Consider the following 143382-nt stretch of genomic DNA (forward strand, 5'->3'; position numbering starts at 1 on the left):
AACATTTTATCGTAAAAAGTTCTTTGATATCATCAAAACTGTATTTAGAAATAACGAGAGCCACATCGTTTGTTAACCCATAGTCACCCCACTGACGGTACATTCGTTTAGGTTTCAATTTCAACAAAATATTATGAAAATTTCTTTTGGTTGGATTTGTCCATTGCTTCTCTACATGGACCCGCCAAAAACGGAAACAAGTAAAATACAGTTTTCGCTTATTGCTATTTGTTTATTTCAACCAAGGAACATTGAAACATTACGTAACGGTTGAGGTTTGTCAACCAAAGCAAAGCATTCTTATTTTATTGTTCTAAATACTTATTCGGCATTGAAATGTATGGCACTGTGTGTTCTAAACATGTCATTATGTGTTCTACAGCTATTTGCTTATCGTCTACCGTAAAACCTACGTTAATTTACTGCATTCAAACTGTTCGCTCAAAAGTCCGTCTCCGGACTCATCGGTCTTCCGTCCCGATTCTTCGTCCTCGGTGCCCCTCCAAACCCTCCGGGACTGCTAACAACGCTGGACTGTGGCGACTCCAGCGATCTTGCCCCCACGCCACCAGCCCCAAACGACGCCGGATTCATCCCAGAATAGTCCCGCAGTGGTCCGTTGGCCTTGCCCGCCCTTACGTCCTCGTAATCCGTATCGTCGTCTTCGTCGTCGCCATCCACCGGAACGCTCCTCGCCGGTCGAAAGTCCAACTGATCGTCCGAATCGCTGGAGGCGTTTCTCGTCGGAAGACTCCGCACAACCTGGGCGTACATGGCGGATGGACCAGCGACCGGGGAAATGGACCGGGATCGGGCGGGGTAGTTGTCCTGGGTGTTTTGTATTGATGGAATGGCCGGGGTTATGTCCTGGGCTGTGAATGACGATGTTCGCAGGAGGGTTGGTTGCTGCTGTTGCAGGTCTTGTTCGGTGACGAACGGTTGAACTTCGGCTTCGGGGGATGCCGTCTGGCGGGAACTGTTCCGGGCTTGGGCCGTGATCAGGCGCATCTCGATTGGTCTGGCGAAACGAAATCATTTGTTATTTTGTTCAAAAGGGATTGCGAGGATGGAAAGACCATGCGGCTCCATCAAATCGTTAAGCTCGAAATCTTTGAGAGGAGGCGCATGGTGTTTTAATTTTTATTGGCCTCTGTACGAAAATAGTTATGTCTAGAAACAATTACCTGTATGCATCCTCGGGATCATCACCGTACAGCGGAAGATCTCGAACAAAGTAAAACACCAGGATATCGAACAGAACTCCAACCGCTATCAAGACCGCAGTCAAAATGTTCAGCGTAGTTCCGTAGAAAGGCGACTCGTGGATAAAACATCTTCGTTGATCGGATGACCAAAACTGGCAGGCCGAAACTGAAAACATATTTTTATTTCATTGCCTTGCAAAAACACGTGTTTTTCCCAACTCACTAGCAATCGCCTGGTACGCCGCCGTTCCCGGCAAATAAACCACCAACCCGACCAGCGTCAACTCCACCGACAGTGCCAGCGCCTTGTCCTGGGGCAGCACGGCCCTAATCGAAATGATCAACTTCCCGACCAGCCCGGAAGCCAGCAGCATCGAAACCACCACACTCAACACCTGAAAGATGATCCAGTAGCGCTGGCAGTCCGAACTTCCGCAAGAACCCTCCGTGGCCAACCCGGGCGCGCTCAGAACGTGCTCAATATCAACCCCGCAGGAACAGTCCGTGTAGACAACGACGTTGTTGATTTCGGTTCGATTTTGGCAGCCAGCGTGACACGGCGAGAAAAACGTAAACACGCCATCCTGGGGACAAACCGGCGAAAAGGGAACATTTTCCGGACAAACGCAGTTCGACGCGCAGAACGGCTTCGTCAGACGGCCCCGGTAGGCGCCGGCAATGCGCTCGTTGTCGCAAGAGATGAAAATGAAGGCTGTCAATAAAAGAAGCGGTTATCTAAGCGGATTGATCTGGAGTGCCTATGAATGACGGCCTTACCGATGAACAAACCGACGGCTACAAGTCCCACAAAGATGTTCCAGCCGGCAAGTTTTCTGCAAAGATGAAAGCAAAATTTCAACTGATCAATTAGGATTCAACGAGTGGAGCAATTAAAATGTACGTAACATTATGAATGAGATTCCAGAATCGAGCTAGATCGATTAGTGAATGTCGATCAATGGAAGATTGATTCCATGAACGGGTGTGATTTGTTCAGAGCTTAGTTCGAAAACTTTCATTGGCAATGTATGTAACATGATGATGGCATCAATTTAGTTTCAACTTTAAAGTAAATCTTTCACTGTTCGCTAAGGTATCCAAATAAGGTTCCCTTAAAATGCATTTTTCTTTTTTGTTTAAAATTGTTCTGTATTTTTATGAAATTCCAATGTACAGCACAGCAAAAAATATGTTTCGCAAAAAATAAAATTTTCGTCAATACTTAGATATTTTGGAAACGAATGATGGCAAAACAAGTGGACAGGTGTAAAATTTCCTTTTTTTTCAAAAAAAAACCCAAGGCAATTGCAAAAACACCCGAAAAGCAACAAAAAACGAAAATTTTGTTTATTGAACCTTTTATATATAAAAAAAAAACTCCAGTTATGTTTTAGGTGACCGAACCCACAACTTTTGAGTCATATAGAATTACGACCAAAATTTTTACCGCCGAGTTGCCTAATGCTACGCAACCTTATCGAATTAGAGCAGTTCTCCCAGATTTCAAATCAAGAATAACATTTTAAAAGGGCGTAATATTGAATGTTTGGCCCTTTTGAAATGTTAGTCTTGATTTGAAAATTTTGAAAATATTGTTTTCGAAAAGATCGATAAATTTCACAAATATTTGATATTTTAACATTAAAAATCGGACCATAAGTTGCTGAGATATCGACATTGAAAAATGGTGGGCTGTTTGGGTGAGACTTATAAAACATCAATTTTCCTGTTTTTAAACCTTTGCATTGCAATATCTCAGCAACTGAAGGTCATATCAACAAAGTCCGAATAAGCAAAATATAGAGAATTTTCTCAGCTTTTTAAAAAAATTTTGGTCAAAAGTGGGCAAACATGTGCACAAATTAAAAAAAATTAAAAATTTCGACTATTTTCGAAAAAAGTCACCTAAATATGGATTTAACTTGAAAACGGTGCACTTAATCAAAATTTCACTAAAGTACTTTTTGATTGCAAATTTGATTTAACATCGAAAAATGAAGTTGAAAAATTTTTGCGACCGAAATTTCGATTTTTTTTTAAATCAGTATTGATTAAAAAAATTATAACTCGGTCAATGATTTTTTGCACAACCTGGAAATTTCTGAAAAGTTGGCGTTTTATGTCCTCTAAAAAATTAAACAAAATTAAAAAAATAAGAATAGTGTTTTTTTTTTGCAAATCAAGTTTTAGTGATAAAAAGTTAAATAAAAAAATCACCAAATTTTTTTTACCGTGTATTATTTTTTTCCAGTGTAGTCCGTATCCATACCTACAACTTTGCCGAAGACACCAGATCGATCAAAAACATTCCTTCAAAACATACAGATTTTTGAATTTTCATACATCATTTTTGTACGGACAGCTGCCAAATTTGTATGGAAAATTATATGGACAAACTAATGATGCAAAATCAGCCCGGGAGCATGTTGACAGCTCCCATACAAACTGAGCGTACCCCGTTTTGTGGGCCCAGTGGGCCTAAGATGGTGGCCTTCAATATTATCTAGCCAAACTTTTGAAAAAGGCGAATAGTGTAAATAATTATAGATTTTGAGTTGTTTTGGTTTAAAACCACAAAATAAGCATTCCGGAATCATTTTTTTAAAACTTGTTAAGAGATACCCCATGTTCAAATATTAGTCTAGAACAGTTGAAGTGAGCGTGCCGCAGAAGCCGTCACAAAAAAAAAGTTTACTATACAAATTTTGAGTTGCGTATTTGTTGGGCGGACTCCGACGAGGCCCACTTGCCATCTGTCGGTGAATACGTGCAACTCACGGAAACTGTCATCTTAGGGTCCGGTTGTGCAAAATGGCTTCTTTGGGCATACCGAAGGCACCAAAAAAGTTTCAGTCGGATTAAAAAATAAAAAAATAAAATTGAAGAAAAAAGACCGATTCCGTAGAGAATTGCTCATTAGCAATAAAGTTCGCACAATTCCGCATGGCTGCACAACGCTTATCTTGCTTTTCAACTGTAATTAAACATATGATAGCACTAGACTCTCATCCGGTTACAATATTCCAACACGGGAGACACAATGTTTTCATCTTTCGATGAGCGTGTAATACTATCCAGTAAGATAAGGGGCTCCTGGCCGGTACCTTGCTAACCTCGGGGATTGGAAGGTATGTTAGTAAACATCTATCTAGAATGCGCAGAGATCTCTACGTCACCTAGTGATATAGATTTTTGTAGGGTGTAGGGAGATATAGATGTTTGTAGTCAGTTCACACGATACTGACGCGCAACAATATTCATTAAAAAAAATTGATTCTACACATAGAAAAAAGTTGAATTTTGGAAGTTGAAAATTTGGTTGGTAGAATATTACCCCTTTTTGAGTAATAAACGAAATTCATCAAAAACTGATGAAAATTTACCAGTTCCTGATGCATTTTTTTTTTCTTGACACAAAATCTGTCATCATTCCCTGATGAATATTACCATTTTTAATGTACATTTCCAGCAAAAAAAAATGTATTCCTCAAAAGTGTCAAAAAGATTGTCAAATAGTAGTTTATGCAACAAGTTGCAAAAAGAGGATTTTTTCAGCACGAGTCGTACATTTATCCAACGAGGTTCACCGAGTTGGATAAATACGAAGAGTGCTGAAAAAATCAAGTTTTGCAACGAGTTCCATACAACATTTTTTGCAATTCCGAAAAACACCCATTGAGTGAAATTTTAAGTCAAATTTTCATTGTTATCCGAGCATTCGTTGGTGAAGGTTGTCTGAATCAACATGACTCGTCGCGTCCCGGCGCAAAACGCCGGCAATATTGCCCTACCTGCGGCTCAAGCAGGCAAAAAAGTGGGAATTTCCAAAAGGAAGGTTGAGGCCTCAACTGATGGCCAAAACCGGGATTTCCAAAAGGAAGGTGCTTTTGGAAGTGACATCGAACAGCAAAAAGACGAAAAAGAGCGACGGTACTGTACCGATGGATGAGGAGGAGGAGAACTCTTCGTCCACGAGGAGCAGCTATTGAAGAACAACAAGTTTGCTGGACTGCCTGACGAGGACCAGGTAGCGGAAGCAAAGGAGAATGAAGTGAAACAGCGAAAGGAGAAACTGCCTCCTTTTATGTGCGACAATCAGCAGCAACGATCGACTTTCGAGCGGGGCTGGTTGAACTCATCAAGTCTGGGAAAGTCCTAGGCAACATTCGTCTGTGTCAGGACGGATTTAAGGTGCTGGTGCAATCCAGGCAGCACTATCAACTGGTCAAGGATTACTTGACCGAAAACGAGGCGGAGTACTTTACCCATGATGTCGCCATGGATAAGCCGTTCAAAATCGTCGTCAGAGGTCTGTACGACATGCCAGTGGAGGAATTAGCTGCCGAGCTAAAAGTTTTGAAACTGGATGTGTTGGCCGTGCACAAAATGAGCCGACGCAACAAAGACATCAAGTACCGTGACCAGCTCTACCTGCTGCATTTGGCTAAGGGATCGACGACGCTTCCTGAGCTGAAGGCAATTCGAGCGGTTTTCAACATTATCGTGTCGTGGGAGCGATACCGACCAGTGCATCGTGACGTCACACAATGCTTCAACTGCCTGGGTTTCGGGCACGGAGGTAAGAACTGCCACCTGAAGCGTCGTTGCGCCAAATGTGGTACCGATGCGCACATCACATCCCAGTGCATCCAAGATTCGCTGGTGAAGTGCCTCAACTGCAACGGTGAGCACTCGTCAACCGACCGAAAGTGCCCCAAGAGAGCTGAGTTCGTGAAAATTCGGCAGCAAGCATCGACGAAGAATCAGCCTCAGCGTCGTAGAACTCCTCCAGCCCTGGTGGAGCAAAATTTTCCACCTCTTCAACCGCGACGCCAGGTCCCAAACTTGGCACCGTTGCCGTTGGATCCCAGGAAGAGAGCTGAGGTGAATCATCCACGGCCGGGTTCCAGCCAGGAGCCGAGACCGCCACCACCGGGCTTCAGCCAGGAGCCAAGACCAACCCAAGAACCAGCAGTTGAGGAAAACGGTAATGATCTTTACACCTCAACCGAACTCCTCAATATTTTCAAACAGATGTCCGCTGCACTGCGTGGATGCAAAACCAAGACCCAGCAGATTGAAGTGCTGACCTCGTTCGTCATCCAGTATGGATCGTAGGTCCCTCAAGCTGCTGAATTGGAACGCTTGCTCCATTAGGAGGAAGAATTTAGAGCTGGTGGATTTTCTTCGCGAGAAGGAGATCGACGTAGCCGCCATCACGGAAACTCATCTGAAGCCCGGTGAAAAAGTTTATCTGCAAAACTACAAGATCGCGACGCAGCTCGATAGGACCACCTCTGGAGGAGGAGGTGTGCTTGTCGCTGTTCATCGTGATCTCAAGCCACGCCGGCTGCCACACTTTAAGCTGGACATCATCGAGGCCGTTGGGTGGAAATTCCCACTTCGGTTGGCCCAGTACTCTTCATTGCTGCATACTGTCCACGTCAGGTGAATGCCAGAGATGGTTCAGCAGCAAAACTGAAGAGCGATATCCAGAAGCTGACACGGCGGAGCGCAAAGTACATCATCGCTGGTGACCTCAACGCGAAGCATGAAGTTTGGGGCAACAGCAGGAGGAATCGGAACGGAGTGATTCTGCACAACGATCTGCAAAACGGATACTACAACGTTGTGAGTCCGGATCGTCCAACGAGGGTGGCTCGGTCTGGGAATCACTCAATCATCGACTTCTTCATTACAAATATGGCTGAGAACGTGGCTCATCCTGAGGTGTTTGAAGAGTTGAGTTCTGATCACTATCCGGTGGTTGTGGAGGTTGGAGCTTCCGTTACTCCGCAGCGGCAACCAACCCGGAAAGATTACCACAACGTTGACTGGCAGCAGTTTCAGCAAGTGGTCGACAGCAACATCGACTATGATCAACAGCCGGAAACTTCTGCCGATATTGATCGTTCGCTGGAGGTGATCCAGCAGGCTATCAACCAAGCAGAGGCTGCCAACGTTCGAGAGGTTCCTGTTAATTTTAAGGTAACTGATATTGACGTAGATACTAAACACTTGATTAGACTTAGGAATGTTTATAGGAGACAATATCAACGGACTGGGGACTATGACAAAAGATTTCAGTGAACAATTTGAACAAAATCATACAAGACCGACTTGACAATATTAGAAATCAAGAATTTTCAAAACATGTAAGCCAGCTTGGGAATTATTCAAAACCATTTTGGAAACTTTCAAAAGTTCTTAAAAACAAACCAAAGCCTATTCCTCCTCTTATTGTTGAGGATTCTCCTTTGATTACATCCGAGGAAAAGGCAAATGCACTTGGGCTTCATTTTGTTAGTTCACATAATCTTGGCGCTTCCATGACCAGCCGTAAAGAAACATCAGTTGCCAATAGTATTTCAACAATCAATGACTCTACCTTTGAATTTCCTGCAGATTCCCATGTTTCTGGTGAGGAAGTCAAAGTTGCAGTTAAACAAATGAAAAATATGAAAGCTCCAGGCTTTGATAACATTTTAATCTGGTGTTGAAAAAACAGAGTGATCAGTTCTTTCAACATCTAGCCAATATTTTCAATAAATGTTTGCAACTTGGTTACTTCCCTACCAATTGGAAGCTGGGCAAAGTCATACCAATTTTGAAGCCTCAAAAGATCCAACATCGCCAACAAGTTATCGTCCCATTAGTCTTTTGAGTAGTCTGTCCAAACTCTTTGAGAAGGTCATCTATTCAAGGCTTTTGGATTTTACCAACGATAATAATATAATTTTGAACGAGCAGTTTGGCTTCCGAAAGGGACATAATACTGCTCATCAGCTTACGAGAGTAACCAAAATCATCAAGCAGAACAAGCTTGAGTCTAAATCAACTGCTATGGCTTTGTTGGATGTTGAGAAGGCTTTTGACAATGTTTGGCATGATGGTTTGATACATAAACTGTATTTATACGGTTTTCCAATGTATCTTATCAAAATTATCCAGCACTATCTTTCGGAGAGATCGTTCAAGGTTTTTCTGAATGGGATTGCATCTGGATTATTCAACATTGATGCTGGGGTTCCCCAAGGAAGTATTCTTGGCCCACTTCTGTACAATATTTTTACATCTGATTTGCCTACTCTTCCTGGTAATGGTGTGTTGTCACTTTTGCTGATGACACTGCCGTTATTTATAAGGGTAAAATAACCAGATATTTAGTTGGCCGTCTTCAAAGGGTCTTGACGTTCTTTCCGAATACTTTGGCGACTGGAAAATTCGCATAAATGCAGCCAAAACTCAAACCATCATTTTTCCACTTTCCAAATCGGCCCGATTTGTCCCAAAGGATGATGTTTTGATTAAAATGAATGATGTTTCGATACCCTGGTCAAAAGAAGTTGTCTATTTAGGTCTCATACTTGACTCGAAACTTTTGTTTCGACAGCATGTTGACAAAATATTGAACAAGTGCAGCATTCTCATCAGGTGTTTGTATCCTTTGATTAACAGACAATCAAAGCTATCTTTGAAAAATAAGCTAGCAGTTTACAAACAAATAATTTACCCCGTTATTGAGTATGCAGTACCTGTTTGGGAGTGTTGCGCTAGAACTCATAAATTGAAGCTCCAGCGTGTCCAAAACAAGGTACTCAAAATGGTTTTGAATGTTCCTGGCTGGACAAGATCAAGTGAGGTTCATGAATTAGCAGAAGTAAAAATGTTGGATCAGAAGATTCAAGAAAAATGTTTGAAATTCAGGGAAAAATGTGCTATATCTGAATACCCCTTGATTCAAGGATTGGTTTAGTTTATTGTAAGTTTAAGTTAGTTTTAGGTTAGGTTATGTTTTCTTAACATTTTTTTTTTCCTTATTGTACCTAGTGTTACAAAAATGATAAATCATATACTTTTAAAGTTAAGAAAATGAACAGTGTTTAAATCACGAAAAGCAAACTAAAGCTGAAGAGCCACAGCTGACCACTTATTATGTAAACCAAATGTAATTATTATAAGAAAGATTCAATAAAGTATATTTAATTCAAAAAAAAAAAATATATAAGTCAAATTTTCATGTATTTTGTCAATAAACCATTTAAATAAAAAAAATGTTGAAAAGTGTTACTTTTCAAAACAAGTGCTGAAAAGTTCAACTTTTCAGCACCCATTTCAGTGCTGAAAAGTAGAACTTTTCAGCATTTATTTTGAAAAGTGTTGCTATTCGATTCTTTTAATTTTGGTACAGAAAAGTAGGCTATTTCGACGTTCAAGAATGACAGGAAAAGTAAGAAGTTTCACGACGGAATTGCAAAAAGACAATATTCAACACTACCATGAAGTTAAACGCAAAAACAAGTTAATTCTCGCATGCATTTTCAAAAAGTCCTATGTACAGGATTGGTTGTTTTGAAAAAGTTATTTAGAATTTACTAAGCATTTGCCATGTATTATAATTTTCTGCAATTATCAACTGTCGTTAATGAGTTTTGAATTAAATTGATTAAAATACTGGAATTCCTCTATTGCTGACCTAGGAAAACAAACAATAGTTTATAACACTTTTTTTTACTGTTTTGCTTTTGCTGAATATGACGTTTATGTGCTTCATTTTGGAGGTTTTTTAGCATATTAAATTTTGAAAACTAGCCTAATCTCCTTGTGTGGCTGGTTCCTTCCTCACTGGTACCTTAAATAGGTTGCATAAAAGACCAAGAACTCGTTTAAATATAGCATGAATCATGTTTTGGTAATCAACTAAAACCAAAAGATTTGACATTTAAATACCACATAAATATCACTTAAATGGTCAGTATTTGAGACAGGGCTGCCAAATCTTCAATATTTTCGACTTGTTTGAAAGGTCTTTTGATTATCTATCCAATGATGGGTCGGAAGCGAGATCCGGACGAAAAACGAGTGACAATTTTGACACATACATACATCCAGACACACATACACACAGACATTTGTTTAGTTTTCGATTCTGAGTCAATAGGTATACATGTAGGTGGATCTACGAGCTTTCTGTGAGAAGTTCATTTTTAGGTTTATTTTGAGACGTTTACGGTACTCTAAGTTTCATCTTTGTGTTTACGTTCACCGACCGTCGCCAAGCAATGACGATCATGACTTCGTTTTCGGGAATGATCGCTGACAGAAACTCCGAGAAGTCCCATTCAGTGACAGATCCCTTTTCAAGCATTGACCGTGACATTCCAATATTTTTTTTTGGATTTGAAGTTTTATGGACAGCTGTTAAAATTGTACGGAACCTTGGATGGAGGTAGGGCGTCCAATTTTCCCGGGTTTTGAATTTCCCGGGAAACGGGCAAAATATTTTCGAAATCCCGGGAATTCCCGGGATCCCGGGAAATTTTTAAAACAGTATTTAAATCTATGTTTTCATTATATGTGCATGTTATTCAAGTTTAAAATCATAGAATTAGCTCAATACTATTCATTGATGGTAATCTACACTTCAACCTAAAAAAGGATAGCAGTTTTTAGATAGTTTGAAAGATTATTTTTGTTCTTTGTTGAGCTTTGGTTTGTTATTCTGTATCATATCCAATCTGATTCAAATTAAATAAGTCTCTTATAAATACATTTTGTTTACTTGTCATGACTACAAAAGCCTCTTTTTAAATGTCTAAAATAACAAATAAAAAGACAACAAATAAAATTATAACAGTTAAATTTTGGATAAGTTTAGACATGCATGTTGTGTATAAAACTATTAATCAAGTTGTCTTAAGGTCATTACCGCCAACTAGGGGAAAATCGGGACTACAGTCTAATTGGGTACAGGAGATTTTAGAACAGTTCATTTGGAGATCGGTGTACTAATTGTTTTGCTCTGTTCCTGTTTTAACCGAAATCAATCAAAATAATTGAAACATTATGCAAAAACAATGACTAAAACAGCTGTCTTAATTCGATGCATTTGTCTTGATTTGCCAAAAATGTTTCATGAAAAATAATTTAAAATGATATTATTTATTAAATCAAAAATCATAAATATAACTAGTCTTTCCAAAAATATATAAAATTTGATAAAAAAATATTTAGATCGCTAGGGAATTTACGGTTCGGTATTTTGTTTTACAAGTTTGCTTCATAAGTCAAATTAATGCCTTTACCTTGTTTGGATATGTCCTAAAAACATATGAAAACATAAAAGCTTGTAGGTTCTTTTCAAAAATAACCCCTGGATATATTATAATCCGGAATTCGCGGAAAATTGTTATTTTTTCATAAATTTTTATACAAACTTTATTTTTGAATATCAATCGGTGAACGATAAAAGATTTTGCTAATATTTGGCCAACGGCTGAGATTACTCAAGAAAACAATAATTAGGTTTTGGAACATTGTCTCATATTATGGACACCTTAAAGGATATCCATTACCGGTGACATTGTGTCGGGAGGTTACATTGGGTCTGCGGGGTGACTTTTAAAGTTAAACCAATGATGCAAAGACTTCCTTGGAAAGGACCGCACCAAGTTTTAGTCAATGGAATAATAAACACAAATAACTTTATCTTCTGCTACCAACCATAACTAAGTTATAAAACGCTAAAATAAAATCAAATATACCAAACCAAAGAAGCTTGTATTAATTTCAAAAATGTGAAATTATCTAGTTTATTCATAGTATACATAGTATTCATACAGCTATAAATCTTATTGAATATTAATTGTAAAGGTACAGTGAAATTCAAGCCATATCATTTATTGTTTAAAAATCGGTTAATAACAAATTTCACACAGATTCGCCTAAAATAATTCAATTCTAAATCTAAAACTATCATCCCACTACCAAACAAGGTACTATACCGCGTCACGTGACTTAAACAAGTTCTAACGACTCGGTAATAAAACCGCACTCTAGCCAAACACACTGAGAGCGCGCGCTGCTGGTCAGCAGCATCCACTCCGCCACCAGATTAAATAATAAATCGCCGAGCGTTTTCTTTTCTCGCGACGGATGGACGAGCCGATAACCTGGCCAGTGTGGCACATGGCTTCGACCGGCCTAGGATGACCAGCACAGAGAAGCGAAATTGGGTTGGTTTTGACTATTTGATTACATTTTTTGCATATTTTACTTCTGTTAAAATGTTCAAATTAAAAATAATTATATTTTTGGACTTTCTGACTCTTTAAATCAGCACATGTATATTACAATAAATGTGTCAATTAAACAAAATGTGAAAATAGTTGTTTAAGTGGGATTTCCCTTTTTAGTCAAAGCATGTAGTTTGCCTTCGAAAGTAGCAAGTACTTGCGAAAAGTAAGTTGCTGTTTAATGAAGCTTTGAGTGGATATTCGCTGCATCAGATTTTTTTATATTTTTTTCAAATAATTTTTAATGTGACTTTCTGCAGCAAAAAAAAACCTGTTTGCAAAGAGAGAACCTCCTCCCCCAGAACGCCGCGTTCCGTCAAAATAAAAAATAAAAGCTCTGTAGGTCAGCAGTACTACCATAATACAGCATAGCATCAACGATCACCGTACGTTAGTCGCCGCTCTCGCTGGAAGTAACGGCCACCAGCGAGTTAGTCTCCGATTAGACTCGGTGCCGTCCACACGATCCGCGTCGTGTTCTTCGTTGCGTTGATTAGCACAGAAAAATCGCGGCGATTCAGAACCGAACAGAGCACAGGTAACGCGACACCAATTCGGTCTTGGATGTTCTTTTTTTTCTTGCTTCTCTCTTTAATTCAATTTGTTGAAAAACTCGTTTTTGAGGTGTTCATTCGAAAACCGCAGATAAAAATATAACCTTTACGCGATGATCTCCGACGCGAGTGTTGCAGTGACAAAAAAAGTGCGGAGAAATCGCTGGAATTCACCAGAACCAGCTGAAGCTCCATAAATTGAATAAATGTTGCAAAAGTGATACACCACTTGACTGTTCAACGAGTGATGGCCTGTTGAAATTGTCTGTCGCTTCTGGTACTGCGTGGCAGTCAGTTTATCCGTGACAGTGTTTGTAAACTTCCCGAGCGTGACCGATTCGTCGAAATCATTGGAAATAATTATGGGCTACCCAGCTTCGAGATAAACGTTCTGTTTCCGTTAGAAAATCACAACGAATTTTGCACCGGCTCTTGCGAAATATGTGCTAATATATGGAAGCTGTAGTGAAGTGGTGAAGTGATAATTGTAGGTGGCAGTTTTTAGCTTTTCGCCGAAATGTGACATTTTGATGATTTACCGAGGGGGCTTCCCAGACTATTTGAATAGACATCAGGGTGACTTGCAACTTTCGAGCTATCACCGCAAACTACTTTCCCATAGTTTGTTGTTAACGGTGAATCTTTTTGTTGTGAGTTCATCTGTGAATCACACAAATTTCAATTTTAATGTGAAATTATGGGGAACTTCAAAAGTTATACCGAGCCACGTAGCCCACCGGTAACGTTTTCACCTCGCAAGCGGTAGATCGAGGTTCAAATCCCGGCTGGACCAACACAACTGGCGATCTTTTACCTTCTGGGTCTTCTGGGTTTCGATTTCTTGGTAAAGGGAAGGTAGCGTATCATCACAAGTTGGACCTTATCACGACACTTAGGGAAGGCAACCTAAGGAATGTTAACATTAACCGTATCATGTTAATATTAAGTTAAGAAACAGCCACTGAATCCGCTTTGTAAATGCTGCCCCGATACTCTTCATGGGTGATAGGAAAAAATACTTTTTACTTCAACAGTTCAATTATTTTTATATTTTATGGTAACGGTAAAGGTAAATCATTTGCTGTCAATGCTGGCATATTTTTGTTCAGTGACAATAAAACAGTGGTTCTGAGAGTTATTTTCAACAAAATATGTAACATTCGGTTTTATAAAATAAAATACATTTAGGTCACGATATCTTTAGGCAAGTTTGCCAAATAATTAATGTTTAATAATTGTTACAAGGAATTCAAGTCTTGAAATACTTATCAAACAATGTAATAAAAAGATCTTCTAATATATAATGTTTTATAGAACTCACGATATCTTAGGAAAGTGTTGCCAGATGGTCAAATCTTATAACTTATCGGTTTGGTTTTCCAAATACTTATCCTAGATACACAGAAACGTGGTCTCGGTAGTAATTTTCAACAAAGTTATTATATTATTATTATTATTTGTTCATATATTCCACCTAATTAAGTTCCAATCTTATGACTTTGTTGCCAAACCATCAAAATATATCATCCAAAGGTAATTTGAATATGTCCAAAAATGTGGATCCTTGAGTCTTTTTCAACAAAATTTCCTACATCCATCCTGGAAAAGCTAAAAAAATCTCACTTTAGTTCCGATATTTTATAAAAGTGTTGCCAGATCATCAGAAAGTTCTTGCCAATCAGGTACAAAATGGCAGACCCGGAACTCATTTGCAACCAAATTTACAACATCTGGCCACAAAAAAGTTATATAAAATGCCCTTAAGTACTGTAGTACTTAAGTACCTCTAACTTATAGAAGTGTTGGCAGTTTTTCAATAACTACCACTCACATAATTCTTTTAGCTCATTTCAAAAAGGCTCTCTTGGATGAACATCCCTTGTTCCGATTCTCAACAATAAATTTAAAAAACGTAAACAATGGAACAATATTTTCATACATCGAAAAAAATCGTAAAAATTGTTTAAAACTGGTAATCTAAATCGCATATCGCGAGTTTTAAGCTATTTTTCTGATTTTTTTCGTTGTATGAAAATATTGTTCCATTGTTATACAAATACATTTTTTATACAACATTCACTATCATTAAAATACAGAATATTGCTAATGGGACCCATAGCTTGGGGTCCCATTAGCAATATTCTGTATTTATCAAAAAATTAAATCAAATTATTCGCTTTACAGCATTGCCTTGGCGTTCTCGATTACGAGATTCCTACTCGAAACTAGGTGTCCGAAGGCTTGATTGTGCAATTGCAAACCTCTTTTTACACTTAAGCTTCCATCCACCCCGGGATTCGAACTGACGACCTTTGGATTGTGAGTCCAACTGTCTACCAGAGACTCCACCCAGGGAGACGACTCCTACACCTGGACTGAGCTAACGACCTAACCTGTAGGTTAGACCGGGGCCAACATTTACTTCCCCATCCGTCTCGAAAAATGTCACCGGGACCTTCTGAGATCAAACCCAGGCCGACTGGGTGAGAGGCAACCACGCTTACTCCTACACCATGGTCCCGGCTGTATTTATAATGATCCAAAAAAATGAAATAAAAAACTGAAATTATTGCGAAGTTCTCTTTAAAAAAAATCCCTTTGGAATCAATACAATCATCGTCTAGAAAATTTCTTGCTGAACAATTTTGCTTTTCAAATATTTAGTTTTTCTCATTTTAGGGGCAAAATACAGCCATTAAAGTAAAATGAAAATGGCTGAGGAACAGATTGATGTGATCGCACACTTGCTGACACATGGCACGAGGAAACGAAACGAAACTATTGGCACTACGCCCCCCGGGGCATGGCCTTCCTCTAACGTGGGATTTCTGCTCCAGCGCCTCTGACGAGACAGGAGAAACCGGGACCGACGTTTTACTTCACCATCCGATAGAAGCTCAGTGGATAAGGCGGGAATCGAACCCGCGTCTCATAGCATCATCGGGATCGGCAGCCGAAGCCGCTACCCCTGCGCCACGAGACCCACGAGATGGCACGAGGAAATGATCATCTAATTCAGTTACGGTTTTTTTATTATTATTATTTATTTTTTGTTGTTCTTTTGATCCTCGGTCCTAACCTGGTCTTAGCACCTAAAAGGACCTAATAAAAATAAGTTGTGAAGAAAAAAAAAAACCATTGACATGCAAAAACAACGTGTTGGCAAATAGAGAGAATTTTAGAAACAAATACAGCCCAAGGGACCATCGAGATAAAGAGAATTTCGAGAAACAACAAAGAAAAGTATGCAATTCATTGTTATCCGAGCATTCGTTGGTGAAGGTTGTCTGAATCAACATGACTCGTCGCGTCCCGGCGCAAAACGCCGGCAATATTGCCCTACCTGCGGCTCAAGCAGGCAAAAAAGTGGGAATTTCCAAAAGGAAGGTTGAGGCCTCAACTGATGGCCAAAAACCGGGAATTTCCAAAAGGAAGGTGCTTTTGGAAGTGACATCGAACAGCAAAAAGACGAAAAAGAGCGACGGTACTGTACCGATGGATGAGGAGGAGGAGAACTCTTCATCGCACGAGGAGCAGCTTTTGAAGAACAACAAGTTTGCTGGACTGCCTGACGAGGACCAGGTAGCGGAAGCAAAGGAGAATGAAGTGAAACAGCGAAAGGAGAAACTGCCTCCTTTTTATGTGCGGCAATCAGCAGCAACGATCGACTTTCGTGCGGGGCTGGTTGAACTCATCAAGTCTGGGAAAGTCCAAGGCAACATTCGTCTGTGTCAGGACGGATTTAAGGTGCTGGTGCAATCCAGGCAGCACTATCAACTGGTCAAGGATTACTTGACCGAAAACGAGGCGGAGTACTTTACCCATGATGTCGTCATGGATAAGCCGTTCAAAATCGTCGTCAGAGGTCTGTACGACATGCCAGTGGAGGAATTAGCTGCCGAGCTAAAAGTTTTGAAACTGGATGTGTTGGCCGTGCACAAAATGAGCCGACGCAACAAAGACATCAAGTACCGTGACCAGCTCTACCTGCTGCATTTGGCTAAGGGATCGACGACGCTTCCTGAGCTGAAGGCAATTCGAGCGGTTTTCAACATTATCGTGTCGTGGGAGCGATACCGACCAGTGCATCGTGACGTCACACAATGCTTCAACTGCCTGGGTTTCGGGCACGGAGGTAAGAACTGCCACCTGAAGCGTCGTTGCGCCAAATGTGGTACCGATGCGCACATCACATCCCAGTGCATCCAAGATTCGCTGGTGAAGTGCCTCAACTGCAACGGTGAGCACTCGTCAACCGACCGAAAGTGCCCCAAGAGAGCTGAGTTCGTGAAAATTCGGCAGCAAGCATCGACGAAGAATCAGCCTCAGCGTCGTAGAACTCCTCCAGCCCTGGTGGAGCAAAATTTTCCACCTCTTCAACCGCGACGCCAGGTCCCGAACTTGGCACCGTTGCCGTTGGATCCCAGGAAGAGAGCTGAGATGAATCATCCACGGCCGGGTTCCAGCCAGGAGCCGAGACCGCCACCACCGGGCTTCAGCCAGGAGCCAAGACCAACCCAAGAACCAGCAGTTGAGGAAAATGGTAATGATCTTTACACCTCAACCGAACTCCTCAATATTTTCAAACAGATGTCCGCTGCACTGCGTGGATGCAAAACCAAGACCCAGCAGATTGAAGTGCTGACCTCGTTCGTCATCCAGTATGGATCGTAGGTCCCTCAAGCTGCTGAATTGGAACGCTTGCTCCATTAGGAGGAAGAACTTAGAGCTGGTGGATTTTCTTCGCGAGAAGGAGATCGACGTAGCTGCCATCACGGAAACTCATCTGAAGCCCGGTGAAAAAGTTTATCTGCAAAACTACAAGATCGCGACGCAGCTCGATAGGACCACCTCTGGAGGAGGAGGTGTGCTTGTCGCTGTTCATCGTGATCTCAAGCCACGCCGGCTGCCACACTTTAAGCTGGACATCATCGAGGCCGTTGGGTGGAAATTCCCACTTCGGTTGGCCCAGTACTCTTCATTGCTGCATACTGTCCACGTCAGGTGAATGCCAGAGATGGTTCAGCAGCAAAACTGAAGAGCGATATCCAGAAGCTGACACGGCGGAGCGCAAAGTACATCATCGCTGGTGACCTCAACGCGAAGCATGAAGTTTGGGGCAACAGCAGGAGGAATCGGAACGGAGTGATTCTGCACAACGATCTGCAAAACGGATACTACAACGTTGTGAGTCCGGATCGTCCAACGAGGGTGGCTCGGTCTGGGAATCACTCAATCATCGACTTCTTCATTACCAATATGGCTGAGAACGTGGCTCATCCTGAGGTGTTTGAAGAGTTGAGTTCTGATCACTATCCGGTGGTTGTGGAGGTTGGAGCTTCCGTTACTCCGCAGCGGCAACCAACCCGGAAAGATTACCACAACGTTGACTGGCAGCAGTTTCAGCAAGTGGTCGACAGCAACATCGACTATGATCAACACCCGGAAACTTCTGCCGATATTGATCGTTCGCTGGAGGTGATCCAGCAGGCTATCAACCAAGCAGAGGCTGCCAACGTTCGGGAGGTTCCTGTTAATTTTAAGGTAACTGATATTGACGTAGATACTAAACACTTGATTAGACTTAGGAATGTTTATAGGAGACAATATCAACGGACTGGGGACTATGACAAAAGATTTCAGTTAACAATTTGAACAAAATCATACAAGACCGACTTGACAATATCAGAAATCAAGAATTTTCAAAACATGTAAGCCAGCTTGGGAATTATTCAAAACCATTTTGGAAACTTTCAAAAGTTCTTAAAAACAAACCAAAGCCTATTCCTCCTCTTATTGTTGAGGATTCTCCTTTGATTACATCCGAGGAAAAGGCAAATGCACTTGGGCTTCATTTTGTTAGTTCACATAATCTTGGCGCTTCCATGACCAGCCGTAAAGAAACATCAGTTGCCAATAGTATTTCAACAATCAATGACTCTACCTTTGAATTTCCTGCAGATTCCCATGTTTCTGGTGAGGAAGTCAAAGTTGCAGTTAAACAAATGAAAAATATGAAAGCTCCAGGCTTTGATAACATTTTAATCTAGTGTTGAAAAAACAGAGTGATCAGTTCTTTCAACATCTAGCCAATATTTTCAATAAATGTTTGCAACTTGGTTACTTCCCCACCAATTGGAAACTGGGCAAAGTCATACCAATTTTGAAGCCTCAAAAGATCCAACATCGCCAACAAGTTATCGTCCCATTAGTCTTTTGAGTAGTCTGTCCAAACTCTTTGAGAAGGTCATCTATTCAAGGCTTTTGGATTTTACCAACGATAATAATATAATTTTGAATGAACAGTTTGGCTTCCGAAAGGGACATAATACTGCTCATCAGCTCACGAGAGTAACTAAAATCATCAAGCAGAACAAGCTTGAGTCTAAATCAACTGCTATGGCTTTGTTGGATGTTGAGAAGGCTTTTGACAATGTTTGGCATGATGGTTTGATACATAAACTGTATTTATACGGTTTTCCAATGTATCTTATCAAAATTATCCAGCACTATCTTTCGGAGAGATCGTTCAGGGTTTTTCTGAATGGGATTGCTTCTGGATTATTCAACATTGATGCTGGGGTTCCCAAGGAAGTATTCTTGGCCCACTTCTGTACAATATTTTTACATCTGATTTGCCTACTCTTCCTGGTAATGGTGTGTTGTCACTTTTTGCTGATGACACTGCCGTTATTTATAAGGGTAAAATAACCAGATATTTAGTTGGCCGTCTTCAGAAGGGTCTTGACGTTCTTTCCGAATACTTTGGCGACTGGAAAATTCGCATAAATGCAGCCAAAACTCAAACCATCATTTTTCCACTTTCCAAATCGGCCAGATTTGTCCCAAAGGATGATGTTTTGATTAAAATGAATGATGTTTCAATACCCTGGTCAAAGGAAGTTGTCTATTTAGGTCTCATACTTGACTCGAAACTATTGTTTCGGCAGCATGTAGACAAAATATTGAACAAGTGCAGCATTCTCATCAGGTGTTTGTATCCTTTAATTAACAGAAAATCAAAGCTATCTTTGAAAAATAAGCTAGCAGTTTACAAACAAATAATTTACCCCGTTATTGAGTATGCAGTACCTGTTTGGGAGTGTTGCGCTAGAACTCATAAATTGAAGCTCCAGCGTGTCCAAAACAAGGTACTCAAAATGGTTTTGAATGTTCCTGGCTGGACAAGATCAAGTGAGGTTCATGAATTAGCAGAAGTAAAAATGTTGGATCAGAAGATTCAAGAAAAATGTTTGAAATTCAGGGAAAAATGTGCTATTTCTGAATACCCCTTGATTCAAGGATTGGTTTAGTTTATGGTAAGATTAAGTTAGTTTTAGGTTAGGTTATGTTTTCTTAACATTTTTTTTTCCTCATTGTACCTAGTGTTACAAAAATGATAAATCATATACTTTTAAAGTTAAGAAAATGAACAGTGTTTAAATCACGAAAAGCAAACTAAAGCTGAAGAGCCACAGCTGACCACTTATTATGTAAACCAAATGTAATTATTATAAAAAAGATTCAATAAAGTATATTTAATTCAAAAAAAAAAAAAAAAGTATGCAATTCAAAGGAACTTGCAAAAAAACATTGACAAGTGGAGAAATATTGAAAACGCGAAAATCGACAACCAGAAAGTCGACTATTATACATTTTTAGCCCTTTTAAAATGGTAACGACGCTTTGAAATTTTGAAAAAAATGTTCTATGCAACCAAAAGTTGGACAAACGATGTTAAAAAAAGAAAACTGCAAAGATTTTTTCAGCTTTTTCTGAATCTATAATTTTGCCGAAGACAGCGAATCGATCAGAGAAACCATTTTTTATACAGAGTTGTTTTGAAGATTTCTCTTAAACCATACAATATTTTTGCAAACTTCAAAAAGTGTTTTGTAGAAAAATGTTTCGTCGTTGCAGAGGAATCGACAAATTAGAAAAACGTAACGCACCGCGTAAAAACAGGTTTCACTGTATACAAATGTTCGAATATATACGTAGAATTTTGTATGGTCTACCCCCAAATTTGTATGGAGATTTATATGGCTTGTTTGAACATTAAAAAACTGCGTGTGTCATTAAAATAAAAAAATAATTCAACGAAAAATTGATTTGCGTTAATGTACATAACTGCTCAAATGAAAAAAAAAAAAAAACAAGTAAAACATATAAACAAAAGCAATTAAAATTCTTAGAAAGCTAAAAAAGAAGATCCAGGTGTTTCACGTACCGCACCTCCAGAAAATTTCTAATTGTTCGAGTCTTCAGTCAAATGATCCATTTCTAATTTTAACCTCCCATTCGTTACGCACCGATTTTTAAAACAACAAAAAACACCTCTTCTACTCACCTCGGACTCGGGTTCGCCTTGGCGATGATCAACCCGGACAGCACGATGGCCAGCGCCACAACGGGCGGCCTAAGCAGGTTCGTAATTAGCCGGGACGTCCACTCGTCGTTGAGTCCGTTGACGTTGGACGTGGGCAGGAAGAACTGCGACTGCAGATAGTTCTGCTCGTGTGCATTAAAGTTGAGCAGACCGGTTTGGATGAAGACCAGGGCGAGCACGTTGAAGATCAGGATACCGTTGGTGAAGACCCGTTTGAGGGAGGGCGCTAGACTGATGTCGGCAAGCCATTTGTGACCTGCTCCGTCCAGCGACTGGGTGCTGTTGTTGGTGGCCGTTTCGATGATGTCGTCTGCGGCTTGACGAACCAGCGTGGAGAGGAGTCGTTTTGGGAACAGTCCCAACAGGAGTCCCAGGATGAAGATTATTGGGCCCAGGATGACCCAGCCAAGCCACCAGCTTAGGGACGTGGCACTCACGGCTATTACGATCGCCAGTCCAAACTGTTGACCCCAGACTCGGGTGGCCAGAGCGCAACCTGTTGAGTAAAGGACACAGTTATTTGAGAATAATCTTAAGTTACATCCAAAAAAATCCCCACCAATATAACCAGGACTCTGATGCTCCTTCAGATTGTCGTCCAAATAGCTCATTCCGAAGCAGTAAAATGCAATATTAGCGATTCCAATCACGGCTTGGGCGACGAACAGCAACACCAGCGTCGTAATGCTCCAAGGGCGCTCAATCTGCAATTCTGCTGACTGCTCAAGGACGCACACGTTGTCCACTTGGATGGCTGCGATGGTGCCCGGTTCGGAGGAGCTGGAATTAGCCAGAAATTAATTAAGATTTAAATCTTAAAACCAACAAATTAAACGACGTTCCAGAATGATCCAACAGTTAAAAAAAGTCACTAAACTGGTATTATCTGCGCGAGAGGGATGCAGTGAACTTGACCTCAACGTTTAAAAAAATAAACGATTATCAGCTTTGTTTACACATAAACGAAAAAAAAATCGCACCGAGAGTTGTGCCTAACGTAACAACGATGAGGTTGCGAAAAATCATAACAACAAAAAGTTCCGCTATGTAAAGTGTGCTAGACAGTTGATAAAAGAGACCCCAGTGAGACTCACTTTTGATTTCACTTTGTTGTTAATTCATTTAATTAACTTACTGAATACACCTACGTGGTTTATTCCTTCCTCTCACTTTCGCGTTATAATTATTTATTTAGAACGCAAAAGATAAGACCATTTTTTTTTTATTCTTTACTTATTTTTATTAGGTCCGTTTAGGTGCTGTGACCAGGTTAGGAGCGAGGGACGGTTCAAAATAATTTAGAATACATAAAAAAAGATTTTCACTTTCCGCCGTATTTGCCGAGCATGTAACTGACGAGTCTCAATTGGTCCACGCGGGTCTTGCAGGTCTGGAACCTAAAGATAAGACTATTCGATCATCAAAATGTTTGATTTCTTCATTTCTTTTAAACTTCTTGGAAAGGTATTTCAGTTACCTATCTAACGATGTAGGTATTCATGTTAGATACGGATTTAATTATCCTCAATACTGAGAACCGGCTTCGAAAAATTACATAAATATCACTCAAGTGGCCATACCTTGAAATAGGGTTGCCAAATCATACAAAATTATGACTCATCGGAAAGGTAAACGGGGAGTTTTTTAGTAGTAATAATGTTTTCTGAATTATCGTGTACTGTTCATAAACTACAATCCTACCAATCGCACCACATCGATCAGAAAATTCCTTTTCAAGAAAAAGATTTTTAAATATATTTAGAGTACGTATATGGAGAAACTAATGTTGTTTTGATTTTCGACAGTTTACCGATTTGTTCAGCAGATCATTTTTTGTAAAATCTGTCAAACTCATAAAACAAATCCAAGCACCATGCGTCTACATGACAATAGGGGAACAGCATCTAATTCCAGCGTGCCTCTAATGTTGGCAGGTCAGAACTTTGACATTCAATTAAAGCTAATTAAACGCGTTTTCAACTGAAATCGAGTGATAAATAGCTCAATAAGAAGTGAGCAAGCAAGTTTCTATCAAAAGTTTTGCAAAATTAGTTGTTTAAACAGTGAAAATCAGCAAATTGGATGGAGTTAGGAGCGAGAGCTAAACCTGCCAATCATACGAGAATTTCCCCTAATAACTAGGATCAAATTCAACGGAGAAGCATGGTTCTCCAAGCTGTACATAAATAAAGTTGTTGTTTATTTCATTAACGTGACTTTAACCTAGAGAGGTCATGCGTCACTTGTACATAAATAATAGTAGTTTATGCAACAAGTTACAAAAAGAGGATTTTTTCAGCACGAGTCGTACATTTATCCAACGAGGTTCACCGAGTTGGATAAATACGAAGAGTGCTGAAAAAATCAAGTTTTGCAACGAATTCCATGCAACATTTTTTGCAATTCCAAAAAACACACACTGAGTGAAATTTTATGTCAAATTTTCATGTATTTTGTCAATAAATCGTTTAAATCAAAAAAAAATTGAAAAGTGTTGCTTTTCGAAACAAGTGCTGAAAAGTTCAACTTTTCAGCACCCATTTGAGTGCTGAAAAGTAGAACTTTTCAGCATTTATTTTGAAAAGTGTTGCTATTCGATTCTGTTATTTTTGGTACAGAAAAGTAGGCTTTTTCGTCGTTCAAGAATGACAGGAAAAGTAAATAGTTTCACGGCGAAATTGCAAAAAGAATATTTTCTATTTATAAACTTGCTAGTTGGTTCATTCTCCACCAACTCACACAGCAGTTTGTCCTAATGGATAACGCGTTTTTCATCATAAAACACTAACAAGGTTTTTGAAACTCTGCCATTTTCCGTTACACAGAAGGGTAATATTTTTTTATCTAGAAAAACAATCATTTGAAATTTCCTTTTTTTTCTAACTTTCCATTTTTTTATAAGTATAACAATGTTCTACAAAGTTGTACAGCAGACAATTACAAAAAAATAATATATAAACATAAGGGGTTTGCTTATAACCATCACGATTTTAAGAAAAAACGTTTTGAAAAGAAAATAAAATTAAAAATTAGTTTTAAAGGATAAAATTACCCTTCTGGTTTAATGTAGATTCGAAAGGTCATTAAATTTCTTTTGAAATTACACGTTCTAAACAGTTGAGTAACGGAAAACGGCAGAGTTTTTAAAACTTTTGAAGTGTTTTGTTTTCGATGAAAAATACATTACTTCCGCCATAACTCATTTATTCTTAGTCGCTTATTAAGCATTTCTGGTTTTCATTTGTTTATACTTTACATTTTATATACTTTTTCAGACAACAACCACATTATGTTAAAAAATCGAAGCTGGCAAGAAATGTAAAACCTTACTTAGATAGGAGTAATAACATAATTATCAGAAAAAAAGCTAGCATCTCAAACAGTTGACTACCGCAAAAAAAAACAAACAAACTCGCACTTTTTGTGTTTGACAGTTTGCCAAACACGCAAACAAGGAAAAATGTAAGCAGACTGACGTTTGTGTAAACAAATCCAGGCAAACAAACAAAGCTGGCAAACTGGCCAACTGTCAAAAAGTGCGAGTTTGTTTGTTTGCCGTAGTGTAATAACTCCCTGAGCCAACACTTTGCGCATTGTATAGCGTTACCAGATTTTAGGCATTAAAAAAGATTACTGTTTATGGAATCAAGTTTAAAATCATTCCAAAAACATTCAATCCTTGAAAGTATCAAAACTCGTTTTGCTCATTGATCAATCTGTCAAAACTCTACGATATAGTAAGCTTAGCTCTGATTTTATGAAATTAACAATTTTCAAAATGACTAGATAAATATTTGAAGAAAGTTTAACTGACATGTGTTAGAAATGAAATTTAATTTAAAAAAAAATGTTTCGAATCCAAAGGTCGTCAGTTCGAATCCCGGGGTGGATGGAAGCTAAGGTGTAAAAAGAGGTTTGCAATTTCCTCAACAATCAAGCCTTCGGACACCTAGTTTCGAGTAGGAATCTCGCAATCGAGAACGCCAAGGCAATGCTGTAGAGCGAATAATTTGATTTTGATTTGATTTTTTGTTTCCAATCTAATTATCATGTCGAATTAAAATGGAATGCATTGGATAAGATAAAAAAAATAAAGAATATATATGGCAAATTGTTACACTTGTTTTAAGCTTGCAGCAAAAAATCAGATTATTATTTGGTTCAACATGTTGCTCTGGATTAAATTTCCGAATTGATTGACATGATTGATGGAGGCAAGTTTCTCCAAATTTAATTTGATCTTCTGAACACATGTTCATCGAGTTGTACGTTACGTAGTTGGCATCATGACTCATCAAGCATTTCCCAACTAGCAAATGCATAGAAAGTGAAAGTAGAACATCACTTCTAACCAACCACAACAAACCAGACCACGCACCTTTCGTCCACAAGACACCATGAATTGTTTCACACACCCAGGACTCTCTATACATCAAAAGATAACACCTTTCGCAGAAATCGCGATAAACCGCGCGCGCTCTTCCATATCACAAAACACACACAACTCCGTCCTGATAACATACTTGTGAGTCAGCGTTGGAATGATGAGCAGCAGCAGTCCCACCGCTTGCAGCATGAAAATTCCCCCCAACCACGAGATCCGGTGCAGCCGATTGCCCCAGTACGCCACCAGCAGGGCAAAGACGCCCTGCGAGATCCCACTGGTCACCAGCAGCCAGTCCACGATGACCGGATCGAAATCATGCTCGTTGGCGGCCTGATGGGCCGAAACGCGAAAGTACGCCTCGATGCCACCCTGGACAAAGCCTGCCAGCGACAGAATCACCAGGAAGGTCGTCGCCGTGCCCAACCGTTGACAACCGGGTCCATTGCACCAACCGCAGGCCCGGATGCCGCAATCGATCGAATCTGGAATTTGGTCACATTTCGTCATCAGCAAATATGCGCAAGAACCTGCTACAGTCGACCTCCGCGTAGGACGGTTCCCCGTAGGAAACCATCGTACTTAAGAGTAGTGCAGGTGAAGCAGATAAGGCGTTGCGTTGGTCACACTTGCCTTTCCTTATGTTGTTCGCGTTGGCCTGGAACTGCGGTAACCGGTCTTCATCGTCTCGAATCAACGACGACGGACGGATCATTTTTTTGCGACCAGTGTAACACTAATTACTTTAATGCTTAATCGATCAATAATTAAGAAACATGGTCACTAAACGAACCTCTGCACACAAAACTTCACGCAACTATCACTCTCGAATCATGAACCGCTAATGAAGACCCAACCTAGCGCCGAGTGCTGCACCTTCGTGCCTATGATAACGATAATATCTAATCTTATCAGAAAAGCTCCTCGGGTGGCGATGGGGACACGAAACGGTTCTACGCTAGTGTTGTTATCAGTCGGGGAAGGTCGCGCATTTGGTTGGCGAAGGTTTCATGAGTGCCTGGGAGTTTATGATAGCCAAGTAGTAGGGTTCGAAACTTGTACTGATTTGGAAAAGGGATTGATCGAAGAGATAACCTTCTACTGTACGGTTTTCAATTTGGCTTTAAGTTTCATGTATTAGTAAAAAAATGTATTTCAAATATTTGTCCACTCCGATTAGTGCGCTGACCACGGGGACGCGCTGTCTTGTTTTTGCATGCTCATTTTCATTTCTATTGTTTCGCTGTTTGTGTGCTTGGGTGCTTGGTTATTATAATTAAATAATGGCATCATTAGTGCGCTGACCACGGGGACGCGCTGTCTTGTTTTTGCATGCTTATTTTCATTTCTTTTGTGTCGCTGTTTGTGTGCTTGGGTGAGTGGTTATTATAATTAAATAATGGCATCATTAGTGCGCTGACCTCGGGGACGCGCTGTCTTGTTTTTGCATGCTTATTTTCATTTCTTTTGTGTCGCTGTTTGTGTGCTTGGGTGCGTGGTTATTATAATTAAATAATGGCATCATTAGTGCGCTGACCACGGGGACGCGCTGTCTTGTTTTTGCATGCTCATTTTCATTTCTATTGTTTCGCTGTTTGTGTGCTTGGGTGCTTGGTTATTATAATTAAATAATGGCATCATTAGTGCGCTGACCACGGGGACGCGCTGTCTTGTTTTTGCATGCTCATTTTCATTTCTATTGTTTCGCTGTTTGTGTGCTTGGGTGCTTGGTTATTATAATTAAATAATGGCATCATTAGTGCGCTGACCACGGGGACGCGCTGTCTTGTTTTTGCATGCTCATTTTCATTTCTATTGTTTCGCTGTTTGTGTGCTTGGGTGCTTGGTTATTATAATTAAATAATGGCATCATTAGTGCGCTGACCACGGGGACGCGCTGTCTTGTTTTTGCATGCTTATTTTCATTTCTTTTGTGTCGCTGTTTGTGTGCTTGGGTGCGTGGTTATTATAATTAAATAATGGCATCATTAGTGCGCTGACCACGGGGACGCGCTGTCTTGTTTTTGCATGCTCATTTTCATTTCTATTGTTTCGCTGTTTGTGTGCTTGGGTGCTTGGTTATTATAATTAAATAATGGCATCATTAGTGCGCTGACCACGGGGACGCGCTGTCTTGTTTTTGCATGCTCATTTTCATTTCTATTGTTTCGCTGTTTGTGTGCTTGGGTGCTTGGTTATTATAATTAAATAATGGCATCATTAGTGCGCTGACCACGGGGACGCGCTGTCTTGTTTTTGCATGCTCATTTTCATTTCTATTGTTTCGCTGTTTGTGTGCTTGGGTGCTTGGTTATTATAATTAAATAATGGCATCATTAGTGCGCTGACCACGGGGACGCGCTGTCTTGTTTTTGCATGCTCATTTTCATTTCTATTGTTTCGCTGTTTGTGTGCTTGGGTGCTTGGTTATTATAATTAAATAATGGCATCATTAGTGCGCTGACCACGGGGACGCGCTGTCTTGTTTTTGCATGCTCATTTTCATTTCTATTGTTTCGCTGTTTGTGTGCTTGGGTGCTTGGTTATTATAATTAAATAATGGCATCATTAGTGCGCTGACCACGGGGACGCGCTGTCTTGTTTTTGCATGCTTATTTTCATTTCTTTTGTGTCGCTGTTTGTGTGCTTGGGTGCGTGGTTATTATAATTAAATAATGGCATCATTAGTGCGCTGACCACGGGGACGCGCTGTCTTGTTTTTGCATGCTCATTTTCATTTCTATTGTTTCGCTGTTTGTGTGCTTGGTTATTATAATTAAATAATGGCATCATTAGTGCGCTGACCTCGGGGACGCGCTGTCTTGTTTTTGCATGCTTATTTTCATTTCTTTTGTGTCGCTGTTTGTGTGCTTGGGTGCGTGGTTATTATAATTAAATAATGGCATCATTAGTGCGCTGCCAACGGGGACGCGCTGTCTTGTTTTTGCATGCTCATTTTCATTTCTATTGTTTCGCTGTTTGTGTGCTTGGGTGCTTGGTTATTATAATTAAATAATGGCATCATTAGTGCGCTGACCACGGGGACGCGCTGTCTTGTTTTTGCATGCTCATTTTCATTTCTTTTGTGTCGCTGTTTGTGTGCTTGGGTGCTTGGTTATTATATATAGGTGAAGGGATTTTATTAAATGATCATTATATTGCATTATTATATTTATTTGATTATATAACCACACTATATTTTACACTTAACACATCATACAAAACACATATGAAACTGTAAACAGGAGCGTTTGGTACGGTATGTCCACGCTTCCTTCCTCCCCTGTAGATTCTGTGAAATGTGATCCGTTCCCAGAATCCTCTCTGCGGTAAACACAACGTAGTAGGGCTGGCCGCTTTAATTTTTGCAATACATTTTCGGGTGTTCTCGGATGTACTGCAATTATTAATAATGACAAGAAAAGTGCTTGGGGCGTAATCTAATCACAAGACTTTCCAGCATGCTTTCATCGGACTGGCTGCGTTTGTGTTAGATTAGATTAGATTAGATTAGTATTTCAAATATTTGTCCACTCCCTTCCCAAAAAAAATCAGGGGGATAACAAAAATAATTATTGCTGAAAAAAATAATGTTCATTGAAGAAAATTGTTTAATCGTTTGTAAACCATTTAGCAATGCCAATCCATCCAGCAGGGCAATCTGTCCAAATCAAAAATCCAAACATACTCAAATCCAAATATACTCAAATTTACTTAAAATTTGCCAAGGAACACGATCCTGTCAAAATCATTATATAAAGTACTTCAAAAGTTAAGTTTAAAGGGAAGTACTACTTATAAGAAGTTTAGGTAAAATTTGAACACAGATTCGTTAGGTACATCGATGGTACATCACTTTTCTCTAATATAGAAGTTGATTTGGTGACGTTTTCTTAAAAAGAGCTATCTTTCCAGCAGGGCAAGACTTCTTAAAAAACCTTTGAAATACATCAAAAAATCACTTTGGTACATGCTAAAACCATGTTTGGATTTTCGATTTGGCCAGATTATCCAGCTGGATGGATTGACATCATTTATAAATGTATAAAGCATATATATTAGGGTGGGTACGGATTTTGAAAAGTTCTCAGATCAAGTTCTGGTGTGGTCGAGCTTTCCGGTAAAAATATTTACGAGACTGAAAAACCAAGTCTGTCATATAGAAATTGCCAAAAACCATCAAAAAACCCATTTTTTCATCATTTTTATTTTTAAAACCGCTGTATCTTCCCAAGGATTGGACATAGGACAATGGTCAATATGGAGACTTTTATGTAAAATTGTCTGGGGAATCGATTCCCACTATGGGTTTTTGATAATTTTGACGTTTAGACCACTTTTCAAAAAAAACAGTTTTAGTAAATGATTTTTGTATTTTTTTAAGAGGGACATACCATCCTGCATTTTTCGTCAGTTTTTTGGTAACATTTTAGGCTATTTCCTCAAAAATTTTGAACGAAAAAAAATCGTAACAACACCTTTAAATTTATGTTTAAGACTTAAAAATCGAAAAATCTCATAGAAGTGGCGTGTATTTTTGTTTCAGTGTATTTTTTTTTTTTTCAGAAAGCCCGTGCAATTTCCAACAAGTTTGTCTTTGACCACTTTTTGATACGCCGCAACGGCTTCGAGATACAGTAATTTTTAAATTGCAAAATACAAAAAAAAATGAAATACCTTACGCCCTTCTCAAATGTTATTTTCGAATACTATTGGCTCCATATACACGAAAATAGCTTATATAGGCCTAGGATAACATGTCTAAAAAGTTTCATTGAAATCGGAGAGGGTCGGGTACAAAAGTACCAGGAAAATTCCTGATTTGAGCTAGAATTGCTCGTATGTAAATATTCGAAATTATGTATCTTTATAATAATTGTATTTTTTATATGTTGTAAGTGACTAAAACTCGCAACTTTTGAGTCATAGAGAAGTACGGACATTTTTATTAAATACCTAATGCGTTTTTTATTAGAAATCCATTTAGCATTCATAGCTAACAACTCTTTACTTATTTCCTTGCTTGAGAATAAAGAAAAAAAATGGTTTTTGCTTTTTAATTTCATTTTCTTATTTTATTTTAATAAAGGTAAGCCCGTTGCAAATATTTTTTGAAATCTATGTCGCCCCCCCCCCCCCCGCATTTTTTTGCATTGATCATCATATTAAGCATGTTTGGGCATTATTAAAAATATTTTGAATTATGATGTAATTCCAATGTACAGCACCGCAAAAACTTTTTTTATGCAAAAAAAAAATCGTCAATACCTAGATATTTTGGAAACCAATGATTGCAAAACAACTGGACAGGTGTACAATGCATTTTTAAACACTTGTTTCATTCAAATGTTAAAACCGTGGCTCGTAAGTTCAATTTTAAAACTTTTTATTTTTTTTTTGCCCCCCCCCCCCCCTCGACTTTGATCAGAGTCGAGGGACATAAACTTCAAAAAATATTTGCAACGGCCTAACAAAATGTTACAAAAAATCATAGAGAGCATTCAGAGCATGAAACTTTCTAATGGTTATGTTGCTGGAAAAATCTAGTTTTTTTTTCTGTTGAATAAAATAAAATCGCAAAGTTTCATAGTAAAAAATCATCATAAGGTTAAAAAGCTGTGTATTGATTTTCTTTTTATTAAATTAAAACAATTGTTAGAAGCTTCAATTTTTATTTTTTAACATGCGTATTTGAAATTGTTGTTATCTTAATTTGTTGCACGAAACTTGTAATTTTGTTGAACTTTTTTTGTCAAGACAAACATAAAAATAGCTGTAAATTAATTATATTGTTGCTAATATTAATTACTTGCCAGTACAACAGTAAGAATATAATTTTATAAATTTATATAATTTTTATCTGAATTTTTTTTTCAGCCATCCAGACGACAGCATTTAACATAAAAACTCTCTATGAACACTCTGCTATACTAGTTTTCACTTCACTCAGGTATACGTACACAGAAAAAAATCAATTCTCGAATTATGTTCACGAATGTGACAACCACGAAGGAATTTATTCATGAGTATGGTGCATTTGCACCATAAACGTGAATATATTCCTACGTGGTTCTCGCATTCGTGAATTTAGTTCACGATTTCGAGAATTGGTTTTTTTCAGTGTAGATCATACCTATAGAACCTTTTGGTACCAGCAACTTACTAAAACTTGTCGTTTTTGAGATATATGCAATTCAATATTATTTTTCCCCATACAGAGCTTAGCTCTGTTCTACCATACAGAGCAGGTATTTTTTTTATTGAGCCTATAGAGCTCGAAGCGTCTCGATCTCGAGCCAGATCGACTCGAGGCTTGAGCCAAAATTCTTAGTGGGTAATGGCTTTGTAACATTTTCTGATCTCTTCGACAAAGAGAATCAAGATTATCGTTTCAAAAGGAACAAATATTCAATAATACGCCCTTGTGAAAATTTAGCCTTTATTCCATTTTTTTTATTTTTTTTAGTCCAATTAAAATTAGATAATAAAAAAATAATGTAAAAATCTACAAAAGAACAATTTCCTTGTGTCTATGTTTTTCTGAATTGTCTTCATCAATAATAACAAGTTTGCCGAGGGCATCAAACCGATCAGCAAATTCATCCAAAAGATACAGATTTGCTAATATTTACGTACCACTTTTGAATGGACATCTGCCAAATTAAAGCCTTGTTGTATGGGCGAAAAAATGACACAAAATGCCTTAATTGGTAATTGAGATGGCCCCCACAAAGTTTTATCCAAATAAAAAAAATACAAATATAATCCATTTTCGAAATTCAGTCCGAATTGCTCCACACATTCTTCCTCATAGCTAAACGAAACTGTCAACTAATGTATCACCTCAACCGGTTTCGAAAAAAAACATTTTTGCAATTCCGTCGTGAAACTACTTACTTTTCCTGTCATTCTTGAACGACGAAATAGCCTACTTTTCTGTACCAAAAATAACAGAATCGAATAGCAACACTTTTCAAAATAAATGCTGAAAAGTTCTACTTTTCAGCACTCAAATGGGTGCTGAAAAGTTGAACTTTTCAGCACTTGTTTCGAAAAGTAACACTTTTCAACATTTTTTTGATTTAAACGATTTATTGCCAAAATACATGAAAATTTGTCATAAAATTTCACTCAGTGTGTGTTTCTGGAATTGCAAAAAATGTTGTATGGAACTCGTTGCAAAACTTGATTTTTTCAGCACTCTTCGTATTTATCCAACTCGGTGAACCTCGTTGGATAAATGTACAACTCGTGCTGAAAAAATCTTTTTTTTGCAACTTGTTGCATAAACTACTATTTTGCAATTCCACTGTGAAACTGTCAACTTTTCCTGTCCTTCTGGAGAAACGAAACGGCCTACTTTTCCCTACCAAAAATAACAGAACGGTAAATTAATACCTTTTAATAACAGTGCTGAAAAGTTCTACTTTTCAGCACTGAAATGGATGCTGAAAAGTTGAACTTTTCAACATTAGTATCGAAAATTAACATTTTTCAATATTTTTTTGTTTTGAACGATGTATTTACTAAACATATGAATGTTTGACATAAAATTCCATTAAAGAAGCGTTTTTTTCGGAATTGCAAAAAAAAATGTTGTAAGCAACTCGTTGCAAAACTTGATTATTTCAGCACTCGTCGTATTTATCCAACTCGGTAGACCTCGTTGAATAAATGTACAACTCGTGCTGAAAAAATCTTCTTTTTGCAACTTGTTGCATAAACTACAATTTGCTCCTCATTTAAGTTGCAATAACTTCAACGTCAAACTATTCTAAAATGTTGAACTTTTTGCAACGTCGTCAAGAGCCTTAAAAACATGTGGCAACTAATATTCCAGTAATCACACACATACTGGGTCAAAAGTCTGATTAATTGAAGTTGAATATTGACCGTAGAATTACGTTTTCGGAATTGCTAAAAATGTTTTATGGAACTCGTGGAAAAAATGTTTTTTTTTTTTCAGCTTGGCGAGCTGAATAAGATTTCATTTTGAAACTTGTTGCATAAACAACTATTTTGCGAGTCTAAAAGTTTCAAATAGAAGTGATATCACCAATTTGGTAAGAATTTTACCCTTCTTGTTTTGTGTGTCTACGGAATCTTTAAAATCATTTAAAATTAATAATATTTTCACTTTTCAGACAAAATTTGATTCTAATGATTTTTATGTCTGTTCAAAACTAGCTCTGAACTATTGTTTCATGCAAATTAATTACCTTGATTTCATATAAGAATAGTCTACCTTGGATAGTGCCACATATTTTATAATTATGACGTACATGATATCCACAACTGAGTTTCCCTACAGAATTTTTAATGGGGTAAGTAACACAATCGCTGCTAGAATTTAAATTATGCCAAGTGGCATTTCTATAAACACTCTTCAACAAACAAACTCACATGCCACAGCAGGGAACAACAATACAACCACGCGTCAGGCAAATCAAACCCGTTGACTTCCAAGTCTAACCCTCTAGAGAGTGCTGGAATCTTTTCACCATAATAAAACTCACCACCGGTATGACGATCATAGGGAACCCTGACCAATTTCACTCAATCGATATCAGAGCCCAAACCGTACGTTCCTCCCCTAAATCATAGGGATGTATTGAAACGCTTGACGATACTTTTTTTTGCGCCTCGACTCAGCCGCTTATGCGCGAGCCAGTACCAATCTCTCATCGGAGGGGGTTGGATCAGTCTCCAACCTGTCGCCGGTCAACGCAGTCGCGCCGCGCACGTTGAACTCGAGTCGAATCTAACTAGTTTTGTTGCATATATTGCTTCTCTTTTCTCTTTGGAAGCTTAGACGCAAGTGAGTGTGGTTAACTTTGTATTTTGTTGTTTTTTTTCTAGTCTTCTTTTGAATATGCTTCTATGCATCAGAGAAAGTGAAACTTGATCAAAGTAAAAGTGACAGTGACTATCTCATTTTTTTTACTATTTTTATGGGTTTTGCTAAAGAGTTGCACATTTTAACTGTACCGTGTGTGTATGTTTGTGGATTAAGCAAAACGCGTCACAAAACGTGACTTTATGACGAACTCTAAAATGATGAGAAAATAAACACAATTGCACGGAGTTTTTTTTTCCACTGTTGTGGTTGAAATTTTATCACACTGGGTTGCGCGTAAGTTGCTGCCAAGTTCCGTGTAGCAAAACCACACGTCATTATGCAACCAGAACCGTAGCAGATGAGAAATTTGAGTGCTGAAAATTATGAATTCTTTAAAATAATTTAGTTTTAGTTGAATTGGCGAAAAATGCATCCCAAAATAAACATGAATAAAATGTATAAAAATACAAATGTTTAAAAATTATCAAAACAACTCAATAAAAAAAACATTCCTCGACCACCCACGCCACACACGATCGGAACATTCTGGTGGAATAATATCCGCCAGATTTTTTATTTTATTATTCTTTGGTCTGATTGTAGTCGTGGCAAATTAATTTCGTCGTTCATAGAATCGGAACCATTTGCGTGCATGTAATTACTTTTGGGACGTCAAACTGTGTGCCATTCTGGAGTGGGCCGTCATCCCATTCAGTATGCACGGGCTGACGCCATTGCGGATCACCAAGTGTGGCAGCGAGGATGGGTATCGAAAACCGTAAATCTCTTGGATTGTTCTCCGTAATTTCAGTGGATGTGTTGGTTTTTTCCTGGTTTGGGTTACCGGGATTGACGTTTTTGGTGATTCTATCGTGAGACGAATAAACAAAAATCACGATGATGAGGTCTATGACGGGCTCAGGGGTCAAGATGGGATTGCTTGAAGTGTGGGTATTTTTAGGATTTTATGAAACGTTTGAAAAACCTGTTTTTTACTAATCCACAACATCCTTGAATCAAATTGAAAATCGAATCCTCATTTTTCAATTTAAATTTAAGATTTAAGGTACACTTAATTTAAATGACTGTGATATGTTATTCTATTATAATTTGTTTTTTAATATCTGTCTGAATTGGGTCCTAAAGCACAATGTTAATTTTAACAAACAACGATAATAAAAGGAATGTCTGAGGAGCATTCCTGGTCCCTTTTTGTTGATTTTCGTGCAAACAAAGTTAAAATGACAAGTCACTTCTTGCGATGCATCAAATAAAGTCAGCTGTGAGTCTATTTGATGATAAAATGTTCATAAAATAATGTTGATTATTCACAAAAAGTATGGGACTGTTTAGTTAAGGCTCTGAAAGGCATCATTCCCGATCGGCCATTTGGTGGCTATGTTTAGTTGAGAAAAAAAAACATTCAAATCTTGATTCAGAATATTTCAATAAAAAATAGTTTTCCTTGTGTTGTTTGTAGAAGCATTTTACATATCGTTAATTTTTCTTTTCAATACTATTTCTGGACTCTGAACTCAGAATCATGATTGACAGACTTTGCTCTAAAAGTGAAGGACACCTTCTTCCACCCAGCTATGCCAGATATACAATAAATCTGTATTATACAGATTTTTCGATCTCAAAAATCTGTAAATACAGATTTTGAAAAAAATGATTTAATTTAAAAATTTCAACAATTCAATAATTCAATAATGCTTTAATATGATTTAAAAGCTTAAATATTTTATTAAAAGTCTAAAAAATCTTCTATGGCTTCGAATTTGACATGATACAGATAAAATACAGATTTATTTTTAAGAAAATACAGATCTCCCATAAAATAATCTGGCATCGTTGCTTCCACCTTAAAAACAATGTAACAGTGAAGATTTTTGGTTTCTTGACTTTATATCATTAAATTTGAAAAATATTAAAATTATATTTTTCAACATTTCAGTTTCACAGAACATCAAAAAATAGTTTTTAGGTTACAAGTTTCAAACGTTATTAAAACAGAAATAAAAAAAAAATAACTTGGATAATACTTGCAAAACTTTATTGACACAACCTGAAAACATGATAAAATAATTTATAATTTATAAACTGTGTTTGCATTTAAATAGCTGAATTTTGTGTTTTATTTTTTTCAACTTAAATATTAAAATAATCTCACTAATTATCAATTTAAAAAAGGTGTATGAACCAGATAATGATTTTTGGAGACAGATTCCTCTATTATTGATCAAGATGATTTACTATAGTTTTATTGTTTCCAATTTTAAAAAGCGTTATACAATGCTAAACTAAATTTGCTTGAATTCAAACTTGATCCGAACAGATTGAACAATTTATAATTCGTGTCTCGAAATTTATAATTCGTGGGCCGGGACCGTGGTGTAGGGGTAAGCGTAGTTGCCTCTCACCCAGTCGGCTTGGGTTCGATCCCAGACGGTCCCGGTGGCATTTTTCGAGACAAGATTTGACTGACTACGCCTTCCGTCGGATGGGGAACTAAATGTTGGCCCCGGTCTAACCTAAAGGATTAGGTCGTTAGTTCAGTCCAGGTATAGGAGTCGTCTCCCTGGGTCCTGCTTCGGTAGAGTCGCTGGTAGGCAATTGGACTAAAACAAGTTAGAATCCCGGGGTGGATAGAAGCTTAGGTGTAAAAAGAGGTTTGCAATTGCCTCAACAATCAAAGCTTCGAACATCTAGTTTCGAGTACGAATCTCACAATCGAGAACGCCAAGGCAGTGCTGTAGAGCGAATAATTTGATTTGATTTGATTGGTTATTGATTAGTTAAAAAAATAATTTACTGAAAAAGACCCTTCCAAATGTTTTTTTTTTTCATAAGTAATGTAAATGGCTTTCAAATAATAACAAAAATTGGAAATGGTATCAGAATGGAACAATACTATACTAGTTCAGGACGAGTCGTAAATTATCCAACGAAGTTTACCGAGTTGGATAAATACGATGAGTGCTGAACAAATCATGTTTTGCAACAAGTTCCATACAACATTTTTTTTAATTCAGAAAACACCCTTTGAATGGAATTTTAAGTCAATTGTCTATGTATTTAGTCAATTCACTGATAAATTCAAAATAATATTGAAAAGTATAACTATTTGCTACTTGTTTTATTTAAAAAAAGCCTCCATTTTAGTTCTGTAAAGTTCAACTTTTCAGCACTTGAGCAACTCTCTACGAAATCGGCCGATTTCGACCATTTTTATTTTTTGTATTTTTTGATTTGACTCAAACTTTGTGGGGGCCTTCCCTATGACCAAATATGCTATTTTGTGTCATTGGTTCACCCATACAAGTCTCCATACAATTTTGGCAGCTGTCCATACAAAAATGGTATGTAAATATTCAAACAGCTGTAACTTTTGAGTGAATTTTCTGATCGGCAAAGTTGTAGGTATTGTTGAAGACTATTGAGAAAAAAAATAGGTACACGGAAAAAAAATTTGAGGATTTTTTTATCAACTTTTTTTTCACTAAAACTCAATTTCCCAATTTACGTATTTTTTGATTTTCAAGATTTTTTGATATGTTTTAGGGGACAAAAATCCGCAACTTTTGAGCCATAGAGAAACATGGTCAAAAAATCTGCCGCCGAGTTATAAATTTTTGAAAAAATAGTGATTTTTGGAAAAAATTGAAGTTTCATGCAAAAACAAGTTTGACATTATTTTTTAATGCAAAATTGAATTTACAATCGAAAAGTACTTTACATATTTTTTGATAAAGGGCTCCGTTTTCTAGACATACCCACCGAAAGTTTGATTTTAGCGAAATATTTGCAGTTTTTCAATTTTTAAAAATAGTGACCATGAGTGACCATTGTCTAAGAGACATTGAAGATTGGACCTCTGGTTGCTAAGATACAGCGGCTTAAAGAAAAAGAAACACGAAAATTGAAGTTTTCTAAGTCTCACCCAAACAGCCCACCATTTTCTAATGACGATTACTCAGCAATTAATGGTCCGATTTTCAATGTTAATACATGAAACATTCGTGAAATTTTCCGATCTCTTCGAAAAAAATATTTTGAAAATTTTAAAATCAAGACTAACATTTTAAAAGGGCCAAACATTGAATATTACGCCCATTTAAAATGCTAGTCTTGATTTAAAAATTTTCATAATATTTTTTTTGAAAAGATCGGAAAATTTCACGAATGTTTCATGTATTAACATTGAAAATCGGACCATTAATTGCTGAGTAATCGTCATTAGAAAATGGTGGGCTGTTTGGGTGAGACTTAGAAAACTTCAATTTTCGTGTTTCTTTTTCTTTAAGCCGCTGTATCTCAGCAACCAGAGGTCCAATCTTCAATGTCTCTTAGACAATTTTATAGCAAATTTTCTGAACTTTAAAAAAAAATATTTTTAGAAATGGTCACTCATGGTCACTATTTTTAAAAATTGAAAAACTGCAAATATTTCGCTAAAATCAAACTTTCGATGGCTATGTCTAGAAAACGGAGCCCTTTATCAAAAAATATGTAAAGTACTTTTCGATTGTAAATTCAATTTTGCATTAAAAAATAATGTCAAACTTGTTTTTGCATGAAACTTAAATTTTTTCCAAAAATCACTATTTTTTCAAAAATTCATAACTCGGCGGCAGATTTTTTGACCATGTTTCTCTATGGCTCAAAAGTTGCGGATTTTTGTCCCCTAAAACATATCAAAAAATCTCGAAAATCAAAAAATACGTATTTTGGGAAATTGAGTTTTAGTGAAAAAAAAGTTGATAAAAAAATCCTCAAATTTTTTTTTCCGTGTACCTATTTTTTTCTCAAAAGTCCTCAACAATATCTACAACTTTGCCGATCAGAAAATTCACTCAAAAGTTACAGCTGTTTGAATATTTACATACCATTTTTGTATGGACAGCTGCCAAAATTGTATGGAGACTTGTATGGGTGAACCAATGACACAAAATAGCATATTTGGGTATATGGAAGGCCCCCACAAAGTTTGAGCCAAATCAAAAAATACAAATAAAATCCATTTCCGGTTTTGGTAGAGAATTGCTCACTTGTATCGATTCAAATGGTGTATTCAAGAATTGTTGTATTTAACTCGTCACAAAACTTGATTTTTTCAGCACTTATCGAATTTATCCAACTTGGTCAACCTTGAGAAGCGTTCGATTCGTGCTGAAAAAATCCTGCAACTTGTTGTATGAACAACTATCTTCAAACTTCTCTACTGATGAAATCAACACAATTTGAAGATAAAATCACTCACTTTGTTAACTAAATCCTAACAAAATTTACTTTTTGCAATTCCGTCGTGAAACTATTTACTTTTCCTGTCATTTTTGAACGACGAAATAGCCTACTTTTCTGTATCAAAAATAACAGAATCGAATAGCAACACTTTTCAAAATAAATGCTGAAAAGTTCTACTTTTCAGCACTCAACTGGGTACAATCTTATGAAACTGCTGTTTTGCGTTCTCGTAGCTTCCGAAACCATTGGAGCAGCTCTTATCAACGAATCCAATCACTGGAAGGCAATGACCGTCCTTTACCTACACACACAATCGTGGAAAGCATTCATGTGCCAAGAATAGCCATTGTAACCCTATTTGTAAGCTTCCACCACCACCAACAACAGCAACAACAAAAACATGATAAGAAATCAACCGAACCGAAACCAAACCCGTCACAGTATCAGATCGACATCAGGCCAGAAAATCAATTTACACACCTCGTAAACATCGCAACGACAATTGTTATTGCAATGTCACTGTCGCTGTGTAAAATCATGCTGAACCGTGCGTTTCCATCGAATTTAACAAGGCTTCCCTTGCTTGCTGTTGTAAAGATTAATAATTTAGTCAACTTGTCGGTCACCTTTTCAAAAGTGACTAAGGAACGCGTACTACATGAGCTTTACATGGTGCCTCGATATCTATCGTCATCATCAGCCGTCTAACCCCGAAAAGTGAGTGACATTGGCGGTGATAACGAAAATTGTAAATGAACTTCGAGAATAAAGAGAGGTGTATCGCAAGTAATGAAGTGTTGTCATGTGCACCTGGGTGGACAAAGCGGAAAAGAAGCCTTCAGCAGCGAGATGGCCGGGCGCGTACTGTAGATTCCAAAGATTTTAGTGGAAACTGGGGAATTTTTAGTATCTCAGTTTTTGTTATTATGAGTCGTAAAAAAGCTAAGTCTTTTCGATCAACAAAACAAGGAGCTAAAAAATAGTTTATGCAGGGACCATCCGTAAACCACGTGGACACTTTTTGGGAAACAAACGGAATTTAAAAAAATAGCCATGCTTAAAAATGATTATCAATAAACGAACATCGATAACATCAATCGTCTGAATGATATTTTTTCTTAAAAAATAAATATCACTTTTCCCCTTGATTTTTTAACTAAATAATAATTAAAGGGGAAAGAGGCGACATAAAAAAGCATCATTTGCATTTATTTTTTATTTTTATTTTTCTAGTCATTCCCTACTACTTTTTTGAAGACACCAAATCGATCAGAATGTACTTTCTATAGATACTGACTTTTTTTTATATATTCTCATACCGATTTTAAAACTCAATGCTGGCAACACTATCGTAAGTTATGACCTTTGTGCGGAATAGTGGTTCGCAATGCGGCCTGAATTTAGAACTGTCAAAGTGGAACCAATTTACTGTTCGCTAACAAGATTGCTGCGTCTTTCAATAACGAAAATTTTGGTACCCAAACTTGTGTTCCGCCCATGATCGCATAAATGTCCCATATGCATTTTCATCGTTTTTGAGTTAATAACACTGTTAACGTACATAAGAGCGGCTGTTGCTTGGATCGTGGCATAATCGGATCTGGACAGAACTGAAATTCGCGGGTTAAACTAAATTGTAATCAAAACTTTATCCCGAGCAGACGGAAATAACTTGGGAAGGTCAGTTTTTGATACTGTGAGAAGATCGAAATATGTTATTGGGATGATCGGATTAGTTGTTAAAATAACAAAAATCAATAACAAAGATTTGTTCGAAGAATAACTTAAACTGTTATTATGTTGTTATTGCAATAACAAACCAATAACACAGAAGGAATCATGAAGGAATAACAAGATTTGTTATTTTGTGCGGAGAGGTGGAGCAGCATAATAACAAAAAAATGTTATTGAACTGGCATGTCTCCATAACAAAAAAAAGTTATTGTTTTGGTTTATTTGTAATTTGCAAATAAACCTGCAGTTGCCATAACTCCTCTGTACTAGTCAGGGCTGCAGAGTCGGGTACCTCCAAGCGACTTTGAATCCATACTTGAAGACAACTCCGACTCTGGATGCAGGATATGACGTCAACGACGACTTCAGCTCTCTAAAAATACCCGACTTCACAGATTCCGACTCCAAGTAAAAGTTGCTGAAAATTTTCTGAATCTGATGCAGTCTCCAAGGTCTCACTCCAGCTCGAACTTCAACGTCAGCTCCGACTTTCTAGCTCTGTGAAAATAATAACAGTTTTTGTTATTCGCACTACAAAAAATCTCAATAAATAAATCAATTCCGTTAGGGAATATAACAAAATTAAAAAAAAAATGAACTCTCAAAAGTTAATTTTATCGGATTAATTTTAGACCCCGATAAAATTGGTCAAAATTATTTCATAGCTCTAGCCAATTTTAGTAAAATCCCTTAGGAGGTATGTCACATAATAAAAAAACCAACTTTCGAAATTTCAACATTTTAGAATAGTTTAAGCTTAAGGACCCCATTTCATGGCCAAAATAATGACCCTGACGAAATTGGTCAAAATAATCCCATAGTTCTAACCATTTTAAACAAAGTCCTTTAGGGGGTATATCAAATAATAAAAAAAATCAACTTTCATAATTTCAACTTTTCAGAATAATTTTAGCTTAAGGACCCCATTTCATAGCCAAAATAATGACCCCGACGAAATTGGTCAAAATTATCCCATAGTTCCAGCCAATTTTAGCAAAGTCCCTTAGGGGGTATATCAAATAATTTAAAAAATCAACTTCCAAAATTTCAACTTTTTAGAATAATTTTAGCTTAAGGACCCCATTTCATAGCCAAAATAATGACCCCAACGAAATTGGTCAAAATTATCCCATAGTTCTAACCATTTTAAACAAAGTCCTTTAGGGGGTATATCAAATAATAAAAAAAATCAACTTTCATAATTTCAACTTTTCAGAATAATTTTAGCTTAAGGACCCCATTTCATAGCCAATATAATGACCCCGACGAAATTGGTCAAAATTATCCCATAGTTCCAGCCAATTTTAGCAAAGTCCCTTAGGGGGTATATCAAATAATTTAAAAAATCAACTTCCAAAATTTCAACTTTTTAGAATAATTTAAGCTTAAGGACCCCATTTCATAGCCAAAATAATGACCCCAACGAAATTGGTCAAAATTATCCCATAGTTCTAACCATTTTAAACAAAGTCCTTTAGGGGGTATATCAAATAATAAAAAAAATCAACTTTCATAATTTCAACTTTTCAGAATAATTTTAGCTTAAGGACCCCATTTCATAGCCAAAATAATGACCCCGACGAAATTGGTCAAAATTATCCCATAGTTCCAGCCAATTTTAGCAAAGTCCCTTAGGGGGTATATCAAATAATTTAAAAAATCAACTTCCAAAATTTCAACTTTTTAGAATAATTTAAGCTTAAGGACCCCATTTCATGGCAAAAACGAAACGAAATTAGACAAAATTATCCCAAAGATCTAAACATATTTAACAAAAGAAAAAATAATAACAGATTGTGTTATGGACACTTAGAAAATTTTCCATTTGTGCGATTTATGGCATTTTTTTTCTAAGTCAGTATACCGAACGAATAACAAATTTTGTTATTAGAAGAGTTTTTGAAATGTATAACATTTCCTCTTATTAGCGTGTTATTAAACATTTTCAATATAATATCACTTCAATACCAAATTTTGTTATTTTATCAGAAACTGTTATTATTTTTTTCTTCTTGAAGTTGAACTTCAGGATAAAATAATAACACTCTTTGTTATTTTAACAGGATTTGTTATTGAAATATTATTAATTTTGTTATTACCGTCTGCCCGGGATTGCTCTCGGTTTCTGTCGGTTTATTGAACTGTACTAGACGGTAAATAGACAAGAAAACTGTAACTTTCTACATCTTGAGCTGTATTTCAGAACAGGACGGTTATGTTCTGTCTGATCTGTTCTGTACTGTGTCTCGCGGAGCAATGGCCACTTCTAGAGAAGATTTTTGTGACCAAAGCTGGTAGTTCTAGCGGGAAATTCTATAACAATGCCAAGAACTCATTTGGAGATGCTTAGAATTATTCTGTAGTACTAGATCTAACTGAACTGATACAAATCTACAATCTGAAACTCCCATGAAAAAAATTATCCCGCAAACTACCAAGCTCGCGAAAAAAGTCGGAAGTCCAACTTTGCCAAGCTGTATCTCGACTCCCCCTGGACGGATTTTCAAAATTCAAAATGCAAATGACGCGGGCAAATGTCTAGATAATTTTCCTTTTTTGAAAAGTCAAAAAAAGGATGCATTTACCCTAAGTTATGTACGAATCAAGAAACAACTTTTTTTTTCAAAAAAGTCGGAATTCGATTTTGATCAGCTGTATCTTCGCTCCTTGAGGGCGGATTTTCAAAATTCAGAAAGCCAAAGATAGGGACAGATATCCAGATGATGTCCCTCATATGAAAAGTCAAAAATAGAGCCATTTAACCTAAGTTATGGGCGAACCAATAAAGAAACTTTTTTTTCAACTCGTTTTATACGATTTGTCTTGACAGAAGATTGAAATATTATGTGATAATCTTTATCAGATTCATATCACATTGAAAGTGTAAACTTATTCATGATACTCAAGACCAATCTTGGAACGGTTTGGCCACTTTGGAACCGGTTCCAGGTTCTCCGGAGAAATCCGGAGTACGGAAAGAATTGGTGTTGTTCAGGGAATATTTTTTTCCTGCCAGTATGTGTATCCTAGTACAGAATTTTCAACATCAAACTCATCCATGATGCTGGAACCCATTCTTGGAACTATCTGGCCCATCCAGTACTTTGTTCTAGAAATCAGGAGGAAATCCAGTTTTTTTCACGAAAACTTAACACGTAGCCTAATATATAGGACAAACTTCAAATGCGTTTTTCTCAGCTTGCTGTTTTTGCATATGAGACATTTATGCGAACATGGGCAGTATAGGTCATCGCTGAAATTTTGATACTATAGCAGTTTTAGTGGTAAAAGATGATTTTTACCCGGTTTTGTCATTTTCCCGTTTTTGCGTGCGACGCGTCGAAAAACCCAGTTTTTATGTTCAAAAAATCATATCTCCGAATTGTGTTAATGGACATTCGCAATTTTTGGATATTTTATGTAAAGTATTACAAGGAATCAGAACAAAATATTTTCAGATATGAGCTCTTTGGTCCCGAGACCTTCAATTTAGCCAAATAAATTTTCATATGACCTTTTAAAATATTCAGCTAGCTTTTTCGAACCTCAGAATATTTTTCCTTAAAAGCCCAACTAATAATATTTCTTTTGAATTGTGGCGCTCTAAAATTGGTTCAGCAGTTCCAGAGATATGATTTTTTTTTTTAATGTGCATTTTGTGAAAATCAATGAAAAAGCCATTTTATGGACCACCTTATTTCGGAGAGGAGCACCCTAATCGCCAAACAAAAAAAAATACGGGTCTGATTATTTGGGTCAAAGAACTCCCACTCCAAATTTGAGCCAAATCGGAGCACTTTTGATTTGGAAACTTCCTGTTTGACGTGGAATGGCACAGCAAAAACTATGTCACGCTTGAGGTTTAACATAGCCTTCTACTTCTGTTCTGAGGCTGAAGCAGTGGGGAACATTCGAAAATCACGTTACGCATTCTGTCTTTTCAGCACCCAGGGTCATACATGATAGAATCCAATCCCTTAAAGATTTTACTGGATTGATCCCATTTTAACTTCAAAGACTGGCATCATCCTCCTGTAAATCGGCAAAAATGTCAGAGGTTGCTATGAACACACATTTAAACTTTTTGACGAAGAACTTCGTCTTAGGGCTCTATACAGGGTAGCAATCCAAAAATTCGCGGAGCGAAATGTAACGAAAAGAAATTAATTGCGACTGCAAGATTTGTAACATTAATATCTCAGCTCCTGTTCAACACACGTAAAAGTGGTACCCACCAAACGAAAGGGGAGATTTCACGCATTCTTACTATACCTAATTAATTGCCATGAAATTTAGTTGAAGCACTTAAAACCTGAGTTTAAATTAATAAAACTGCTTCCACACAGCAAGCAAGCACGCACACAACACACACACGTGCACACTCTCTCTCTTGACTCCGCCCCCAAAGCCTTGCCTGCGTTTGGCCTTGACACAATTTGGCGATTTTTTCCTTTTGTGCTGCTGCTTCGTAAGAGTAGCTAAACGCCATCACGATTTGATATAAAAGGAGGTGCCGATCCAAAATCAAGTCAATTCAATTTTGGACGCCGATCTGGAAGGAGATCCTGCTGTTGCTGATGCGGAACCGAGGAGGAAACCAGCCACGAGGAATCAACGATCGGACGACGTTGCCATGGAGATTTTGCGGGACGGAACCAACAGTTCGGCGAGCTGCCTTCACCCCGCTCCTCCAAACCGGTGACGGATTTCACAGCGCGAGGTAGCTGTTCTCACCCGGCAAATTCTTCCACACGAATTAGTGATGCTTTATCAAACCCAACCGGGTTGAGGAAGCGGCCAGATTCCGTGCATCGTGTTGCCATGGAGATTTTACGGGACGGAACCAAGGAAGGACGCGAGGGGTGACGGATTCCACAGCTACACAGAAAGCTGCCCTCACCCCTTCGCTCTCTTTTTAACAAATTTGACATTTTTTCAGCAGTGGCCACCACCTGGAGTGGCCGGAGGCCCCGGGGATGTTTCGATGAAGGGACATTTGCGGAACCATAAGAGTTGGGGGAACATGGGTATCAAACTTGAGGGATTTTGATACTGGACATGAAATTTGACATTTTGGCAGTAGTGGCCACCACCTGGAGTGGCCGGAGGCCCCGGGGATGTTCTGATAAGGGGACATTTGCGGAACCATAAGAGTTGGGGCAATATGGGTATCAAACTTTAGGGAATTTGATACTGGACATGAAATTTGACATTTTGGCAGTATTGGCCACCACCTGGAGTGGCCGGAGGCCCCGGGGATGTTCCGATAAGGGGACATTTGCGGAACCATAAGAGTTGGGGCAATATGGGTATCAAACTTTAGGGTTTTTGAAACTGGACATGAAATTTGACATTTTGGAAGTAGTGGCCACAACCTGGAGTGGCCGGAGGCCCCGGGAGTGTTCCGATAAGGGGACATTTGCGGAACCTTAAGATTTGGGGCAATATGGGTATCAATCTTTAGGGTTTTTGAAACTGGACATGAAATTTGATATTATGGCAGTAGTGGCCGGAGGCCTCGGGGGTGTTCCGATAGGGGGACAATGACGGAAACCATAAGAGTTGGAGGAATATGGGTATCAAACTTTAGGGTTTTTGAAACTGGACATGAAAAATGACATTTCGGCAGTAGTGGCCACAACCTGGAGTGGCTAGAGGCCCCGGGGATGTTCCGATAGGGGTACAATGACGGAATCATAAGAGTTGGAGGAATGTGGGTATCAAACTTTAGGGATTTTTATTCTGGACATGAAATTTGACGTTTTGTCAGAAGTGGCCACCACCTGGAGTGGCCGGAGGCCTCGGGGATGTTCCGATAAAGGGAAATTTGCGGAACCATAAGAGTTGGGGCAATATGGGTATCAAACTTTAGGGATTTTGATACTGGACATGAAATTTGACATTTTGGCAGTAGTGGTCACCACCTGGAGTGGCCGGAGGCCCCGGGGATGTTCCGATAAGGGGACATTTGCGGAACCATAAGAGTTGGGGCAATATGGGTATCAAACTTTAGGGATTTTGATACTGGACATGAAATTTGACATTTTGGTAGTAGGGGCAACCACCTGGATTGGCCGGAGGCCCCGGGGGTGTTCCGATAGGGGGACAATGACGGAAACCATAAGAGTTGGAGGAATATGGGTATCAAACTTTAGGGTTTTTGAAACTGGACATGATAGTTTGGGCAATATGGGTATCAAACTCTAGGGTTTGTGTGTTGTGTCTTTAACACATGGCTCAGAATGACCCTTTGTAATAAATTGTAGTCCTGATAACGCCTTTTTACCGTTTGCAAAATTTTTCTTAAAAATTGTTCAATGCCGAAAGTTTAACAGAGAATTGATGAAATGATTTCATATCAACAGGCCCGAAAATCTTGCTATTACGATTAGCTCAAGAAGCGTTTGAAATTTTAAAACGTTATCCAACTTCGAAAAACCATGAGACCATCCAAGAAACGCAAATATTAAAAACTATAAAAATTTCATTTACTTTTGTGTCCGAAGTTCTTCGTCATGATGGTTATGCCTGTAGCATTACCACTGCACCTTTTTTAAATATGTTTTCAGGGTATTAAAATTAAATTTTAATCTGTTAACAAAACAAATTTGAGAAATCTTTGTTATTGCTTTTCAAAGTTAGCAGTTTCAAGGTAAATTTTAAGTTTCATGTGTATCTTCATGAAACTTTCAGGAGTGATTGAAAATTATCTTTCAAGTGGAATTATTTTTTAATTTTGTGATTTTCTACATTATGTTAACCCTTAACCCTTTCAGGCCTGATTGGTCATTAGGGTGTAATAAGGTTGTATGGAAAAAAATAAAGTTGTCCAAATTTAGCGAGCACGGCAATTTTTCGGTTCCTTTTGGGGTCCTAAACAACTTCCCAAAGTTTGGGAACGATTGGTTGAGTCCTCACTTTGCCCAAAGCGAATCAATTTTCCATATAAATTTGTAGGAGAAAAACATTTTTTTGGATTTTGATATTTATAAAATCCACTTTTTACGCTGTACTAAAACCGGATTCATATTCGGATGCTCTGGAAGGTGCTCTACAACTTTCCCGAAGAGAGTATGTTGCTAACTTGCTCCTTAAAAAAGATACAGCGTGTTCAAAACTCGTCTAAAACGCGTTCTTTGCTCGAAAATCAGTACAGCGTGAAACGTGGATTTTATAAATATCAAAATCCAAAAAAAATTGTTTCGCTTTGCGCAAAGTGAGGACTAAACCAATGCAAAGCAAAGCAAAGCAATCCACTTTAACGACCCCCGGGTCTTTTGTGGGCTCTGTTGCAAGTTTCTGCTCATTTCTAGGCATCCGAAGGTTATGTGTGGTGAGTCACCCAAAACCTCTTTTACGCAAATGGACCGACATTTTACTTCCCCATTCGATAGAAGGCCAGGAGGATAAGGCGGGAATCGAACCCACGCCCCACAGCATCTTAGGGATCGGCAGCCGAAGCCGCTAACCACCGCGCCATGAGGCCCTCTAAACCAATCGTTCCCAAATTTTGGGGAGTTGTTTAGGACCCCAAAAGGAACTGAAAAATTGCCGTGTTAGAAAATCGATTTTGATATTACACCCTAATGGGCCATATATGACCCACAAATCAAAATTTCCAAAACTAGCCTATAATTTTCGTATGGTCATAAGAATCATTTTACCACCTATAACTTAAAAATATTTTTTTAATTCAGGCCTGAAAGGGTTAATCAATAAAAACCGCGGGTTTCGAAATTGCCACTTTTTTGTGTCTAATACGCATGATGTTGTACGTTATTCTTACAATTTTTCTATTCTTCTCAATCATTAGATACTCCCGGATTTACAGCCCAATACACCCCCACCCTCCACTACGAATCAATTACGTACACTGGCCCAGCTAGATAAGCGACCTGGCTTCTCCTTTCGTCACGTTCCGCGTTCGATACGCGGAGCTAATCTTGGAGAGGGTGGCTCCGCCGACGAGCTGATGACCTACCTCGGCGTCACCGATCAGTCGAGTGTGTGATGTTCAACCGACCTGTCGCAGTTGCAAAAGTAGGAATCGAAGCCCTGGATAGCAGCATGGTCCCGTGAACGGCTTACGGCGCGGGAATTGATTGATGATTTTTGTTTTTCACTATTTGTGATCGAAAAGAGAAAATTAGTGTGACAGGAAAAATAAATAGGTGATAATCGACCGGAAGTTGGCCATAGTAGGGGCAGTGGGTAGTGGTTATTTTTGCAATGATCAGTGATAGTGACTTCCGGGATTGTCGTGAGTGAAAAAATTGCAAATTAGTGGCTTCATCAGCCGTGTCGCCGCGTGTCGTGGAACCACTTGACAAAGGCAAAACAGGCTGGCATTCGGGTTGGCCTCCTCACTATCACACACAGCACAGCACAGGTGATAAGCACAAAAGTGGCCACCATAACCCGCCGATAACGAATCGAATTACGGTGAATAAATCGTTTCAAGAAGTGAGAAATAGTCGAAGAATTCCACAAAAGTTACAACAACAAAATTCACCTCCCCAAAAATGAAGTCCAGTCCGTTGTGTGGGTTGTTGGGGTGGCATCCGAGCTGGTTGCAGCGCTTTGCCACGTCCCGGTCCTTCATCATGGTGTACGGATTCCTCGGGACGACCCAAGCGATGGCCTACATCTACTTCGTAATCACGCTGACCACACTCGAGAAGCGCTTCAAGATTCCATCGTCGACGACGGGTGAGTGGATGTCTGTAGAGGTGCCAAACGGCGCAGCTACCTCTTTCTAGAACTGAGAAATTGGCAGACGGTTGGGATTAGGTCGGTCAAGTGTTGGGTAAATTTGCTTTTGCACGAGGGTGATAGAGCTAGTCGTTGTTGACAGTATTTGATTGAGTTAGGCTGAATAAAAAATGCCAGTTGTTGTTTTCATAATTATACAGACGATTTCTCTTTGTATTGACTCTGAGCAGGTACATTTGAATTTGGCAACATCTGTTTTAAATCACGCCTTATTCTATACAAACACAGCTGTTGCGATCTACAGTCATCCCTCGTATTCGGAACAGTTCACATATTGGCCAATGTTCAAAAAATCAAAATAAAACTCGATAATTGAATTTGATGATTCGCTTTTACCTTCATTTGAAAGCTTTTCTTGCGATCTTTCGGATGCTGTATCGAACAACTGAAAAAAAATAACTTTTATATCAAGCTTTTGAAGAAAAACTTTGACCCTTGAAATCCACTAATTCACACTTTTTTCTTACGGATGTAAACAAACTTTTGTTTTCTCCATGAGTACATATTTTTTACAAAATAATGACTTTACGCACTGAAACCAGTGAAACTCAAGCTTAGTTATGTTTTATTCAGATGTTCCACAATTGTGGGAGGCAAAATAGCATCTCATAATTATGGAGCAGGCAATTTTGAGGCAGTGTTTTGCTGATCTGAATGAAATTGTCTTGAGATGCAGTGTTTTGTTTTTTAAGTACTACTTTTACTCGTGAAATAGCAACAGAATGTCCAAATAAAGGTCCTAAAAATAGTAGGGTCGACAGAAAATCACAAAATATCTCAAAAGTGTTCCGAATATGTGGGATGACTGTATGCGTTTTTTTTTAATCAAATAATGATTATTCAATCATTTTACAAATGTTTAATTTTTAGACAACCGACCGGAAAGTCATTAAAAAGAAAGCATTGTTCATACATTCATTGAATTTTTGCACTGAAATTTTGTTTACTTTAGCTAAGGTCGTTATGTTTCAATGTTTATGTCCCTTAACACGTCAAGGCTGGAAAAATATTATAAACCGAGATACCCCATCCCGGGCAGGTGGGAATGACAAGTCGTATTATAATATCTTATTTTGTTATCAGATAATCATGAACATCGATAATGAGAAGAATAACTAATAATATCTCCAAAACTTAGGCTAAACAATGTTATTTAACAGATCTTATGAGAGAGCATGACAACTATAACTCAAAGTTTGGCTAAGGAAAATCATTCAATCATTTTTTTTTTTTTTTGAAATTAAATATGTCTTTATTGAACCTTCTTATAATAATTACATTTCTTTTACATGATAAGTGGTATGGCCTAATGCTCTTCATCTTTGTTGTATTTTTCGTTTTATTATTAACTGATCACATTTATTTATTTGCTTCAAATTGTTTTACATTATTGCATTGAATTGAATACATTTGGGTGAAAAAGAAAAAAAATCACTTTAACAGCTAATCCTAACCTAAAACTAAAAAAAAAAATCCATTGAAATATTCAAAATCACAAGAACGAGTAAACTACGAACTGTATTTTAAGATGAATGCTCCAAGAGTTCTTACTTGTTTCTGGCGAGTTTTGCACCCACGCAGAGTTGTTGTCATCTCGATGAAAATGTTCAGAAGTTCTTGTGGTGAAAACAGGTCACTACTGCCTTCACCCGTTGATGTTGGTTGGTTTTCCCTCGGTTGCTGACTGAAGCCTGGAGGTGTTGTATGCTCTGCAACTCTTTGCCGCTGATTCAACGGCAATGGCTGCAGATTTGGAACCACTCGAACAGATCCCGCTCCAGGTGACGCCAAAGCAGGAAAATCCACGTCCGTGAAAGTTGGTGGTGTTTTGCGACGATTTGGTTGGTGCCTCGTCGTCGCTTGCTGCCGAATTTTTACAAACTCAGCTCGTTTTGGGCAACTTCGATTCTTGGTCGAATGGTCGCCGCCGCAATTGAAGCATTTGGCTTCGATGTTCTCGTTGATTATTTCGCAAGCTTGAGTTTTGTGCTCACCTCCGCAGGTTGCACAACGACTCTTGATGAAACAGTTCCTTCCACCATGTCCAAACTGCAAGCAGTTCGAACACTGTGTCACGTCACGTTGCACTGGACGATAACGTTCCCAAGTCACGATGATGTTGAAAATAGCCCGAACTGCTTTCAGCTCAGACGGCGTTGTCAATCCTTTCTCGAGATGAACCAGGTACAGTTGATCACGATACTTGATGTCCTTGTTGTGTCTCGTCATCTTGAAGACTTCGATCACGTTCAACTTCAGAGATTTGAGCTCTTCTTTCAGCACACTCACATCCATGTCATACAGGCCTCGGAGGACCTGTTTCATGGGGCGTTTACCTGGATCGTCATGGCTGTAGTATTCAATCTTTGTTTTGTTCAGGAAATCCCGAACGTAGTTGTAATCCTTTCTGGTAGGTAGCAGAATTTTGAGTCCATCAGCACACAAGCGAATGGAAGCTCGTAAAGCACCAGATTTGATAAACCCGGTCAGCCACTTTCGCACCGAATCCGATGACGATGTTTTCACAAAAATGGGTGGCAACTTTTCCCGTCGTTAAAATTCTTCCTTCTCGCTCACGTCCACAGGGAGGGTAGCGAACTAGTTTCCAGACAATTTTTGAGCGTCCTTGCTCAAACTGCCTGGCTTTGCAGGTAGCGCTTCGGCATTCTTTAGCTTCTTCAAATCTGCGGATCCTGCTGGTGAGGACCGCCTCTTTTTCTTGCCCTGAAGCATTTTTGCACTTTTTAAGCACTTTTCAAGAGCTAAAATCCAGGAGTACCTCACTGAATGATGGTCCACAAAGGAATATCATTCAATCATTGATCGCGTTATTCATGTGATATTCCAACTTAAAAAAACAACCAGCCGTCTTAGCCAAATTTGTTATTATATTTTATTGCTGAATTTTACTCTAAATGAAAATTTCAACCAATTTTCCATAACCCAAACTATTATTATTCTTTTTTTTTTTGCATAATAAAGTCAAAAAATTGGGAAAAGAAATGTAGTCTTCTTACTCTTGCTAGTGCCTTAGTTAATAGTCAGGACCCGGTGCCTGCAATCCCCGTTACAGTTTATATGGAATTCCAATAAGAATGTAACAGAAAAATTAGGCTTCGGGTCCAGACTGTTAAAGAAATAATTGTTCCTAAATGGATTATGATGCAACACACAGCTGCAAGGAACTCCAAAACTCTGTTATGCACTTCAAAATAACTCATTGTATCTTGATTATTCACCAATAAAACCGAATTGAATTGAATTGAATTGAAATGTAGTCTTTGTTTGATAACTTTTAAAAATAAGTTTAAATTTTTTTTAGTTATTGATATACCCCCCAAGGAAATCAACAATTTGAGTCTATACCTCAAATTGTTATTTTGTTATAATTTTGCTTAATATGACTAGAACTATGGGAAAATTTTGACCAATTTTGTATGAGGTCTTTATACCAAAACTTTTATAAAAAGTAAACAATTTAAAGCGGATTTCTTAATTTTTGATCTATCCTCCTATATTTCTATAATTTGTTCGAAAATTTCCTAAGTATATATGATGAAATATTATATTATTTTTTATATTGCTAGAAGTTTCGGTTTTGAAACATTTTTTTCAAGTTCACTTTTTTGGTTTTGGTTTTTGGTGTTCGCAAAAGAATGTATGAAAGTGGTAGGTGTTTGTGGCAAGTAGTTTATAGTTCGATTATTTTAAATAATGAAAACAGACATATTTGTAAAAATACTGATGTTTTTTTCGCATGGATGTCATTTTATCATCCTTTTGACATGTTTTAGTTATTAATCAAATCAACCTTTTATCTCCTTACAAGATGTTATGGAAAATTTCAGTGGCGCTCACTTGCCCCGTACACCTTTTTTTATTTTTGAAAAGGTAGTAGGTACCCGATCAGACGGTAATAACTATATTCATGCCATTTCAATAACAAATACTGTTAAAATAACAGAAATTGTTATGGAATCTTCTTGAAAAATGCACTTTTGCATAACGGTTAAAAAACAGTTTATGTTATCATAACAAAATTTGTTATTGGTCTGATATTTATCGAAAGCCAAAGCAACTTACAATAACAAAGATTTGTTCGAAGAATAACTGAAAATGTTATTAGTCTGTTATTGCAATAACAATCCAATAACAAAAAAATCATAACGACGAATAACAAATCTTGTTATTAATAACATAAAATGTTATTGGCCTAGTATTTTTAAATATCAAAAAATGTTATTCCCAAGTTATTTCCGTCTGCTCGGGTACAATTTAAAGAATCCATTCAGTGAATATCTTCATCCTATCCTATCCTATCTTATACTTGTAAATATCTCAGTTATCAACATAACAATAGATCTTTTGATATGTTCAATCTTCTGTATTGTAAAAGTTATGTTTCTAACACGAAATTTACTAGCTATGGGAGCGTTCTTTTATTACGTTACACAGTTGGGGGGGAGGTCGGAGGCTGTGTTACCAAATCTCGTCCATACAAAATTAAAAAAAAGGTATGAAAATTTTGTTACGAGGGGGAGGGGGTCCAAAATCCGGATTTTTTGGGGTAACGTAATAAAAGAACGCTCCCTGTTTAGCAAAACAAGTTTATCCTGAAAGAAATACCACACTTCAATTAATTTCGATTATTTTTGGACGCACAAATAATTTTCCCATAGACACATTTACATGCCAAATATTTAAAATTTATTGCCTTCTAATAGCTCGATGTTCTGATATAAATGTTGGAAATCCACAGATAACGCGCTCTTACTTCATGGATGGATAAAGCTTGAGATCTGCAACAAACATACTGACGACTCGCACACAATCTATTTTGTTTGCTGAAATCATTTGCACTAAGAACTCTCCATTGCACAGTGGTCCGAAACCGAAATCTAGCGTGACAAAATTGATACCGGCCACACGTTAAGATTTAGAGCTTTGGTGTCTTCGGGACAAATGATCAGGGTCAATAGGGGCATCTTTTGGTATGGTGGACATTGGGGTGGTCCAAATTTTAGGGTGGTTCAGAATTTTTATTTTGACGGGATGATGAGATAGCGCTTTGGTGTCTTGAAAAAAGTTGTAGAGAACACCATTCTGAGCAACTTTGCTGAAGAGCACAAAGCTCTATCTTCTAACGGGAAGTTTCTAGAGCCATTTTTGTAATTTAGGTTGAAGTGTTTATGAAAAAATGTGTTTTTTGAATTTATCAACTCAGGCTTGTGTCGTAGCGAGTTGGTGTCTTCTAAACATTTGTAGAGCTTATCAAAACACACATTTATCTTTCAAGAGATCAAAAATCGGACCTTTAAAACGAAAGTTATAGCCAAAATACGACGAAAAAGACGCCATTCTGAAATGTGAATAACTCGAAAAGGTGGTAGAGTTTGACCGCGCTCTTAGTAGCTTCTGAAAGTACACATTTTAGAGTACATTTGCTGAAAATATCTCGGGGGTCTGTTTTGTTTAACTTATTTAATCTCAATTTGAAAATGAGCATTTTTTAATCGTTTTTTGCCCATAACTTTTGATAGAATTGACCAAAATTCATTTTTCAAGAATAAAAATGTTCATTTTGACAAGCTCTACAATTGTCTAGAAGGGCTCAAAAATGTACAAAATGATCTAGTGGTTGTAAAAGAAGAAACAAGTTTTGACTGAAATATTTCAGGAATCAACAAAATATGTAATAAAATTTATTCCTGAAATATTTCAGCCAAAACTTGTTTCTTCTTTTACAACCACTAGATCATTTTGTACATTTTTGAGCCCTTCTAGACAATTGTAGAGCTTGTCAAAATGAACATTTTTATTCTTGAAAAATGAATTTTGGTCAATTCTATCAAAAGTTATGGGCAAAAGACGATTAAAAAATGCTCATTTTCAAATTGAGATTAAATAAGTTAAACAAAACAGACCCCCGAGATATTTTCAGCAAATGTACTCTAAAATGTGTACTTTCATATGCTTCTTAGAGCGAGGTCAAACTCCACCACTTTTTCGAGTTATTCACATTTCAAAATGGCGTCTTTTTCGTCGTATTTTGGCTATAACTTTCGTTTTAAAGGTCCGATTTTTGCTCTCTTGAAAAATAAATGTGTGTTTTGATAAGTTCTACAAATGTTTAGAAGACACCAACTCGCTACAACACAAGCCTGAGTTGATAAATTCAAAAAACACATTTTTTCATAAACACTTCAACCTAAATTACAAAAATGGCTCTAGAAACTTCCCGTTAGAAGATAGAGCTTTGTGCTCTTCATCAAAGTTGCTCAGAATGGTGTTCTCTACAACTTTTTTCAAGACACCAAAGCGCTATCTCGTCATCCCGTCAAAATAAAAATTCTGAACCACCCTAAAATTTGGACCACCCCAATGTCCACCATACCAAAAGATGCCCCTATTGACCCTGATCATTTGTCCCGAAGACACCAAAGCTCTAAATCTTAACGTGTGGCCGGTATCAATTTTGTCACGCTAGATTTTGGTTTCGGACCACTGTGCATTGCATAGTGTCCTGAGAAGCAAACCCAAGATACAAATTAAGTTATAATTCTGTTGTGAAAAATAGCTCAAGAAATTGTCACTCTAGTGTCTATATATTTGTCCACAAGACTGAAATAAAGCAACATTAAATCAATAAATGAGTAAAGTGGACCAGTTTTGAAAGTTGATTTTCTAGAGCACTTATTTTACTCATGAGTTTACATGAGCAATTCTCGCTGAAACCGTCCCACTAGATGCACATGTTCTCAAATCGTTACGGCAATGTTCTCATTCGATTCAGCGCACCAAAAAACCATTAAAACAACCTTCGAACCAATGAAAATGTCTGCCGTTAGCCACCTGTAAATAAAAACTTGTATTGAACTATGGATTTTTTCGAAAAAATGCCCTAATTTGGAGAAATGATATCTCCCAAAATACATTACCAAATATCAAAAAGTTATATATCGTTGGAAAGGTAATCGTGAGGGCTTTCTATCGCACTTTGAAAAACATTTCAAAAATAATTTTTTCAAGGGTAATTTTAAGGGTTTTTGAGAAACTTACTCTTAATTTTGAATTTTGACCGTGTTCGCAACCACTTATCATTACGCAACCATTTTAATTCGAAAGATTGGAAGATTTTGCATAAAATCAACTTGAGAAAAGTAGTGTAATGAAATAGTTTTCGTATAGTTATTAACGGATGAAAGAAATTGGTAAAATTTCAGTTAAAAATAACCAAAGCTCAGACTTCAGAAATGAGCCCAATTTACAGTCAAAACAAAGCAGGATTGTATTTGAGCTGAATGTACAGTCATCTGAGGCAAATCTGAACATATAGAATGAATAGGGACAGCTATTTTAACTATGCTTTCACTCATCAGATCATATTTTTGAATTGTTTATGTAAAAACATACATAAACAAACAAGTTTCTAAATTTTATGCTTTTAAGCACTCTGAAAACTAATGTCCTTACTTAGACTGTAGTCTCGATTCGCCACATTTCACTGAAGTAATATTTTATGTACAGAATTTGTTTTGGGAAGGTCTGCTTTATTTGTAACGTCATGATTCGAATTCCCGGACGCTTCGAAACCCGGACACCTCGTCTTGTTTTTTCAATTATTTGGATATAAGTTCGCATTATGAATGTCAAAACTGTGTTATTTGATGAATTCCAACATTAACTTTCATTAAAAGTTTGTTTGAACGCTGTAGTTGATGCCAAAACAAGTAAATACAATAAAATTATAAGTTTACCAAAAATGTGAAACATTTCACTTGAAATATTTCATAGGCGTTCGAAGCACCGGGAAGGCAAAGCAGAAATTTATGGTTTCGATTTCCTTAAATTCTTGCAAATTTTTATATATATTATCGATTGTTTTAATGTTAACAGCTTATTTGAGACCTAAAGAATGCCATTCACTAACATTTCAGTCCATATTTGTGCGATTCATTAGTAAAATCGAGTGTCCGGAATTCGAAGCAAAAGTGTCCGGATTTCGAATCAGCTTTTATCAGTGTCCGGGATTCGAAGCACAACAAGTCATTTTAATTTTAAAATTCTGATGAAAAATTGTTAGAAAAGACATCATTTGCTTGCATTTTCTTGAAACTGACTGTTTACACTACGTCCTGATGATATTTCTACATTTCCAACTTATTACATGATTTTTTGCCAGCAATAACAAAAATGATGTGCTACTAAGTGTCCGGATTTCGAATCATGACGTTATAACCTCAATCGTGCACAAAAAAGTGCAAAGTTGAAATCAATATTTTTTGATCAAGTTAAAATTTTGTGGGGCTGTTGATACCATGAAAACAAGCAAAAAACTCGATTTTCGTCCAAATAGGACGACGCCCTTTCATAAAACACAAGTCAATGTATGATAAATTTATCTTATTTTGAGATTAAAAACTACCTCCAATTGAAAACTGAATAAAAAATGAACTAAAATTAAAACAAAAAAAAAAGTGAAAAATCCCTTTACCCCACACACGGGGCAATGCTACGCATTTATTTTTTTAGGGTTATTGCCTGGTTCTCGACATAAAAGCGATTGGGTAAATCCTAGTACTACGTTTTGAAGGCAAGTGGTATGGGTACCAATTGGTATATACAACGAATCAAAAATATTTTATGGTCATCGGTGACACCGCTCTTCTCTATTCTATGTAAAAAAATTGGGATTCATTTCACCTTAATTTTTAATTACTCTCAATATGAAAACCAAGTTTAAAATTTTTATTTGTGCAACATAAATACATTGAAAAAAGTTTAAATTGAAAAACAGACCTATTAATTCTACGTCTAATTATCTTTCTAGTGAGTTTTGACTCGACATTGTACTGCTTGCGGTTTCAGAGATATCGCAGTTTGTCAATGAAGGTTTTTAACATGGTTTGCAAAAAAGTGAAACTTTGGGGTGGTGTCAAATAAAAGGGCGTCGTCCTATTTGGACGAAAATAGAGTTTTTTGCTTGTTTTCATGGTATCAACAGCCCCACAAAATTTTAACTTGATCAAAAAATATTGATTTCAACTTTGCACTTTTTTGTGCACGATTGAGGTTATACAAATAAAGCAGACCTTCCCAAAACAAATTCTGTACATAAAATATTACTTCAGTGAAATGTGGCGAATCGAGACTACAGTCTAAGTAAGGACATTAGTTTTCAGAGTGCTTAAAAGCATAAAATTTAGAAACTTGTTTGTTTATGTATGTTTTTACATAAACAATTCAAAAATATGATCTGATGAGTGAAAGCATAGTTAAAATAGCTGTCCCTATTCATTCTATATGTTCAGATTTGCCTCAGATGACTGTACATTCAGCTCAAATACAATCCTGCTTTGTTTTGACTGTAAATTGGGCTCATTTCTGAAGTCTGAGCTTTGGTTATTTTTAACTGAAATTTTACCAATTTCTTTCATCCGTTAATAACTATACGAAAACTATTTCATTACACTACTTTTCTCAAGTTGATTTTATGCAAAATCTTCCAATCTTTCGAATTAAAATGGTTGCGTAATGATAAGTGGTTGCGAACACGGTCAAAATTCAAAATTAAGTTTCTCAAAAACCCTTAAAATTACCCTTGAAAAAAATATTTTTGAAATGTTTTTCAAAGTGCGATAGAAAGCCCTCACGATTACCTTTCCAACGATATATAACTTTTTGATATTTGGTAATGTATTTTGGGAGATATCATTTCTCCAAATTAGGGCATTTTTTCGAAAAAATCCATAGTTCAATACAAGTTTTTATTTACAGGTGGCTAACGGCAGACATTTTCATTGGTTCGAAGGTTGTTTTAATGGTTTTTTGGTGCGCTGAATCGAATGAGAACATTGCCGTAACGATTTGAGAACATGTGCATCTAGTGGGACGGTTTCAGCGAGAATTGCTCACATGTAAAATTCATTTTTTTTTGGGTATCTAAGGGATATCTGAATATATTTAAATCTATAAGTATAATGGGGTTAAAAAATTTCATATAGCAATGTGCTAGCGAAATATCAACGATGTGTAATTAAGAGTCAAGTTTTAATTTCAGCCGCATATCAATTCGACTTTTCAACTTCCCCAAAATCATATGGCTGTTATCAACAGCTTCTAGAATTCCCGACGCTTCTCGCGAGATATGGTTTTAAAATTGTCACACCTACCCACCTACGTCGTGAAATCTATTGCACTCCAATCGATCACACAACAGCCGGTTTTTGGGAGCTACCGACTGACATCGAACTGTTTGTCGAACGGCGATAATAACAGCAGCTGGGCGCCTTGCAGATAATTTGAGATAATTTTGGGTTTTTTTGCTTCGTATACTGAAATTAGTAGATTTTGAAATTTAATGGTGATAGTATATGAAATGTTTTTTTATAAACCTTCCTCATAAACTATAGAGATCTCGTACAAACGAGCTCGTATTAGTAATTCACACTCGGTACCCCTCTATATGATAAAAATATTTCGAGCAGCCAGCCTTGCATCTTGTTTATTTCAAGGATAGGATTGACGCAAAATTTTGCTAATTGTGATGTCTCGATCAATTAGCCAAATAAAATTATAATTAGATATAACATGACTGAACTAAATTAGCTACCAATATATCAGTCACGAGACGCGGGTTCGATTCCCGCCTTATCCACTGAGCTTCTATCGGATGGTGAAGTAAAACGTCGGTCCCGGTTTCTCCTGTCTCGTCAGAGGCGCTGGAGCAGATATCCCACGTTAGAGGAAGGCCATGCCCCGGGGGGCGTAGTGCCAATAGTTTAGTTTAGTTTCGTTTTTATATCAGTCACGATGTTGAAAAATTGGAGACACGTTGATTTTGAGAATGAGAAACTCGAAATGACCATAAGGCTCAGGTCAATGTCTTACCCTATATTTTGGCTTGAGTGGTTACTTAATTCCTTCCCGCCAGGAACAAAACGAGATTATTTAGCGCTTTATTATTTACTAATGAATAACTTTACCAAATTTGATCAAATTTCAATAACTTCCAGAAAATATTCGAAATTATACCGAAATAAGAATCTGGAAACAACGCTTAGTTGCAAATCGTAGTCTACCCAGATGAACAAGGAGTGCTGAAATAATCAAGTTTTGTTACCTTTTTGCAAACCCCAAACACACTTTTGATAAGGTTTTTTTTAGGGAAACGTTAGTTTCCCTACTTTAGTTTAGAGTGCGAGCATTGTTGATTAGCTCAAACACCAAAACAGTGTCATAAAGTGTTTTTTTTTTTTTCGATAAAAGTGATGAACAGTTGAAATTTTTAGCACTCAAATGCGTACTAAAATGAACATTTCAGCACGGTTATATCTGATGATGATAAGGAACAGAAGGTACTTTCAAAAAAGGAATTGCAAAAAACATTTTCAAAAATGATTTAAAAAAACTCAGTATTTCAATACATTGAATCACCCTTTACAACCCAACCCCGCCTCTAGACGGGCTTCGATCTAAACATTCGCAAAAAAAATCAATTTATCTACCAATATTTGATCTTTAAAGAGCATTTGAAAGAAGAACTATTAAAATTTAGGAGAATTTGCAAGTTGGACTTGTTTTATGTGACATTGCCCATGTTTTTAAATATTTCATTTTTTTCAGAAGTCATCATTGGCTGTGGTTTTTACAAACTTTTCCTATATTTTAAGTAAGCAGAAGTATGCAGTAATTTTTGTAGTGTCCCAAACTATGCCTCTACGCATTTTTTACAATTCTATGATTAATATAAAAAAATTAAAAAGGCAAAATGTTTTTTTTTTCATAAATAAAAGACAAAATGTTATGATAGGAGGTGGTAGAATATGCCAAATACTATCAAAAACAAACATTACCTAAACAAGATAAAATACTAAAAATCAAACAAGGCTAATAAAGTTTTTAGTAGAACAAAAGTTGCTCGAAATAACCTCCTAAACACGAGAAAAATAAAAAAAATCGAAAAAAAATGGGCAGAAGAGCACAGAATAAAAAAGTTGAATTTTGGAATGTTCAAAATTTGTTTGGTTGAATATTACCTCTTTTTAAGTAATATTATATAAAAAATGTGTAAAAATGTGAACCTGATAAATATTCATCAAAAACTGATGAAAATTCATCATCATTTGTCACCATTTCCTGATGAATATTTCCATAATTTTTTTTCTGTGTTGTTTTTACATCTTTGAGTCTCAAGCCGATTTTGGTTTTTCCAAGGAACAACTTTTCTGTGACATTGGGCAGTTCGTGAGTTCTGAAAATTTAAAAAAAATAAAAAATAAATAAAATGTTTCTAGGAAATATGAAAACACAATAAAGGAGATTACAATGATTCCTATCTGCATAGGAAACCCCAAAGGGGGAGGTTGTTTTGCAATTTAATCTAGATTTGATGTTTTATGTTTGGCACTATTAATATAAAACACAGAAAAAAGGATAATTATTAAATATTGAAAAAAGAGAAATCAAAAAGGAAGGAACGTTTTTCGTAGCATAGAGAAGTACTGGGCAAAAGTGCGCAAGAGACAAAGGTGCGCACCAGCCTTTTGAATTCTTAGTTTCAACCAAAAAAGCTTATATTTGGATTTTCGACTTGTCTTAGAGTAAATTTTATGTATTTACAAAAAAAAAGTGAAAAAATGAAGCTTGTGAAAGTTATTAGGAAAAAGCACTTTTGTGCCATTTTGATCTAATATTTGAAGTTTACAAAATAAGGTTTACAAAACTCCAGGTTCACGAAATCTTTGAAACCGTTTAAGTAATGTGTAGCCTAGCCAATTACCTGGCTAACCGTTAAAGAATTTTTAAAATTCCTCTTCTTATGTTTTACCATCATTTTTCCTAAAATAAATTTGTGGGGCAAAGGTGCGCACTAAAATCTTTTGATAACTTTTATTTTTGAAAAAAAAAAACATTTTGGATAACTTTTATTTTTGATGGTATTGTTTCAAAATCACAAAAAATGAATTTCTGCTAAAATAGTACAAAAAATAACACTTTTGCGAAAAAAGAAAGGTAACCTTAAAAATTAAATTTTAGTAAGTACTTCTCAGTTTTAATAAGTTACTATACCACAGAGTAACCCAGAGGGAGCACTAGCATTTAATTTATGGTTGCGTTACGCGGTACATCGTGGTACATCACCCCTTCAGACACACTTTTGATTATCGTGGGCCTCGGAGTAAACTGACGTTCGGGGCGTTACCAAGAGCGTTACATTTTTTTCATAGCGATCTAGTAGACCCGGTGCGTCTGTTGTCAACATTTTGCAAATTCCCAAAATCAACAAATCGTCATTTAGAAAGAAATGCAGAAAAAAGGGCTGGTATTTTGGACGAATTTCCTGTGCCGTTTCACCGACCAATTAAAACCGAGACTTCTACCTTGTGACCAACCACATTTGGTCGTAATTTTGCATCATGGGAAAATGCTAGTGTTGAATTGATAATTTTTCCGGCTTTTTTTTGCATATGTCTACAAGAGGACAACAAAGACATGAATTTGTTAGCTTAGCACAATTATATTTACTATGTTAAACATGTTGTTTTTTTTTTAATTTTCATGCTGAGATAATCATTTTTATCCATGTTTGCATCGATGCTCTGACTTCCCCCCTTTTTCTGTGAATAGAAAAAAAAAATAGTCGTTTTTGGAATAGATGACTAACTCCAACTATGATTTTATAGACTGAAGACAAAATGTTTTATAATTTACGGATATTTTATTCGTCTTGTTAGTTGAAGTCTTAAGAAAATGCCTCGTGTGCATATGGAGGAAGCAATTCTGCAGGTTGATCAAATTTCTCTGGCGTTCTGTTTTCTGTTCTATTCTGTGGAAATCGGAACTCATCTGTGAATTTGGGACCAAACCCCGACAGCATGCTCATGTTCCATAGCCAATTCAAAGTATCCAGTTCTGCAAAAAAGTGGATACAAAAACAAAAACTCCTGCTGCCAAAGTTTTATAAAATTTCACAGACAATATTTTTTAAAGAAATAACTCAGAGGAACAATCAAATCTTTCAACCAACGCCATTCAAAGCTCATCACTTTTTCAAAACAGTCAAAACAAAAATACGTAGAAAATTCCTGAGTTTACTATGATGAAAAAAAAAATCTTCGCTGGTCTTGTAACGCTCAAAACATAACGCTATGAGCTGCTATGATTCCAAAGGGTAAACTCGTAACGGAGCCACATATTTCATTGACTTTTCTTCGGATTATGCTCTCTGGGTTACTCTGTGACTATACCCTAACATAATCTTCATTTGGAGTCAAAAACAACTCCCAACTTGATGAAAAGTTAACTTTTACACACAAATTAACAAAAAAATCTCTTTGCCCCGCATAGCGCGCACCTTTGCCCCCCTCTACTCTAAATGATAATAAAAATTTTATACAAAACATGTGAGAAATCCAAATCCAAAAGAATCAATACATTGAAGATTTAATTGTCTAGAAAGTTGTTAAAATATTCATGAATAATCATTTTCCGAAACAGTACGTTTTGCTAAGTCATGAAATCACACAACATTGTTGATAATTTCTATTATCGAAAGCAAAATCATACACTCATTTACGATGCCGACGCGTGCTGACGTGACCCTGACTAGGCATATTTTTTCGTTTGATTGGAGAAATTTCGATGACTTCATAACCGAACCGACTACTAGATGTAATAATGATTTCCCCTTTCCCCCCTCCCTAGGAATCATCCTCAGTGGCAACGAAATCTCGCAAATTCTCCTCTCGCTGATCCTGTCGTACGCGGGTGGCCACCGGAACCGGCCCCGGTGGATCGCGTGGGGCGTCGTGTTCTGCGCCCTGTCCTGCTTCATTCTGGCCTCGCCCCACTTTATCTACGGTGCCGGCGAGAACGCGCTGCAGCTCACGAAGGAGTTCATCAACGACCAGGAAGCTGAGGCGTCCGTCCTGCGGAGTCACAACCTGACGGCCATCGTCAAGAGCACGAACCGTCTCTGCCTGGACACGTTCAGCCCGAAGGAATGTCACGACGTCATTTCGGTGGTTCCACTCGTGCTGATCTTCATGTCGCAGTTTGTGCTGGGAATCGGCAACACGCTGTACTATTCGCTCGGTCAAACGTACCTGGACGACAACACCAAAAAGACCAACACGCCACTCATGCTGGCCTACGCCTCGTCGCTGAGGACGTTCGGGCCGGTCGTTGGATTTGCGCTGGGGTACTTTGCCCTCAAGATCTACATCGACCCGTCCAAGACGCCGGTCATCGATAGCACAGACCCGCGGTGGTTGGGCGCATGGTGGCTCGGGTGGATCATCCTCGGAGTGGCCATGCTGTTCTTTGCGGCCCTCATTGGACTGTTTCCGAAGGAGCTGCCCAAGAAGCAGGACGTTGAGAAGAGGTGAGATTAGAAATTTCTGTAAGAGAGACCTAAAATAACGTCTCGCTTCGATTTGTAGACCTCGGTCAAACATGCCGGTTGTGCTGATGAACGATGCCGAGGCCTTCGGGAAGGAGAAGAATCCGCTGAGTGCGCGTGGAGTGAAGGAGCAAAACAATCACGTTGTGCCGAATGGAGAGGATGCTGGAGCTTCTTTGGTGGAATTCCCGCAACTTAAAGGTATGTTCTTTATAAAAATGTTGACACAATTCTAAAATCTAAGCCAAACCCTTGACTTCAGTGAATACTAAACGCAAATAACATCCAACGTTTTACTCAAAATCAAATTCAAACAGCGTGTTCCGGAATAGCAAAAATCCTAAAGCTTGTATAATTTATCGAACTCGGCAAACCTCGTTGGATAAATGTTCGACTCGTGCTGAATTAGTAGTTTTTAAAATTTCGTCGTGAAACGACTTACTTTTCCCGTCATTCTAGAACGATGAAACAGCCTATTTTTCTCTACCAAAAATAACAGAATCGAATAGTAACACTTTTCAAAATAAATGCTGAAAAGTTCTTCTTTTCAGAACGGAAATGGATGCTGAAAAGTTGAACTTTTTTGCACCTGTTTTGAAAAATAATTCTTTTCATCATTGTTTAGATTTAAATGGAGGATTGACTAAATACATGAACATTTGACTTACAATTCCATTCAAAGGGTGTTTTTCGGAATTGCAAAAAATGTTGTAAGCAACTCATTGCAAAACCTGATTTTTCAGCACTCGTCGTATTTATCCAACTCAGTGAACCTCGTTTGATAAATGTACAACTCGTGCTGAAAAACTCTTTTTTTTGCAACTTATTGCATTATTGTAGTTTATACAACAAGTTGCAAAAAGAAGATTTATTCAGCACGAGTGATACATTTATCCAACGAGGTTCACCGAGTTGGATAAATACGACGAGGGCTGAAAAAGTCAAGTTTTGCAAACGAGTTCCATGAAACTTTTTTGCAAATCAGAAAAACACCCTTCGAGTTATAAGTCAAATGTTCATGTGTTTTGTCAATCAACCGTTAAAATAAAAATTAAAAGTTGAAAAGTACTACTTTTTGAAACAAGTTCAACTTTTCAGCATCCATTTCAGTGCTGAAAAGTAGTACTTATCAGCATTTATTTTGAAAAGTGTTACTATTCGATTCTGTTATTTTTTGTGCAGAAAAGTAGGCTTTTTCGTCGTTCTAGAATGACAGGAAAAGTAAGTCGTTTTACGACGGAATTGCCCCCCCTTCAATGTTTGAGGTTGTAACATAGAGGTGTAAACATAGAGGGCGTTTCGGGAAGGCTGTTCTGAACATTTGGTGGTTCATTTTGCATGCAAAAAAAAAGGCCGATGATCGAAATGTGAGCCAAACGCTTGCAGGGGAACCCATTGGCATAGGGGTTTTATCTTTTTGACTTTGTATGAAAACCGATTTATAATTTTTTTTCGGATAATCAGTTTTCAATCCAAGTAAGCGTCTTTGAGAGTAAAACATGGCCCTCATGAAAATGTCAGAGAAATAGATGCAGATTTGGCGATTTTGTAGAACAAATCGACGTCGTCGTGCTATCTTGTCGCACCCGCCATTTTGGCGTTCCGAGAAAAACGCGTTTTAATGTGTGACCTTGAATAAACAAAAACGAAAACTCGCAATGTAAACAGTAACAAACACGTTTTGTTCGGTTGACCATACTGTGCATTGTCCAGAAGTTTGGTTGAAGTTGGTTGCTGGAGTTAACAAATGTGTACGGTAGTCTAACTTGTACGTGCGTCAAACGCGTTCTGATCTGAAATCCCTTTGGCCAGTTGTCGCACTTACATCAATTTTCAGGGAGTGACAAGATAGCACGACAAGCTTGAAACTACTTTCATATGAAAAGTGAGTTTCGTTGAATATCTCAAGATTGAAATCGAATTTTGGGGATCTGTGAAGGTCAAAAGGTGAGGCATTGTGAACTGCACAAAATGGCGTTCTTAACTCAATTTGGCCCAAAATGCACGTACGACAAGTTAGCACGACGGCGACGAAATAACGACTTTTTGTGATTTTCGGCAGCAAATTAGTGCGATTTTGCTGTAATGGTTAACCATGGTTACCATGGTTAAGTTTTAACCCCCAAAATGCCTACTTTGATTGAAAATGGAATACCCGATTTTTTATAACGATTTTCATACAAGGTCGAAAAATTGAAAACTCTAGGCCGATGGGTTCCCCATCATGGATTTGGCTAAAATTTCGGTCCTCGGCCTATTTTTGCATGCAGAATGGACCACAAAATGTTCAGAACATTGACATTGCCAATGCTTTGAAAAAAAACATCCTATCTTTTATGTCATAATAAGTTTGCAGTAGTTTTTTGTTTTGTCCTAGATAATTGAAACCACTAGAAAACAAGATCTAAACAAGATAAATGCAATTAGAAATACAAAAATGAAAGAATACTTGTTTTAAAAGTTTATAATAATTTAAGGTGAAATACGACATCAAATAAGGCTTATTCATAAACAATTGAAATTGACATGAGTCACCATGCGCCTCCACGCATTGTACTTTATATGGGAAAACAGGCTTTTCGTCTAAAAAACCATTTTTTGGATAGAACATTTTGAAAACAGAAAAGCAAACAAGTTTTCATTGAAACCTAAAATTTGCAATTAATAATTCATGAATCTTTCCAGACTTCCCCAAAGCGCTGATGCGCCTGCTTCGCAACAAGCTGCTGATGTGCAACATCATCTCTGGAATTTTCTACATCCTCGGCTCGAGCGGCTACATCACCTTCCTGAGCAAGTACATCGAGGTGCAGTTCCACAAGACGACGGCCAACGCCACGGTCATCACCGGTCCCATCACGCTGTTTGGCATGGTGGCCGGATTTCTCATTTCTGGGGTGGTCATCTCGAAGAAGAAGCCTTCACCCAAGATTTTACTCTTTTGGAACGTGATCGTCGGGATTGGGTACATGATGGGACAGTTTTCGTACCTGTTCTTAACCTGTCCGGACGGAACGATGCCACTTGTCGAGGGCAGGTTGAACCTGAGTACGGTCTGTAACAGTCGGTGCCACTGTGAGGGTATTCCTTACTCGCCGGTGTGTCAGGAGGACACCGGAATAACGTTCTTCTCCGCCTGTCACGCCGGTTGCGATCAGTGGAATGCCAAGGGCAAATACTACGATCAGTGCACGTGCCAAAATGAAAACTATTCGCCGATTACGAAACTTCCGTGGGAAATGTACACGTCGACCCCGATGAGATCAACCGAACCATTTACTAAACCGTGGACCACTGAAGCGAGTTCCAGCAGCAGCAGCAGTACCTTCACAACCAGCAGTATTCCCTCAACGACCGCCACCAGCACAAATCGTCCGCCACTGGAAAATGCCACGAATGTGCCACCCCCAAGTACGTCCACCGGATCAGCCCTGGACGATGTGTACATTTACGATGACGAGGACGACGAAGCGCCAACCGCCAACACGGAGGACGATTCCCCAGATGTCACAGTACAAAAAGAGCTCAACGCTGGGACAAGCGAGAAACCCATCGAACGACGACGAAGGGAGGTTGGTGGTGAGCAGGAATCTACCACCAGCACCCCGTCGGGAAGCACCACCACGGAGAGTCCCTTTACGGCTCGGCTCATCCCGGGAGCCTGTCTGAAGGGGTGTGCCCTCGGGTTCTACCTGTTCTCCATCATATCCAGTATTATCAACTGCTTCGGGGCGTCCGGACGCATCGGCAATCTGCTGGTCAATTACAGGTGAGTTTGATTTTACTCGTTTAGGCTATTGCAAATTTTATTTAAAGTTTTTGTCATCTAAAATCAATTTAAAATGCATTCCCCTGCGTTTGAAATCATTTTTAGCATGTTTGGGTTGATTTAAAAATCTCTTGAATTTAAAAAAACGTTACTTAATTCACCTTTAGGCGGTTGGTGCCTTCCTCACATTCATAAAGTCAATACATTCAGTAAAAATAGCAACATTCCCCCTTAGCATGTTTAACTAATCAACTTTATTACTTATTTCTTTTGATAGTGTCCGCAGACCCGGACATCATTTTTATTGAAATATCTGAGATCCGGCCTCAAAAAAGTGTATAAATAACACTTAAATTGTAATAACTTTTGATAGGGTTGTCAGATCTTTTATGTTTTGGGCTCATTGGAAAGGTCTTTTCAATACCTTTCTGAAAATGTATAACATGATAGGTTTTCTTGGAAAAACACCCTTTTTACAATCTTCCGGACATACGCCAAGATCGTTTTTTTAGCATAACTTTTGAAGTATTTAACTAAACTTGCTGATTTTGAATAGAGACCTATGGGACCCCAAGACGGATCGAATGAGGCTTATACAGCCAAAATCCGTTGATCCAGTCCGGAGATAATCGAGTGACATTTTTTTTGTCCACTACACACATCCACACAGACATTTGTTCAGAGCATGATTCTGAGTCGATATATATACGTGAAGGTAGGTCTACGAGGTCGGATTAATAAGTTCATTTTTCGAGTGATTTTATAGCCTTTCCTCAGTAAGGTGAGGAAGGCAAAAATGGATGCTTAAAGTTTTTTTTTCGCTAAAATTTTTATTTTCAGAACCACGTGCACTTCGAATTTTTCAAAAATACAGGGCCGAATGGTTTTTGTTGTATCTGTTGTATACAGTTCAAAAATTGCATGAGTAGCGAACAGCAGTTATTCTCCATACAAACTTTGAAGAAAAATCATTCGGCCCTGTCTAAATATTCAATAAATATTTTTGAAAAATTCAAAGTAAACGTGTTTCTGGAGACCCCAAACATCATGCTTCCATTCGAGTTGAGCCTGCACATATTTTTTTTTTTGACGGTGTAATGATTGCAAACATCTGAACTAGTGTAAAATAAATTTTAAAACACGTTTTGCATTGAAATGTTGGGACTTTGGCGTGTCATTTAATTTTTTTAATTTTTTTTAACTGTGTGTTTTTTTTTACCAAAAAGACATTTTGCATCGGCTATTGGAAAATCCAAAAATTGTAAGTTGAGAGCAGATTTCCGATGGTAATCTGAGAATTACCTACAACTTTGCCGAATACACCAAATATAAAATCTATTCTCGAGTTACAGATTTTTGAATATTTTAATAGCCAAACTTATTATGCAGAACGCCCCTTTGGTCATGGAAAAAATTTACACAGTTTCATCCAAATAAAAAATACAAAAAAAATAGAAAAAAATAGTTACACTTTGAAAAAAATATCCTTTTTCTAAATTCATCTTTTTTACACACACACACACAAAATGCGCAGAACATTTTTTGGGAAATTTTCTTTTTTGGATATTGTTTCAGATGAAAAAAAATCGTCATTCGATCTAAGATTGTCAAAATTCATTTGGCAGTGTTGCCAATTTAAAAGAAATCAAAAAAATATTTTTATATTTAAAGTCAAATTTGCAATCGCAAAATTATTTCATTAAAAAGGTTTGAAATCAGACTGATTGACTGGAATTGCTCACTGTAACCACAAGGGATCTGCTACAAGGGATCAAAGGTGCAGTGCTTTACTGCCCATGTTCGCATAAATGTCCCATATGCAAAAACAGCAAGCTGAGAAAAACGCATTTGAAGTTTGTCCCATACATAAGGCTACGTGTTAAGTTTTCGCGAAAACACTGGATTTCCTCTTGATTTCTAGAACAAAGTACTGGATGTTATAGGCTCTTTCGAAAGAGCACACAATTTAGAATCAAACTGCATCAATAACTCGAAATCGATTAAAATGCATATAGGACATTTATGCGATCAGGGCAGTTTAGTTGTCACCAGAACCCATTATTTTGGGTGCTTATAAGCACCCCAGTTTGAAGGTGCTTATTTTTTGCAACGTTTTTTTTTAATTTAGGCATTAGATTGATGAAATTTGTATGTAGATTTGGAAATAATTGCTGTAGGTGTAAGTTTAAAAGTCAATGATCTTGCTTCTTGGATTTTTTGGGTTTGACCTTGCGAGAATTGACGGATTACATTTTTGAAAAGTTTCTCAGAGATTGAGGGGCACAAGGGGATTGTGTCCTGCGTTCAAAGTGGCTTTTCATTAGGTCGAAACAGCTGCTCCAAGAACATCCTGTATTATTCACGGTTCATTTTCACACTCTTCTGCCTCATATTTTTGAAGGATTCAGTGCCTCCACGCCAATTGACCCTATTCCGGGTCACATGAAGACAGTATTTTTCACCATTTCGAAAGTCTGCCCAAAAATAGGACTCGAAGCCGTCTTCTTCTCAAGATCTACACTCACAATTCGGTCACTGATGTCTAATTTTGGGCACATTGTAACATGCCATGGCTCCTCAAGAAATACAGAATCTGCTAGGAACTGACCAAAAACCAAGTTCTAAATGACAATCTTGACAACAATATTTTTTTCTGTGGTAAAAAAAAGACAGGTCATAGTTACCTTGTTTGAAAAATATGCACCAGCACCGCACCCAAATATTTTAAAGTTCGGTGCTTATCGTAGTTACCTTACATCAAGTGCAGGTACTTATTTCCCTTCCCTGCTTGCAGGTATCGTCACACGTCGAAAAATTACCTGTCACTTTTTATTGATGGACAATATGTGTAAACCAAGCGAAACTAATAATTTTAAGTGGATCATATTAATCCAACAATCATAATTTCTAAACTAGCCTACTATTTTCGTGTGGTCCCTTGAACCAAGGGTCCTGATTGCTCAAAATCAACCACTCCATTCGCGAGCACAAATAGCAGGCGACGCGATACTGTCCTGATGAATTCCTACTGTTTGTCACTTTGAAACCCACTATGGGGTATTTCCATATAAGGGGGTATTTCCATATAAGCGAGCGGCCAAAAATACACCCAACTGGCAGTCGCATGATTGTGACGCATGGCGGCATGAAAGTATATCAGAATCTGCATGAAATCTGTCCTCATGCATTTTTTGCGATATAGGAGTATGACATTTTTGCCCGTTACCGACAATTATCGACATTACCGACGGCTTTTTGGTTGTATTTCACAAAAAAAAAAACATTTAGCAGAACGAGGATTGAACCACCAACTTCTTGGTAATTGATCAGACACGCTACCACCGCGCCATGGACGCTTGATGAAAAGTGAGTGAAAGAGCACCAACATATGCTTCTCTTTGGAGTGTTGCTCGGGGACGGGCCAGCTTTATATGTGTTGGTGAGAACTGCAGATCGCTGAAATTTTTACACGCGGGCAAAAATGATCTACGGGCTTGCTGCAAAAAATGTTATAAAATATGACATTTTCTGCAGCAAATCCAATGTTGCAGATTTTGAGATATATTTTTCCTTTGGGTGTATTTTTTTGCTTTTTTGTGACTTTTTTGTGTTGTTTGTACTTAGTATAATGAAAACAAATGAATTTTGATATTTTTCCAAAAAAAAGTTTAATTTTCGATTTTTTCATATATTTGAGGCCACATGCATTAAAGTGGTGAATTTTGATATTCTTGCTCTGTCTATTTGATGCACGGAATGGCGGTTTATGCTATGTTAAAGTTTCTGATTTACGTTCAATCTCCCTCCTCTTTTTCTTGAGTTTAAATCCACCTCTCTTTGAAGACCCCCTCCCATTCCCCTCCAATTAAAATTTGATTTTTGCGGTGTTTTAGAATTTTAGACGGTTTATTTTATGGAACATTGTATGGATTCTCGTCCACGTTTTTGGTTGATCCACTTGCAAAATTCACGTTTTCCACGATAAATTCTTCTAAATCAAAATCACTATGTAACCGATTGTCGTTAGATTACTTAAAATATGAACTTCTTCTATGGGCTTTTGTATACCTCGTTTTGAAGCTACAGAACAGCATGCGTAGTTTTTCCTCTGTGTCTGTGGGTTTTTCCTGAGATGATCATGTGATGGTTCTGCAATGTTGTAATTCTTACAAATATACTCGAAAGCAGTTCTCACGTTTTCAGAATAGTGCTTCGTTTTATCGTACAGGGACACTACGGTATTATTATCCATACTTTCAAAAGAACACAACAACGAACTGATATGAATATTCGACGAATCGTTTCTGTAAAATACTTAGAATAGGAATTTCTAATTTTATTAAACGTACCTAAGTACCGTAAACTGGGGTGACTTTGATAGCCCGGGGTGACATTGATAGAAATTTGATTTGGCCACTATTTTTGATACATCCAATGTAACAGTCACATTTTTGCATATATGTTCGATAATAAGCTTTCCTTAATGCTTACATACTCAAAATTCTCAAAAATGTTTAAATATTAATTTGACGGGCATTTGAAAAACCTATCAAAGTCACCCCGGGCTATCAAAGTCACCCCAGTTTACGGTACCAACAAAGTCATGAATATCAAATCAATTTCAAAACATACATAGCAGGTACGTCATTTCTGCCTCCGCAGGTAAATAATGTGATTTTAACCAAGCGTATACGCGAAATCATTAATTTTCTTGCATGAATCAAAATGTTCAAAATGGCATAACTCAAAAAGTGCACATAAGTGCACTTTGAAATTTGGAGACAAGTTAGGACATGGTTCAAATTTTAAGCTGCAAAATTTTCAGATCGCACAAATGCACACAAAAAAGTACTCCATTAGGCCGATGCAAATATTTAAAAAAGTTTTTGTCCCTCGGCCCTGGCCGAAGTCAAGGGGGGGGGCAAAAAAATAAAAAAATATAAAAATTTAAATAACAAGCCATAGTCTTCACATTTAAATGAAAAAAGTGTTTTAAAATGCATTTTACACCAGTTCAGTTGTTTTGCAATCATTAGTTTTCAAAAAATCTTAGATCTGACAAAAACAAAAATTGTATCGAAAAAAAAGATTTTGCATCGAAAATTTTCAAAAAATCTTAAGATTTTTTAATAAACCCAAACATGCTAAAAATGATATTAAACGCAGAAGAATGTATTTTAATTTGATTTCAGCTGGTTGCACTTGAATTTTCATTAAAATTTTGAAGTTTATTGTAAAAATATTTTTTTTGCCCCCTGATTTTTCGGGCCAATTTTGAAGGGGGTGACAAAAACTTTTAAAAATATTTGTACCAGCCTTAACAAAGTTGAAAAAAACTAAATTTTGAATAAAAATCCATCTTTTTTGATTTTTATTATTTTTTTTTAGCCTATAAAAGTGTGTTTTGTAAAATGTTATTGAAAAGTTGAATCAATTACCTTTCTGAATATTTATAATGATGCAGGAAAAAATACATAAACAGCTACACAGTACAACTATGAAAAATAATCATTTTTTTGTCAAAAAAACATGTATTTTCTTACCATTTTCGCCTTTGAAGGTCTGCAATTCAGTGAATATTGAACCTACAACTTTCAAACTCCGGATTTTTCTTAGTTAGAATGTTTATTTTCGAAAAAAAATACCAAAAAAATAATTAGAGTATGTCGGTTTTTCGATTTATGGCCGCCTGAAACCCCATAGTGCATTCGCTCCCGAACACTCTCTTTTCTACTCTTCTCTCTCTCTGATCGGCTCAGTCTCCGAACGGTTCAGACAAGCCGATCGTCTCCGATCACTCTGAACTGAAAACATTTTTTCTCTGATGCGCTTCGTTATACTCGTAAATTGTGCATTTATTTTGATTTCATAACATTATTGGCACCATTCACAGAAACTTCCACCAAGAAATAATCAAATTGATGGCAAACTGAGGGCGTGAAGACAAAAAGACTGCCGCGCTGGCATTTTGTGAGAGTGGCTCTTCGCTGAGCATGGTAATGTGTGAGTGTCGTCGAGCGACGGAGTAGGCAAATATTTTCACGATGTATTTGTTCGCTGAGTGAATAGTTCGGGCCACTCGCTGGCTGCTTGTGAGACTCATTCGCTCATGAATGCTAGCGGGTTGGAATAGGCGACGAATGGATAGGAGATGAGTGAGTGGTTTCTGTTCATTGAACCGAAAATCAGGACCGTTGCCTTGAACCATTTTCCCAGATTACCATTTTTTTTTAAGTTGGCCCTGAAAAGATTTATACAAAGTTTTAAAAAGTATAGAAGTATTGAAACATAAATACTAAGCGTAACTCTTAACACCCTCCTCTCCCATCACAGATGCGTCGCCAAGGAGGACAAATCGTTCACGCAGGGGCTGATACTGATGATGATCAGCCTGTTTGCGCTCATCCCGGGCCCGATCCTGTACGGTCGCATCATCGACAGCACCTGCCTGGTGTGGACGGAGGAGTGCGGCAAGCGGGGGAACTGCCAGCTGTACGACCAGCGCCTGTTCCGCTACTACATCAACCTGACGGCGCTCGGTAAGACGGCATCATCGGGACTTTTTTTTTTTTTTTTGGGGCAGATTTTCTGATGTTTATTTTTCTTTCCCTCGCAGGACTAACGGCGATTGGTGTGTTCTTCGACGTGCTGGTCTGGTGGTACGGACGCACGTTGGATCTGTACGGCGAGCGGGAAGCGCTGGAGCAGAAAAAGACCTCGGCGTCCAAAACGACGACGGCGACACCCAAAAGTGCCTTCACGTGAACTTGGTCGCATGCAACGGGACAGGTCATCACTTAATAACTCATCTTGAACTGAAGAAAAACAAGAGCACCAAGAAGTTCCAGATGAGTGGTTTTACTAAAAGAAAAGAACGCAAGACAGTTTATGTGATTTATGTTTTTTATTTAAAACAGTAAAATAGAATAAAAATTCTAAATTTTCACAAATATTTCATCTAAATCTGTGATTTGTTAAAGCATTGAATTTTGTTACGATTGCATTGCACGACAAGTAAACGTGTGTATGTGTTTATGTGTATGTGTATGTGTGTGTGTAACAAACCAAATCAGTTAAATCAGTGTGATTGTTTGCCCTATATAATGAGAAAATGTATGTACAAAACATCTGATTTGTGATTGAACATTGATAGAGGAAAAAGGGGAAATATATATCTTTGTAATAAACACTGTTACATTCCAAAATAGAACTTTTCACATATTTTTTCTGTCTAAATGTGGCAGGCGTTTTTTCATTGTTCTTCTTCCTTTCTTACGAGATATTCACCCAACCTTTTCCAAATTGACTTCATTTCACTTGATCGTTCCACGATGTTTTTTTTTAATTTTCACTAAACGACTAGAGCTCGACCGAACGGGCACGCATAACAGATAAAAAGTGTTTCAACAAATTAAGCAATATTATAAACGTGATACAATCTCGCACTTTTCTATGACGGGGGAGCCGCTTTGGATTTCGCCTTCCGAAACTCGACCGCTTTGCCAACCGGTTGGATGCCGAGCTTCTTCGCCTGGGAAAGCGATCGCCAGATCTAGAATTTTTGTTGCAAAATTCGATTAGAACCAAACTTAAACCATCGAGCAGCATCGTGACGCGCAAGACTTACCTTGATTTCGTAATCATCGCTGGTGGTTACGAGCATTTCGTTGTCCCGCGGGTTGAACGCCACACTGTTGACCACGTCCCCGTGCTGGTACTTGGCCAGGCAGACACCGTAGTAGCGGTCCCAGAGGTACGCGTGCATGTCCTCGGCACCGCTGGGAGGGAGATAAAATCGATTTATTAAAACAATATTATAGTCAGACTTGACTTTTATGGTTGTTTATTTTTCCATTTTGTATCATGTGGGAAACACACATTGAAAATTCGTAAAATATTAAAGGAACTTTATTTCAATGAATTCACAGATATTTTTTTCTTCTTATTTATTTTTCGTGAGGTCCTTTGTACAAAGAAATTCTCATAAATAATTAGCATAATCGTGGTTGACTGCCAAATTAGTTGCTACTCTGTTATTGACGGATCAGCTGAATAAAAAATCGATTAGTGGAACCAACCATTGGTTCACTCTGTAACCTCTGAAGATCCCTACTTCATTCGTCAATACTGATGCCTTCCCAAGAAGCCGGCGATTCAACAAAAGGATGGAATGTTAGCAAAAAAACTTGAATTTGCAGACTGATCAGACATGATCGTGAATGATAGGGGCAGGGGGGCAGAATGGGTCACCCTTGATTTTGGGCTTTAGAATGGAGGGTCTTATAAAGCCGTCAAATAACATCACCACACCGAAAACGACGCTTAAATTAATTGTATTTTTCAAATTATGAGCAAAAATGTAAATTTATTGACAAAACCACGCAAATGTGGTTTATTTCGAAGTTCTTAAAGAAGCTTTCTCGAAAGTCAGATTGTTTGAAAAAGTTTGTTCAATGTTTATAATGTTACCAGGAGCTATTACGAAGGTAATCAAACAACCACGGAACCTCAAATCAATTTAGAGGCTTTGTGGTGGAAGTGTTAAATTAAAACCCACAGGGGGCAGAATGGACCACTCTTTTCCTGCCTTATAAAAACAATCAAAAGTTATGAAATTTTGGTTAAGGGGTTACATACATGTAGAAAATCACAAAATTTAAGGTTACAGAAAATTCACTAATTTCACTAAAAAGATGATTTTCAATAACTCCTGAAAGTTTCATGAAGATATTTCGTGACTGAACTGAGTAAGATACGATTTAAGTTCTCAATTTTGCCATGCGAAAAGCGAACTGTCAAACTTTATGAACGTTTTTTTCTAATCACCGAGTTCATTTACGGGTGCCACGATATCTCGAGATGGGATGGAACAAATTGGCTGAAATTTGTGGTTAAGACTCTGAAGACTTATCCTGTGTACATGACGAAGCCCGATTTTGAAATTTACTTTTTTTTTAAATACAAAAATCAAAAACTGTCGATTTTTTATATGAAAACAAGCCTTAAGGTAAGAACAAGATTGTCCGTCAGTCCTGAACGCAAACGCAAAATTTTGCGCCTGTCATCATAGCCTGCCAGTCATCGATCATTGAACAAAGCAACCCCTGCAGATTGTTCGACTGACAGTTGATGGAAAAATCGAACTGGCACAGCGTTCTGCGTTCACCACTGCGTCGAACGGGCAATCTTGTTTTTAGCTTTGCGTTCAGGCCTGACGGACAATCTTGTTCTTACCTTTACCCGACAAACTTCGTCTTGTTTTTTTTCTTTTCGTGACGTTTTTAGCTTATTTGTTTATTCGGCCTCCTATGATCAAAATTTTATTTTACGTTACTGTTCCCATACAATCTGCAGATTTTCCGGAATCGGTTCCAGAGTGGCCAAAGTGGGATTTTTTAGCATATAAACCTTCCTTGGGCTTAACCGAATCCAACGCAACAAAGAGCACCTCGATCCGATGCTCCGTATTCAACTGATTCGCGTTCGAACAAAACCGTCGAAAATATATATAAGAATATATAGATAATTTTGTTTAGATTAAGTTTTTGAAAATCGGCCTTCGTCATGCAAACAGGACCGGTTTAGCGAGTCTTCACAAAAATTTTGAGCCGATTTGGTCAAAGCAGTGTTGAGATATCGTGGCATCCGTTTTTTGAAACTGCTATATATCGGCAATGGTACATCCAAATGTCTTCATATTTATTTTGTTAATAGATAAAAATGTAAATTTTAATGCCCTGTAAAAAGATTCGAAAAAAAAGTTTGAATGTGTGCTCATACCAACCTCTGACATTTTTTACGATTTACATGTATATAACCTCTAAATGGATTATGTCGCTCCTAGTAGGTTCACAAATCACGTTTAATGCAACATTAGTTGATTTTGCCCCGCCGCACCATGGAAAAGAAGCCGAAAACATTTTTTTTATTTGCATAAAAAATAGTTTTAAGCTAAAAAATTTCATCCACCAAGTTTACACTGAATTCATAAATTTGTTTGTTTATCTATGGTTTTTTGGCGCATTTTACTTAGGCGGGACATGTGAGTGTGCTGAAAACTCTTAAGTTGAACGTTATCGAAGTCTTCAAGATGACGAGACATAACAAGGACATCAAGTATCGTGATCAACTGTACCTGGTTCATTTCGAGAAAGGTTCGACAACGCCATCTGAGCTGAAAGCAGTTCGGGTAATTTTCAACATCATCGTGACTTGGGAACGTTATCGTCCAGTGCACCGTGACGTGACGCAATGTTCGAACTGCTTGCAATTTGAACTGTTTCATCAAGAGTCGTTGTGCAACCTGCGGAGGTGAGCACAAAACTCAAACTTGCGAAACAATCAACGAGAACATCGAAGCGAAATGCTTCAATTGCGGTGGCAACCATTCGACCAAGAATCGAAGCCGCCCAAAACGAGCTGAGTTTGTGAAAATTCGGCAGCAAGTGACGACGAGGCACCAACCAAATCGCTGCAAAAAACCACCAACTTTCACGGACGTGGATTTTCCTGCTTTGGCGTCACCAGGAGCGGGATCTGTTCGAGTGGTTCCAATTCTGCAGCCATTGCCGTTGAATCAGCGGCAAAAAGTTACAGAGAATACAACACCTCCTGGCTTCAGTCAGCAACCGAGGGAAAACCAACCAGCATCAACGGGTGAAGGCAGTAGTGACCTGTTTTCACCACATGAACTTTTGAACATTTTCATCGAGATGACAACAACACTTGGTTTGTTCCGAATCTCGTGCAGACCAAGTGAGAATGCTATGAGGATTTATCTTAAAATACAGTTCGTAGTTTACTCGTTTTAATGATTTTGAATAATTCAAAGAATTTTTATTTTAGTTTAAGTAACGATTAGTTGTTAAAAGGTTTTTTTTTTTCTTTTTTACTTAAATGTATTCAATTCAATGCAAAAATGTAAAACAATTTGAAGTTAATAAATGAATGTGACCAGTTAATAATAAAACGAAAAATACAATAAAGATGAAGAGCATTAAGCCATACCACTTAGCATGTGAAAGAAATGTAATTATTATAAGAAAGTTCAATAAAGACATATTTAATTTCAAAAAAACAACGTGGAGCTCCGTAAAGGTGATCAAAATTTGGCATGTTTTCGAAAAATTGACCTGCAAGATGCGACGCCTTTTTTTTTTTTTTTGCTGGGGCTAACTTAAAAAACAAGGTTTTAAAGCATTGCGCTTGCCGGAAGCAAAACTACGGGAAAGTATAGTTTTTTTATCAGACTTGATTTGTGCTGATGAAGCTTATCTCAGTCTCAGGATATTAGGTGGTGATAACCCAACGACCCATTTCAGAATGACAGAGAGGTCATTGGGTATTGTGTGGTCTCGCCTAAATATAGAACCAGCACCAGATTAATTCTCGATCTTTATTTAGACTTCTAATCCCCTCAGGCAAATCAGGGATCAGCGCCAATTTAATATGAGAAGATGGCATGGTTCATCATCTAGAGAGTTAGAAACATTCTGGTGGCCGACTACTTAGCGTTACAAAAAATACAACGTACTACGAGCAGGGTTGCCACAAATACAGATTTATCTGTATTTTACAGATTTTTGAGGTGATGAGGTCATACAGAATCTGTATATAAAGAAATACAGATTTTAAGAAAAACATACAGATGTACAGATTTTCCCGATTTTTTATTAAAATTAAATAATTTTAATTCTTTACATTTTTTTTTCAATTGCTGGATGAGCCCATACATTAAATTTTAGATTGTGTAGCATTTTTATGCATTAAAAAACAATTAAGAATATTTTGTTTTTTGAAAAATTGTTTAAAAATGTCAATACAGATTCCAAATACAGATTTCGTCCCCCTGATACAGATATACAGATTTTTGACCCTAAAAAATACAGAATCAAATGTGGCAACCCTGACTACGAGGGGAAAAGCATCTAACTTCAGCGTGCCTCCAATGTTGCCATATCAGCTTTTTGACGTTCAATTACAGCTCATAAAAAGCGTTTTCAACTGAAATCGGTTGATAAATAGTTCAATGAGTTCAGTAGAGCAAGCAAGTTTCTATAAACAGTTTTTTTTCCTAAATAAGTAATGTGAATAGTGAAAATCAGCAGATTGGGTGGAGCTAGGAGCGAGTGCGTAACCTGACTAACATACAAGAATTTTTCCTACTTACCTAGCAACATAATTATCACAAACGTCCAAAAAGATGAAGAAACACTCGGTGTTGGGCGTGTACGCCTTGTGCGCCCGCAGCATCGTGCCGACCTTCTTCAGCGTCATCAAATCGATCACATGGATGTCGATCTCCTGCGCGATCGGCGGTGGCTCCAGCGGGTTCCGTATCACGTAGTTCTTCGGCCACGGCCGGCTGTTGACGTACAGATACCGGTGGTCCGGACTCAGCCCCATCCCGATGATGTGGCCGTGCAGATCAATCAGCTTGTCAATCTTGTCGAACCGGTCCGAAACCGACTCGTAGTTGGCCCAGTTCGGCTCGACCGGGGGCGTTTCGTTCTGCAAGATATATTGGAGGCGGATTTCTTCCTGGGACATCTCGCGCATAATTACCTCCAACTCGCGCTGTCGCTCCCGTAGCGCGATCCGTTCCTTCAGCGAGGGACCGGGGTCGATTCGGCGCGGGAAGTTGACGTTGCCTATTCGCTTGAAGCCAATCTGGTGCGGGGTGTAGGTTTTGGAACCGGTCGAGAAGATCAGATACTTTGGACAGATGTTGTCCAGATCGTCAACCTCGGACATGTCGTCATCTTCTTGGTCGTCGTCGTCGTCCAGGCAGTCGTCAGATGATTCGTAGTAGCTGTCCTCGTACTCTCGCCGAAACTCGTCCAGATAGTGGATTGGACTAGCGTAGTCGTGGTTCTCCAAGGGGATGTATGGGAAATCGAGGTCGATATCTGGAATAAACACTACGCCCTGTGGATAAAATCGGGGTTAACAGGCAAAGCCGAGCTGTACGAACCTCGTCCCGCACGGTAAACGTCATCCATCGCCTGGTCCTGGTTCATCTGGTAGTGCGACAGGGGGTTGCCTATCCGCCGGTCATCCTCGTCGTCATCGATGACGGTGGTCTTGCTCGTTCCTTCCCCGGCACTTTCGTCCTTCTTCGCTACCGATTCGTCGTTCAACCACGGACAGTTTGCAACCATAATCGCCCGAATCGAGCTGGCGTTCCGGTTGTAGAATTTGTACATTTGGTTGCGAATGGGCGTGTGCTCCGAATCGACCTCTTGGTTGGCCTTGTTCAGCCACAAAAATGACGTACTCACCAAATGGGCCAGCCAGTTCAAGTCCCCGGACAGCAGGTGCTGATCGCTGAACCACGAGCCAAAAATATCGTACGGACGGTTGGCCACCCGACACTTCAACCGAAAGCCGCCTGAAAAAAGCCAAAAGAAATTGATTAGCATAAATGTTAACTCAACCTGCTGAAGCGTCTAACGTACCTTGAACGGTGAAAACGGCAATCTCGCCGGATGTGCTGTGCGGGGCACCGAAGTGGACGCCCGACACCAGCAGCAGCGTGTCGCTCTGGTTGAACTGGGAAAACTGGGTGTACTTCCAGCTCAGCTTGCGCATATCGTATGAGTCGCGGATCGTTGACGGGTAGGCCGAGTTCCAAACCTTTTGGAATAAGAGAAAATAAATATTAACATCCAATAAAAGTCGTTCTTCTTTCTTTTTCTAAATATCTAACAATATCAAGGAGCAAGCACCTCCTTTGTTAGTGCCGATTGCACCTGCATCAATACCCGACTTGTAAAAACAAGTCACCTGTTAGGAAAATCTACTCGTACAATGCACCTCTACATAACCAGTCAATACTTACAATGACGAATCCATCTTTGGAGCAGGTCGCAAACATTTTCCCATTATGCGAGAAGCTGACGTGTAGAACCTGGTGCGAGTGATTCGTCAGCACGTCGGTCATCACCATCGGAACGTTGTCAGTTAGGCGTTTATACTCGGCCCGCCATGATTCCGCACCTAGAACAAGAACATGTCAATATGGTGGAAACAACACCCGGCGAAATTAAATAGATAGCGAAACCACGAGGAAGCTCACCAAGTTGCCAATCAATGGTCGTGCTCAAATATTTGTAAACAATTATTACGCAAGTCGTGATGGAGCGCTATTTGGACAGTTTATTATCGTCTCACACACATGCGGAACGGGGCCCGAGAAAAACAGCAGGCCATGGTTTCGATGAGTAAACCTTACCGAGCATGTTTAGCGTCAGCGGCTGCTTTGGTTGCCTATACGGAATCGACGTAACACCTTATAATGTGGCCCTCTTAAACCTTGCGGTTTCGTCAACGGATCCACAGGCGTGTATCGTTCTTTTTGCGACAAGACTCCGCCTCCCGGGTCTCCTAAGTGTGAAGGTATGGGCACGGGGAGAGGGCACCGAATACCTATATTTACACTTAGAATTTTTTGCGTCCGCCCCGGGATTCGAACCGGCGACCTCTGGATTGTGAGTCCAGTGCGCGGTCCGATTGATCCACACAGGCAGACTTTGGTTGCCTATTTGTCATTTGAATTTCCCAATCACGAACTTCACATACGGTTACCCCAGGGCCCTATACGCTGTCTAATAAGCAGTCAGTTTATCATGCGAAGTTCAATATCCTCAGTCCAAAGATGTTGTTATCGCGACCTATATTAAAATTTTGCAAATTGACAACCTTGACCCATAATTACTTCGAAACGCAGTTTGTTACTTATTTAGTTCAGGTTTTTCGCAATTATTTTATGTACATTCTTCAAATTTAATGCAATTGAGGTATGACAAATTCGAGTATTGCTTTACTTAGGTCAGGATCTCCCCTGCCCACGGTACGAATTTGAAAACAAAAAATCGCATCGTACTCGATTTACAACCATATCGGCTTTGCTACAACGCCAACCAGCGCCGCATTCACCACCCGATTCGATGGCATTGCAAAATACACACTCGGCTTGGGCACAAAAACAGAGAAAACAGAGAAAAGCGGAGACGTAATAACTGCTAAAAGAGCACCAAAAGCAGCCCCCCTTTGGCTTTAATACATGAATGGCGAGTCGCAATTATGTCACACCGTCTGCCTTCAGCTCCCGTCCCGTCTTTCTTCTCGTCCGCTCACCTGGTTTCAATCCGATGCTCGCTTCGACGTTAAACTCGCGCTGAAAGTACTTCCGCCAGATGTACTCATCCCGAGACAGCTTGTTCCACCGTTTGCAGGTCTGGCCGGCGCGCATAATGTCCCGTGGTTCCAACGCCAGAAAGATCTTCCCGAACACGGGCTCCGGAATGAAGACCCACGGCGAGTTCTCGCAGTACTCGACGTCCTCGTCCTCGTCGGCACTGCTACAGCCGCTTCCGACGCTACCCGCCCGAACTTCCGAATTCCCAACGTCGGTTCGAGCCATCTTGGACGGATACGGCGGAACGGCAACCGATGACGATGACGGTGACGAATTTGTGGATGCTTCCGCGGACATCTTGGGCAGCAGCGCGATTTCGCAATCGATCGAACTTTCACTGTTGCGGAGAGCCCCCGTGGGGTCACGGAACAGGAAAAAAAGGGAATTAGGGCGAGTTGCAAAACAATTGGCTACACGAAAGGAAATTTTTGTATTTATTTACCTGCTTGAAATTTGTTTTTTTCCTCACGATGTGAGAGATTTTTCCTCGCCACACACACACACTCACACGTTTTTGTGTCGTTTGCGCTGCGAACTGACTCACTCCGAGGGAGAAAAGTGAATGTAAATAATAATAAAAGCGCACTCCCCAGCCTGCCCAGCGACGACGAGTGTGAAGCAATAACAACAAAAGCTCGCAGAAGCCGTCCGCTGCTCACAGAGAGAGAGGAGAAGGAGAGAGATCGAATCAGCTGACAGCTGATTTTGCTTCGAAACCGATCGATGACGTCATAGAGGGGTGTTTGGGTGCAAGTTGTATGCAGTGGATTTGTTGTATACAATGATTGTTATGTTATTGTTATGCTTTTCTGCCGCAAAACCTGCCGATTTTTTTTTAACTGTTAGCAAATGGGACCCAAGTAACCATCCATCAGTAAAACATGGTCAATGTTCAGCACTATATGCGCTTTCACAACTACGAGTAAAAGCATGAAAAGTTTTGCATCAGCACTAACAGTAACAGCTACCTTAGTGCTGAATAATGACCGACTTTGGACTTTACTTGGCTGATTAAGTGCTATATCCCCTTTTTGTTCTGCCGATGCCTCACACCGGCTGGCCGTCAGGGTTTGTTCAAATATTACGTCCAGCGATTTTCCTGATTTAAGCGGTATACGCCGTATACGCACTTCGGAAGGAACCGGTCAAGAAAAAAATCAAATGGGCAGCAGCGGCAGCGCAAGCAAGTCAGAGAGGGTGAAGAAAAGCCCCAAGAAATCGCTCCCTCTCCTTTGTTCTGCTGTTCGTAAAGCTGTTGCTTGACCCCTTTCCTTCCGATCTGCGTACTAGCCATTAAGACCGCATGCCATGATATGCCCAGATATGTTTCGCAATGTTTGTACATTGTTGTTTATACTTTTTGTAGCAAAAAATGTTGAAAAAGGTCAAGGCTGAGCCGTCCCCGGAGGAGCTCTTCGAAATAATTGTGGACAAGCAGCGAGATCAATCTTTTCGTGAGGAGTGTACCGTCCAAAAAACGGTGCTGAAAAACATGCGGGACGCGTTGTCTGCTCTTAGGGTGTCTTCTTAGGGTGTGTTCTCATAACTCAGTAACAACATTTCAAAAGGGCGAAACCTACGATCCTGCCGTTTCGAGAAAATCAACATTCAAAATTTTGCAACTCCGATCAATTCCTATTTTCACAAAAAAGCATGAAAATCATCATTTTTTTCAAAACGTAATAGAAAATAGCAATAATTTCATCTCAGAGAGCAATTTGAAATTAATTAAGGTGTTTTTGCTATTAAAAATTGAGAAAAACAAATTACGCCTTTTTGAAGAGCTTGCCTCCATTTTCGCCCAACCGTATTCGCCACCCACTCAACCAAAACAACGGTTTAGCCCGTCAGGTTACGCCACAAAGCAAAAGTAAACAACAGATTCGCCCTTTTGTTTTTTGTTCATTTTTCGGGTTTTTAAAGAAAAAACAACTATTTTATCATTGTGAAACGTTACAGTCAGTGATAATACAGTGATATTTGCAACCTCAGTGATAAAAAATTGGTCTAGAAAGCCTTCATAAGGAGTCCGATTCAGGCCAAGACTCGTTGAGCTAGGATACACCGTAAGTAGCAAGTTGGTTTGACGATGTGGTCTATATTGAAGTGACGTTCCTTGGGGTGTCCCCGCCGGAAGTGGGAGACACCATCCGGCCTTCTCAATCTTTGCATAGCTTCGATGGTTACGGAGGCGATGATTTTGTACGGCATTCCTCCTTAACCTCCCTACACTAACTTTTTGTCCTGCAACTGCTCGACCTAGAATCCCCGGATGTCCCAAGAAATTATGGACCTTCACATCTAGATTGTGAATCCAGACCAGATCCGATACTACAATAATTGAAATTAAAAAGTTATGTATTTAGGACAAGATTTAGGATCATACAAATCTGTGTTTTTTGTGGAATTGTGGTCAGAGACATCAAAAACATACATTTTGATCCATTTTGAGGATTGTCAGGTTAAAATTCACTAAATTATAACGAAAAATTAGTGTTTCTAAATATACGTCGGAACTTGCAGAAAACACTACATTCGCCCCTCGTGATTGGATGAAAACACAAGGGCGGAAACTCAATTTGGTTTGTTTTGATTGATGTTGTTGATTAGCCCTTTTGTTTTTTGCTTGTAAAACTACGTATTTTCGGAATTTTGTGATGATGGAGGGTGTTTTAGAATCAGTTTTGTTCGCTTTATATGATTCTGACAAAAACTCAGTTTGTTTACATCTGAGGGTTTCGCCCTATTGAAAAGTTGTTACAGAACTCTTGAATTCACGTCGTTGAATTTACGTTACCGGTTCATCTGTAGACGTAAATAGTTTTTCACCAATTCAAGCATATTTTTAGTGAACATCTCTGTCAACATGCTTGCTTATTTAGAAAAAGCTAATTGAAGCTGTTTTTGTAAAGATTTTCCCGAAAAATCTTCGAATTTTCCATCTCAAACTTTCCAGGTGGAAGAACCGCTTCGTGTCTAAAAACGTCTTCCGCTTGAATTGACGTCGTGACGTGAATGATTTAACGTCGGACGTAAATTGCATAGAGTTATCTACGTGCGAATGTATTGCGTGTACGTACACGAAAAAGAAGCTAGTATGCGTGAGCTCAGCCTTAGATAACGCAATCATCAACCACGCTGCGCGTGTGGTGCTATAAAATTCTGACATAAGCTTTGTTTACAAATTATGTGCTGTCACCACTGCCGCCACAACCACACTGTAATTGGAAATCGCACTTGGCTGAGTTCGTTTTCGCACTTTTTCATACGAATTTTTCAGTTCGACTACGATTACACAAAAAAGTGTAATCGTAGTTGCACTGAAAAATTTGTATGAAAAAGTGCGAAAACGAACTCAGCCAAGTGCGATTTCCAGTTACAGTGCATAAGTTGAAAAAAGTGAGTAAAGTGCAAATGGCGGCAAAAAATTCCCAAAGGATGCGGCAACTGGAAGATCCGGAGAATCCGAATGATCCGGGTGAGCAGGATCAGATCGATGCCGAGGAGCTAATCAACGAAGTGCAGCTGCATGATGTGATCTACAACAAGCAAAACAAATTACACTCGCGCATCACTTCCACAGAAGCAGCGTGGGTGAAATTGCAGAAGCCGTCGGTTCAAGTAAAACATTTTTGTTAACATCAATGTGGTCGTTATAAAATTGTTATTCTAGCTCCTCAGCAAGTGGGCGAAACTCCGGAGATGTTACCGCGATGCACTTGCCAAAGAAAATCTTCCGAGCGGATCTGGAGCAGCAAGAGGAAGAAAAAAGTTTCCCTTTATGGCCCAGCTGGAATTCCTCCGGGAATACATGATGAAAAAGCCGTAAGTTGATAGGGTAGAAAACTTGTTTCTCTCAGGCTCTAAGCTCAACACTAATTAAATATATATATGATTTTTCCAGGAATACGGTTTAGAATTTCGACGTTGATCCCAAGCAACCCTCCCCAGCATCAGCAGATGGTTCCGGACCATATCGTGGGGATCGAGACAATGATCCGGGAGTGTATCGAGGTTTTTAAACGAAGATGGTGTTCGAATGGTGAACGCCCGAAATGTCAAAATCACGCAGTGGTACCAACTTTACGGAACAAGTGTGCCATGGCATGACAGCCACATTTTTTTTCTAATGTTGGTGCTACTGCGCGATTTTGACATTTCGGGCGTTCACCATTCAAACGCCATCTTCGCTTAAAAACCTGGATACCGGGAACTCGCTATCTGCGCCGTTCAGCGGTTTTGCGATCGAAGATATTCAGAACAAAGAAAAAAACGACACAGCAACTGGCTCTATCATCGATTACGATTTCTTGAAACAACTATCGCCAGTGCTTCCGGAAATCCCCGAATTTGAGACGGACAAAAGCGATGACTCGGACCCGGAGAGCGAGCTCGCGGAGCGCTTATCAAACGAAGGTGAACAAGATCAGCACGAAACATCCGGTAATCGAGTCGAAAATAGAATCCGAATGCTTTCGGAATTACACGTGAAGGTCGACACTTTTGGACAAAAGGTGAACCAAATCGAAAGCTAAGTGTCAAGCCGGGATTATGGCAGTGCCAGAGGGCGACTCCCTTTTTGAAGCGCACTTTTAGAAGGTCAAGGAGTTGGAGACGCTTGAAGAGAAATGTCACGATCCGGAGTACTTGAGTACTCGTGACAGTGCTAGGAATTTAAAATTGAATGCTGTGTTTGGGAATCGCTAGTTCTATTGCACAACAAAAATATTTGGTAACTGTTAAAATTGTTATACATTCTAGGTATTTTAAGTTTACATCTGTGTTTGGGAAGTGCTTTGACGAGGAAAATGGAATACTTTAAAATGGTTTGAATGTGCACAGTTTGCCTAGCTTTTTTATGATTGAACAACAGTTGTAGAAATTTTGACCGTGACCGAGAGAAGTACCAGAAAAGGAAATTGAAAATGAATAATATTCAGCTTTTAAAAACGGGGACTAGCTAATGTGCGACGCGCCTAACCGTCTGGGAGGAAGTGCTGGAAAAGCATGAACTCTCCATCGTGATCCCTAGCAATCCTCTAAAAATAAACAAACGCAGCAAACAAAAATTAAGTTTTCTTTTATGGTAATTTCTCAACATTTTCTGCCTCCACTCGATTCGGCTGTCCTCCTGAAACGAAAACTTCTGGGAACTGTAGAATATGAGGCACCAAACCAAACACGATTCTCTGATTCGGCTGCCATCCTGAAGCGCAGACTTCCGGGAACGAGAGAATGCTCGGCGTGGTTGACAGTTCTGATGGAAGCACCGGGAAAAGAGGAATTGACGCGCGACAGTAAACAAATATGTTCGTTGTGGATCTAGGTATGGGAGAAGAGCCAAGAGAATGTTCAGCGTGGGGTTAACTTTTTGCAGATTCTTGACAATGGCAGGTCTACTTCCACATTGTTCAAAAGAACTAAACCAACGAAAATCAAGATGGCGATAGTTTGACAGCCCGAAAAAAAACCAACGCTCTTCAGAGAATGTTTCGAACAGGGTACTCGGAAATGTTTACGAATGTTGTCAATTCTGACGACATTGTAATCGAATGTGAAGCAAAAGCTCAAAACAGGTACACAACATGTGATATTTTGAACTGATACATTTTTGATATTATCTTGAACGGAAAATGAAACTTCCACCGTTCAACACTACAATCATTTGGATCATTTATTGTATATAATGTTATCGCATCATGAGTGAACGCTTGTTGTTAATGTAGTTTCAAGATTGAAGGTACTTAAAATAATCACTACTCTTAATTTTAGGTTTCTTCCAATTCCACCAGAAAAACCTCGCGTTCAAGCCACATTTGAATCACCGTTCCTTTGTTCGCCCGGTTTATTACCATCCGATGGTGGATCTAATGGAAAGAATCAAGGTAAATCAAGGCATAACTGATAAGCAACGGCCAACTCACCTTCGCCACTCGCGGGCGGTCCACCACCTTCCGCTCCGCCGTCCGCCGCATCCTCCGCCGGTGGCTGCGGTTTGTTCTTCTTCTTGAGCTCCACGTGGCCGTAGCAGTGCTCGCACTCGTCTTCGCTCTCCGACGAGCTTTCGCCGAATTCCCGTGGCTTCACGTACACGCAGCAGCATTTGGACTTTTTCTTGTTCATGTGCTCGTTGTCGACGGTGCCGTTCGTCCACTGGACTTTCTTGTCCGAGCGGGGCTTCTGGAGGCGCAACCGAAGAACGGGGGGCTGGAAAGGGGTGATGAAACGTGTGTGAATTTCAAGATTTTTCATTGTATGTCCCAGTACCCGTTTTTAAATATTTATATGACAGTCCCTGCAAATAACAAACTTCAATGCCCTCCTTACTTCAATAGCTTGAAGACTGTCGTCGCAACCAGGGGGTTGGATAGAAATTGTGGACAACAGAATCTGCGAAAACCTCGAGCCGTCGCTGACGAATGCCTAGAAAAAGCTACGAAACAGTTTGTGTACATTGTTGATGATCGGTAGAGTAGAAGCAAGAAGCACATGTGTTTCAAGAACGTTTCGGGCCGTAGTTATTAAAAGTGATAGCAAAACATGGATGAAATTCGTGGTTTTCGAGAAATAAAAAAATCATTGGGTGCAGAATGGGCCACCTACGTTTGTCAATTTCTACCTTGTTTTCGCTTTCTTCCTAACCTCAGACAACTGTCAAACCTTTTAAAACAAGCAGTCAGTTCGCAGCACTACCCACTCAGCGCGTTCCGTTTGAATTCCGTTTAGAATTCCACTTGAGCGAAAAAAGTTCGATTCGAATTCTAAACAGTGTTCGTTTTAGATTCTAAACCGCATTCCGTTTCAAACGCAACAACCGGTTCCGTTTGAGTTTTCGCCGCAAATCGGTTTAAGTGGAGTTGAAACGGAATCGAAGCGGAATTGATGGGTTGGTTTTGACAGCTTCTTCTTCTTCTTCTTGTTTTTACTTGTTGGTTTTCTTTTTTCTTTGTTTCGATTGAATCCAAAGTTAATTGGAATTCAACCAGAGAGGTTGATTAATGTTTTTTGCACGATTCAATGATTTTTCATAAATTTTATTTAAATTCCTTGTTAAAAAAACGCCCCACCCGAACCCAGACCCCCAGTCCTCTATTTTTTTATTAGCCATTTTAAATAAACAAAGCACTGACAGTTTGTATTCCCCGTGGCAATCCAAAACGTCGTGATTCTTGATGGCCCCGGTCAATCCTCCGGATCTCTTGCCACTGCCATCGCCGTGCAGCTCCATTAGCTTGACCAGATCGAAGCGGCTTGTTGGCAACCTGGGCCGGATTTAGCGAAACAAACTGGATGTTGGAATCTGCCTGCTGGAAACATTGTGGACCGGCGTTGGCACCACCCGGTTGTACGTCTGGTACGGCGCCTGCGTCACAAATACGGCCGACCGCCCTGGGTGGCGTCCTGCGGGGCAGCAAAACTCCCGGTGAATTTCCCGAAACGTGTAGCTGGGTAGAGGTAGACCGCTGCTTCCCACGACGAAGATGACGAATTTCCTCCCGCAACGCAGGTTGGCGTGTTCTTGGCGTGAGCGTGAGGTGGGGCGGCTACTTCGGTTGCTTCCGACTTGCTGCCGCTACTTTCCATCATGCTCATGCCTGCTGCGGACGCGAATGATGCCGGACGATTCCTGCTTGTGGCCACTGCAGTAGTGCGAGGACGATCCTGAGGATCGTACTTTACAGCATGATGCTTCGGCGTATCGTTATCCCCGTCGCTTTCACCCTCCGTCACACAGGCCATCGACGTCGACGTGAACGCCATCTGTCTCAATCTGGACGAGAACGGAGAGGGCTTGATGGCGGTGGAATAGCTTGATCCTCCTTCCGTCGGTACTGGTTCCTCGAGGACATTCCACGGCTGCTGCCGCACGTGCACGTTGACATTTGACCGGCGTCCCCACTACCGGATCCAACTGCGGCAGGTTTGCGCTCCTTTTCCTTCGACCCCTCGCAAGTGGGGCCAGAGCATCCACGGGGTTCAAATTCTTCGTCGTTTTGCTCTTGGCCGATGGTGCCGCAGTTTTTCAAAACTACCGGATTTTCTGCGGCCTGAGCTCTTTCCTCCAACCGTCGTAGCAGCTCCCGGCCTGAACAGCCTCTCAGCTTCCGTCTCTGTCGGAAGAAAAAAAAAGTGTTATTCAATAACGAAAAAAGTGGAACATTTTTTTCCCCTACCTGTCTAGCTATTCACAAAATTTACAAAAGACTGCCACGCAAATTTCAATCAAAAAGGCCTACCGCGATTGCACGTGGGCGGCGCAAGAACGAAAAAAAAAATTAAACAGGATCTAACATGTCACAATCCATTTTCCTTAAGCAAAATCATGACGTTTGGTTAAACAGACAACAACAAAACCGATTCGGCGAAACGCGGCGAAATGTCATCGAGGCTCCGCTGTACACCGCCAGGTGTCGCCCTAGTGCAAAAACGGTTAAACGGAATCGAAACGGAGTCCAACCGGAGATTCCGCTTAGAAAATTTCGAAGCAATTTTCGAAGCGGAATTCGAAGCGGAATGAACCCGTCATGCGGAAAACGATTTGATTGGGTAAGACTGGTTGCAACGCGGCTCTACTTTGTTCTAGCTCCCAATCAAAGCGTTTTCGGCTAGACGGGTTCATTCCGCTTCGAATTCCGCTTCGAAAATTGCTTCGAAATTTTCTAAACAGATTGTCTGATTGAGTTCCGCTTCGGTTCCGTTTGAGCAATTTTTGCACAAGGGCGACACCTGCTGGTGTATGGTGGAACCTCGATGAAATTTCGCCGAGTTTCGCCGAAGCGGTTTTCTTGTTGATTTTTGGCAATCAAACGTCAAAGTGTTAGGAAAAAAGTAGGAAGTAGGAAAACTTGTTCGAACCTGTTTTCTTTCGCGCCACGTTTTTTTTTACGGAAAAACAGATTTGCCGTGGAATTAATCGGACTGGTGAGTTAAGCTCGTTATAAAAAAATATAAAATAACAGTGACAGTAAGTAACAGTTTATTTCGTTTTTTTTTTCAAATTTTTCCCGCAGACACGTTTGGCCACTAAGCAAACCTGGCGGAAGCTTCCCTTTTCGACACGTCCCAGAAGTCCTCGCTGTGGATCGAGGTGATGATCAAGTTTTGCGGCAGGTGGTGCTGGGGACGGGCGGAAGGCGGCTTCCTAACCGCACTCAACCAGGCAATCAACGCTCGCAACCGAAGTGGCCGCCCTTCCTCACGCTCACGACAAGAACACGCAAACCTGCGTTGTGGGAGGTACCAGACGTACAACCGGGTGGTGCAACCACCGGTCCACAATGCTTCTTGTAGGCAGGTTCTTTCATCAAGTTCCCGACGCAGAACAGCTAGTTTGGTCCGCCGAGCCCTGCCCAGATCGTCAAGCTAATGGAGCAGCACAACGTCAGTGGCAAGGGATCCGAAATGTTGACCGAAGCCACCAACAATGACGTCGTTACGGATTGCACCGAGGAATACAATCTGTCAGTGGTTTATGTTTATTTTACAGAATAAAAAAAAATATGAGGACTGGGGGGTTGGGTTCGTGTTAGGCGTTTCATTTGACGAGAAATTTAAATAATACATAAAATTCTTTCAAAATAAGAAAAAATGCTTTAATCAACCTCTCTGGTTGAATTCAAATTAATTTTGGATTCAACCAAAATAAAAAGAAAACCAAAAAGTAAAAACAAGAATAAGAAGAAGCAGCTGTCAAAACTAATCCGTCCATTCCGTTTCGATTCCGTTTGAATTCCGCTTGAACCGATTTGCGGCGAAAACTCAAACGGAACCGGTTGTTGCGTTTGAAACGGAATGCGTTTTAGAATCTAAAACGAACACTGTTTAGACTGGTTGCAACGCGAAGTTTTATAATTGTTTCAAATTGCGAGCAGTTTTAAATTTTTAGAACTGGCGGAAATGAAACTAGAACACGGTGCTCGCAACGCGCTGATCTAAATGTTGTTTCAAAAAAATGCTTTTAATTGTGTGCGTATGATTATCAACACAGCATCATAGTGTGTGTGTAAGAATACGTGGATATCTCCATATATCTGATTTTTTTTGAAACTGAGTTCTATTCCAGTTCCAAATCGTCTCACGTTTGAAACAAACTCGTCGAGCAGTTTTATTCCGGTTTCAAAATACTGCTCGAAAAATAAAACTGCAACTCCGCGTTGCGGGTGGTCTGTTTCAGTTCTATTTGAAAAATGAAACAGCTAGAACAAAGTAGAGCCGCGTTGCAACCAGTCTTAGAATTCGAATCGAACTTTTTTCGCTCAAGCGGAATTCTAAACGGAATTCAAACGGAACGTGCTGAGTGGGCTGTTTCATTTTTCAAATAGAACTGAAACAGACCACGCGCAACGCGGAGTTGCAGTTTTATTTTTCGAGCAGTATTTTGAAACCGGAATAAAACTGCTCGACGAGTTTGTTTCAAACGTGAGACGGTTTGGAACTGGAATAGAACTCAGTTTCAAAAAAAAATCAGATATATAAAGATATCCACGTATTCTTACACACACACTATGATGCTGTGTTGATAATCATACGCACACAATTAAAAGCATTTTTTTGAAACAACATTTAGATCAGCGCGTTGCGAGCACCGTGTTTTAGTTTCATTTCCGCCAGTTCTAAAAATTTAAAACTGCTCGTAATTTGAAACAATTATAAAACTTCGCGCTGCAGACAGTCTTAGACTTAGATGGTTCGCATCTATAAACAAAATATCGGACCGGAGCAAGTGGCCGAAGGCGAGCTTGGACGCGGAAGTTCCGTCCGCTACGCTTCCCAGAGTTACCAGATTCTAAGACCCGACCCGAAACTGGAAAAAGAGCCAAACGCAAGAAGGTGGACGAGAATCTACCGCAGGACACGTTGTGCTGCTACTGCGGTGCTCAATTCAGCCTGTCTACGGCTTGGAACCACGGATTAGGGTGTAATATCAAAATCGATTTTCCAGCACAGGACTTTTTCACTTCCTTTTGGGGTCCTAAACAACTCCCCAAAGTTTGGGACCGATTGGTTTAGTCCTCAGTTTGCGCAAAGCAATTCAATTTTCCATATAAATTTGTATGGGGAAAACCATTTTTTTGGATTTTGATATTTAACAATTCGACGTTTCATGCTATATCAAAACCGGACCCATATTTGGAAGGTGCTCAACAACTTTGCCGAAGAGAGTATGGTGCTAACTTGCTCCTGAAAGATGATATCTGGAGCAACATTTGAAAGGGGCGGTACGACATTGCTCTTACGGCCTTTGGTCCCATTTAAACGCGTGTAATGAAAGGCCGTAAGAGCAATGTCGTACCGCCCCTTTCAAATGTTGCTCCAGATATAGCGTCCTCAAAACTCGTCTAAAACGTTTTTTTCGAGCAAAAAACACATTTTAGACGAGTTTTGAACACGCTGTATCTTTTTTTAGGGGCAAGCTAGCACCATACTCTCTTGGGGAAAGTTGTAGAGCACATTCCAGAGCATCCAAATATGAGTCCGGTTTTGATATAGCATGAAAAGTGGATTTAATAAATATCAAAGTCCAAAAAAATTGTTTTCCCCATACAAATTTATATGGAAAATTGAATCGCTTTGCGCAAAGTGAGGACTAAACCAATCGGTCCCAAACTTTGGGGAGTTGTTTAGGAACCCAGAAGGAACTGAAAAAGTGCTGTGCTCACTAAATTTGGGCAACTTTAATTTTTTTCATACAACCATATTACACCCTAGTGCCCATGCGTCGGCTGAGATTTTCTCTTAACTTTGAACTCTGGTTTTTAGTTACTTCCCAGTCAAATCAACCCAAATTCTGAAACGGAATCTAATTAGAATCGTATACAAATTCCGTTTCAAACGCAACAACCGGTTGTTGTGTTTGAAACGGAATTTGTATACGATTCTAATTAGATTCTGTTTCAGAATTCGGATTGATTTGACTGGGTTGTTTTTCTTGTTTACTTTATTTCTCATAATCACATAAAATTTCTTATAAAATGAATAAACATTGGAATAAACTGAACTGAAATACATTTTTATAGTACTCAATATGAAATCTTTTATTTTTATCAATTTTCAAATACTTTATTGATCATTATTTATCGAAATAAGATTGAATTTTCAAGATGACGCATTCTGCCCCGCATGCATGAGAAAGCAACATTTTTTTTCTTTTCACATATTAAGGCCGTTGCAAATATTTTTCAAAGTTTAGGTCGCCCCACCCCCCTCCCTCCCCCCCCCTCCTCTTCAAAATTGGCCTGAAAAATCAGGGGTAAAAAAAATATTTTTTCGAAAAACTTCAAAATTTTAATGAAAATTTAAGTTTAAACAAATGAAAACCAGTTAAAATGCATTTTCCCGCGTTTATAATCATATTTAGCATGTTTGAACTCCTTTGAAAACATTTTAAATTTTCATAAAATACCAACGTACAGTCTTACAAAAAAAATTTTGGGGAATAAAATTCCGTCAATACCTCGATATTTTCAAAACTAATGATTAGAAAGCAACTGTACACCTGTAAAAAGCATTTTAAAACACTTTTTTCAGCCAGATGTTGAAACCTAAGCTTGTAATTTAAATTTTTATATTTTTTTATTTTTAAAAAAAAAAGGTTACGGGCCTTAACAAGAAGCTGCATTTTAGAATAAGCCAAGAGTTTGACTTTCACTGGTCGAGAGCGTTGTTATTTAGCTGATGATAACGAGCATGTAGGCCTCGGCAGCTTCGCCAGCGGATTCCGTAAGAATCAATTTCATCCAGGACGACTAGCGTGAGAAGGGGGTGACGTGCTGAATACGACAGCGCACTCTTTAGGGCTTATCCATATACCAGGGAGTAGCTGCAAATGAAGTTATGCAGAATGCTGACTATTTTATGCTTTCTAGGAAATTGAACTTTCCGTCGGTGTTAGGGAAGCGCTCACTGTTTCATTAGTGTAACCAGTTTAACTATGTTACCAACATTTAAAGTTCATTGAAAATTACTGTATAAATTTCAAACTGAACGGCTAATTTTAGATATCTTAACCGATGGATTTCTCAGAAAATTTAAACTCTCGTTGCACTAAAATCGTCATACAATTTCATTGCTTCAAAATATAAATGCTTTTCTTCGGGATATGAACAACACAAAATAAAATATCAATCACTGAATGGCTTCCGTTTTACGCAGCCCGGCGATCTTATCGTCACTGTATTGCAGCAAATCTCGCAAGACCTGCTCGGTGTGCTGGCCGAGCAGAGGCGGCGCCGTCTGGGCCCGGTTTGCGGCCTCACTGTAAACGACGGGTGGTCCCACAACTTTGACCTCGCCCGCCGTTGGATGATCCAAGCTTTTGACCAGCTCGATGGCGCGAATGTGCGGATCCTGGAACACTTCGGCCATGCTGTTGATGGGTCCCACGGGGAAGGGTGCGTCGGCGAAGATGGTCATCCATTCGGGGGAGGATTTTTGGGCGATGATGGGGGCAAGGATGGCGATTAGTTCTTGCCGGTGGGTGACACGGGTTTGGTTCGTTCGGAAGCGATCATCGCTGGCTACTTCTGGGATTTCGAGGTAGGTACAGAGCGCTTCAAACTGGGCATTGCTGCCGCAGCCGATGGTGATGTGGCCGTTACTGGTTGGGAAGGCTTCGTACGGGACGATGCTTTCGTGGGCGGTTCCCCAGCGTTTGGCCTCTTTGTTAGCGTTGAGATAGTTGCTGGCCACGTTGATAAGGCAGGCGACCTGGGTTGAGAGCAGGTTGACGTCGATCTTTTGGCCACGGTTTGTGCGATGACGTTGGAGGAGTGCGGCCAAGATGGCACCATGTGCGTACAGTCCGGTAGCGATGTCAGTGATGGCCACGCCAACTTTCGCAGGGGGGCCGTCTTCACTCCCAGTGATGTGCAGCAATCCACCGATGGAGGCTGCTATAACGTCGTAGCCTGGTTTTGATTTGTATGGCCCAACTGGCCCGTACCCGGTAATGGAACAGTAAATTAATGACGGTGCAATTTTAGCCAGATTTTCGTAACCAAGTCCCATCTGGTCCAGCTTACCAGGAATGTAATTTTCTACCAGCACATCGCACTTACGCGCCAGATCATAAATAACTTCTCGACCTTTCTTCAAGTCTACACTAACACTCTTCTTGTTTCGGTTCGAGGCCATGAAATAAACGGAATCTTCCGAGTCCTTCAAGAAGGGAGGGCCCCACTTGCGCGACTCATCGCCGTGAAACGGGCGCTCGATCTTGTACACTTCCGCGCCAAGATCAGCCAACACCATAGTACAGTACGGTCCAGCCACGATACGTGTCAGATCCAGAACCTTCACCCCTTCCAGCGGAAAATTTCCACGGCCTTGATGAAGTGACCTTGAAAAAAGTGGCCACTGCTGGCGCTTTACGCGCCGGATCGCACATCTACAGCTACGGAACATGTCCCCTGATATCTCTCTCGAACCCCAACTGATAACACACTATCCAAAAACCCTCAATTTAAGCCAATTTACAGAGTTGCAACACCTTCCCTCGCTCAACCAGACTAACTAAGCCAACAACCTCCCATACACTAACTTAACCAGTGTTACTAACCTGACTGCTGCTACTGTCGCCACCGCTGCTGCTGGCGGGAATCTGTTCCGTGATGGTTCTGCTACCGGACGGGACTGGGGCGGCCATTTCCGTGTGTTCTGCTGCCATCAAACCGTCCGCCAAAACGAATTAAAGTGTTTTTGGTTCTATTTTTGCGCACCCACTGCGGCTAAATTTACGCGCGACACAATAAAACACCACAAACGGGAGCTCGCGAAAGAGGGTGGTGGAACGAAACGTAAACACTCACACTGCTGCTGAAGTCGCGCGATTTGTGGGGGTGGGGGTGGTTTGCGCGAGTTTTATTGTTGCTGGAAAAGTAAACAAAAACTTCATCACGCGGTGACGGGAAAACGTTAAGTTTATTGATGCGCGCGCGACATCAGCGATCTGCTTTACCGACGGTTAATTGTGCGCAGGAGTTCAAGGAAAACGTTCGGCTGAAAATTTTCGAATTTGTTCGAAAAATAGCCCGTATTGTTTGCAATTTGCATTAAACCACGATGCTGAACCGCGGGAACAAAAGTTTTGTGTTGTAACTTTCCGTGTTCCCTATGCTATTAAACATTAAATGTGAATGAAGTGAAAAGTGCTCCTCGATTCGATCCCATGATGTTGAACTAAGGACTTGCGTGAATCTAGCTCCATTTTTCGCCAGCTCCATTTTCACCCCAGCGCCCTCTAGCGGCCAATGAGAGAACTAATGGTGAAATATTTCATCTTGTTTTCCCAAGACACAAACCATGAACAGCGCCATCTGTGAGAACATTTGGAACTAAAAATGTGAATTTAGCTCCATTTTTCCTATTCTTCCAGCCCAGCCAGAAAAGTCCACAACTCTCACCCACATTAGCACAGTATTTAATTTGCTAATCGGTACAAAATTTAACCTCAATCTTTTTCGTGTACATGCGCACGTTGTTTCCTCTACGTGAGCTACAGAAAGAATGGTTTTAATAGGTTTTAATGCAATTAGATTCAATGCGAAGTTTTGTTCTAAGCGACCTGTAATGAATAATATTGGAACATCGTAGTTGTATCGTTAATTTGATTGTGGTTAACCGCGGTGGATACTTTTCTATACCACAGTTTTTTGTGTAATCAATGTGGTAGACTTGGATTTTTCATATAATTCACCTTCATGCTCCAATCTAGCTATGTTGGCTCATGAAACTCAACATTCCAATGAATAGGAAGTGTGGTTCAGGTCTCTAGCTTTCAGAAAAACCGATTACATTGAGGGAAGGTATCTTGAAATGGGCCCTATAGACCCAATTCCCCTAAAATATGATTTTTCATATAATTCACCTTCATGCTCCAATCTAGCTATGTTGGCTCATGAAACTCAACATTCCAATGAATAGGAAGTGTAGTTCAGGTCTCTAGCTATCAGAAAAACCGATCACATTGAGGAAGGTATCTTGAAATGGGCCCTATAGACCCAATTCCCTAAAATATGATTTTCATATAATTCACCTTCATGCTCAAATCTAGCTATGTTGGCTCATGAAACTCAACATTCCAATGAATAGGAAGTGTTGTTCAGGTCTCTAGCTTTCAGAAAAACCGATTACATTGAGGAAGGTATCTTGAAATGGGCCCTATAGACCCAATTCCCTAAAATATGATTTTCATATAATTCACCTTCATGCCAATCTAGCTATGTTGGCTCATGAAACTCAACATTCCAATGAATAGGAAGTGTAGTTCAGGTCTCTAGCTATCAGAAAAACCGATCACATTGAGGAAGGTATCTTGAAATGGGCCCTATAGACCCCTAAAATATGATTTTTCATATAATTCACCTTCATGCTCCAATCTAGCTATGTTGGCTCATGAAACTCAACATTCCAATGAATAGGAAGTGTAGTTCAGGTCTCTAGCTATCAGAAACCGATCACATTGAGGAAGGTATCTTGAAATGGGCCCTATAGACCCAATTCCCTAAAATATGATTTTCATATAATTCACCTTCATGCTCCAATCTAGCTATGTTGGCTCATGAAACTCAACATTCCAATGAATAGGAAGTGTAGTTCAGGTCTCTAGCTATCAGAAAAACCGATCACATTGAGGGAAGGTATCTTGAAATGGGCCCTATAGACCCAATTCCCCTAAAATATGATTTTTCATATAATTCACCTTCATGCTCAAATCTAGCTATGTTGGCTCATGAAACTCAGCATGAAGGTGAATTATATGAAAAATCATATATCATATAGGGGAATTGAGTCTATAGGGCCCATTTCAAGATACCTTCCCTCAATGTGATCGGTTTTTCTGATAGCTAGAGACCTGAACTACACTTCCTATTCATTGGAATGTTGAGTTTCATGAGCCAACATAGCTAGATTGGAGCATGAAGGTGAATTATATGAAAAATCATATTTTAGGGAATTGGGTCTATAGGGCCCATTTCAAGATACCTTCCTCAATGTGATCGGTTTTTCTGATAGCTAGAGACCTGAACTACACTTCCTATTCATTGAATGTTGAGTTTCATGAGCCAACATAGCTAGATTGGAGCATGAAGGTGAATTATATGAAAATCATATTTTAGGGAATTGGGTCTATAGGGCCCATTTCAAGATACCTTCCTCAATGTGATCGGGTTTTCTGATAGCTAGAGACCTAAACTACACTTCCTATTCATTGGAATGTTGAGTTTCATGAGCCAACATAGCTAGATTGGAGCATGAAGGTGAATTATATGAAAAATCATATTTTAGGGGAATTGGGTCTATAGGGCCCATTTCAAGATACCTTCCTCAATGTGATCGGGTTTTCTGATAGCTAGAGACCTAAACTACACTTCCTATTCATTGAATGTTGAGTTTCATGAGCCAACATAGCTAGATTGGAGCATGAAGGTGAATTATATGAAAAATCATATTTTAGGGGAATTGGGTCTATAGGGCCCATTTCAAGATACCTTCCCTCAATGTAATCGGTTTTTCTGAAAGCTAGAGACCTGAACAACACTTCCTATTCATTGGAATGTTGAGTTTCATGAGCCAACATAGCTAGATTTGAGCATGAAGGTGAATTATATGAAAATCATATTTTAGGGAATTGGGTCTATAGGGTCCATTTCAAGATACCTTCCTCAATGTGATCGGTTTTTCTGATAGCTAGAGACCTGAACTACACTTCCTATTCATTGAATGTTGAGTTTCATGAGCCAACATAGCTAGATTGGAGCATGAAGGTGAATTATATGAAAATCATATTTTAGGGAATTGGGTCTATAGGGCCCATTTCAAGATACCTTCCCTCAATGTGATCGGTTTTTCTGAAAGCTAGAGACCTGAACCACACTTCCTATTCATTGGAATGTTGAGTTTCATGAGCCAACATAGCTAGATTGGAGCATGAAGGTGAATTATATGAAAAATCATATTTTAGGGGAATTGGGTCTATAGGGCCCATTTCAAGATACCTTCCCTCAATGTGATCGGTTTTTCTGATAGCTAGAGACCTGAACCACACTTCCTATTCATTGGAATGTTGAGTTTCATGAGCCAACATAGCTAGATTGGAGCATGAAGGTGAATTATATGAAAAATCATATTTTAGGGGAATTGGGTCTATAGGGCCCATTTCAAGATACCTTCCCTCAATGTGATCGGTTTTTCTGATAGCTAGAGACCTGAACCACACTTCCTATTCATTGGAATGTTGAGTTTCATGAGCCAACATAGCTAGATTGGAGCATGAAGGTGAATTATATGAAAAATCATATTTTAGGGGAATTGGGTCTATAGGGCCCATTTCAAGATACCTTCCCTCAATGTGATCGGTTTTTCTGATAGCTAGAGACCTGAACCACACTTCCTATTCATTGGAATGTTGAGTTTCATGAGCCAACATAGCTAGATTGGAGCATGAAGGTGAATTATATGAAAAATCATATTTTAGGGGAATTGGGTCTATAGGGTCCATTTCAAGATACCTTCCCTCAATGTGATCGGGTTTTCTGATAGCTAGAGACCTGAACCACACTTCCTATTCATTGGAATGTTGAGTTTCATGAGCCAACATAGCTAGATTTGAGCATGAAGGTGAATTATATGAAAAATCATATTTTAGGGGAATTGGGTCTATAGGGTCCATTTCAAGATACCTTCCCTCAATGTGATCGGGTTTTCTGATAGCTAGAGACCTGAACCACACTTCCTATTCATTGGAATGTTGAGTTTCATGAGCCAACATAGCTAGATTGGAGCATGAAGGTGAATTATATGAAAAATCATATTTTAGGGGAATTGGGTCTATAGGGTCCATTTCAAGATACCTTCCCTCAATGTGATCGGGTTTTCTGATAGCTAGAGACCTGAACCACACTTCCTATTCATTGGAATGTTGAGTTTCATGAGCCAACATAGCTAGATTTGAGCATGAAGGTGAATTATATGAAAAATCATATTTTAGGGGAATTGGGTCTATAGGGTCCATTTCAAGATACCTTCCTCAATGTGATCGGGTTTTCTGATAGCTAGAGACCTGAACCACACTTCCTATTCATTGGAATGTTGAGTTTCATGAGCCAACATAGCTAGATTGGAGCATGAAGGTGAATTATATGAAAAATCATATTTTAGGGGAATTGGGTCTATAGGGTCCATTTCAAGATACCTTCCCTCAATGTGATCGGTTTTTCTGATAGCTAGAGACCTAAACTACACTTCCTATTCATTGGAATGTTGAGTTTCATGAGCCAACATAGCTAGATTTGAGCATGAAGGTGAATTATATGAAAAATCATATTTTAGGGGAATTGGGTCTATAGGGTCCATTTCAAGATACCTTCCCTCAATGTGATCGGTTTTTCTGATAGCTAGAGACCTGAACTACACTTCCTATTCATTGGAATGTTGAGTTTCATGAGCCAACATAGCTAGATTGGAGCATGAAGGTGAATTATATGAAAAATCATATTTTAGGGGAATTGGGTCTATAGGGCCCATTTCAATATACCTTCCCTCAATGTGATCGGGTTTTCTGATAGCTAGAGACCTGAACCACACTTCCTATTCATTGGAATGTTGAGTTTCATGAGCCAACATAGCTAGATTGGAGCATGAAGGTGAATTATATGAAAAATCATATTTTAGGGGAATTGGGTCTATAGGGTCCATTTCAAGATACCTTCCCTCAATGTGATCGGGTTTTCTGATAGCTAGAGACCTAAACTACACTTCCTATTCATTGGAATGTTGAGTTTCATGAGCCAACATAGCTAGATTGGAGCATGAAGGTGAATTATATGAAAAATCATATTTTAGGGGAATTGGGTCTATAGGGCCCATTTCAAGATACCTTCCCTCAATGTAATCGGTTTTTCTGAAAGCTAGAGACCTGAACTACACTTCCTACTCATTGGAATGTTGAGTTTCATGAGCCAACATAGCTATATTGGAGCATGAAGGTGAATTATATGAAAAATCATATTTTAGGGGAATTGGGTCTATAGGGTCCATTTCAAGATACCTTCCCTCAATGTAATCGGTTTTTCTGAAAGCTAGAGACCTGAACCACACTTCCTATTCATTGGAATGTTGAGTTTCATGAGCCAACATAGCTAGATTTGAGCATGAAGGTGAATTATATGAAAAATCATATTTTAGGGGAATTGGGTCTATAGGGTCCATTTCAAGATACCTTCCCTCAATGTGATCGGGTTTTCTGATAGCTAGAGACCTGAACCACACTTCCTATTCATTGGAATGTTGAGTTTCATGAGCCAACATAGCTAGATTGGAGCATGAAGGTGAATTATATGAAAAATCATATTTTAGGGGAATTGGGTCTATAGGGCCCATTTCAATATACCTTCCCTCAATGTGATCGGGTTTTCTGATAGCTAGAGACCTGAACCACACTTCTTATTCCTTGGAATGTTGAGTTTCATGAGCCAACATAGCTAGATTGGAGCATGAAGGTGAATTATATGAAAAATCATATTTTAGGGGAATTGGGTCTATAGGGCCCATTTCAAGATACCTTCCCTCAATGTGATCGGTTTTTCTGATAGCTAGAGACCTGAACCACACTTCCTATTCATTGGAATGTTGAGTTTCATGAGCCAACATAGCTAGATTGGAGCATGAAGGTGAATTATATGAAAAATCATATTTTAGGGGAATTGGGTCTATAGGGCCCATTTCAAGATACCTTCCCTCAATGTGATCGGTTTTTCTGATAGCTAGAGACCTGAACTACACTTCCTATTCATTGGAATGTTGAGTTTCATGAGCCAACATAGCTAGATTGGAGCATGAAGGTGAATTATATGAAAAATCATATTTTAGGGAATTGGGTCTATAGGGTCCATTTCAAGATACCTTCCTCAATGTAATCGGTTTTTCTGAAAGCTAGAGACCTGAACCACACTTCCTATTCATTGGAATGTTGAGTTTCATGAGCCAACATAGCTAGATTTGAGCATGAAGGTGAATTATATGAAAAATCATATTTTAGGGGAATTGGGTCTATAGGGTCCATTTCAAGATACCTTCCCTCAATGTGATCGGGTTTTCTGATAGCTAGAGACCTGAACCACACTTCCTATTCATTGGAATGTTGAGTTTCATGAGCCAACATAGCTAGATTGGAGCATGAAGGTGAATTATATGAAAAATCATATTTTAGGGGAATTGGGTCTATAGGGCCCATTTCAATATACCTTCCTCAATGTGATCGGGTTTTCTGATAGCTAGAGACCTGAACCACACTTCTTATTCCTTGGAATGTTGAGTTTCATGAGCCAACATAGCTAGATTGGAGCATGAAGGTGAATTATATGAAAAATCATATTTTAGGGGAATTGGGTCTATAGGGCCCATTTCAAGATACCTTCCCTCAATGTGATCGGTTTTTCTGATAGCTAGAGACCTGAACCACACTTCCTATTCATTGGAATGTTGAGTTTCATGAGCCAACATAGCTAGATTGGAGCATGAAGGTGAATTATATGAAAAATCATATTTTAGGGGAATTGGGTCTATAGGGTCCATTTCAAGATACCTTCCCTCAATGTAATCGGTTTTTCTGAAAGCTAGAGACCTGAACCACACTTCCTATTCATTGGAATGTTGAGTTTCATGAGCCAACATAGCTAGATTTGAGCATGAAGGTGAATTATATGAAAAATCATATTTTAGGGGAATTGGGTCTATAGGGTCCATTTCAAGATACCTTCCCTCAATGTGATCGGGTTTTCTGATAGCTAGAGACCTGAACCACACTTCCTATTCATTGGAATGTTGAGTTTCATGAGCCAACATAGCTAGATTGGAGCATGAAGGTGAATTATATGAAAAATCATATTTTAGGGAATTGGGTCTATAGGGCCCATTTCAATATACCTTCCTCAATGTGATCGGGTTTTCTGATAGCTAGAGACCTGAACCACACTTCTTATTCCTTGAATGTTGAGTTTCATGAGCCAACATAGCTAGATTGGAGCATGAAGGTGAATTATATGAAAAATCATATTTTAGGGAATTGGGTCTATAGGGTCCATTTCAAGATACCTTCCCTCAATGTGATCGGTTTTTCTGATAGCTAGAGACCTGAACTACACTTCCTATTCATTGGAATGTTGAGTTTCATGAGCCAACATAGCTAGATTGGAGCATGAAGGTGAATTATATGAAAAATCATATTTTAGGGAATTGGGTCTATAGGGCCCATTTCAAGATACCTTCCTCAATGTGATCGGTTTTTCTGAAAGCTAGAGACCTGAACCACACTTCCTATTCATTGGAATGTTGAGTTTCATGAGCCAACATAGCTAGATTGGAGCATGAAGGTGAATTATATGAAAAATCATATTTTAGGGAATTGGGTCTATAGGGCCCATTTCAAGATACCTTCCTCAATGTGATCGGTTTTTCTGATAGCTAGAGACCTGAACCACACTTCCTATTCATTGGAATGTTGAGTTTCATGAGCCAACATAGCTAGATTGGAGCATGAAGGTGAATTATATGAAAAATCATATTTTAGGGAATTGGGTCTATAGGGCCCATTTCAAGATACCTTCCTCAATGTGATCGGTTTTTCTGATAGCTAGAGACCTGAACCACACTTCCTATTCATTGGAATGTTGAGTTTCATGAGCCAACATAGCTAGATTGGAGCATGAAGGTGAATTATATGAAAAATCATATTTTAGGGGAATTGGGTCTATAGGGCCCATTTCAAGATACCTTCCCTCAATGTGATCGGTTTTTCTGATAGCTAGAGACCTGAACCACACTTCCTATTCATTGGAATGTTGAGTTTCATGAGCCAACATAGCTAGATTGGAGCATGAAGGTGAATTATATGAAAAATCATATTTTAGGGGAATTGGGTCTATAGGGTCCATTTCAAGATACCTTCCCTCAATGTGATCGGGTTTTCTGATAGCTAGAGACCTGAACCACACTTCCTATTCATTGGAATGTTGAGTTTCATGAGCCAACATAGCTAGATTTGAGCATGAAGGTGAATTATATGAAAAATCATATTTTAGGGGAATTGGGTCTATAGGGTCCATTTCAAGATACCTTCCTCAATGTGATCGGGTTTTCTGATAGCTAGAGACCTGAACCACACTTCCTATTCATTGAATGTTGAGTTTCATGAGCCAACATAGCTAGATTGGAGCATGAAGGTGAATTATATGAAAAATCATATTTTAGGGAATTGGGTCTATAGGGTCCATTTCAAGATACCTTCCTCAATGTGATCGGTTTTTCTGATAGCTAGAGACCTAAACTACACTTCCTATTCATTGGAATGTTGAGTTTCATGAGCCAACATAGCTAGATTTGAGCATGAAGGTGAATTATATGAAAAATCATATTTTAGGGGAATTGGGTCTATAGGGTCCATTTCAAGATACCTTCCCTCAATGTGATCGGTTTTTCTGATAGCTAGAGACCTGAACTACACTTCCTATTCATTGGAATGTTGAGTTTCATGAGCCAACATAGCTAGATTGGAGCATGAAGGTGAATTATATGAAAAATCATATTTTAGGGGAATTGGGTCTATAGGGCCCATTTCAATATACCTTCCCTCAATGTGATCGGGTTTTCTGATAGCTAGAGACCTGAACCACACTTCCTATTCATTGGAATGTTGAGTTTCATGAGCCAACATAGCTAGATTGGAGCATGAAGGTGAATTATATGAAAAATCATATTTTAGGGGAATTGGGTCTATAGGGTCCATTTCAAGATACCTTCCCTCAATGTGATCGGGTTTTCTGATAGCTAGAGACCTAAACTACACTTCCTATTCATTGGAATGTTGAGTTTCATGAGCCAACATAGCTAGATTGGAGCATGAAGGTGAATTATATGAAAAATCATATTTTAGGGGAATTGGGTCTATAGGGCCCATTTCAAGATACCTTCCTCAATGTAATCGGTTTTTCTGAAAGCTAGAGACCTGAACTACACTTCCTACTCATTGAATGTTGAGTTTCATGAGCCAACATAGCTATATTGGAGCATGAAGGTGAATTATATGAAAAATCATATTTTAGGGAATTGGGTCTATAGGGTCCATTTCAAGATACCTTCCTCAATGTAATCGGTTTTTCTGAAAGCTAGAGACCTGAACCACACTTCCTATTCATTGGAATGTTGAGTTTCATGAGCCAACATAGCTAGATTTGAGCATGAAGGTGAATTATATGAAAAATCATATTTTAGGGAATTGGGTCTATAGGGTCCATTTCAAGATACCTTCCTCAATGTGATCGGGTTTTCTGATAGCTAGAGACCTGAACCACACTTCCTATTCATTGGAATGTTGAGTTTCATGAGCCAACATAGCTAGATTGGAGCATGAAGGTGAATTATATGAAAAATCATATTTTAGGGAATTGGGTCTATAGGGCCCATTTCAATATACCTTCCCTCAATGTGATCGGGTTTTCTGATAGCTAGAGACCTGAACCACACTTCTTATTCCTTGAATGTTGAGTTTCATGAGCCAACATAGCTAGATTGGAGCATGAAGGTGAATTATATGAAAAATCATATTTTAGGGGAATTGGGTCTATAGGGCCCATTTCAAGATACCTTCCCTCAATGTGATCGGTTTTTCTGATAGCTAGAGACCTGAACCACACTTCCTATTCATTGGAATGTTGAGTTTCATGAGCCAACATAGCTAGATTGGAGCATGAAGGTGAATTATATGAAAAATCATATTTTAGGGGAATTGGGTCTATAGGGCCCATTTCAAGATACCTTCCTCAATGTGATCGGTTTTTCTGATAGCTAGAGACCTGAACTACACTTCCTATTCATTGGAATGTTGAGTTTCATGAGCCAACATAGCTAGATTGGAGCATGAAGGTGAATTATATGAAAAATCATATTTTAGGGGAATTGGGTCTATAGGGTCCATTTCAAGATACCTTCCCTCAATGTAATCGGTTTTTCTGAAAGCTAGAGACCTGAACCACACTTCCTATTCATTGGAATGTTGAGTTTCATGAGCCAACATAGCTAGATTTGAGCATGAAGGTGAATTATATGAAAAATCATATTTTAGGGGAATTGGGTCTATAGGGTCCATTTCAAGATACCTTCCCTCAATGTGATCGGGTTTTCTGATAGCTAGAGACCTGAACCACACTTCCTATTCATTGGAATGTTGAGTTTCATGAGCCAACATAGCTAGATTGGAGCATGAAGGTGAATTATATGAAAAATCATATTTTAGGGAATTGGGTCTATAGGGCCCATTTCAATATACCTTCCTCAATGTGATCGGGTTTTCTGATAGCTAGAGACCTGAACCACACTTCTTATTCCTTGAATGTTGAGTTTCATGAGCCAACATAGCTAGATTGGAGCATGAAGGTGAATTATATGAAAAATCATATTTTAGGGAATTGGGTCTATAGGGCCCATTTCAAGATACCTTCCTCAATGTGATCGGTTTTTCTGATAGCTAGAGACCTGAACCACACTTCCTATTCATTGGAATGTTGAGTTTCATGAGCCAACATAGCTAGATTGGAGCATGAAGGTGAATTATATGAAAATCATATTTTAGGGAATTGGGTCTATAGGGCCCATTTCAAGATACCTTCCCTCAATGTGATCGGTTTTTCTGATAGCTAGAGACCTGAACTACACTTCCTATTCATTGGAATGTTGAGTTTCATGAGCCAACATAGCTAGATTGGAGCATGAAGGTGAATTATATGAAAAATCATATTTTAGGGGAATTGGGTCTATAAGGCCCATTTCAAGATACCTTCCCTCAATGTGATCGGTTTTTCTGATAGCTAGAGTCCTCACTCTTTAGACTTCTGTCCTTTTAAAAAAATGTACCGTTATCAGGGGTGACATTTGGTCTGGGTTTCAATGTTACCCTTGATGACAGAAGCCCAGTATGTCCATGTGGTTTATGGATGTGGATAAAATTGCCTTGCTCAGGATTTCACGATTTCACGTATTAAATTTGATTTTTGTTAACCGGGATGACAATCCTGAAATAATCCGAACTGTTAAAAATCCACCAAAGCATCTACCACATTGATTACACAAAAAACTGTGGTATAGAAAAGTATCCACCGCGGTTAACCACAATCAAATTAACGATACAACTACGATGTTCCAATATTATTCATTACAGGTCGCTTAGAACAAAACTTCGCATTGAATCTAATTGCATTAAAACCTATTAAAACCATTCTTTCTGTAGCTCACGTAGAGGAAACAACGTGCGCATGTACACGAAAAAGATTGAGGTTAAATTTTGTACCGATTAGCAAATTAAATACTGTGCTAATGTGGGTGAGAGTTGTGGACTTTTCTGGCTGGGCTGGAAGAATAGGAAAAATGGAGCTAAATTCACATTTTTAGTTCCAAATGTTCTCACAGATGGCGCTGTTCATGGTTTGTGTCTTGGGAAAACAAGATGAAATATTTCACCATTAGTTCTCTCATTGGCCGCTAGAGGGCGCTGGGGTGAAAAATGGAGCTGGCGAAAAATGGAGCTAGATTCACGCAAGTGAACTAAGGTAGGATTAACCTGACTTATTTTTTTGACGTTGAATTCGTCAGACCAAAATCAATGTTGGATTTTGGTCTGCACAAGGCGAGGGATAGGACACAGCACCTTCCTGGTTGAATTACGTCGTACTCGAGGGTAGCGCGGTAGTGCGTCAAATTGTATACACTTTTTGCCTTCCTCACCTCACTGAGGCAAGGCTATAAAATCACTCGAACTTCTTAAATACACCTCTCAGATATACCTTCACGTATACCTATCGACTCAGAATAATATTCCGAACAAATGTTTGTGGGGATATGTGTAGACATGATTTTTTTTCACACCATTATCACAGAACTGGCTGAACCGATTTTGGCCGGATCCGCCTTATTCTGTTCGTTTGGGGGTCCCCTAAGACCCTATTAAATTTTATTCCGTTTAGTGAAGTTCTTTTAAAGTTTTTAATGTAAGTGAAAGTGATTGAGACTCGGATGATGAGATAAGGAAAACAGGACCGAGTAGGTCGGTGGTTCGCAGTAGAAGAGACAGAGTTTTATTGCTCACACTAGCTTATCGACTTTGCTTACAAAAGGTTTGTCGACTTGTATGTCGACATTGCAGGGTTGTTATTACAGTTCTTCCCTTTTTGAGTTATAGTTTATTACAATTAATATTTCAAAATTTCACTGATATTTAATTCTGAATGAAAGACACCAATTAAAAATGCAATCAATTATTTGTACAAGAAATTTAACATTGCTTTTTTTTAGAAATAAACAAAACGACTATCTTTCCTAGCCTTTTTCAATCGGCTCGATCTACGCGGATTGAATTCCGAATGATCTTGTTGACCTTCTGAATGCAAATTCTCAGGGCACCTTATAGTTCTTGATGAACCCTCCTGGGGATCGAACTCGCGAGAACCTTCTTGGTCGACGTCCATCGGCTCGTGGAAGACGAAAGAATCGGAGACGAACCCGTAAAATTCATCATCGGCATCGTCTTCTTCTTCTTCGCGGCTTCTCTTTCGATTCTGCATTCTCTCGTACCTCGACGCCACCAGCAGACCGCCCCGGGTGTAGCCACCACGCGCTACCTTAATCTGATTTCGGTGGGCCAGGTAAACGCGGCCCCCAACGGACACCTGAAATGTATAAGAAGAAATCCGTCTAAGAAATTTTGCTTCCAACCAACGACGAATTTCTGTTGATTTGAAATTTTAAAATAAACTAGATCTCCCGGCCGAAGATTGTCAATCTCATCTCTTTTCACTGGAGCAACAGGTACACTTTCAGCTTTCTCGTTAGTCGTCAAATTTTTCTTAAAACTGCTCCGTGGATTCAACAAATCTAATAATGTTTTGGGTTTAAAATTAAACAAACGCTCGGACGGAAACGAACCATTATCCAAACAGGTATTTCTATAATTAAACAAGAAAAACGAAACTACGTCCTCTATGTTCATTCCCTTCATCTCGGGATCCAACATAAACTTTTTCAACCCTTCCTTGACGACTCTAACCATTCGCTCAGCTTGCCCATTGCTGGATGGATTATACGGTGGGCTCTTCATCACCCTAATGTTGTTTCTCTCCAAAAATCAACAAACTCACGAGAATGAAACGGTGGGCCTCCATCGGTAACAACAACATCCGGCAGACCAAAACTGGCAAAAACTCATAAATTTTGATTTTACATTCCTGGCATCTGTTCCAAACTTCATGTAATAAACTTCCAACCATTTTGAAAAACTATCGACAATAACCAGGAAAACTTTCTTATCAAAATAAAAGAAATCTGCATGAATACGAGCAAAAGGCTTTTTAGTCGGAATCCAAGGTGAGTGAGGGACTGGTTTTGAAACAGCGTTCATTTCGCAACAAATATTACATGATTTAACAAAACATTCAATGTCATGATTCATGCCAAACCAGTAAACAGTTCTTCTTGCCAGTTGCTTAATTTTTGTAATACCTGAATGATTTTTATGCAACAAACTTAAAATCCGCTTTTGTAAACAAACTGGAATACAAACACGATCTTGATAAAGTAAACAACCTTCAACTTCTTCCAAGTCTTGATGTTGAGCGTAAACATCCCGAAAGTTCCGGTCCAATTTATCTGGCCAACCATTTTTCATAAAATAAACAACCTGTTGTAAAATTTATCCTTTTGGTTTCCCTTGCAATAAGGGCAAAATCCAAAGGAAACTCGTTGGTAATATTTAAACATTTAATATACTCGCTGAAGCGCAGCTGGAACTTCTTCAGGTAGAGGAAAACGCGAGCAAAGTCTGCGTTCCCCATCTTGGCAGAGGGTCTGTAAACAATATCAAACTCATAAATACTCAACTCCAAAACATATCTTTGTAACCGTGTCACAAACAACGAGTTTCTCCTCCCTGCCAAAAATTCCAATTAACGGCTTATGATCAGTAAAAACTGTAAACTTCTTGCCAAACAAATACTTGTGAAACTTCTTAATGGTACTAACAACAGCTAATGCTTCAAGGTGCAGAATTGGGTAAGATTTTTGTGCATTATTTAAACTGAAAGATGTAAAACAAACTGGTCTCTCTTCACCATTTATCTGATGTGCAATAACTCCACCCAGACCATAACTACAAGCATCAGTCACAACTATCACAGGCTTACTCGGGTCAAAAAATTCCAACAATTTTGAGTTTAACAAAGATTGCTTGCAGTGCTCAAAAGCTCGATTACACTCAGAGCTCCAAACAAAACGCACTTCCTTTTTAAGTAAACGATACAAACAACTGAGTCGTGTGGACAAATTGGGAATGAATTTACCATAGTAATTAATCAAACCCAAAAATGCCTTAAGTTCAGAAACATTATTCGGAATTTTAGCCCTCCGAATAGTTTCAACTCTATCTGGGCTAGGCATTAAACCATTGTCGGTCAAAACATGGCCCAAAAATGGCAAACTATTCACAAACCATTTGCATTTCTGCAGATTGACCTTGATATTAGCATTAGAGAGACGCTCCAACACTAATTCAAGCTTACACACACAGTCCTCTTTGTCCTTGCCTGCAATCAAAACATCGTCCAAATAACAATAGACCCCATCTATGTTAAACAAAACTTTCTCCATAATGCGCTGAAAAATAGCAGCACTGGAAGACGCACCCTGTGGTAGTCTATTATAAACAAACAAACCAATAATTGTGTTAATTACCATTATTTCACGTGATTTCTTTGACAACAATAATTGCGTGTAAGCACCAGCAAGGTCAAGTGAGCAAAAAACTTTAGCACCAGCCAAAGACGCAAAAATATCCTGCACTAAAGGCAAAGGATAAGTATTTGGTATAATCACTTTATTAATAGAAACTTTACAGTCAATGACCATTCTAATACCGCCGTCTTTTTTATTTAATCACAACAATGACTGGTGATGCCCACTCGCTTGCATCTACTGGTGTAATCACACCATCACGCTCTAAACTTTTCAAATGCTCAATCACCTTGTCTTTCAACCTTAACGGCACATCATAAGCACGCTTAAAAATTGGAGTGTCACATTTTAAAACAAGTTCTGCTTCAAACCCTTGAATTGGTGATGCCAGAGATTTATCAAAAATATTAGGAAACTTACGCTTAAACTTCTCGACCATATGATCTTGAAAAACGTCCAGCTGCTTGATCCCAGCGCTGATTCCAAAAGCATCTCTCCAGCGCGGAGTAAACACATCCAGCCAGTCTCGCCCGAGAAGAGGTGCAAACACACTGCTACAACGAAGCACGATCAGCTTGACGTTACTCCTGATGCCGTTGAAAACAACCTCGACGGAAATCTGCCCCTCAACGTTCAGCCGACTTCCGTTGATTACGGCTAGCTTCCGGTCGCACTTCATCAAAGGGATATGCTTAAACTTCTTCTCGTAAACAACCGAATTAATCACAGAAACTGCTGCTCCGCAATCCACCTCCATTTCCAGCTGTTTTCCGTCGACGTAAACTTGGCGCAAGCAAGGCTCGCTCAACTTCTTGATAGACGAGATCATAAGACAGTTCATGTCTTCGTCATAATCACTCTCGTCTTCACGATAGTTAACCAGCCGACGATTCACATTTTGGAAGTAGAAGCTGGTTCGTCCAAAATTTCACAGCTTTTTTATTTTCCGGTAAGTCAAAACAATAACTACGCGTGTGACCAGGCCGACGACAGTGAGTACAGAAAAATTTACGATTAGTCGCCGCCGGTGAACGATGCCTGCGACCCGCAGAGAACGAACGACTCTCTCTCTCCTACCTCCCGGACGTCCCTGCTGCGCGATCGACCACGAAAACTGGGCGCACCGTTCGCTCTGTTGTTCCTGTTACGGTCACCAACACGATTAAGCACATTTCCTCTATAAACATCATTGTCCGACACTAGCTTGGCCCGCACTGTAGCAAGCTCCCGGTTTACGATCAATTTTTCAACTTTCGTTAACGTAAGATCACCGACACCGACGTAACACTCAAGTAAAAAAGATGACCCTTCTTTGCATCACCCCTCCGGTAAGTCCGGTGAGCTGTCAAACGGTTTTTCGAAAAATGTATTAGCAAGGCAACACTGATTCTATTTTGTATGTAAACACAAATCAGCTGATTCATTCATAAACTACGTTTTGTTTGCAAACAATGGGTCGAGCAGTGTTGCGAAATATATTTTTATCGGCAAGGGGTGATTCGAAGGAAGTAACTGGGGTGAGTCGTGCTGGGACACATTTCAGCAGATTTTTTACATGGAGTGTTACGTCGGTGTCGGTGGTAAGATCTTCCTCGTCAAAGAGCCGCTGCCTAAGAACTTCATCGTTCAAACCACAAACAAGACGATCCCGAATGGCTTGATCCTTGAACTGCCCGAAGTCACAAAGCTCCGCCTGCTGTTTCACGTTTAGAATGAAATCTTCAGCACTCTCGTTTTCCCGCTGTTTGCGCTGATAAAATTTAAATCGCTGAATCATGTCACTATCGGTTTTATCGTATCTTTTTTGCAAAGCAGTAGTAATCGACACGAAAGTTTCCTTTTTGAGGTCTTTCCCGGGGAATAGCTTTTTCAGCTCGGTGTATACCTCCCTGCTACTCGCAGCTAAAAACGCCTTCTTCTTATCCTCATCCTGCTCCACCTGGTGGTGAGCGAAAACCCACTCCAACTGCTCGAGGTATTGCGCAAACGGGATGGTCCCGGGAATGAATTGTTCGATTTGGTTGACCAGCGTCATGCTGTTGGGCATTTTGGAGAATAAAACACAGCCGATTAAAACTTGGCAAACTATGCAACAGGAGCAACCAAACTGTCAAATTGTTAAGCCCGATGCGATGCCACACAACTTTGAATTATTAAACACCGTCAGACACTCAAGTGTCGCGTCAAAAGCTGATGACTACCGCGTGTGCTAAACAATGGCGTCAAAACAACAAAAAACTCTTTTATTCTCTAACACACAATGGCAAAACAAAATGGTGCCCAAGTTGCTAATTTGGAGACTACCAAACGTGTCTCGAATAAATATTTTCAGCGTCCAAACAAACGAACTTCTTACTGCTAACGTGAAACTTACTTGTTAATCTGCTACAAACCAGATGACCTTGTCAAGAATGACCGAAGACCACAGCAGCCGGTGCAGAAAATCAGCGTAAAACCACCGCCGCAAGAGAAAAGAATCCTTCCTTTACTAGTACTTCTCCGTCGTCGCCACTTTAATGTAAGTGAAAGTGATTGAGACTCGGATGATGAGATAAGGAAAACAGGACCGAGTAGGTCGGTGGTTCGCAGTAGAAGAGACAGAGTTTTATTGCTCACACTAGCTTATCGACTTTGCTTACAAAAGGTTTGTCGACTTGTATGTCGACATTGCAGGGTTGTTATTACAAAGTTATGCCATGAAAATGTTTTTTTTTGTAGCTACTAAAAAGAGTGATTTTTGCCTAACCTCAAAGGCCGGGTCTTTTTGCTTACGCGCGAGAGTCGCGCAGCATGCATATCGCCCGGTTGTCACATTGCTTCAACCAACGGGGTACAAACTAAAAATGTGTCAAACGAAAAAGTGGTTAACCACCGGAGGTTGAGTGTATTAATTATGTTGCTGAATACATCATTTTGTCTCGACAAAGATTTACACGAACTTTTTACTGAAATATACAATTCATAAGACATTGTTTACTAAGACAATTCATAAGACATTGTTTACTAAGACTTCGCCGAGCTTCCGTGGTCGTGAGGTTGCGGGTTTCGCCTTGTAAGCGGAAGGTGATGGGTTTGATTCCTGTCTGGCTCGGCAAAGTCAGATCCCTTCAAAGAGTAAATCTGCTCACTGGGAATACTGACCGGTAGGGGATGGGTTTCGACTAACGGCGTGCTGGATTTCCGATCCAGAGGTCGTGAGTTCGATTCTCGTACCGGATGATGAAGTTAAAAAAAAAAGACTAGGGGAACAGCATGCAATTCCATCCTGCATGTAATGTTGGCATATCAGCACTTTTAAATTCAATTACAGCCCTCCCTTTCTACTTTATTTTGGAGATTTGGTTAAAAAAGAATTGAAAATTGCTGTTCTGGTAAAAACAATAATTATAAAAAAAATTATTGAAAAAAATTCAAAAAAATAAAAAATATGCATAAAAAAATTCAATAAAAAATAAATAAAAAAAACTCTTAAATTAATTTCAAAAAAAACAACATGAATGTTGGGAAGGAACCAACCACCTTAAGGTGGATTAAGTAACGTTTTTTTTATCACACATCAAAATGTCACGATGTTTGCATCGTCCCGTGTCACGATGTTTGCATCGTGCTATTACTTTCTCCTTTGGCAAAAAAAATGTAGTATCAATTTTTATCCGAAGGGATCGTGCATAAACCAGTTGCTTGAAAATTCGATTTTCAACCATGATACAGATAAAATATAGATTTATTTTTAAGAAAATACAGATCTCCCATAAAATAACCTGACATCGTTGCTGCCGGATCTTTTCCAGGAGGGATCCGGAAAAAAGATCCGGGAGCAATTTGTTTTGATTTGACGATTGCTGATGGTTCCGAAAAGTTTGGTTTTGTTCTGCTTGCAAAAGACAATACAAAATTTCAACTTTTTGTATGGAGTCTGGTTTTCCGCTCCCTGTTTATAGTTTAATGCCCAGGCGAAAACATACCGGAAGGAGTTCAACTACATCCGTAGTGTTGTCATCTTGGTCAAAACAGTATGGCTCCGGTTCCTTTTGCAAGTGTCCTATTTTCTTACCTCCACGTTGGCTTGGTTTCGTCATCGTGACAAATTGTGACCTAGCCCCGGAACGAGTTCAAATGCGTACCCGGTTAAGGTGTCATGACTGCATTCAGCTTAGCCCATGACTGCATTTAAATAATTGCTGTCATCACACTTACCCACACAAGCGAGAAAGAGATAGAAAAAGAGAGAGAAAGAGCATGTGTCGTCGTGTCGCCCGGCTGTTTGAGGATTGAGCTCGGCATTCTCTCGGGTCAACTTCGTGTGAATCAGCAGTCGGTCGCATCCAAAAAACGATCATGACCGACGGACGCTGTCAGTGAATATTCAACGATGCCGATGATGATAGCTGACTTCCGAGGGCTTTTGTTAATTTGATTTGGTTAACCGCGGTGGATTTTCTTGAAATAATTCGAACTGTCAAAAATCCACCAAAGCATCTACCACATTGATCGCACAAAAATCTGTGGTAGAAAAGTATCCACCGGTAGATGCTTTGGTGGATTTTTGATAGTTCGAATTATTTATAGAAAATCCACCGCGGTTAACCAAATCAAATTAACAAAAGCCCTCCGAGCCCTTTTAAATACAGTACTTGTTCGGTAACTGGGGTGAGAACGTAGCCCAGTTACCGAATGCTGCTCGCTAACTGGGCTGAACGAAAAATTACGAGGGGACCACCGATGCATATTTTTTTCCTGATGATACATAAAAACAAAAGTAACTTAAATGTGTTTACCATGTTTACTTCATATTTTTCTCTAATTGTGACTTGAAATTTGTTAAATGCTTGAAAAAAGTTTTTTAGTTGTTCCACGTGATTTTTGCATTTACCAACCCCTCGGTCATTTCGGTTTGTTTTGGTTTTTTGACGTTTGTCTGCTTTTTAACTGGGCTACGGCCCAGTTATCGAACGCCCAGTTAAAAAGCAGCCCAGGTAAACAACGCCCAGTTACTGAACAACTACTGTATCAGCAATTTCTGTCAGTGACCGATCCCTTTTCAAACATTGCAAAATACACTCAAAAAAATATTCACGTTGAAGTTTCGTGAAAAGCTATGTAGTATTTTTCCACTAAAGTTTTCACGTAACTTCTACGAGGCGAACCTAGCAGAAACGAAATTGGCTTGGCGAGATCATTTCACGTTGTTTCTACGTGCTTCACACGTAAAAGCTAAATGAATCAATTGATGATTTCTACGTGTTTGTTGTAGTAAACATTATAGTGTCCTTCTAGTACTAATGTGATCTAATTTCAGATTTTTTTTGTAAAAAAGAAAAAAATAACGATGCAGTTCTGATTACAATTCAGATCAATGTTTTATTCAATTTTCCATTGCTAACATTTAAAAAAATGGCCGCACGGGAACCCGTTTCAAGTTCGTTGTCGTTGACGAAAGCCTTTTTTGCCAGGACACTCTGGCCAAGGCCGATGAGAGGATGGCCGCAAACATCCTTGCACCACTCCGGAGCAAACTCGGCAAAGGTCCACGAGCCGTTTGCGATGTCCGTGACATTTTTGGTAGGGTCAATCACCACGACCAACCGCTTATGTTGGAAAAGGCCAGATTTCCAATGGACACCGGGAAAAATATGCTGCTTCCAGAGTTCGGCAGCTGCCAAAAAAAACAATTAATCATAAATAAATGCATTCAAACTTAATTAAACTAACCGTCTGTTTATTTTGATGAAATTTTGCAAGCACAAGTCCGGCAGCAGATCTTCCCGAACGCCATCAATTTTCATACTAAAATAATCACGTAGAAATTTCACCGAACGGCGCACTCAACACGGAGAAAAAAGAGTTCCCAAAATCGTGAACAAGCGTTCATGAAAATGGGAACCTCGAACAAAGTGTTCAAATCCCATGGTACGATTTTGAAAAACGTACCATGAAATTTGAACACTTTGTTCGTGGTTCCCATTTTCATGAACGCTTGTTCACGATTTTAGGAACTCTTTTTTCTCCGTGAAGTTCCGTTAAAGTTACATTTCAAAACACATAAAAACTACATGGAAAACCCTAGTGGAAAAATACCAGAAGCCTTTCACGTAACATCAACGTGAAAACATTTTTTTGCCAGTACACTTTCACTTTATTTTTACGTGTGTCACGTAAAACGAGCCTAGCGAGGGGAAAATCGGGGTTGCGTGATTTTTCAGGTAGCATCAACGTGTGGATTATTTTTAGTGATAGTGTGCCATGACATGACAGCCACACTTTTTTCTACATGGTGTCGATTTCTGGAAAAGTCAGGGAAAACCTGGAATTGTCTGGGAATTTTATTTGACCTGGAAAAGTCAGGGAAAGTCAGGGAATTTTAAACTGGGTCAGGGAATTTCGATGATCTTAAAAATATTACTAAAAAATTTAATTTCTTTTTAAAAATTAGCCCTTGATGATGTATTTGAATGTCTTCCAGACCAAACTTTGCAACATTGATAATATTTAATTTTTTATATTGGTCAGTCCGGAAGGAACGCGAAACTCCATATAAAAACGTTACTTAATCCACCTTTAGGTGGTTGGTGCCTTCCTCACATTGATAAAGTAAAGACACTACACATCCTCAAAAAAGTGTATAAATAAAAGTGTATCAAAAACACTAAAGTACTAATAACTTTTGATAGGGTTGTCAGATCTTCAAACTTTTGGGCTTGTTGGAAAGGTCTTTTGATTACCTATCCAACGATGAGTCGCATGATAGATCCGGACAACTTTTTCATCAAAATATTTGAGATCCGGCTTCAAAAAAGTCAATAAATATCACTTAAGTGCTCATAACTTTTGATGGGGTTGTCAGATCTTCAATCTTTTTAACGCGTTGGAAAGGTCTTTCAAATACCTTTCTAATAATATATAGCATGACGGGTTTTCCTACAAAAACCACCCTTTTTACAATCTTCCGAAGTTTAGCTAAAATCGTTTTTTTAGCATAACTTTTGAAGTACTTTTCTAAACTTCATAATATTAACTAGGGTCTTGTGGGACCCCAAGACGGATCGAATGAGACCAAAACGGTCAAAATCGGTTCAGCCAGTCCGGAAATAATCGAGTGCATATTTTTCGGTGCACGGACTCACATCCAGACACACGCACAGACATTTGTTCAGAATTTGATTCTGAGTCGATAGGTATACGTAAAGGTGGGTCTACGAGGTTAAATAAAGAAGTTCATTTTTCGAGTGATTTTAAAGCCTTTCCTCATTGAGGTGAGGAAGGCAAAAAGGTTATGAAAATGGTCACGAAGAAAAGGAACAGCAACGAAAAATTGCATTTGGCATTACTTTGCGCGTTGCTTGTTTGCAATATGTTCAGGTTTAAAAATCAAATAAATAATATTTGCTTTGGATTTGCGTTCAACTGAAAATTACAAATTACTAGCGCACACAGGGTGGGACAATATGAGGCAGTTGCCTCACCATCCGGATGCATCCTCAGAGATTTGTTCTAAAATTGGTCGTTTGCTCAGCAAATAGAGACCATAGAGAAAATCTTGTCAGAAAAATTGAATGATTAAAAATATCAAAGGTAAAAAAAATCGAACATTTGAAAATTAAAAAGAAATCTAAAATTCTAAAGCTCAAAGATTCTAAATTTTTAGAATCCTGAAATTCTGATATTTTTTGAATTGTTGATTTCTTCAATTTTTAAATCCTTATTCTAAAATTCTAAACAAAATTAAGGTTAGAAAATTTTCCAAAATTTCACTTTAGTGTTCGTTATCTAAATTTTTATTTTTCTCTAAATTAAACTGAAATATGATTTAAAAATGATCCAAAGTTATCTAATTTTGTGCAATCTAAAATGTAAGCAAAATAGTTGTGGCGCAACGGAATAGAAAAATCAAAGAATTAAATTCAAGAATTAAAGAAATAAAACAATAAATTATGGAATAAACAGGGTTGTTACGGACGGCGCGAATTTCGCGCGGTAGCTATTTTGATTAAAAAAAATTATATAGAGATAAATTACATTCAACTTATAAAGAAAAATATTATCAACATTCAGGATATTTTTTTTCGTTGAGTGCAAAAACTTCGATTTCTTATTAATTGAATTTTCTTCCGAAAATTTTTGATTGTATTTTCTCAATAAGAAACGTCGAAAGATGAAGATGAAGATTATGAAGAGATTTTTTTTAAATGTGTTGTTGAGGATTTCCTAAATAAATGTATTACTACACTCAACTCATTTTTAAACATACTGACTCTGAATATTTAATTTCTTTTAAGTTTTGAGCAATGGTTTTTACCCTTATTTAGTATTCTTTTATACTGGATACATTCAATTTTAATCTTGTGAATCTTAATCATAATTTAAACTTTTCCTGAAGAAACAGATATTAGGATGTAACAAAAAATATTATTGGGGCATGTTCCAGTAGGTGAACTGTGCTTATATCCCAAATATGAGCTTCATTGGACGTAACAGAAGCTGGCCTCGGCCTTTGAATTTTAGATGGGATTCAACCTGTAGAAATATTTTTTTTAGATTTAAAAATTCTTGAAGAAAAATTAAAAAAAAAAACAAAACATTAAAAAAATACAGCTCCATCATTCAAAATTAATTAGGAAATAAAATTAGCAAAAATAGTATTAAAAAACCAAAAAAAAATCTTATTTAAAAAATATAAAAGATCCGAAATTTTCAAATTGAAAATTAATAAATCTGAAAAAAAAATCTAAAATATCAATATTTGAAAATAATTCAAGAGAACAAAAATTTATTTTCTTAAATTCTTAAATTCTTAGGTTCTTGAATGCTGCCATTTTTGTTACCATCTTAGATTACAGAAAACCTGATAAAATTTGAAGTATTTTTGGAGTAATTTTTTTCGGTTAGAGAAATTTTGAGAAGAAGATGTAGGAAAATTTGCTTCGATTTTTCTAAGTGACGCATCGAGTATGAACTGTATCTTAAATTTAAAATCTCAAGATCGAGGATTTATGACAATTTTAAAATTTTATTATTTTTCTTTACTTTGTTTTGATCCAGTTTTTAGATTTAAATTTCTAAATGAAATTTTTGATTTTTTTTTTGCTAAAATATTTGTTTTGGCTTTTCTCTCTAGTTAACCTAATCCTAGCAAAAATACATTTTCAGCGTTTCAAGATTCTGCGTTCTGAGATTACAAAATTGAATTTATTATGAAACTCTTTTATATGTTTGTCGCAAAAATATGTTTCTTAAAATGACGCGGATTTTGCGCGGATTGGGTTTTGGGATGGCGCGGATATTTTTTTACGATTTCTCCGTAACAACCCTGAATAAAGGAATTTGAGAGTTCAAAAATTTATAAAATATGGTCTCTTCGGAAAAGTTGTTTCAACTTTAATTAAGATCCAGCATCCGAGATTTAAGGGATTGTACAACTAAATTTTACATATTTTTCCCTTACAACATTCAAGGGGTTACAAGATGGAGTTCCCGTGGTCAGATTGAGCTTAGATTTGGAATCTATTCCAAAACACCCAAATATCTGAGTTTGATAAATAATGACTTTTCGTAAAGCTCGAGCAGGTTATATTTTGATTTTATTTTTATAAAATGTATTGATCGTGTGATTGATCGTCTGTAGGCTCTGGTCAAGGTAGAAAACTTTTTTTTATCAATTTTATAGCAAAAATATTTTTTTGTAAACTTATTTAAGAAGATGTTTTCTTTAAATACCCGGAAAACTATTTACTTTAAATACAAACATTGTTGAAAAAACCTAGATCTTTTTTAAAACCGTAATCATGTGCTTGAAAAATTCACACTTAATTGTATATTTTTCTTATTTTTTTTTTCATTTTTCTAAATCTTTCTTAAGGTTCTGCAAATTTACATGTTTTTTCAAGTTTTTGTCTCCAAAACCTTTAGTTTTTTTTTTTTTATAAAAATACAATCAAAAATGGCATTTGAATAATTCGTTTGATTTCTGCCAAAGGCACCATTTTAAAATTAAACATGACTTCGAAGTTTAATTCAAATTTTCAATTGATTTTTTTTGGAAAACTTTGAACTTTAAATTTAGGCCGTTGCAAATATTTTACAAAGTTTATGTCCCCCCTTCAAAAATTGTCCGAAAAATCAGCGGGCAAAAAAATATTTTTTTCAAAAAACTAATTTTTTTAATGAAAATAGAAGTTTAATCAACTGAAAACAATCTAAAATGCATTTTTCTGCATTGTTAATCATATTTAGCATGTTTGGGCTGGACTAAAAATATTTTGAATTTTTGTGAAATTCCAGTGAAATTACAGCATCGCAAAAACTTTTTTTTTCACAAAAAATAAAATTTTCGTCAATACTTAGATATTTTTGAAACTAATGATTGCAAAACTACTGGACAGGTTAAAATAATCGTAAATTAAATTTTTAAACCTTTTTTTTTGCCCGCTCTCGACTTTGGTCAGGGGCGAGGGACATAAACTTCAAAAAAAAAAAAATTGCAGCGGCCTTACTTTAGAAAATGAAGTGAAACTAACTAATCGCCATTTGAAACTTACAACAATTTTAATTATTAATTATGTTTAGAGCTTTTTTTTTGAAATGACATCACCAGATAACAAAAACATTGGACATTTTTATGGTTGCTCATTTTGGATGGTCGATAAAAAAAATTATTGACAAAATAAAAAAAATAAGTTTTTGCAAAATCCATCGTTAAAAAAATAAAATAAAAAAGTTTTTGAAATTTTTCAATATCTTAAATTTCCAATATTCAAAAAACAAAATACATGAAACCATAAAAACGCTCTAAACAATATATTAGTAAAAATAGAAAATAAAAATAATTGGTGGTCTGGAGAGGTCAGGGAAAAGTCAGGGAATTTTATTTTGGGATTTGGATCGACACCATGTTCTAATGTTGGTACCACGGCACGATTTTGACATTTCGGTAGTGCACTATTCGTAACGCCACCTTCGCTTAAACATCTGGATACGGTTGACTGGTGTGGTAATACTGCGCCGTTTCCCACCGGAAGAAACTCCCAGTCAAGCAAAACCGACTGCTAATCAGCTGTTGAAACACGTGGAAGTGACCCACGATGGTACTGTGACGAAGAGCACGTTATGACGGTCGGCCATCTTCATTATCGGTACACATCGCATGGGATCACTTTGGGCCGCATATGATAAATTTATTCAAAAGTAACGCGAATCTGGGCGCGGTTTAACCCTATGGGCTCATATGTGCGTGGAATAGCAAATGGTTCCAATACCCTAAATGGATAAAATGACTCGACACAGGATTTGTTAGAGCGCCTTGAGATAGGACACGAGAGAAATGGATGGGCATACACGGAAGTAGCGTCAAGATTACAGGACACTCTCAAAACACGAACGACGAATTATCGAAAGATATCTGCTCGTAAGAGGTGGGCCATCCAAGGAATTAAAATAGTTAATTAAACGGATTTAATTTATCCATTCATCAACGACCGTGAACTCCAGATAACGGTCAATTTGAAGTGGACCTGCTACGGAACGATAAGATTCTCCTCGCGGACACTCGGAAGCGTTTGCCTGATGCGTTGCCATTCTGCTGCAGGTTCAGGTTCCGCCGCTGCATCTGCTGCATACAAAACTGACATTATATAGATATCGCGTTGACAGTGGAATATATAAAGGAGAAAGTGGCACATTCTCTGACAGGGATCCATTTTATATAGAGTGGACGGGCAAAGTAATTTGTGTTATTGTATTACCACTTAAATTTCGAGAAAATTTCGATATTCGAGTGAATTTGGCGTAACGCGTGACCGCACGTTCCGTTCCTTGGCCGCCGGGTATTCCGCCGTCGTACGTCGTCGCAACCGTCGATTCCTGCCGCCACCGCAGCAAAGTCAGCAAAAATTGCTCTCCGACCGAGAACGAGACGACGACTTCCGCGGAAGACACCTGTGCAGAAGCAACCATTTATGGACTTGCCAAGAAATTTGCATGACTGCTACTTCTTCTACTACTCGACATGTAAGAAGGGTTCAAACTGCGAGTATCGCCATGAACCGGCGGCACTCGGCCACGAGGAGACCTGCAAGATGTGGCAGGAGGGCAAGTGCTACAACCGGACTTGCACGATGCGCCACATGAAGATCGAGAAGCCCCGTTCGGCAACGCCTTGCTTCTGGGAAGACCAACCGGGAGGTTGTCGCAAGCCGCACTGTGTGTTCCAGCACAAGGTTCCGAAGCCGAGCGGTGGTCAACCGTCGCCACATCCGGCCACCACGAGCAACATGATTCCGCAGGTACCGCAGGCGGCTTCAGGTGCCACGGCTACGACCGCCGCTACGACCCATCTGCTGCATACGACCTCCCCGGCCGTCGTCCTGGACTACAACTACGCGGCCCTGATGCCACGCATCATCTAAAAGGACTGCCGCCACCAAAGCCGCCGCCGTCGCTGGTAATCCGGTTGATCCTGGCACCAACATGTAAAACCAACAGGATCATCGTCGTTGCATACAGTGCGGCGCTGATGGCTTCTTCTCGCTCGCACCTCCGCGGCACCATCTTGCAGAGACGACAACGACCTGTGGTGGAGTGAGCGAGAACGAACGACCGAATCGAATCGAACGAGAACGGAGAGTGAAAGGAAGAGCTGGCTGGTGGTGAGCAGACTAACACGATCCCGTTGCGTCAGCAGTTATAATTTCTTTAAAGCTACCTACCTACTAACTCTACCACCACCTTTACGGCTTGCAGTTTTGCATCGTTTCTTTGAGTTGTTGTTTTTCCTACTTTTTTTTTGGGTTTTATTGTATTTATTTCGCATTTGAGTTCAATCCAAATCACAGCGCTGATTGACTCAGTTACTTATTTCTCCCCCTTTGAAAAGCTCTCATCCTTTTTTCTACGATGGATCCTTCTTGGATGCTCGTTTTGCAATCAAAATCAACATCTTATTTAAATTGCGCCTCTACTGAATTAATTATTTAGCAATTAGTTTGTTTTTGAAACACACACATGATTATAAATCAGTAATGAAAATGTATCTACAAAACACGTATATTGTTATGAAACTTATGCATTATTATCCTTATTTATAGTCTGCAACAATATATTATTGGAAAAAGGTTTTTGTTTTTCTTTCGTTCCCTGATTTTGCACTTTAAAACAAAAATTCATTCATATTAACCTTATTAGCTCTAGTGTAGATCAATGCTAAACTAGTAAAAATAACCAACATCATGCTAACGAAATGAAAAAAAAAAAAAAATGTTCTCAAATAGAAGTTTAAAAAGTCGCACTACTCAAACGCTTAGAAACAAAATTGTGGCAACCATCAAAGCGCGGCGGCACGTTTCTCAGATTTGCACTTGTTGCGAAATTTTCTGTTTGTTTGTTGGTTTGTCAGACGGGCTAGCAAGCCCTACAATCCAAAACAACAGCAGGCAAAGCATTCGGTTTTACAAAGTGGTGGTTCCTTAACAAAAAAAAATAATGAAAATAAAATAAACCAAAAACACTCATCCTCTGGACAGCAATAAGACTAAAAATGCACAACCAACAAAACCAAAACCGCGAACACACGTGAACATGCGACGTCATCTCCAACAACAATAGTGTCTCTCCTAAATTAAACAAAAAAATAGAAGCAAAGAATGTTCGTGCTGCGACGAAAGTGCATTCGTGAACACTATAACCCGTAACCGTATTCTATATATGAAATTATAGCAAGAATTAAAAAAGTAATAAATGTAATACACACCAGTTATCTGGCCGTTCTGAAGCTTTCCGATATAGTATAATAATTTTCGTCATATTCTGCATCGTAACAAAAGCAAAAATCAGCAACAAAGAAGGATGAGTAGAGTTAACTTATAATGTATGCAACAGTGGGCGAAGTAATGATTCTTTGTGAAATTGTACGTTATCTCTTCTTAAAGTAGCTTTGGGTGAGTTTCCCCTTCTAAAAAAAGTGTAGCTATTTATTACGTTGAACACTGATTGAAGAAAAAAAAAGAAAATACTAATACACATACATACACACACACTTTAGGAAAGATTACGAGCCTCGAAGTTGGTTGCAGTTTGGCTCGGAAAGCGAATATTTTCATGCAAAACCCAGTTAAACACATTGACCGAAACAAAATACACACTCACACATTCTGCTGAAATGTACGCAACTATTGAGTAAAAGAGTGTATGATATTTCTAAACAATTGCTCTACACAGATTTAAAAACAACAAAAAAAAAACAACATGGAGCCACAATAACCACACAAAAACATGTTAGCTAAACGAAATGAAATCATTAAACAAATTCAGCAAACAACCGGAATGGGCAAAACTAGGGAATTTGCTACACAAAATTAAAAAATAAATACCACAACTATAACTGCAAAACAAAAAAAAACAAGTTTGGAAGTGTAAGTCTAAAATTATCAATAAAGCAACAGAAAACAACACGACGATGGGACCTTCATTAATTGAGCTTCGAATTTCTTAAGGACTTCATTTTAAAAATCAAAATCAAATTATTCGCTCTACAGCATTGCCTTGGCGTTCTCGATTGCGAGATTCCTACTCGAAACTAGGTGTCCGAAGGCTTGATTGTTGAGGCAATTGCAAACCTCTTTTTTTTACACCTTTGCTTCCATCCACCCCGGGATTCGAACTGACGACCTTTGGATTGTGAGTCCAACTGCCTACCAGCGACTCCACCGAGCCAGAACCCAGGGAGACGACTCCTACACCTGGATTGAGCTAACGACCTAACCCTTTAGGTTAGACCGGGGCCAACATTAACTTACCCATCCGACGGAAGGCGGGGTCAGACAAATATCGTCTCAAAAAATGCCACCGGGACCGTCTGGGATCGAGCCCAAGCCGACTGGGTGAGAGGCAACCACGCTTACTTGTACCCCACGATCCCGGACTTCATTATCTAAATTAAACTAATTATCAAATCTTCCATTGATCCATTCCATAAATCGAACATGAATGTTCATTTCAAATGAATCAATATTTATATCTATACTCAACAATCAAATTTTATTTCGATAAGGTAAGATTTTTTCGAAATTTTTGTTCATATATTTTTTTATCTATTTTATTTTATTTTAAGTGTAATTCCGTTTAAAAAGTTTAGAAAACAACATTATAAAACATGACTCCTCGCCATTTTTAACATATGAGCAGTTCTCTCAGATTTCGGTCATTCGATTTTTTGTGTATTTTTTAATCCGACTGAAACTTTTTTGGTGCCTTCGGTATGCCCAAAGAAGCCATTTTGTAGCATAAGTTTGTCCATATAATTTTCCATACAAATTTGGCAGCTGGCCATACAAAAACGATGTACGAAAATTCAAAAATCAGTATCTTTTGAAGGAATTTTTTGATCGATTTGGTGTCTTCGGCAAAGTTGTAGGTATGGATATAGAGCGTCCAATTTCCCGTCCCGGGAAAAAAAATCCCGGGATTTCCCGGAAAAAAATATTTCCCGTTTCCCGGGAAATTTGTAAATTTCCCGGGAATTCCCGAAATACAAGCAGAAGTATACATTTTCCTACCTTTTTGGCACCAATGTTTTGAAATTATACAAAAAATAATAATTGGAGATTTGATTTGTTTTTTAGTTCCATCTACTGTTCATTTTAACAAATCAGCTTGTCTTTAAATTTCATGTCAAGATTTAATTCAGATAATATTTATTTCTGATGCATTCACCACTAGGAATATTGTTTGCTTATATGTTGGACAAGAAAACTTACGCTGTTATGGAATGAATAGAAACTATTTTATTTTTGACAACCTTTTTTAATGTTTTTTTTTTGTTATATCATTTGAAAATAAGATATTTACATCTTCCGGCCAAGATCAACATTGAGATTTGTTTGACTTTTTTTTACCTTGAACATGTTGGATGGAAACTGAACTGATATAATTAAATTTTTAAAAAAGGTTTGTGTAAGAAGAATTTGTTTCTAAGTATTCGAGAAATTACAGATTGAAGTTATAAATTTATGAAACACGTGAGCTACCAAGGGCGTAAGAGGGTTACATATGAAAAAAATATCGTTGAATTTCAACCATTTTTAAATGCTCAACATTATTTTAATCTAATTGATTTATTAGGCTGAATACCATATAACTAAAGTAATATCATAAAACCATGAAAAACAATTTAAAAACAACTTCGTATCAAATTTTCAAGTTGAAAAATAGTGTTTCAGGTTAAAAAGTGCTAGAAACTAGATTTTTAAGTTAAATTCAATGATTATTTATTTATTCACATGTTGATTTTTTTGTTTTTTTTTTTTATTTTAACTTTATGGTCACTGAGACAAATTTAAAAGCAATTTTATGGTTGTGGAACATAGATTTTCACTGTCCAAACACATTGATTTAAAAAAATCCTTCTCAACAAAAATACTAATAATATTTTTTTTCATTTGGGACGATTTGAATGATTTCAAAATTAGAAAGTTTATATATTTTCTCAAAGTTGCATGATTTTTTACAAGCAGTCAAGCCATTAATTGATCCTCACACTCATTTTGACCATTCAAGTTGTTGTTCTATACAATTTCGTTGCAGAAGATTAATCAGAAACAGGATTAGAATAATTTTCGTTAAATTTCAAATTTCCCGGGAATTCCCGGGATTTCCCGGGAAATTTGTTGAAAATTTCCCGTTTCCCGGGAATTTTGTAACCCCGGGAAATTGGACGCTCTATATGGATATGGACTACACTGAAAAAAATGATACACGTTAAAAAATTTTTGATGATTTTTTATTTAAAACTTTTTGTCACTAAAACTTGATTTGCAAAAAAACACTATTTTTATTTTTTTTATTTTTTGATATGTTTTAGAGGACATAAAATGCCAACTTTTCAGAAATTTGCATGTTGTGCAAAAAATCTTTGAGCGAGTTATGAATTTTTGAATCAATACTGATTTTTTCAAAAAAATCGAAAAATTGGTCGCAAAAAATTTTCAACTTCATTTTTCGATGTAAAATTAAATTTGCAATCAAAAAGAACTTTAGTGAAATTTGGATAAAGTGCATCATTTTCAAGTTAAATCCTAATTTTCGAAAAGATCGGAAAATTTCACGAATTTTTCATTTTTTAACATTGAAAACCGGGCCATTAGTTGCTGAGATATCGACATTAGAAAATGGTGTGTTGTTTGGGTGGGACTTAGAAAACATAAATTTTTCTGTTTTTAAACCCTTGCATGGCAATATCTCAGCAATTATGGGTCGTATCAACAAAGTTCAAAAGTGTAAAATATAGAGAATTTTCTCAGCTCTTCAAAAATATTTTTTTTAAAAGTGGGCAAACATGTGCACTAATTAAAAAAAACGAAAAACTGCGACTATTTTCAAAAAAGTCACCTAAAAATGAATTTAACTTGAAAACGGTGCATTTTATCAAAATTTCACTGAAGTACTTTTAGATTGCAAATTTGATTTTACATCGAAAAATGAAGTTGAAAAATTTTTGCGACCAATTTTTCGATTTTTTGAAAAAATCAGTATTGATTCAAAAATTCATAACTCGCTCAAAGATTTTTTGCACAACCTGGAAATTTCTGAAAAGTTTGCATTTTATGTCCTCTAAAACATACCAAAAATAAAAAAAAATAAAAATTGTGTTTTTGCAAATCAAGTTTTAGTGACAAAAAGTTAAACAAAAAATCAATAAAAAATTTTTACCGTGTATCATTTTTTTTCAGTGTAGTCCATATCCATACCTACAACTTTGCCGAAGACACCAAATCGATCAAAAAATTCCTTCAAAAGATACAGATTTTTGAATTTTCATACATCGTTTTTGTATGGCCAGTTGCCAAATTTTTATGGAAAATTATATGGACAAACTTATGATGCAAAATGGCTTCTTTGGGTATACCGAAGGCACCGAAAAAGTTTCAGTCGGATTAAAAAATACAAAAATTAAAATTTAAGAAAAAAGACCGATTTTGTAGAGAATTGCTCATATGTGTTTGCATTTTGACGAACAAAAAGCTCAATGAATAATCTTTAGAGTTTAGACAAATCATTTCAACAAGACATTAAAATAACCGTCATCAGGGGTGACATTGAGTCTGGGGGTGAGATTGGGTCATACAAAAATGCTGAAATTTGAAATATTTAAATGATGTTTTGTGGGTGTCGAGACCTTTGTTCCCTTGTTTAGACCTATATCTTTTTATATTTCCCGAAGATCACAAGGGAATTCACGTTTTTTTTGGCAGGTTTTGCAGATTTTAAAGATTTTAACAATTTATTTTGGGGACCATCCATAAACCACGTGGACACTTTATTGAAATATCAGACCCGCCCCTCTCTCTTTTATTTAAATAATTCCATATACATTTCCGTCATTTTAATATCAGATAACAAAAAATTACATGCAGCGGACTCTCTCGTTGTAGATATTGAAGTGACCGTCGAGAACAGGAGATATCAAATTATAGAACGAAAAATCAAAGCATGTTACTTGAAGGAACTGAAAAATTAATTGACAGCTGGAGAAATATTGATATCGAGATGATCAACAGCCAGAGAGTCGACGGTATTTCCAACAGTTTTGTACAAAAAATCAACAATACTTTTAAAAAAATGCTTAAAATTATCCATGAGCTTTTTATTGCCATTTGCATGCTTAAACAAACATTGCAATCAGGTTAGGATGCTGCAAATATTTTTGTTAGAAGTTTATATAGCACCGACTGGAAAAGCAGGCCAAGGCCGAATGATGCTGATGATACCTCTTCAGTTGACGCTCTGGCGAGGAACATCCTGGAAGGAGCGTCACTGACTACGTCCGTAGTCATTCTTGATCAAGACAGTATAGCTCTGGTTCCTTGCAAGTGTCCAATTTTCTTACCTCCACGTTGGCTTGGTTTCGTCATCATGATGACAAAGTATGACCTTGCTGGTGGCCTGTGGAAACGGCTCGTACAGTTTTGACCAGCGATGGTTAGATTCGAGACGGCTAAAAGAAAGGGGCGCGCCAATGTGGGACAAGGAAGTAATTTGTGATTGTAGACGGTATTGTTTGATTCGCAGTATGTTGAGTCAACTGCTGTAGATGTACCTGAAAATCGCAGAACGGGGTTTCTCTTCTTTCCATTTCAGCTAACAGCTATCTTCTGTTTATTTTGTTTCACTGATTCTCTAACACGCCTTCTGTTTATTATCGTCCATTTGTTTTCGATTTTACTTTCTTGATTCTCTTATTTTTCAACGCTTTTCCACTCTATTTACTAATTAATGCTGCTGTAACAATTCTGTTTTTCCTTAATTTGGCTGCGATGTAAATTTGTTTGTCATGTGCCTTTCCTTTTTATATATATATATATTTGAATAATTTTTCATCTGTCCTTTAAATTACCCTTAAACAATCTAAGCTTGTTTGATACCTCTATTTATTAACCTTTGTTTATTTCTTTATCTACTTAATAAATTGCTATTTTTTTGCCTTCCTCACCTTACTGAAAAAAAAACGGAATCGACGTAACACCTTATAATGTGGCCGTCAACGGATCCACAGGCGTGTATCGTTCTTTTTGCGACAAGACTCCGCCTCCCGGGTCTCCTAAGTGTGAAGGTATGGGCACGGGGAGAGGGCACCGAATACCTATATTTACACTTAGAATTTTTTGCGTCCGCCCCGGGATTCGAACCGGCGACCTCTGGATTGTGAGTCCAGTGCGCGGTCCGATTGATCCACACAGGCAGACGTACCACCTTACTGAGGAAAGGTTATAAAATCACTCGGAAAATGAACTTTAAAATTAGACCTCCTAGACCTACCTTCATTTGTACATATCGACTCAGAATCACCAGCTGAGCAAATGTCTGTGTGTTTGGCTGTATGTAGACATGTGTACCAAATCAATGGCACTGGAATATCTCGTCACAGGCTCAACCGATTTTTGCCGGAATGGTTTTAATCGATCCGTCTTAACGTCCCCTAAGTTGCTATTTAAATTCATGCAGTTTTATCATGTATTTAAAAAGTTATGTTGAAAAAACTGTTTCATATTAAATTAAAATTATGGTAAAAAGGGTGGTTTTTTCATGAAACCCTCACATGTTATTTATTTTTAGAAAGCATATGAGAAGACCTTTCTTGTGGATTAAGAATTTTCAAGATCTGACTTACCAATCAAAACTTACAAGCAGTTTAAAAAATGGTCTAAATTCACATAACCACCAGTGTATCGGGTCTGATCGTCACGAAAAAGCTGTGTAGAGGGATGCCATTTTCCTCAAAGGCCGTGTCTGTATAATCTTGACAAAAAGTCTGTAGGTAGTCTGTTATTTTTATTAGGACCTCTTAGGTGCTGCGATCACGTTAGGGGAGATCCATAAACCATGTGGACACTTTAGGCGGGTTGGAATCACTCTATAAATGAGAGGAAGGCACCAACCACCTAAAGGTGGATTATGTAAAGTTTTTTTTACTATTGATTCTTGCGGTTAGTATATTTCTTTCACTGTCCATTGTTTTCAATCTTCACCTATTTATTCAAACAAGTGAGGTTCGAGTCCTTACTCAATATATTGAATGATCAAAGTCACTCACATAACATTATTGTACTTTTGGTAATTTTTTATAACATGCTTAGGACCAAAAATTGTAACAAAACACCGTGAAAAAAGAAATAGCAGCATATAAACACGACTCAACACTAGGAAAGATTTCAGGAGAAAACAAATCACAGTATAATAACAACTAGTTTTTGAATTCAAACTAAAAATAAAACAGTTTTTGCTTTAATGAAAGTTGATAGGCACACTTCAAATAGTTAGGCGCTTATACTTACATCAAACCCAACGCAATGTACCACCCCCGGCCGAGTTAAAATGCGTAACCGGAAAAGAAGGTGTGCATGCCTGGCACGAACACTCAAAGCGTGTTCTAGCGTGATGCTCGTACTGACTCAGAGCAAGGGTAAGATGTAGGTGTAAGGGTAGTGCGTGTTCGTCGGGAACCTGGTGCATAAGATCGGTCAAGGCCCGTTCTTATACTGAAAATTTCGAATCGCGAATATTGACAAATCACAGAGATGGATTCGTAAATTCGAATTTCGCTACTTCGAATACTCGCTAATTCGAATGCACACTAATTCGAACGTATTCGCATTAAAGAATATCAGTATTAAAATTTCAAAAGTTATGACTCAAAACCATTTGTCAAACTTCCATGTTCCATACAAACTGAGCGTACCCATTTTTGTGGGCCTAAGATGGCGGCTGTAGATATTATCTAGCCAAACATTTATAAATGGCGAATAGTTTAAATCAATATAGTCTTTGCCTTGTTTCGGTTTAACACGAAAAAATATCATTCAGGAATCATTTTCTTGAAAAGCTTTTTTAGAGATAAGTAATTCCTTCCCAGTTTCTGAGGGAACACCCTTGAAGAGTGTCGGGGTTGAACAAATCGAATTCATTCAACTCAACTAATGGAAATATACCCTTTCTAATCAAATACCTATCTTCGTCATATGGCTATAAACTTACCAGCAACAGCACCGCCTCGAGTAAGCACGCAAATTTTTGCCATTTACTGGTCAAAAAGATCAAATTTAATGCACTTTTGATCATAATTTTTATTTTAGGAGCGGCCGTGGCTGACTGGTTACGGTGTTCGCTTTGTAAGCGAATGGTTCTGGGTTCGATGCCCATCTGCTCCCAACGAGAAAGTTTAAGAACACAGAAATTTGAAATGATTAATATGAACGAAAAACCAAAGTCGCTCGAGGCGGGGTTCGATCCTCCGTCCTTTGGATTGGTAAGCAAAAATGCTAACCACTAGGCCATGACGACTTAGTGAGCGTGGACTGGAATTAGGAATACTGTTACAGAGAGCGAGTTGTTGCGCTATAACCACGGCAAATAGTGTCCAGGGCATTCGTGGAAATACAGTGTCCCATCCCAGAGGGTCCCGGAGTACCAAACCTTCTTAGCATGGTGCTCTCAACGAATACAACCAAATCTCGGAGCGTATGGTGGTGTGTCCCCACGCTTCTTCCTCCCCTGTCGATTCAGAATTGTGTTGTTGTTCGAACACTCAGTGCTCAAACTCAACCCAATTACGAGTCATCTCTGCGATTCGGCTTTACGCAGTAGGCCTGGCCGCTTTAACGCTTGTGATGTTTCAATGCATTCCAATGCAATGGCGCACTACAAATGTTAATAAATGACAAGAAGAGAGCTAGGCGTCATCTAACCTAAGGCACTCTCCAGGATCCCTTCGAAAGATTGGCTGCGCTAGGGTCTGATTAGAGATTAGATTAGATTAGATTTGATCATAATTTTTATTTTGCGAGACCATTTCTTATCATTTTTGTGACGCACACATCCACACGCAAGATGAGAGGTTTACTGCTTAACGAACGCCGCCATCAATAGGTCTATTCGCGTACCTGCAGAATTGCAAAATTTCTGCAGCTTCTGCAGAATTTTGCAGCCAGCAAAAGTAACTTTTTTGCAGCGCGTACCCTTACTTTTCTGCAACTCTCTCTTTTGCAGCAGTTCTGCAGGAGAGCAAGAAAAGGGAAAGCAATATTTACATGAGAAGCTAACCAGCACTGCCGTTCTACGCATAATTGTCCCATGTCATTTTTGGGCGATTTTGACTTTTTGACATTTTTAAGTTTAGTTTATCGTATACTTTTAGAAAAACATATAAAATCTAGTACTTTGTTCGGAAATTCATCAAAAACAACACCAAGTTTGTTTGTCCCATCGCCGAACTTTTACGCATATTTGTCCCACCAAGTATTTTCTCCCATAGAATCATTAGTTTAACGAAGCATTATGCCTTGTTTACCTATTGTATAGCATCAGGATCATAAATAAGAGTGGAAAACTACTAACTGGGGCAATTAGGGGCAAATAGGGCGGATAGGAACCCACGGGACAATTATGCGTAGAACTACAGAAATCAGTGGAAAAATTTCAATAGCGATTTTCTCAGTTGCACTTTTTTGAACAAGGGACAATTATGCGTAGAACGGCAGAGCAGAAGAGAGAAGAAACTACCTGCAGAAAAGTACAGGAACGGTTTTGCTGAACCTTCTGCTTCTCTCATTGCAAAAGTTTTGCCTGAGAGAAAAGTAACTTTTGGTGCAGAAAAGTATGGGAACGGTCTGCTGCGGATTCTGTGCAGAATTGCAGAATTCTGCGGTACGGGAATAGACCTAATATCTTTTCACTTGCGCTAACGATGTCAAAGCGCTTAAGATATAAAATTGCTTCCAACTACCGGCAACATGTTCTTTTGCACATTCTTAAGTCATTCACTTGAAAAATAATCCCGAAACATGTAAATAAGCGCCTGTTGGAGTGAGTCAGTGACGCCAGGAAATTTTCTCTATAAATGCTACTTTTCGTGAGTGTTCGCTTAAAATTTCATCAATTTTGGTAGCACTAAGCAGATCCAAAAGAGCGCTAGAAGAAAGAAAAACTAAGCTGAAAATAGGAAAACAAATTATTTCCAATCACAACGTTCTAGCAGAATTCTTGCAAAGCTCTAACAGAGCTGTATATTCTTAAAGCATTCTAGCAAAACCGCTCTAGCAAAATTCTGGCATAACCACATCTGGCATAACCAGCTCTGCTAAAATATTTCGTGACTGGGTTCCAGTTTTCATAAAACGAGTGTCCCACCCCCTTGCAGTCTACATTACCGACATCCTCCGTCTCCAAAAGTGATCGTTTTGATCGTGCCTCTTCAATCAGCTGTCACCCGCCAGCTGTCATTGCATTTGCAAAGTGGTGCAATCTGTCACCTCATCGAATTTTGCTCCCAAGCAGGGCAACATCTCGAAAAACAAGTGAACTCTCGACGGTCGCGACGAAAACAGCTTCTTTGGCTACTTCCGGCGAAAAAGGGTTTCAACCGGTACAGTGTCCATAAGCCGTTCAACATGGCCAACGCTATGGTGCGTTTAAATGCGCTCCCACGGCAGCAGATCGGTAAGTTTGCGCCATTTGCGTCTTGCCGTCATGAGAATTATGTAATTTTTCGAAATATTTTGGTAAAATAATGGATTTTTGAACCGTTCCAGCCGTGTGCCTTCCGGCTCTGAACAAGCAGCAGGTGCGTCACCAGGCCCAGCTGACGGCGCCACCGCCACAAACCAGGACAACATTCGGCGGTCTGGCGGATCAGGATCGTATCTTTACGAACCTGTACGGACGGCACGACTGGCGCTTGAAGGGTGCTCTCAAGCGCGGCGACTGGTACAAGACCAAGGAGATCCTGCTGAAGGGTACCGAATGGATTATTAGTGAGTTTTGAGGGTTGAGGTTTATTTGTGATGGTCGCTTGAAGAAATTTATTTACTTTTCAGATGAGACCAAAGCGTCGGGTCTCCGTGGTCGTGGCGGTGCGGGTTTCCCCACTGGAATGAAGTGGTCCTTCATGAACAAACCTGGTGATGGCAGGCCAAAATATCTGGTGGTGAATGCCGACGAGGGTGAGCCCGGAACCTGCAAGGATCGTGAGATTATGCGTCACGACCCGCACAAGCTGATCGAGGGTTGTTTGATAGCTGGCCGTTGCATGGGGGCTCGTGCCGCGTACATTTACATCCGTGGTGAGTTCTACAACGAAGCGTCCAACATGCAGCTGGCCATTGCTGAGGCCTACCAGGCTGGGTTGATCGGCAAGAATGCTTGCGGCTCTGGATACGATTTTGACGTTTTCATGCATCGCGGCGCTGGAGCGTACATCTGCGGCGAAGAAACGGCTCTGATTGAGTCCCTCGAGGGAAAGCAGGGCAAGCCCCGTCTAAAGCCGCCATTCCCGGCTGATGTTGGCGTTTTTGGATGTCCAACGACGGTTTCCAACGTTGAAACTGTGGCCGTTGCCCCGACCATTTGCCGTCGTGGTGGCGCCTGGTTTGCCAGCTTTGGTCGCACCCGTAACTCGGGAACCAAACTGTTTAACATTTCCGGTCACGTCAACAATCCGTGCACCGTCGAGGAGGAAATGTCCATCCCGTTGAAGGAACTGATTGAACGCCACGCTGGCGGTGTCACCGGTGGATGGGACAACTTGCTCGGCATCATCCCGGGTGGTTCTTCGACCCCAATTATCCCGAAGAGCGTCTGCGATGACGTTTTGATGGACTTTGACGGCCTTGTGCAGGCCCAAACTTCGCTCGGAACGGCGGCCATTATCGTGATGGACAAATCGACCGACGTCATCAAGGCCATCTCGCGCTTGATCGACTTCTACAAGCACGAGAGCTGTGGCCAGTGCACGCCGTGCCGCGAGGGCATCGCTTGGATGCACAAGATGATGCACCGCTTCGTCGACGGAAATGCGCGCCCCGACGAGATCGATATGCTGTGGGAAATCTCCAAGCAGATTGAGGGACACACGATTTGTGCGCTGGGTGATGGTGCCGCGTGGCCTGTGCAAGGTTTGATCCGTCACTTCCGGCCGGAAATTGAGGCTCGCATGAAGAAGCACGAGCAGCAGATTGCCGCCAAGAACTAAGGTGCAAGATTGTGAAACATACAGATCGGAAAATAAAATCCATTATTAGCAGTTGATATGGTGTCCATTCTAATAAAAATTGCGTGCTTTTATTTCCATGAAAATGAAAACAAAGAACGCGCCCCTTTCACGTAGTTTTTGTCTATTTTTTTGGTAAGAATAATTGTCAATAGGAAAAGGATATAAATTTAATTTCAACCTTTTTTTAAACCACTTATCACACTTACATTTTTTTATTTGTATGGAAACTTTTTATTACAAGAATTGGGATAAAAATAAAATTTTTGGCGTTACGTTATAAAAGAATGCTCCTTAACTAAAGGGCAGTTGAAACTGACTCTACAATACCGCGCAAAAAATACCTTAGCGACTTATAGCATTCATCCAGCAAAAAATGAGGAAAATGGAAGCCTTCATTTTAGAAATGATAACACACGAAAAATTCGAACAAAAATGCAAGCCAAGATGCAAACGGTACTCCATCATCAAAAAAAGAAAACATCGCACTCCAAGCAAAACTTACTCGTGGATACCGTGGAGAATTTCCCCTAATCTCTTAAAAAAGTGGAGCATCAACAATTCCCGTCTTCCAAAACCCTTGTCCCCTGGTGTATGTAGAGTACGCACCTGGTAAAGAACCGGTCAAGAATAATTTGAAATGGGCATCTTTTTGTATGGAGCGTGGACAATCGCCTTATTTAATTATGTCATACATTTTTGCCTGCTTCTAGCACAACTTCCTAAATCAGCACACCTAAAGATCACCGTATGGAACGTTGTCGCCGAATCGCTAACCAAACATCTCGTGGCATAAACATCGATTCCGTCTACTATCTGAAGTATTACGCTTAACACTATGGCCTATGTGGCCGTGAGGTGTATGAAGTTCGGATGAGCGCCAGGGATAGATCGGATCTCCGCATAAATGCTCAAACTGATATCACGACTCTTCTTGTCGACTGATTAAAGAGTGTTCGAGTGAAAGCCCGCCACCTTCTTGTCATCTTGGAACAATTCTACAAATTCGAGGACATGAGAAGCGACGCCAATGACAAGGACGCTTTCTACGAGCTTGTTGACCGCGAGTACATTAAGTGTCCAAAGCACGACGTCGTGGTGGCTGAACTGCGCCAATGCCTGTCCAAGTTCAACAAGACCCGATACCGCCACTCGTAGCGTTATAACCTGGAGCGACGCAAGAACCACGAGGTCGCTACCCAGTAGGCGCGGGAACTCGAAACTGCTCTGCCAGACGAGGTTGAGCTCGCCGAAGCCCCACTGGTTGTCCGGGTACTTAGCCTAATAGTTAAGCGATCTGCCTTCCAATCAGACGATCAATCCCGCACGGTCACCTCGCCGCCGATCAACGATTTTTCGGTGGCAACTAGACGCTCTTGACAGTGGTGGTTGAGTGGAAAATGGACGGGAAGATGACCAACCAACCACACCACAACGCGTGAAAGAAGGAAGAAAGACTCTTCCAACAAAACCCCCTGGATATCATTATCTACCATCAAGACGAAAACAATAGGATCTCGGATCTTTAAATAGACGCACGGCTCCGTGATAGCAAAGCGTATTGGCCAGCATTCGAGTGCCAGGATAGGGCAGGGTCCGGTGGTTAGCGTGGTAGCCTCTCACCCCAGTAAGGCCTGGGTTCATTCCCAGACGGACCCGGTGGTATTTTTCGAGACGCCTGACCACGCCTTCTATCGGATGGGGAAGTAAAACACCACAATAACCTAACGCCTAGAAATGAACAGAAACTTGCAACAGAGACCACAAAAGACCCGGGGGTCGTTAAAGTGGATTGCTTTGCTTTTTTTCGAGTGCCAAGATATGAAACGGCTGTATCGCTTCATCGAAATGCGTTGGTTCTACAAAAAACTCAGTACAATTCCGGAACGGCTACATGCCGCGAGCGGAAAATTGTGCCAGGATAAGGACGGAGAAATCTTGACGGACGTGCGTGACATGATCGTAAAGTGGAAGCAGTACTTCGACGAGCGCCTAAAAGGTCGGTTTGGTGGATGGTGAGGAGGAGCTAGCACCCACGATGAGGGAAGTTAAGGATACCATCAAGAAGCTGAAGAGCATTAACACCTAAACTCCCAAGCTCGAGAAAAAGGGGGAATTTGTATGGGAATTCCCTCTTTTTCTCTAGCTTGGGAGTTTAGGTGTTAAAGCAGTTGGTAAGGACGGTTTTGGAGCCGAACTCATCAAGATATGCCCAGACATGTTGGCGGCTTGTCTGCACCAATTGATATTCAAGCTTTGGGGCATAGATCAGCTACTAGAGGAGTGAAAAGAGGGAGTAATATGCTCGATTTAGAAGAAGCGGGACAAGTTGGAATGTGAAAACTACCGAGCTATCACAACGCGCTTTACAAAGACTGCCACCGATCAATTACCTTGCGCACAAAACTACGAATCTACAACTTAACTTTAAGCATCGAAGAAGTTACAAATCTGGATTGGTATAACGTGTCAGGTAGATCAAGATAAGACCAAGAAGCTAATGGCGAGAAGCCTTCTCCAAGAAATCAATGCTGTCAACGCGACGTTAAGCTGGCACCAAGTGAAGTCAAAAGCAGAGAATCGTCAACAGTGGAAATCCTTCAAGAAAGATTTGTATTTGTATTTGTATTTTATTTTTCAACAATATACCGAAGGTAAAACCTTTTTTGTATACATTGACTTAAATGATAAGGACCTTATGTTTCATTAAAACTAAAAACTAAATTAAAAACTAAAACGAAATAAGCTAAAGATATAAAAATGTCGATAATACGACAAATTACTTGTTTAAGTAGAATTCAGTAATAAATTTAAGACTGATTATCAGCTGTGTATGTAGTTATAAAAGAGTGTGTAATACAAGGCATTGCTTAATCAAAAACCAAAACAAAACTCAAATTGAATTTTTTAAATGCTCTTTACACCTACGCTTGAATTCACTAAATAAAGTTATAGATTTTAAGTTATGCGGCAAATCATTCCACAAACGTGCGCCTCGAACTGCGAATGAATTTCCCATAAAGTTAGTGTGGTGAACTGGTATTATAATATTATTTGTGCGATTTGAACGACTGAAAACTAAACTTTCGAAAAGATATTGCGGCTCTTTGAAATTTATAAGTTTGAATAAAAATAACAACAATTGAAACTGATAGAACTTGCTCAAAGACAAATCAAAAATTGACCTTTGAAATTGTGAAACATGATCGAATCTCCTTAAATTGTAGATGAAACGGATACAACTATTGAAGCAAACTTGTAGGTGTCTTTCAGTGTCAACATTCATTTTAGAAAATATAACATTGCCGTAAATGAAATGAGGCATTAATAGTGTGTGTACTAGCTTTATTTTAGTGTCAATTGATAATGTGTGTCTATGGCAATTTAGAGTTCGAAGAGTTGAATAGACCTTTTTCTTTATTAGAGATACATGATCCTCCCATGTAAGATGTTTGTTCATTTTAATACCTAAGTTCAAGCATTCATCAACTATTTCTACATTTTCATTGTCGATT

At 38.8% G+C, this 143382-nt stretch overlaps 10 protein-coding genes across 23 annotated transcripts; 4 read left to right on the plus strand and 6 right to left on the minus strand.

The window, feature by feature from the left end:
- Positions 1–206: 206 nt before the first annotated feature.
- Positions 207–26467, minus strand: LOC6037874 (solute carrier organic anion transporter family member 1C1). The gene is made up of 8 exons (XM_001847688.2): positions 26241–26467; positions 25747–26092; positions 21783–22003; positions 21185–21719; positions 1983–2038; positions 1429–1917; positions 1185–1371; positions 207–1018 (listed from the first exon to the last, which is right to left on the minus strand). The coding sequence occupies exons 1-8, from the start codon at positions 26320–26322 to the stop codon at positions 442–444; spliced, it is 2493 nt and encodes an 830-aa protein (XP_001847740.2). The 5' UTR covers positions 26323–26467; the 3' UTR covers positions 207–441.
- On the plus strand, positions 12680–76576 carry LOC6037875 (solute carrier organic anion transporter family member 74D). 3 transcript variants are annotated; one of them, XM_038257841.1, is made up of 7 exons: positions 12680–12818; positions 49241–50136; positions 64906–65584; positions 65643–65803; positions 68288–69371; positions 75705–75910; positions 75988–76576. In XM_038257841.1, the coding sequence occupies exons 2-7, from the start codon at positions 49950–49952 to the stop codon at positions 76134–76136; spliced, it is 2466 nt and encodes an 821-aa protein (XP_038113769.1). In that variant the 5' UTR covers positions 12680–12818; positions 49241–49949; the 3' UTR covers positions 76137–76576. The 3 variants fall into 3 exon arrangements, with proteins under 3 accessions (XP_038113769.1, XP_038113771.1, XP_038113770.1); XM_038257843.1 differs by lacking the exon at positions 12680–12818 and adding an exon at positions 12863–13321; XM_038257842.1 differs by lacking the exon at positions 12680–12818 and adding an exon at positions 34281–34425.
- Positions 76324–85191, minus strand: LOC6037876 (F-box/WD repeat-containing protein 5). 3 transcript variants are annotated; one of them, XM_038257846.1, is made up of 9 exons: positions 85013–85190; positions 84510–84907; positions 83212–83369; positions 82829–83006; positions 82345–82761; positions 81936–82291; positions 81541–81881; positions 76999–77149; positions 76324–76923 (listed from the first exon to the last, which is right to left on the minus strand). In XM_038257846.1, the coding sequence occupies exons 2-9, from the start codon at positions 84865–84867 to the stop codon at positions 76822–76824; spliced, it is 2061 nt and encodes a 686-aa protein (XP_038113774.1). In that variant the 5' UTR covers positions 84868–84907; positions 85013–85190; the 3' UTR covers positions 76324–76821. The 3 variants fall into 3 exon arrangements, with proteins under 3 accessions (XP_038113774.1, XP_038113773.1, XP_038113772.1); XM_038257845.1 differs by having other exon boundaries at positions 81541–82279; positions 85013–85191; XM_038257844.1 differs by having other exon boundaries at positions 81541–82291; positions 85013–85191.
- A 2510-nt stretch (positions 85192–87701) lies between these two features.
- Positions 87702–88653, plus strand: LOC119767058. 2 transcript variants are annotated; one of them, XM_038254472.1, is made up of 4 exons: positions 87702–87790; positions 87947–88191; positions 88244–88395; positions 88475–88653. In XM_038254472.1, exons 2-4 carry the CDS (start codon positions 87985–87987, stop codon positions 88485–88487), a joined length of 372 nt encoding a protein of 123 aa, XP_038110400.1. In that variant the 5' UTR covers positions 87702–87790; positions 87947–87984; the 3' UTR covers positions 88488–88653. The 2 variants fall into 2 exon arrangements, with proteins under 2 accessions (XP_038110400.1, XP_038110401.1); XM_038254473.1 differs by lacking the exon at positions 87702–87790 and adding an exon at positions 87800–87815 and having other exon boundaries at positions 88008–88191.
- Positions 88654–90218: 1565 nt separating this feature from the next.
- On the minus strand, positions 90219–99466 carry LOC6037877 (E3 ubiquitin-protein ligase PPP1R11). Of its 5 annotated transcripts, none has more exons than XR_005277303.1 (4): positions 99128–99466; positions 91190–92681; positions 90898–90993; positions 90725–90777 (listed from the first exon to the last, which is right to left on the minus strand). XR_005277303.1 is itself a non-coding variant. In XM_001847691.2 (3 exons), exons 1-3 carry the CDS (start codon positions 99233–99235, stop codon positions 90376–90378), a joined length of 453 nt encoding a protein of 150 aa, XP_001847743.2. In that variant the 5' UTR covers positions 99236–99445; the 3' UTR covers positions 90219–90375. The 5 variants fall into 5 exon arrangements, 1 of the variants encoding a protein (XP_001847743.2); XR_005277300.1 differs by having other exon boundaries at positions 90898–91003; XR_005277302.1 differs by having other exon boundaries at positions 91174–92681.
- LOC6037879 (succinate--hydroxymethylglutarate CoA-transferase) lies at positions 97610–99121 on the minus strand. The gene has a single exon (XM_038254470.1). The coding sequence runs from the start codon at positions 98971–98973 to the stop codon at positions 97696–97698; it is 1278 nt and encodes a 425-aa protein (XP_038110398.1). The 5' UTR covers positions 98974–99121; the 3' UTR covers positions 97610–97695.
- Positions 99467–111662: 12196 nt separating the features above from the next.
- On the minus strand, positions 111663–115232 carry LOC119767897. 5 transcript variants are annotated; one of them, XM_038257777.1, is made up of 2 exons: positions 114760–115232; positions 111663–112283 (listed from the first exon to the last, which is right to left on the minus strand). In XM_038257777.1, the coding sequence occupies exons 1-2, from the start codon at positions 115178–115180 to the stop codon at positions 112237–112239; spliced, it is 468 nt and encodes a 155-aa protein (XP_038113705.1). In that variant the 5' UTR covers positions 115181–115232; the 3' UTR covers positions 111663–112236. The 5 variants fall into 5 exon arrangements, with proteins under 5 accessions (XP_038113705.1, XP_038113709.1, XP_038113708.1 ...); XM_038257781.1 differs by lacking the exon at positions 114760–115232 and adding an exon at positions 114340–114472; XM_038257780.1 differs by lacking the exon at positions 114760–115232 and adding an exon at positions 114098–114326.
- A 527-nt stretch (positions 115233–115759) lies between these two features.
- Positions 115760–117024, minus strand: LOC119766335. Its single transcript, XM_038250817.1, has 2 exons — positions 116714–117024; positions 115760–116375 (listed from the first exon to the last, which is right to left on the minus strand). The coding sequence occupies exon 2, from the start codon at positions 116372–116374 to the stop codon at positions 115760–115762; it is 615 nt and encodes a 204-aa protein (XP_038106745.1). The 5' UTR covers position 116375; positions 116714–117024.
- An 8968-nt stretch (positions 117025–125992) lies between these two features.
- Positions 125993–128783, plus strand: LOC6037880 (zinc finger CCCH domain-containing protein 11A). The gene has a single exon (XM_038254749.1). It carries the CDS (start codon positions 126291–126293, stop codon positions 126738–126740), a length of 450 nt encoding a protein of 149 aa, XP_038110677.1. The 5' UTR covers positions 125993–126290; the 3' UTR covers positions 126741–128783.
- Positions 128784–138098: 9315 nt separating this feature from the next.
- On the plus strand, positions 138099–139928 carry LOC6037881 (NADH dehydrogenase [ubiquinone] flavoprotein 1, mitochondrial). The gene is made up of 3 exons (XM_001847695.2): positions 138099–138318; positions 138411–138632; positions 138696–139928. The coding sequence occupies exons 1-3, from the start codon at positions 138270–138272 to the stop codon at positions 139847–139849; spliced, it is 1425 nt and encodes a 474-aa protein (XP_001847747.1). The 5' UTR covers positions 138099–138269; the 3' UTR covers positions 139850–139928.
- Positions 139929–143382: the final 3454 nt, after the last annotated feature.

The sequence above is a fragment of the Culex quinquefasciatus genome, chromosome 2 (assembly GCF_015732765.1).
Source record: "Culex quinquefasciatus strain JHB chromosome 2, VPISU_Cqui_1.0_pri_paternal, whole genome shotgun sequence".
NCBI lineage: Eukaryota > Metazoa > Arthropoda > Insecta > Diptera > Culicidae > Culex > Culex quinquefasciatus.

Coding starts and splice junctions, on each gene's coding strand:
- LOC119767058 (XM_038254472.1), top strand. CDS start 87,985: ATGGCGGCAAAAAATTCCCAAAGGATGCGGCAACTGGAAGATCCGGAG. Junction 88,192..88,243: donor TGCAGAAGCCGTCGGTTCAA/GTAAAACATTTT, acceptor TTGTTATTCTAG/CTCCTCAGCAAGTGGGCGAA.
- LOC6037881 (XM_001847695.2), top strand. CDS start 138,270: ATGGCCAACGCTATGGTGCGTTTAAATGCGCTCCCACGGCAGCAGATC. Junction 138,319..138,410: donor GCTCCCACGGCAGCAGATCG/GTAAGTTTGCGC, acceptor GAACCGTTCCAG/CCGTGTGCCTTCCGGCTCTG. Junction 138,633..138,695: donor GGGTACCGAATGGATTATTA/GTGAGTTTTGAG, acceptor TTTACTTTTCAG/ATGAGACCAAAGCGTCGGGT.
- LOC119767897 (XM_038257777.1), bottom strand. CDS start 115,180: ATGAACTGTCTTATGATCTCGTCTATCAAGAAGTTGAGCGAGCCTTGC. Junction 112,284..114,759: donor TATGGTCGAGAAGTTTAAGC/GTAAGTTTCCTA, acceptor TATACATTTCAG/GTGTCCGTTGGGGGCCGCGT.
- LOC6037877 (XM_001847691.2), bottom strand. CDS start 99,235: ATGGCAGCAGAACACACGGAAATGGCCGCCCCAGTCCCGTCCGGTAGC. Junction 90,778..99,127: donor GCGACAGTAGCAGCAGTCAG/GTTAGTAACACT, acceptor ACCCCTTTCCAG/CCCCCCGTTCTTCGGTTGCG. Junction 90,438..90,494: donor ACCGCCCGCGAGTGGCGAAG/GTGAGTTGGCCG, acceptor TCTTTCCATTAG/ATCCACCATCGGATGGTAAT.
- LOC6037874 (XM_001847688.2), bottom strand. CDS start 26,322: ATGATCCGTCCGTCGTCGTTGATTCGAGACGATGAAGACCGGTTACCG. Junction 1,918..1,982: donor AGCCGTCGGTTTGTTCATCG/GTAAGGCCGTCA, acceptor TTTTATTGACAG/CCTTCATTTTCATCTCTTGC. Junction 1,372..1,428: donor GGCGTACCAGGCGATTGCTA/GTGAGTTGGGAA, acceptor ATATGTTTTCAG/TTTCGGCCTGCCAGTTTTGG.
- LOC6037880 (XM_038254749.1), top strand. CDS start 126,291: ATGGACTTGCCAAGAAATTTGCATGACTGCTACTTCTTCTACTACTCG.
- LOC6037879 (XM_038254470.1), bottom strand. CDS start 98,973: ATGTTCCGTAGCTGTAGATGTGCGATCCGGCGCGTAAAGCGCCAGCAG.
- LOC119766335 (XM_038250817.1), bottom strand. CDS start 116,374: ATGACGCTGGTCAACCAAATCGAACAATTCATTCCCGGGACCATCCCG.
- LOC6037875 (XM_038257841.1), top strand. CDS start 49,950: ATGAAGTCCAGTCCGTTGTGTGGGTTGTTGGGGTGGCATCCGAGCTGG. Junction 65,585..65,642: donor AAGCAGGACGTTGAGAAGAG/GTGAGATTAGAA, acceptor TTCGATTTGTAG/ACCTCGGTCAAACATGCCGG. Junction 65,804..68,287: donor GGAATTCCCGCAACTTAAAG/GTATGTTCTTTA, acceptor GAATCTTTCCAG/ACTTCCCCAAAGCGCTGATG.
- LOC6037876 (XM_038257844.1), bottom strand. CDS start 84,867: ATGTCCGCGGAAGCATCCACAAATTCGTCACCGTCATCGTCATCGGTT. Junction 83,370..84,509: donor GAGCATCGGATTGAAACCAG/GTGAGCGGACGA, acceptor TTCTTGTTCTAG/GTGCGGAATCATGGCGGGCC. Junction 82,292..82,344: donor CGTTTACCGTGCGGGACGAG/GTTCGTACAGCT, acceptor CACAGGGCGTAG/TGTTTATTCCAGATATCGAC.